Source organism: Lithobates pipiens, unplaced genomic scaffold (assembly GCF_037356315.1).
Source record: "Lithobates pipiens isolate NorthernLeopardFrog02 unplaced genomic scaffold, aLitPip1_a1.2 Scaffold_8, whole genome shotgun sequence".
In the NCBI taxonomy this organism is placed as follows: Eukaryota; Metazoa; Chordata; class Amphibia; order Anura; family Ranidae; genus Lithobates; species Lithobates pipiens.
In genome coordinates this window covers 657021246-657143141 of record NW_027507903.1, presented here as the reverse complement: position 1 = coordinate 657143141, position 121896 = coordinate 657021246, and the positions used below count along the sequence as shown (strand labels likewise).

Sequence of the window (121896 nt, the reverse complement as noted above, 5' to 3'; positions counted from 1 at the left end):
GACTTGCCAACGGACTAAGCTCTGTTGGCATTTCCGATGGAAAAATTTAGAACAGGGATCCTCAAACTACGGCCCTCCAGCTGTTGCGGAACTACGCATCCCATGAGGCATTGTAAAACTCTGACATTCACAGATATGACCAGGCATGATGGGAATTGTAGTTTCTGAACAACTGGAGGGCCGTAGTTTGAAGAGCCACGATTTAGAACATGTTCTATCTCTAAGCCCTTGTACACACAGTCGGAGAATCCGTCGGAATGTGTCCTATCGGACCGTGTTGTCGGATAATCCGACTGTGTGTGGTATGCATCGGACTGTTTCCGTCGGAATATCCGTCGGACCAAATTTTCAAACTTGCTGGAAATATCTTCCAACAAACTGGTCCGATAGGACATACTCCGATCATGTGTAGAGAATTTTGATCGGACAAAGTGCCACGCATGCTCAGATCAAATTCCTACATCAAAGCTATTGGCTACTAGCCTGAACGTAGTCCCATCGTAACGAAATTACGTCATCACGTTCTGAAAGATCTGATTTTTCGACAACTTTGTCCGTCCGTGTGTATACAACAGTTTTGGACAAGATCCGACGGACAAAATCTGACGGATTTGGTTGTCGGAATCTCCGACCGTGTGTACAAGGGCTAAGTCTGTTGGAAATGCCGGCAGAAAAAGTCATACACACGGATGGAATGTCCGATGAAAAGCTCCCATCTGACTTTTTCTGCTGGAAAGAGTACCTTCAGCGGTGCTTTTGTTCATTTTCTTATGGCACTTTTTTTAACCCATTTTTTCTGGATCAAACACTAATGGGAGCCAAAGAGGATCTTTTAGAAATCAAATACTAACTATCCTATGTAGAGGATGTTTTTTTTTTTTTTGCTCCTTCTATTTTGAGGGTTTTATTTGTGCAAGGACAGTAGTACATACAAGGACAACATCTGTTCTTGTCCAGACTTGTGGACGCCCAACCATTATACCTGTTTTAGCTTGATGGACATCCCATTCCAAAACAAAATGATGGACTACAGATGTATCCAGTGAAAGGTGCCGATAATACTATGCCATACAAAGATGTTTTAGCCCTTGTACACACGGTCGGACATTCTGACAACTAAGTCCGTTGGATTTTGTCCGACGGATTTTGTCCGAAACTGTTGCATACACAGGGTCGGACAAAGTTGTCGGAAAATCCGATTGTACATAACGTGATGGCGTTATTTCATTACGACGGGACTACGTTCAGGCTAGTAGCCAATAGCTTTGGTCTAGGAATTTGATCTGAGCATGCGTGGCACTTTGTTCGTCGGAGTAGGCTACACATGATCGGAGTATGTCCGATCGGAGCATTTTGTCGGAAAATTTTACGGACAAGTTGAAAAACTTGGTCCGTCGGATACTCAGACGGAAATAGTCCGATGGAGACCACACACAGTCGGATTATCCGACTAAACGGTCCGATAGGACTCATTCCGCCGGAATCTCCGACCATGTGTACAAGGGCTTAGACAACTGCGCTCTTCCAACCTTGTGGTAACAGTTTGGTGAAGACCCTTTTGTGCTCCACCATGACTGGGCCCCTGTGTACAAGGCCAGCTCCATAAATATATGGTGTGACCAGATTGGTGTGGAGGAACTCGAGTGTCCTTCACAGAACCCTGACCTCAACCCTACTCAACACTTTCATAATGAATAGGAACGCTGACGGTGAGCTGGGTCTTTTCACCCAATATCACCCAGTACCTGATCTCACAAATGTTATTTTGGCTGGAATTACACAAATCCCACAGGCACACTCCAAAATGTTGTGGGAAGCTAACCCATAAGAGTGGAGCCACCTCCATAAAGATATAGAGTCTGACCAGGTTTATGTGGAAGAACTCGAGTGTCCTGCACAGAGCTCTGACTTCAACCCTACAGTAAATAACACTGACACAAGATTAATAAAATTGGCAGATTAATTTGCATTTATTAAACTGGATGCACGGTGATATACAGAATATATTATATATGTTCTCATTCATAGGATAACATAGCAGATATACACATAGACCTACACAGCAGATTCGTATACAAGCCGCTCAGCCCCGGTATATGCGGAGGAGATGCAGATATACATTATAGCCGACAAATGGCGAATGCAGCAAGACAGAGTTTGAGGCTTCCTGAGATGCAGAGTTCTCCAGTCCGTGAGGCATGACGTGTCAGCTCTGTGTACCAGTCTGGGAGGTATGAAGTGTCAGCTCTGTCTACCAGTCTGGGAGATATGAAGTGTCAGCTCTGTGTACCAGTCTGGGAGGTATGAAGTGTCAGCTCTGTGTACCAGTCTGGAGATTTGAAGTGTCAGCTCTGTGTACCAGTCTGGACGGTATGAAGTGTCAGCTCTGTGTGCCAGCCTGGGAGGTATGAAGTGTCAGCTCTGTGCACCAGTCTGGGAGGTATGAATTGTCAGCTCTGTGTACCAGTCTGGGAGGTATGAAGTGTCAACTCTGTGTACCAACATGGAGATGTGAAGTGTCAGCTCTGTGTACCAGTCTGGGAGGTATGAAGTGTCTACTCTGTGTACTAGTCTGGAGGGTATGAAGTGTCAGCTCTGTGCACCAGTCTGGGAGGTATGAAGTGTCTACTCTGTGTACTAGTCTGGAGGGTATGAAGTGTCAGCTCTGTGTACCAGTCTGGGAGGTATGAAGTGTCAGCTCTGTGTACCAGTCTGGAGATTTGAAGTGTCAGCTCTGTGTACCAGTCTGGGAGGTATGAAGTGTCAGCTCTGTGTACCAGTCTGGGAGGTATGAAGTGTCTACTCTGTGTACTAGTCTGGAGGGTATGAAGTGTCAGCTCTGTGCACCAGTCTGGGAGGTATGAAGTGTCAGCTCTGTGTACCAGTCTGGGAGGTATGAAGTGTCAGCTCTGTGTACCAGTCTGGGAGGTATGAAGTGTCAGCTCTGTGTACCAACATGGAGATATGATGTGTCAGCTCTGTGTACCAGTCTGGGAGATGTGAAGTGTCAGCTCTGTGTACCAGTCTGTAAGGTATGAAGTGTCAGCTCTGTGTACCAGTCTGGGAGATGTGAAGTGTCAGCTTTGTGTACCAGTCTGGAAGGTATGAAGTGTCAGCTCTGTGTACCAGTCTGGAGGGTATGAAGTGTCAGCTCTGTGTACCAGTCTGGAGGAATGAAGTGTCAGCTTGTGTACCAGTCTGGGAGGTATGAAATGTCAGCTCTGTGTACCAGCCTGGAGGAATGAAGTGTCAGTTCTGTGTACCAGCCTGGAGGAATGAAGTGTCAGCTCTGTGTACCAGCCTGGGATGTATGAAGTGTCAGCTCTGTGTACCAGCCTGGAGGAATGAAGTGTCAACTCTATGTACCAGTCTGGGAGATGTGAAGTGTCAGCTCTGTGTACCAGTCTGGGAGATGTGAAGTGTCAGCTCTGTGTACCAGTCTGGGAGATGTGAAGTGTCAGCTCTGTGTACCAGTCTGGGAGATGTGAAGTGTCAGCTCTGTGTACCAGTCTGGGAGATGTGAAGTGTCAGCTCTATTTACCAGCCTGGAGGGTATGAAATCCCAGCTCTGTGTACCAGTCTGGAGGGTATGAAGTGTCAGCTCTGTGTACCAGTCTGGGATATGTGAAGTGTCAGCTCTGTGTACCAGCCTGGGAAATATGAGGTATTAGCTCTGTGTACCAGCCCAGTAGGTATGGGATGTAAGCCCTTATACCAACCCAGGAGATATGAAGTGTGAGCTCTGTGTACTAGCCTAGGTGGTATGAAGTGTCAGCTTTGTGTATCAGCCTGGAAGGAATAAAGTGTCAGCTCTTTGTACCGGTCCGGGAGGTATTAGGATATTATTGCAGTTGAAGATGCAGCATGTTTCCCCTTCCTGATATTAAAGTTTGTTTTGTATAAATTCCCATAGTTATATTATAGAGATAAATGAGCCCCTCCCCCATCCCCACCCCATATTTATATTGCTGTTAGTCCCGGAATATTCCTGTCCGGCTCTGTCCGGTTCCTTGTCCTTCATCGCGCACCCCGGACCCGCGTGCTGGGCTTCGCGCTCAGACGTCTCTTTGGCGACATTGTGATGACATCATGAAGAGATGGCTCTTTATAGAGAGCGACTGAAAGGCGAGGAGATCGGAGAGAGAATCCGAAAGAGGAAAGGAGAAGAGGAGGAAGGGAAAGAAGAGGAAAGGAGAGAAGGGGAAGGGAAAGAAGGGGAAAGGAGAGAAGGGGAAGGGAAAGAAGGGGAAGGGGAGAAGGGGAAGGGAAAGAAGGGGAAGGGAAAGAAGGGGAAAGGAGAGAAGGGCAAGGAAAAAAAGGGGAAGGAGAGAAGGGTTAGGCAAAGAAGGGAAAGGAGAGAAGGGGAAGGGAAAGAAGGAGAAGGGGAAGGGAAAGAAGGGGAAGGAAAAGAAGGGGAGGGAGAAGTGGAGGAAGGGAAACAAGAGGAAAGGGAAGAAGGGGAAGGGAAGAAGGGGAAGGTAAAGAAGGGGAAGGGACAAGAGTAGGAGGGAATGATGGGGAAGGAAAATAAAGGGAAGGAAAAGAAGGGGAAGAAAAAGAAGGGGAAGGAAAGAAGGGAAGGGAACAAAGGGAAAAGGCAAAGAAGGGGAAGGGAAAGAGGAGAAAGGGAAAGAAGGAGATGGGAAAGAAAAGAAAGGGAAATAAGGGGAAAAGGACAGAAGTGGAAGAGAAAGAAGGGGAAAGGGACAGAAGTGGAAGAGAAAGAAGGGGAAGGGAAAGAAAGGGAAGGGAAAGAAGGGGAAGGGAAAGAAGGGGAAGGGAAAGAAGGGGAAAAATAGGAAGGGGAAGGGGAAAGAAGGGGAAGGGGAAAAAGAGGAAGAGAAAAAAGAGGAAGGGGAAGTAGAAGAAGGGAAAGAAAGGAGACAGAAAAGAAAGATAGGAAAATGGAAAGAAAAAGAAAGGAGGGAAAGGAAAAAGGGAAGGGGAGAAAGACAAAGGGAATAGAAAGGAAGGAACAAGAAGGGAGGAAAGGAAAAGAAGGTAAAGAAAGGAAAAAGAGGGTAGGGGAAGGAAGTGAAATGGCAGGAAGGAAAGGATACAAATTGAAATAAGGAAAAGTAGTAATATAATCAGAGAGAGGTAGAAACAGAAGGTGATGACATAAAGAGAAAAGAAAGAGAAGGTAAGGAATATAAAGAGCCAAATAAAAATAAGAGAAGATTAAAAGAATATAATAAGGAGGGAAGCAAGGAAGGGAAGGAAAACAAGATAAAAGTAATTATAGAGAATGTAAGTCAGGGAAGATAGGAATAAGAAGCAAGGGAAGAGGAGAAATATAAAAGAGAAGGGAAGTAAGGAATGAAGAGAAAACATAGGGGAAGTAAGTGAAGGAGAGGGATATATAGAAAAAGTAAGGGAAGGAAAATAAAGAGAAAGTGAGGAAAGGGAAGGGAAGGGAAGAATATAATAGAAAGGAAGTAAAATTAAGGAATAAAAATTGAAGGGGAATAAGGGAAGTGGAGGAATATAAAGATCCATAGGATAAAAGTAAAATAATAGAAGGTTAAGAATACAATAAGAAGGGAAGCAAGGAAGGGAAGGAAAATAAAAAAGAAATTAAATAAATAGAAAGTAAGGGAAGAAGAGAATAGAAAGATAAAGGGTTTAAAAGAAAGGGAAGTAAGTAAGGGAAGGGAAGATTATAAAGAGAGAGTAAGTAAGGGAAGTTGAATAATATAAATTGAAAAGGAATAAGGGAAGGGGAGTAATATAAACATAAAGGAAAAAAACGGAAGGGGAGAAATAAAAAAAGGATAGTAAGAGAAGGAGAGAATATAAAGAAAAAGAAAGTTAAGCGAAGGGAAGGAATGTGAAAAAAAAGGACACGAGGGAAGAGGAAAATTTAAGAAAAAAGGAAATAAGGGAAGGGAGGGGAGAGAAGTACCATAAAGACAAAACAAGGGAAGGGAATAAAGAGAAAGTAAGTAAAGAAAGGAAAATGAAACAAGGGTAAGGGAAGGAAGTGAAATGGCAGGAAGGAAAGGATACAAATTAAATAAGGAAAAGAAGGAATATAAAGAGAGAGGAATGAACAGAAGGTGATAAAATAAAGAGAAAAGAAAGAACGAAAGAGCCCCGGAAAAAAATAAGGGAAGGTTAAAAATGTAATAAGAAGGGAAGTTAGGAAGGGAAGGAAAACAAAAAGTAAATAAAGAGAAAGTAAGTAAGGGAAGAGGGGAATAGACAGAAAAAGGAAGCAATGAAGAGAATGAAAACAGAGGAAATAAGTAAGAGAGGGGGGCGAATATAAAAGAATAGTAAGGGAAGGAAAATAAAAAGAGAAAGTAAGGGAAGGGAAGAATATGAATAAATAAAAAATAAAGGGAAGGGGTAACATTGAAAAGGGAAGTAAGGGAAGGAGAGTCATTTAAAGAAAAGGGAAGTTAAAAGAAAGGGGATGAATATGAAAAGAAAGGACGCAAGGGAAGGAGAAAAATTAAAGAATAAGAAAAATAAGGGAAGGGGAAGAGGAACATAAAGACAAAATAAGGGAAGGAAATAAAAGGAAAGTAAGTAAAGGGGGGGGGGGGGGGGGGGCGGGGAGTAAAAAGAGAAGAGGTGGAAGGGAAGGGAAACAAAGAGGTAGAAAGTAAGAAGGAGAGATGATTATATAGGAAAAGGTAGGGGAAGGAAACCAAAGAGAGGTAAAAGGAAGTAAGTAAGGGAAGAATATATAGAGAAAGGAAGTAAGGGGAGTGGAGGAATACAAATTGAAGGTGAATAAGGGAAGGGGGGGGGGGGTAAAAAGAGAAGGAGAATAAGGGAAGGGGAGGAATATAAAAGAAGGGAAGTAAGGAAGGAAATGAAAACAAAGAGGAAGAAATAAGGGAAGGGCAGGTAAAAAAAAATAAAAAAAAATAAAGGAAGGTTGGGAATATTATGGTAAAGGAAGGGGAAGAAAACAAAAAGAAAGAAAGTAAGGGAAGAGAAGGAATACAAAAGGAAAAGTAAGGTGAGAGAAATGCAAATAAAGTAAGTGAGGGAAGGTAGAAAAATATAAAGATAAAGAAAATAAGGGAAGGTGAAATATAAAGAAAAAATATTTAAGGAAGGGAAGGAAAACAAATAGAAATAAAGTAAGAGAAGGGGGAAGAATATGAAGATAAAGGAAATAAGGGAAGAGGAGAAATAAAAAAAAAAGGGAGATAAGGGAAGAGGAGAAATAAAAAAAAGGAAGATAAGGGAAGAGGAGAAATAAAATGAGAAAGTAATGGGAGGAGGATAAAGATAATGAAAATAAAGAGAAAGGAAGTAAGGGAAGTTGAGGGATACAAAGAGAAAAAAAAATAAGGGAAGGAAGGGAATATTATGAGAAAGGAAGTAAGGAAGGAAAAGAAAACAAAAAAGAAAGAAAGCAAAGGAAGGGAAGGAATACAAAGTAAAAGTAAGGGAAGGGAAATAAAAATAAAGCACTTAAGGGAAAGGGAGAAATATAAAGATAAAGGAAGGGGAAATATTAAGAGTAAGGAAATAAGGAAGGGAAGGAAAACAAAGAGAAAGAAAGTAAGGGAAGGAGAATAGGAAGATGAAGAGAATAAGGGAAGGGGAGTAATAAAATCGAAAAGTAAGGGAAGGAAAATAAAGAGAAAGTAAGACAAAAGAAGGGATATAAAGATAAAGGAAGTAAGGGAAGGGGAGAATTATAAAGAGAAAGTAAAAAAAAATGGAAAGGGTATTGAAGAAAGATAAGTGGAGGAGAAAGAGCAGAACCATATAAACAGAGATAGAAGGGAAGAGAAAAGGTTACAAGAAAAAAACTTTGAGCAGAAGTTCCATCTTAACCATTTCTCCACCCCCCCCCCCCCCCCCGTATAGCATCCATTTCTTACCCTCACTGAGTTTGGGCAGGAAGTGGGCAGCTGGTCTGTGCCGCTTCACCCGGTTGCCCTCCATGGCTCGTCCATCTTTCCTCAGGCCCAAGTACCATCCGCGACCAGAGCTGCGCTGGCGGTAAAGCGTGGACGAGTAGGTGACAAAGTAATTGTCGAAGACACTCTCTTTGAAGCGACACTCGGCTGTAAAATGAAGCTGCAGGAAAGAATGGGGGAGGAAGAAAGATCATTTGTGGTCAGATGTTAGGAGATAGTTTGTGTATTTCCAGAGAGTAAGCATTCTACGTCAGTATTATATGTTTTACATTAAAGCTAAACTTCAAGTTAGTAAAAAAAATTGTTAGGTTTAGGTTATGTTATTTTTAATTTGTGTCTCTGCCCCGCCCACAATGGTGATATTTCCTGCAGTAGTCTGTGCCTCTGCCCCTCCCACAATGGGGAGATTTCCCTCCAGTAGTTTTTTATGTCTCTGCCACTCCCACAATGGGGAGATTTCCCTCTGGTAGCTTGTGTCTTTGCCCCTCCCACAATGGTGAGATTTCCCTCCAGTAGTTTGGGCCTCTGCCCCTCCCACAATGGTGAGATTTCCCTCCAGTAGTTTGGGCCTCTGCCCCTCCCACAGGTGGGAGATTTCCCTCCAGTAGTTTGTGTCTCTGCCCCTCCCACAATGGTGAGATTTCCCTCCAGTAGTTTGTGTCTCTGCTCCTCCCACAATGGTGAGATTTCCTTCCAGTATTTTTTTATGTCTCTGCCACTCCCACAATGGTGAGATTTCCCTCCAGTAGTTTGTGTCTCTGCCACTCCCACAATGGTGAGATTTCCCTCCAGTAGTTTGTGTCTCTGCCACTCCCACAATGGTGAGATTTCCCTCCAGTAGTTTGTGTCTCTGCCCCTCCCACAGTGGGGAAATTTCCCTCCAGTAGTTTGTGTCTCTGCTCCTCTCACAATGGGGAGATTTCCCTCCAGTAGTTTTTTATGTCTCTGCCACTCCCACAATGGTGAGATTTCCCTCCAGTAGTTTTTTATGTCTCTGCCACTCCCACAATGGTGAGATTTCCCTCCAGTAGTTTTTTATGTCTCTGCCACTCCCACAATGGTGAGATTTCCCTCCAGTAGTTTTTTATGTCTCTGCCACTCCCACAATGGGGAGATTTCCCTCCGGTAGTTTGTGTCTTTGCCCCTCCCACAATGGGGATATCTCCACACATTAGTTTGTGTCTCTGCCCCTCCCACAATGGGGAGGTTTCCCTGCAGTAGTGTGTGTCTCTGCCACTCCCACAATGGTGATATCTCCACACAGTAGTGTGTGTCTGCCACTCCCACAATGGGGAGATTTCCCTGCAGTAGTTTGTGTCTCTGCCCCTCCCACAATGGGGAAATTTCCCTGCAGTAGTTTGTGTCTCTGCCCCTCCCACAATGGTGAGATTTCCCTCCAGTAGTTTGGGCCTCTGCCCCTCCCACAGGTGGGAGATTTCCCTCCAGTAGTTTGTGTCTCTGCCCTTCCCACAATGGTGAGATTTCCCTCCAGTAGTTTGTGTCTCTGCTCCTCCCACAATGGTGAGATTTCCCTCCAGTATTTTTTTATGTCTCTGCCACTCCCACAATGGTGAGATTTCCCTCCAGTAGTTTGTGTCTCTGCCACTCCCACAATGGTGAGATTTCCCTCCAGTAGTTTGTGTCTCTGCCACTCCCACAATGGTGAGATTTCCCTCCAGTAGTTTGTGTCTTTGCCACTCCCACAATGGTGAGATTTCCCTCCAGTAGTTTGTGTCTCTGCTCCTCCCACAATGGTGAGATTTCCCTCCAGTATTTTTTTATGTCTCTGCCACTCCCACAATGGTGAGATTTCCCTCCAGTAGTTTGTGTCTCTGCCACTCCCACAATGGTGAGATTTCCCTCCAGTAGTTTGTGTCTCTGCCACTCCCACAATGGTGAGATTTCCCTCCAGTAGTTTGTGTCTTTGCCACTCCCACAATGGTGAGATTTCCCTCCAGTAGTTTGTGTCTCTGCCCCTCCCACAGTGGGGAAATTTCCCTGCAGTAGTTTGTGTCTCTGCTCCTCTCACAATGGGGAGATTTCCCTCCAGTAGTTTTTTATGTCTCTGCCACTCCCACAATGGTGAGATTTCCCTCCAGTAGTTTTTTATGTCTCTGCCACTCCCACAATGGGGAGATTTCCCTCCGGTAGTTTGTGTCTTTGCCCCTCCCACAATGGGGATATCTCCACACATTAGTTTGTGTCTCTGCCCCTCCCACAATGGGGAGGTTTCCCTGCAGTAGTGTGTGTCTCTGCCACTCCCACAATGGTGATATCTCCACACAGTAGTGTGTGTCTGCCACTCCCACAATGGGGAGATTTCCCTGCAGTAGTTTGTGTCTCTGCCCCTCCCACAATGGGGAAATTTCCCTGCAGTAGTTTGTGTCTCTGCCCCTCCCACAATGGTGAGATTTCCCTCCAGTAGTTTGGGCCTCTGCCCCTCCCACAGGTGGGAGATTTCCCTCCAGTAGTTTGTGTCTCTGCCCTTCCCACAATGGTGAGATTTCCCTCCAGTAGTTTGTGTCTCTGCTCCTCCCACAATGGTGAGATTTCCCTCCAGTATTTTTTTATGTCTCTGCCACTCCCACAATGGTGAGATTTCCCTCCAGTAGTTTGTGTCTCTGCCACTCCCACAATGGTGAGATTTCCCTCCAGTAGTTTGTGTCTCTGCCACTCCCACAATGGTGAGATTTCCCTCCAGTAGTTTGTGTCTTTGCCACTCCCACAATGGTGAGATTTCCCTCCAGTAGTTTGTGTCTCTGCTCCTCCCACAATGGTGAGATTTCCCTCCAGTATTTTTTTATGTCTCTGCCACTCCCACAATGGTGAGATTTCCCTCCAGTAGTTTGTGTCTCTGCCACTCCCACAATGGTGAGATTTCCCTCCAGTAGTTTGTGTCTCTGCCACTCCCACAATGGTGAGATTTCCCTCCAGTAGTTTGTGTCTCTGCCACTCCCACAATGGTGAGATTTCCCTCCAGTAGTTTGTGTCTTTGCCACTCCCACAATGGTGAGATTTCCCTCCAGTAGTTTGTGTCTCTGCCCCTCCCACAGTGGGGAAATTTCCCTGCAGTAGTTTGTGTCTCTGCTCCTCTCACAATGGGGAGATTTCCCTCCAGTAGTTTTTTATGTCTCTGCCACTCCCACAATGGTGAGATTTCCCTCCAGTAGTTTTTTATGTCTCTGCCACTCCCACAATGGGGAGATTTCCCTCCGGTAGTTTGTGTCTTTGCCCCTCCCACAATGGGGATATCTCCACACATTAGTTTGTGTCTCTGCCCCTCCCACAATGGGGAGGTTTCCCTGCAGTAGTGTGTGTCTCTGCCACTCCCACAATGGTGATATCTCCACACAGTAGTGTGTGTCTGCCCCTCCCACAATGGGGAGATTTCCCTGCAGTAGTTTGTGTCTCTGCCACTCCCACAATGGGGAAATTTCCCTGCAGTAGTTTGTGTCTCTGCCCCTCCCACAATGGGGAGATTTCCCTGCAGTAGTTTGTGTCTCTGCCCCTTCCACAATGGGGAAATTTCCCTGCAGTAGTTTGTGTCTCTGCCCCTCCCACAATGGGGAGATTTCCCTGCAGTAGTTTGTGTCTCTGCCCCTTCCACAATGGGGAAATTTCCCTGCAGTAGTTTGTGTCTCTGCCCCTCCCACAATGGGGAGATTTCCCTGCAGTAGTTTGTGTCTCTGCCCCTCCCACAATGGGGAAATTTCCCTGCAGTAGTTTATGTCTCTGCCCCTCCCACAATGGTGATATCTCCACACAGTAGTTTGTGTCTTTGCCTCTTCTAGAAGGCCATCCTATGGGACTGGACTGGGGAAGGGTGAAACTATTATTATTAAGCACGCAATGGCCAAAGAAGTTGGGAAGAACTGAATATTCTGATTGGGAGCGCTCGCTACTGGAGTCTCCACTATATAAATCTGAGATATCAATGCCATGTAGAACAGTAGGAAATGAGGCAGGCTCTCTGGTGACTCATAGCATTCATTATGGGAAAATAGAATGGTTTAAGAAAATTGTAGGATACGTGTTTGATGGGTCCTACTGAAGAAGTTCTGTCTTTCTTTGCAGTACCCAATAAGTGTTTAGCGTATGTGTTCCAACCTGCGCTAAGCACAAAAAGAAAGTAGCTGCTTGAATCAGACCCTTTGTACCCCAGACCCATGGTGCCTGCTTCCTTTTCTGTCCATGAGATGGATTGACTCTGGCTTCCTGGAGCTTCCGAGTCTACTCTTTAGTACAGGAGTCTCAAACTTGCGGCCCTCCAGCTGTTGCAAAACTACAAGTCGCATGAGGCATTGCAAGGCTGACAGTTACAAGCATTACTCCAACAGGCAGAGGCATGATGGGACTTGTAGTTTCACAACAGCTGGAGGGCCACCAGTTTGAGACCCCTGCTTTAGGGTGTTGCTGTTAGATTGCAGAAGACAATTTTAAGGCATTGCTCATTAATAACAGCCTGTAGGCAGGTGCAGTTTGGACTCCCCTCTGTAGGTGATGCTAGGTTTGACCGAAAATACAGAAGGGGAAGAAAGTTGCGAGGAACGTAGTTCCTCTATGACTTCCTGCAGTCATCAGGAAAGCAGCCGTCCCATTGGATGCTGATGCCCTGCGTGACCTCTGTGGCCCTCTTGGGTGGGGACAGTGGCTTATTTAAGACGCTGGCTCCCTGATTTATCATGAATTCTGTGAGTGGTTAGTGTAGGGTTCCCCGTCAGTTAGGGGCAGCATGTAGCATTGGGGAGTGGTTCCGGAGGAGTAGGGACAGTGCAAGGACCACGTTATTCTCCACTGTAGGAAGCCTCTTAATTGGGTTAGATCTGGCCAGGCCGCATTCCTGGTCCTCATTGCCGAAGCCATCAGCATAATTTCAAGCCAAAGTACCGCTGCTATATGTTCTGTAAGTGGCTCTGGACGGCTGTGTTCTAACGCCCGTCCTAGTTGTACCTGGTGGGAACTTTCTGCAATATACAGTTCATGTAACTCAGCCTCTGTGTGATTTCTGCTGCCGTCACACCACGATTCACTCTACTCACAAGCATCTTGGGAATCCCTAAGCAGTATCTCAAGAAAGCTTGAAGGCCCTGAGATCTTGGTTCCCATGAGAATATGAAGGGCGTGGAAATTCATCACGGGCTTCACACTCAGAAGATGCTCACCGATCCATAGAGGCAACCCTCAGAGTTCATGGCGATGTACTGGCCACAGGCCGAGCTCTGGATGGCCACCACCCGAAGACCCACAGGGATAACGTTGAAGAGAGCTAAGAAAACAGAAGAAAAGGAAGGTCATGGAAAAAGTAGTAGACACATGAAACAAACATATTGAAAATTAACACAAAATTACAAATTCAGCATTTTTACAGTGCTCCTGGTCACCTTCTTCCCTTAAAACTGCCACCTTATTAAAAATAATTTGGTGTCCAGTGGCAGGGTATTCCCAGTCCTGCCCATAACAGGGTCTATTCTCCATTGAGGGCCCAAGATACACCTTTACAAGGATAATCTGATCACTGGCATCCATGGGCGTCCGCAGAACTTTTTTCAGGGAGGGGCATCATTTTAAAGCGGTTTGGTACCTAAAAATTAAACTTCATATTATTAAAATCACAAGATAGAATACTTACCTAAATGAACCCTGAAAAAAAAAAATATTCTTTACTTACCTTTTATTTCAGATGTTTCTGCTGACTTCCTGGTTGTCCTCCCGTGGGAGTAGGCGTGGTTATCGTCCTCGCAATGGTCCCTGGGAAATTTCCCAGGAATCCATGGGGGGACAATGAAATTGCGAAATCTCGTGAGATTTCGTTAGGATGCCGGTCACGTGACGAGGGTGTGTCCGAATTTGCCATTTTTAAAGTGGGCAGGCAGCTGTATCTGCCATTACCACCATTGCACACTGAGCATGTGCGAGATGGAGCGGAGCATGCTGGGAGCCGAGCGTCATCGATATACAGGAAGTAAATGCCTGTGGGCTTCAGACGCCCACACTTAAAATGGAAAATGCCAGAGCACTTTTTTAAAAGTCATCCCGAGGAAAAGAATCGTCGCGCCGGGGGTCAAAAAAACGCCGGACGTGGATGCTAAGCGAAGGTAGCAGTTGCCCACCTGTAACACAGGTAAGAAAAAAAAAAAAAAAGAGCGGAATCCCGCTTTAAGGTCACCCATGCTCTGACCCTTTTCGGCAATGTCATTATCACATTATCACCGTCATAGACTGCAGACGTGGTACAGGTGATGGTCAGAGACTGCAGACATGGCCCAAGAGAATGTCAGAGACTGCGGACATGGCCCAAGAGAATGTCAGAGACTGCGGACATGGCCCAAGAGACTGTCAGAGACTGCGGACATGGCCCAAGAGACTGTCAGACTGCGAACATGGCCCAAGAGACTGTCAGAGTTGGCATACATGGCCCAAGAGACTGTCAGTGACTGCATACATGGCTCAAGAGACTGTAACAGACTGCGGACATGGCACAAGAGATGACCAGAGACTGCATGCATAGCCCAAGAGACTGACAGAAACTGCATACATGGCTCAAGAGACTGCAGACATGGCACAAGAGACTGTCAGAAACTGCATACATGTGGGGGGTGACAGAGAGAGAGAGAGGGGGGTGACAGAAAGAGACAGAGGGGGTGAAAAAGACAGAGGGGTGAGAGAGAGAGAGGTGATGGAGTAATCACTCCTGATCCAATCACTGATTCCAGGGGGGGGGGGGGGCACTTGCCCCCCCTTGCCCCTACCTGCAGACACCCATGCTGGCATCCTCTGCTATTCTCCACTAGACTCACATTCTAATCTTGGCTTCCCTGCTTTCCTTCATAATGTCATGTATTATTATTATACAGGGTTTATATAGCACCGACAGTTTACGCAGCTCTTTACAACTTGTGCTGATGGAGAAAATAAATGTACAGTTGTTAGGTGGGGGCCGGATAGGCTTCTCTGAAAAGATGAGTTTTCAGGGATCGTCTGAAAGTGGACGAAGTAGGAGAAAGTCGGACAGATTGGGGTAGAGTATGCCATGGGATGGGAGAGGCTATGGAGAAGTCCTGGAGTTGAGCATGGTATGAGGTGACAAGGGAGATAGAGATCAGGAGGTCTTGTGAGGAGTGAAGAGAACAATTTGGTTGGTGTTTTGAGACCAGGTTAGTGATGTAGCTGGGGGCCAGGTTGTGGGTGGCCTTGTAAGTCATTGTTAGTATCTTGAATTGAATTTGTTGGTTGAGTGGCAGCCAGTGGAGGGGATTGGCAGAGAGGGGTAGCAGACACTGTGCGGTTTGTAAGGTGGATGAGTCTGGCAGCAGCATTCATGATAGACTGAGTGGTAAGCCAATGAGGAGGGAGTTGCAGTCTTCGAGGCGAGAGATGACCGGGGAGCGGATTAAAAGCTTTGTGGTGACATTGGTTAGGAAGGGGCGTGTCTTAGAGATGTTGCGGTGGTTTAGGTGGTAAGCTTTGGATAGCAATTGGATGTGGGGCCAAAAGGATAGTTCAGAGTCCAGGATTACACCCTAGGGCAGTGATGGGGAACCTTGGCACCCCAGATGTTTTGGAACTACATTTCCCATGATGCTCAACTACACTGCAGAGTACATGAGCATCATGGGAAATGTAGTTCCAAAACATCTGGGGTGCCAAGTTTCGCCATCACTGCCCTAGGGCCTTGGCGTGGGGGGGGGGGGGGGGGGTTGATAGTTGAGCCGTTGATTTTGACAGAGAAATCAGGGGAGGTGGCGTGTGGGGGAGGAAATATCATGAGCTCGGTTTTAGATAGGTTGAGTTTGAGGAAGCGATGTGACATCCAGGCTGATATGTCTGTTGGTAAGTTGGTGATGAGTGAGGAGACAGATGGAAGAGAGCTGGGGGGTGGAGAGCTAGATTTGGATGTCATCAGCATACAGATGATATTGACAGCCATAGGAGACAATCAACTAACCCAGAGAGGTGGTGTAGATTGAGAAAAGGAGAGGTCCAAGAACAGAACCTTGGGGGACCCCAATGGAGAAAGGAAGAGAACAGGAGGAAATAGAGTTGTTAAAAAAAGTGAGGACTACATGTCCCAGCACGAACTCCTAAGATCTAAGGATGTGACTCCTTATATCTCACGCTCAGTTCATGTTGTGACCTGTAGTCTTTCACTAGTTTGAGGGCTGGGGGGGTCACCTCTTCAGCTCTGAGGGGTTCATGCTGGCACAGTGGGACCTGGAGTTATTCACTAGTTGGGGAGGGCAGAGTGTGATACATCCTCAGCTCTGAGGGGTTCATACTGGGACTTGTAGTCCTTCAATTTTGGGGGGTCACATCCCCAAAATTGAGGGACTACAAGTCCCAGCATGAATCTCTGAAATCCATCCTTGTGACCTCCTGCTCCCATCCCTCTGCGGGTGTCATCTGCTGCCAGCATTCCCTTTCCTTGTGTGCTGTCACAATGTGAGGAGAGGAGAGCCAGTAACCAGCAAGTGTGACAGGAGACATTTACACTGATAATCAGTGCCCTGATTATAAGTGCAGCCCCATCACTGCCTATCAGTGCCCATCAGTGTAGCCTATCAGTGCCCATCAGTGCTTTCTCATCAGTGCCGCTTAGCAGTGCCTCCTCATTAGTACCAGCTTCAGTACCACCTATCAGTGCCCATCAGTGGCCTCTCATCAGTGCCGCCTCATTAGTACAAGCTTCAGCACCACCTATCATTGCCTATCAGTGCCCATCAGTGTAGCCTATCAGTGCCCATCAGTGCTATCAGTGCCTCATTAGGACCGGCTTCAATACGACCTATCAGTGCCCATCAGTGTAGCATATCAGTGCCCATCAGTGCCACCTATCAGTGCCTCCTCATTAGTACTGGCTTCAGTTCCACCTCTCAGTGCCGTCTATCAGTGCCTCCTCATTAGTACCAGCTTCAGTACCACCTATCAGTGCCCATCAGTGTAGCCTATCAGTGTCCATCAGTGCCACCTATCAGTGACTCCTCTTCTGTGCCAGTTTCAGTACCACCTATAAGTGCCCATCAGTGCCCATCAGATCCGCCTCTCAGTGCCTCCTCATTAGTACCAGCTTCAGTACCACCTATCAGTGCCCATCAGTGTAGCCTATCAATACCTATCAGTACCACCTATCAGTGCCTTCTCTTCAGTGCCAGCTTCAGCATCACCTATCAGTGCCCATTAGTGCTGCCTATTAGCGCTTTCTCATCAGTGCCGCCTATCAGTGCCTCCTCATTAGTACCAGCTTCAGTACCACCCATCAGTGCCCATCAGTGTTGCCTATCAGTGCCCATCAGTGCCTTCTCATCAGTGCCACCTATCAGTGCCTCCTCATTAGTTTCAGAACCACCTATCAGTGCCCATCAGTGTAGCCTATCAGTGCCCAGCAGTGCCACCAATCAGTGCCAGCTTCAGCATCACCTATAAGTGCGGCCTATCATTGCACTTCCCTTTAGTACAGCCTACCAGTGCCCATCAGTGAAGGAGAAAAATTACATATTTGCAAAATTTTATAACAGAAACTAAGAAAAATGTTCTTGTTTTCAATCTATTTCCATTTTTTTTAGCAAAAAAAAAAAAAAAAAACCTCAGTGGTGATTAAATACCACCAAAAGAAAGCTCTATCTGTTTCAAAAAATGATAAAAATGTCCTATGTGTGCAGTGTTGTATGACCGCACAATTGTCATTCAAAGTGTGACAGCTGAAAGCTGAAAATTGTCCTGGGCAGGCAGTGGGTGAAAATGCCCGGTACTGAAGTGGTTAAGAGAGTCATAGTCCAGAAAAGAGATGGAAACAGGGTAGAGTACACCTTGCACAAAATACACCCCTTGGGATGCCGCACGTAGACAATGTGTAGAGATAAAACTCAATGAGAAAGCCAAGGTTCTTACTACCAGGGTGCAGACAAAGGACAATAGGACCAGACATTATACGAGATCTGCATAGCGTTCAGTACAAGCGGAGTAGAAAAAGAAGAAAGGCCTTCGATAAACGACTTGGGTGGCACGGATAGAAAAGTGCAAATTCGATTTGTACACAAGAAGCTTGGGGCATTCTCTCGGACCAGCTGATTAATTGGTGCCGGTGAGCTGCATAATAACATCCAAATAGATTGGGGACTTAGAGACTCCCTGGAGAGACTTGGGCTTGAAGGACACTGCAACCTATTCTAGGACTCCCCTGATGCCTAATAAACTTGTACATCCATCATTGCAATGACTGTGGGTCAGAAGAGGGAACTCTGACTGACTGGTAGGCATATAACCATTTCTGCAGTATATTAATTGCAAAAGAGATTGCCCAAACCCAAGAAATAGCATAGTGGTCCAATTTTAAGAACTTGACCTCAGCAAACAAAAGAGAGAAGTTGCGTCCACATAGAACACTATAGGAAGTCCCCAGAAACGTAACAGAGTCTCCTTGCCACTTAAAGGGGAAATTGGATTTGAGTTGATGAAGTAAAGGGCCCGCCAGATGTAGTGGTAAAGCCTTCAACTTGTCTTCATTTACCTTGGTATGGGCAGCTTTAGACTTTGGAAGTGTCAGGAACAAGGGGACCTCTCATAGCACCAGCCCTAAATGTTCCTAAAGCTTCTAATATGGGGCTTGTAAGAAGTGCTGGGCTGCAGTTCATCTGCCGACCTGAAGGTGGCACTGTGCCACATCTTCAGGCTGGCAAGAAACCACTGGGGACTAATTTGTCCCCTGTTGTGGACTCTAGACAACCATCTTGAGGTGTCTAGCATCTTCTATTGGATATTACAATCCTCTAATGTTTGGACAGCCATCTTGACACAGAAGTGCCTAAATATCGGTTTGTGGTTCATTCAGCACAGCTGCAGTGTTGGATTAGTTCCGGGATAGAATTTTGCATTTTAGAGAGAGAGTAGGAGAAGCGATAAGGATGATGAAGAGGGAAAGAGGAATTTCCCCTTTTCAGAGCATCTCTTCTGCCACATTCTTGGAATTGTCTCCCACCATTAGCCAGACAAACTGCAAGGACTTTAAAGATCTCAGGATGTCCTGGTAATTTGGATACCTCCTCCAAGGGAAATGTTCCTCCTCCAAGGGAAGTGCTCCTCTTCCAAGGGAAGTGCTCCTCCAACGGAAGTGCTCCTCCTCCAAGGGAAGTGCTCCTCTTCCAAGGGAAGTGCTCCTCCTCCAAGGGAAGTGCTCCTCTTCCAAGGGAAGTGCTCCTCCTCCAAGGGAAGTGCTCCTCCTCCAAGGGAATTGCTCCTTCTCCAAAGAAAATGCTCCTTCTCCAAGGGAAGTGCTCCTCTTCCAAGGGAAGTGCTCCTCCAACGGAAGTGCTCCTCTTCCAAGGGAAGTGCTCCTCCTCCAAGGGAAGTGCTCCTCCTCCAAGGGAAGTGCTCCTCTTCCAAGGGAAGTGCTCCTCTTCCAAGGGAAGTGCTCCTCCTCCAAGGGAATTGCTCCTTCTCCAAAGAAAATGCTCCTTCTCCAAGGGAAGTGCTCCTCCAAGGGAAGTAATCCTTCTCCAAGGGAATTGCTCCTTCTCCAAAGAAAATGCTCCTTCTCCAAGGGAAGTGCTCCTCCAAGGGAAGTAATCCTTCTCCAAGGGAAGTGCTCCTTCTCCAAAGAAAGTGCTCCTTCTCCAAAGAAAGTGCTCCTTCTCCAAGGGAAGTGCCCTTCAAAGGGAAGTGCTCCTCCTCCAAGGAAAATGCTCCTTCTCCAAGGAAAGTGCTCCTTCTCCAAGGAAAGTTCTCCTTCTCCAAGGGATGTGCTCCTCCTCCAAGGGAAGTGTTCCTTCTCCAAGGAAAGTGCTCCTTCTCCAAGGAAAGTTCTCCTTCTCCAAGGGATGTGCTCCTCCTCCAAGGGAAGTGCTCCTTCTCCAAAGAAAGTGCTGCTTCTATAAATGAAAGTGCTCCTTCTCCAAGGGAAGTGCTCCTCCTCCAAGGGAAGTCCTCCTCCAAAGAAAGTGCTGCTTCTCCAAGGGAAGGGCTCCTCCTCCAAGGGAAGTGCTCCTCCTCCAAGGGAATTGCTCCTTCTCCAAAGAAAGTGCTCCTTCTCCAAGGGAAGTGCTCCTCCAAGGGAAGTGCTCCTTCTCCAAAGAATGTGCTCCTTCTCCAAGGGAGGTGCCCCTCAAAGGGAAGTGCTCCTCCAAGGGAAGTGCTCCTCCTCCAAGGGAAGTGCTCCTCCTCCAAGGGAAGGGCTCCTCCTCCAAGGGAAGGGCTCCTCCTCCAAGGGAAGTGCTCCTCAGGCATTCTGTAAGCTCATATTATATTGCAACAATATCATTTTTCTGAAAAGCTTCACCTTTTATCGTTACAAAGCCGTTCTTGACCACCAATCCATGGTGCCATTAGTCTGCTGTAGCCAGGAGGAAACATTTCCTCAGTCTCCCCTCCCCCAGTGCTCAGACTGTACATTGTAACCTTGTCGAAGGAGGAGGAAGCATTTCCTCAGTCTCCGCTCCCCCAGTGATCAGACAGTACACTGTAACCTTGTAGAAGGAGGAGGAAGCAGTTCCTCAGTCACCCCTCCCCAGTGCTCAGACTGTACATTGTAACCTTGTAGAAGGAGGAAACATTTCCTCAGTCTCCCCTCCCCCAGTGTTCACACTGTACATTGTAACTTTGTAGAAGGAGGAAGAAGAATTTCCTCAGTTTCCCCTCCCCCCAGTGATCAGACTGTGCATTGTAACTTTGTAAAAGGAGGAGGAAGCGTTTCCTCAGTCTCCCCTCCCCCAGTGATCAGACTGCACATTGTAACTTTGTAGAAAGGTTGAGAGGTTGCCCCAGAGGCTGATCCGCATCAGACATTTGTGGTCCCCAATAATCGGTCATGCTCTAATTAACGCAGTTCCTGCCAGTGATGGCGATGTATATGGCTTTGCTGTCTAAGGTCACAATCTCACTTTATATGTACACCACCACCACTGCTTTTCTTCTATAAGTGTTCTCCGGTGACGGCTCCAATTTGTCTTCCAGTATCAGAAGCTCTTCATTTATCCTGCTAATAACTTGGCTCTGTGCGTCTCCCGGCAGCCATGACCTTCCACCAGCACAAAGACTAACGCTCCAACCACGGGTGAGACGAGGGATCTGTGCTGATCTATACCCAAACCCAGCTCTGCAAAATGAGGTCACTCCACCTAAAAGTGATATTCCTGTTATGGGTGGAGCTGGGGGGGATAAGGCAGACCCCAGCTTCTTAAGCCCCATACACACTATTCTTTCCTTCAGATTTACCAAAACCATAGATTATGAGGTCAAACCTAATGCGGCGTACACACGGCTGGACTTTGACGGACTTGGTCCGACGGAATGAATCAGTCGGATATTACGATCGTGTGTGGGCTCCACTGGACTTTTTTTCCCAAAAGTCTGAAGGACCTAGAAATAAAACATGTTTCAAATTTTTCCTGATAGACTCGAGTCCGGTCGAAAAATATGTTTGTCTGTATGCTTGTCCAATGGACGAAAACCGACGCTAGGGGCAGCTATTGGATACTGGCTATGAACTTCCTTATTCTAGTCCGGTTGTACGTCATCACGTTCAAATCCGTTGGACTTTGGTGAGCTTGTGTGTGGCCAAGTCCTTTCATTTAGAAAGTCTGTCAGAACTCTGCCGAAAGTCTGTCGGGAAGACCGTCGGACCTAGTCCGTCGAAAAAAGTCCGGTCGTGTGTACACGGTCTCCACAGTCCTAGCTGTGATCAATCCTTGCCAGTCAGGGTTGTCTTTAAGGCAGGGCAAAAGGGGCAGCTGCCTTGGGCCCTGTCAATGTTGTGGGGCCCAAAGCAGCTGCCTCATACTTGCCAACTATCCTGAAGGTTTTAGTCCCATGCTGTGTCTCAATATCTCAGTGTGAAGTCCTGGTACTAATGCTGCCCAGCTCTGCTCTATGCTCTGCCCTATTGTTGTGTACAGATGACTCACCTGCAGACCCCATGTTTACATGTAAATGACAGCCATTCATATGTAAATAGCGGTGGCCGGCAGTATTGATATGTATATCATGCCCACCTGAGGTCATATCCACAGTAATCTCTAGCAACCAATCAACAAGCAGAAATCATGTGCTGTAACCTCTAGCAACTAATCAGTGAGCCGTAATGTGTGCTATAACCTCTAGCAACCAGTCAGTGAGCGGTAATGTGTGCTATAACCTCTAGAAACCAGTCAGTGAGCGGTAATGTGTGCTATAACCTCTAGAGACCAGTCAGTGAGCGGTAATGTGTGCTATAACCTCTAGCAACCAGTCAGTGAGCAGTAATGATACATTGTAACCTCTGGCAACCAATCGCAATCACTACCTGATCTGATTCAGTAAACTGATTTTGAGTCTAGCTGCTATTTATTGTCTCAGAGGAGGTGGAGAGCAAAACATGCATGGGGGGGGGGCAAGAAAAATTTTGCCCAGGGTCAAATCAATATTAAAGACAGCTCTGATCCAGCTCAATACTTTTACTCCTTTCCTGCCCCAGGCCAATTTTCAGCTTTCAGCGCTGTCACACTTTGAATGGCAATTGCGCGGTCACCCTACGCTGCACCCATATGACTTATTAGAATTTTTTACACACATGTAGAACTTTCTTCTAGTGGTATTTAATCACCACCGGGGTTTTATTTTATTTTTTTTTGCAAAATAAATGAAAAAAGTCCAAACATTTTGAAAAAAAAAAGTTTTTCTAATGCCGCGTACACACGATCAGACTATCTGGCGGACTTAGTCTGGTGGACAAACCGCCGGACTGTCCGAACGAGCGTACCTGCCCATACACAGTACTTTTGCAGTGGACTAGGTCCGCCGGACTATCCGCTGTACTTTTGAAATAAACGGACTTGCCCACACACGCGGAGGAAAGTCCGTTAATTTTGAACGCGGCTCCAGGTAGCCGGGACTAGCGAAGGAAGTCAATGTCACCGCCTTTGGCAGCGAGATTGACACATCGCTGGCCCCGTCACCTGGTGTGGAGTTTAAGGGGAAGCCTTACGCCGAAAAAACTTTGTGGGGGTCCCCCCCAGGTCCATATCAGACCCTTATCCGAGCACGCTACCCGGCCGGTCAGGAAAGGGGGTGGGGACGAGCGAGCGCCCCCCCCCCTCCTGATCCATAACAGTGCCCTCAACAAGGGGGGTGCTTTGGGGAAGGGGGACCGCATTGGCCCCCCCACCCCAAAGCACCTTGTCCCCATGTTGATGAGGACAAGGGCCTCTTCCCGACAACCCTGGCCGTTGGCTGTCGGGGTCTGCGGGTGGGGGGCTTATCGGAATCCGGGAGCCCCCTTTAATGAGGGGGCCCCCGGATCCCGGCCCCCCACTCTATGTGAATAAGTATGGGGTACAATGTACCCCTACCCATTCACCTGTGAAAAAAAATGTAAAAAAAACACAACACACAAGGGTTAAAAATTATTTATTGCACAGCTCCGGGGGTCTTCTTCTGCCTTGGGGGGTCTTCTCGCCAGACTCCTCCGCTATCTTCTGCTCTTTTACTAGCTCTTTTACTAGCGGAGGAGCCCGGCTTTCTTCTTCGTCGCCGCTCGGGGGTCTTCTTCCGACTTCGGGGGTCTTGTCCCCCTCTTCGGTTCTTCTTGCCGGGCCTCAGCGCCTTCTTCTAGCTCTTTTACAAGCGGTGGCCCGGTCTTCTAACACCGCTGTCATCTTCGCTGCCACGCGGCTCCCCCTTCCCCAAAGCACCCCCGCCATGTTCAGGACACGTGGCCTGGTACGGCTCAGGAGGGGGGAGCTCGCTCGTCCCCACCCCCTTTCCTGACCGGCAAAGGTAGCGTGCTCGGATAAGGGTCTGATATGGAACTAGGCGGGACCCTCACGCCATTTTTTCGGCGTAGGGCTTCCCCTTTAACTCCATACCAGGTGACAGGGCCAGCGACACTTCCATCACTAGTCCTGGCTACCTGGAGCCGTGCTCAAAATGAACAGACTTTTCCCCTGTGCAGGAAAAGTCTGTTCATTTCAAAAGTACAGCGGACTAGCACACACACGGCTGGACTTTTCCACTGGATTGTTTGATCATGTGTACGCGGCATTAGTTAGGCAGGCCACACACGTGTCAAATTTCGAAAGAATTTTCTTTCGAAAATCCTATCTAAGAATTTTCGTTCGTATTTCGCACCATTAGTGGGGCTGCAGCAACAGCCGATTTTTCGTGTGGCAATCAAATTTGAGTAATCGGACATGTTGCACATTTTTTGAAAAACAAACGATTTTCTAATCAACGATGGGGGACTCGAGCGAGAAATGTAAATCGAAAAAGAAATGCGCATGTGCAAGAAATGAAAATTCCCAGAAGGAAAAGAAGATTCTCAGGCACGAAAATTATTTTCTGTAGCAACATGAGGTGAAATTGAAGGCTTGGTTGGCCGAATTTTGAAATCAATGGTGGCATCATCGGATCACAAAATGCACAAATTTTCAGATTTTCAAAAGAAAATTCTTTCTAAATTTGACCATGTATGGCCAGCCTAATTGTTATACAATTTTGCAAATAACTAATTTTTCTTCTTTACTGATGTGCGCTGATGAGGTTGCATTGATGGATACTGATAGGCTGCACCGATGGGCATTGATGAGGCTGCACTCATTGGCACTGATGAGGTTGCGCTGATGGGCATTGATGAGGCTGCGCTGATGGGCACTGATGAGGTTGCACTGGATGGGCACTGATGAGGTTGCACTGGATGGGCACTGATGAGGCTGCACTAATGGGCACTGATGAGGCCGCACTGATGGGCACTGATGAGGCTGTGGTGATGAGTAGTGCTAGACTGCACTGATGGGCATTTATGAGCCTGCACTGATGGGCACTGATGAGGCTGCACTAATGGGCACTGGCGAGGCTGCACTGATGGGCGATACTAAAGGGCACTGATAGGTGACACTGATAGGCGCTGATGGGTGGCACTGATACTCACTGGTAGGTGATACTGATAGGCAGCACTAATCTGTGGCACTGATGATAAGTCACTGATGGGCATTGATTGAGAGCATTGGTAGGCATTGATAGGTGGCACTGTGAGCACTGGTAGCTGGCCGTCTTTTTCATTTAACCAGTAGAGACCCGCGCTATAGCCAAATGACGGCTACAGCGCGGACCTCCTTTGCCGGGACTACGTCTATTGACGTCGTCCCGTGCGCTCCCTAAGGGGCGCGCGCCGCGCGCTCTGTGATCGGCGAGTCCATGAGACTCGCCTGATCACAGATCCGAGCAAGGGGTCGATCCCAACCCTTTACCACGTGATCAGCTGTCAACCAATGACAGCTGATCATGTGATACAACAGAGCCGGCAATCGGCTATTATTCCTCCTCGCGCTGACAGCGCGAGGAGAAAAAGAAAGAGCCGATCACCGGCGGCCGTGATTGGGACATCAGTCCCAATCACGGCCAGCCCTGCCAGTGCCCACCTGCCCCCTGCCAGTGCCCACCTCATTAAAAATTAAGTGCCCCCGTCAGTGCCACCCAGCAGTGCCCACAGTGCCACCCAGCAGTGCCCACAATCTGCCTCAACAACGGTGCTGCACCCCAGTGCCACATATCCGTGCCCATCAGTGTCATCTACCAGTGCCCATCAGTGCCGCCCATCAGTGCCCAGCAGTGCCACCTATCAGAGCCACCTATCAGTGCCCATCAGTCCCATCTATCAGTGGTACCTATCAGTGCCCCTTAGTGCCACCCATCCGTGCCATCTTATCTGTGCCCATCTTTGCCCATCAGTGCCGCCTTATCTGTGCCCATCAGTACTGCCTTATCTGTGCCTATCGGTGTCACCTAATCTGTGCCTATTAGTGCTGCCTTAACTATGCCTATCAGTGCCCACCAGTGAAGCCTATCAGTGCCCACCAATGCAGCCTATCAGTGCCGCCTCATCAGCGCACTTCAATGAAAAATTTTATAACAAACTATTAAACATGATTTTTTTTTTTGTTTGTTTAGCAAAAAATAAAGCTCCCAGCTGTAATTAAATACCACCAAAAGAAAGCTCTATTTGTGGGAAAAAAATGATAAAAATTTCATTTGGGTACAGTGTTGTATGCCCGCGCAATTGTCATTCAAAATGCATCAGTGCTGAAAGCTGAAAATTGGTCTGGGCAGGAGGGGGGTTTAAGTGCCCAGTAAGCAAGTGGTTAGATCACAAAAAATAAAAACCCAGTGATGTTCAAATACCACCAAAAGAAAGAGAGGACCGGAGCGGGACGGACCACGGGGAAGGATAGAGGAGGGCCGGGCATGACCGTGTGTCTAGTGACACACGAAGGGGTGGGATTTGAATGTAGAGGCGGGGCCGAAGGAAGGGGAGCGGCCATTTAAAGGAAGGGGGCGGAGCCGGGGAACGGGCAGTGCGGAAGGAGGAAGACACGGGGAGGCAGTTTTTTCACTGCTCCTCGTTTTGTTCTCGTGCGGCCATGGCAGACGTGGAGGCGCTTTTGGAGCAACTTCGAGCGGCGGTTTCGACCCGGGGACCGGACTGGCTGCATCGGCAGGTGGCGGCAGCGTTGGACGGGTCCGTGGACCAGGAGGAGCGACCAGGAGGCTCGGACGGCGGCAGACCGGCGGCACGTGGGCGGATCTCCAGGCCGCCGACAAGGTATTCACCTGGGACTGTGGGGGGGCCTTCAAGACTGTCCAGGAGCCCACGGGGGGAGCACTCCTCCCCCCCTGCGAAGAGGAGCCAGCCACTGCATGTGGAGGGGTTTGGGCGGCCTGCAGGCCGCGGACAGGCGGGAGGGGGCGGGGCCACGGACTTACATGGCGGGCCTTTGCCAGGCCCGAGCGGGACCAGATACAACGTGGGTTTGACTGCTGCAGCCCTGCAGGGGCCTGGGGGGGCTTCCAGACGGAGGGTCAGGCGCCCTGCGGCTGCCGGAAGGGTGGCCGTCAGCAAGGGGGCTTCCGCGGGGGTGTCTCCCCCGGCCGCTCTGCACGTAGCGGGGGGGGTGGACGGCAGAACCCCCCGCACGGCTCGTGTACATGGACGCACGGCCGCGGATGTCCAAGGCAGGACCGGAGTTACCCCACCAGCAGCCCTACAGGAGACGAGGGGGGCGGGCAAACGGGCTCCTCCTGGCACGGCCAGGAAGGGTGCCTTTGCGGCCAGGGGTCCACCAGTGACGATCCCCCCGGCAGCCCTGCACGGGTCGCGGGGGGCTGACGGAAGGAGAAGCGCTGGGACAGCCGCTGGGGGCCGAGCGGGCGGGGGTAGGGCCAGTCCGGAGGGGGGGCGAAGACTGTCAAGTGACCGGGGGCGGGCATCACGGAGCAGGAGCGGTGCCCGGATCGGCCCGCCTGCCAGAAGAGCCGAGAGACAGCCGGTCCCGCTGGACAGCGGGGGGGCAGCTGACGGTCAGCAAGGGGCATGGAGCAGCCCGCCTTCCAGGGGCCCCTCGCCAGGGGGGTCGCCGTGTGCGGAGGACTTGGCCGGTGCGAGCAGATCGGAGGGGGAGCTGTCGGAGGAGGAGGAGGAGCCCAGTCGACCGATCACGTCCAGGGAGGTCCGAACAGCGGCTGTGGGGAGACCGCCCAGTCAGCCCGGTAAGTCGACCGACAATGTTAATTTCACTACTGCTTTGAAGGGTTTGTTGGATTCTGTGTCGGTGGGGGGGGGAGTGAAGGGGACTCCCGCGCCGCCGCTGGCTACCTCTGCCCAGACGCGGGGCGGGAGTGGGCCCGATGGGGTGGCGCGGGGTCAGATGCACGAACTGTTGGAAGGTTTGCGGGTTCTGGTGGGCCGTTTTGCTGGTAGCCCGGTTCTGGATCCCGTGGTGGGGCGAGGTGTCGACTGCGTGGAACAGGTCGGCGGTGCGACTACGGGGGTCGCCGACGGGGTGCTCAGTGAGGGGTCGGGGACGATTCCCGTGGGCAGTCCGGCGCCGGGTGTTTCGGATAAGGTGAGTACGGCGGATTCGCCCGACACGGAGAGGACGGCGAGGTCGGACATTGTGAGGATCGCCGATGCGGCTCGGTGCGAGGTATATGTATGCTTCGAGGGACCATTGGGGGCGCATTTAAAACAGGAGGTGAGGGAAAAAATCTGGAAGGGGGAGTATGTGGAAATTTTCTCCCTGTTGCCCCTGGAAAAGTTCAACCTGGATAGGGTTAAGCCTGATGATACGAAGAAAGAGGATGAGGAGAAGCGTCGGTACCGTTTAATCCCGCGCACGTTTGCTAACTGGCTCCAAGCGTTTGCTATTTTGGCAAGCGTCATCGGGGAAAAGAGTCCCGAACATTGTTCGGCCTTATTTTGTTACATGGACGCGGTGGGGGAGGCCTATCGGGTTTATGGTGGCACGGCGTGGCTTCGCTACGACGAGCAGTTCCGTCAACGCAGGGCGGTGCGACCGGCCTTGCGTTGGGACCACAAGGACATTAGCCTCTGGATGAGGCTAATGGCGTTGGCGAGGACCCCTGATCGGCCATTTCAAGGGGGGGCCGGGAGTAGCCACTCTTCGGGACTGTCGGCCGGAAAAAAATGGGGAGTGTGCTGGCAGTTCAACGAGGGCTCCTGCAAGTTTGGTGGTGCCTGCAAGTTCAAACACGAGTGTTCGGGCTGCGGGGGAGGACACGCACTCGCGCGGTGTTTTAAAAAGGGAAAACGTGCCGGAGAGCCTTCGCACAAGAGGGACGACGCCGGTGATGTGGGAAAGGATGGTTCCTTTCCTAAATAGGTACCCGGATAGGGCGGCAGCGGGGTTGCTCTACGCCGGTTTTCGGCATGGGTTTAAGATCCCGTGTGCGTTGTCGGTGGTGCCCCCGCTGGCGAGGAATTTGAAGTCGGCTTTGGAGCACCCAGCGGTGGTTTCTGAGAAGCTGGCTAAGGAGGTGGCCTTGGGGAGAATGGCGGGGCCTTTTGCGACGAGACCGTTAGCCAAGTTGGTGGTGTCGCCGTTGGGTGTGGTTCCCAAAAAGGAGCCCTACAAGTTTCGGTTGATTCACCACTTGTCATTCCCGAAGGGGGGGTCGGTTAATGACTTCATTGACCCGGAGGCTTGTACGGTGTCCTATACGTCGTTTGATGCGGCGGTCCGCTGGGTTAGGCGTTACGGTCGTGGGGCGTTGATGGCGAAGTCTGACGTGGAATCTGCGTTTCGACTTTTGCCGGTTCACCCTGATAGTTTTCATTTGCTGGGTTGTTGTTGGCAGGACCGATTTTATGTAGATAGATGTTTACCGATGGGTTGTTCCATTTCCTGCGCGATGTTTGAGGCGTTTAGCTCCTTTTTAGAGTGGGTGGTTCGGGACGTGGCAGGTGTTGACTCCGTCATCCACTACTTGGATGATTTTCTCTGTGTGGGCCCTCCTTCTTCCAATGTGTGTGCGATTTTGCTGTCCACGTTGCAGCACATTGCGGAGAGATTTCGGGTGCCTTTGGCAGCTGATAAGACGGAGGGCCCGCGTACAGAGCTGAGCTTCTTGGGCATAGTGATTGACTCCATGGCGATGGAGTGCAGATTGCCGGAGGGGAAGCTCAGGGAGATTCACGGTTGTAAGAAGGTTCGGTTGCGTGCTTTGCAATCGTTGTTAGGAAAATTGAATTTTGCGTGCAGGATCATTCCCATGGGGAGGATATTTTGTCGCAGGCTGTCGGCGGCCACGGCTGGGGTGCGGTCGCCTACACACTTCATTAGATTGATTGGGAGCATAGGGAAGACCTTTTGGTGTGGTATCGATTCCTGACCGAGTACAATGGCAAGTCAGTGTGGATGTCGGGCCCAGTGAGCAACTTCGACGTGGAATTGGTTACTGACGCCGCGGGATCCACAGGATACGGAGCATTCTTTCAAGGGCACTGGAGCGCGGAGCCGTGGCCGCGATCTTGGGTGGAGGCGGGTTTCCTTAAGAATTTGGTGCTGCTGGAACTTTTTCCGGTGGTGCTGGCCTTGGAACTGTGGGGGCAGGCTTGCCGGAACTTGAAATTGCGGCTCAATTGCGATAATATGGGGGTTGTGCAGGTGATCAACAGCATGTCGGCGTCTTCACAACCCGTCGTACGGCTGATGCGGCAATTGGTGTTGCGATGCTTGCAGTTGAACATTTTGCTTTATGCTGTGCATATCCCGGGGGTTGATAATGCCCTGGCTGATTCTTTGTCTCGGTTCCAGTGGGACAGGTTCAGGACTCTGGCGCCGGACGCGAAGGAGGAGGGAGTCCCCTGCCCGGGCTGGATTTGGGAGTTGGCATTGGAATCGCCGCAGGATGGATCCGGCGGTCCTTAAGTGCGGCCACATGGTCGGCTTATACTAAGGTATGGTTGGAATGGCTGGCTTTGGTCCGGGAGGCGGAGGTCGGAGGTGAGGAGCGTGAGCGGAGGCTTTTGGTGTTGTATTGGGTGACCAGGAACATGGAGGAGGGGAAGTCGGTTTCGTCCATAAATAGAAAATTGACAGGGTTGGCGTTTTGGTTCAAGCTGCGGGGGATGGTGGATTGGACGAAGGATTTTTGGGTGAAACAGGCTGTCAAGGGATATCGGTTGGAGCATAAAAGTCGGGATGCGCGGCGGCCTATTACTTTCGTGAATCTTTTGGCGTTGTGCGCACAATTGGGATTGGTGTGTTCATCGCGCTTTGAAAGGTTGTTGTTTTTGGCGGCTTTTTCGCTGGCGTTTTTTGGGGCTTTCAGGATCGGGGAATTGGTGAGCCCTTCCAAGGCGGTTGGGGGTGGTTTATTGGCTCAGGATGTAGCGGTGTTCGACGATACAGTATCAGTGCTGTTGAGGAGGTCGAAAACAGACCAACGAGGAGTGGGGGTTCGTCTGTCGTTGTATGCGTTGCCGGGCTGTGTGGCATGCCCTGCTCGGGCGGTTGGAGGTTTTGTGCGGGAAAGGCCGGCAGGGGGTGGTCCTTTATTGGTTCATGCGGATGGGTCTTTCTTGTCGAAATACCAGTTTGTGGCGGTACTGCGAAAATGCTTGCAAGGGTTGGGTTTGGATAGTACAGCGTACGCTTCCCACTCCTTCCGTATCGGGGCGGCCACGGAGGCCGCCAGACGCGGGTTGGATGAAGCGGACGTGCGGAGGCTGGGGAGGTGGGAATCCAAACGATTCCGTACTTATGTTAGACCGCAGTTGGTTTGTGAATAAATAAAAAAAAAAAAAAAGGGTTTTTTTGTTCGATGGTTGGTGAGTGATTGCTATGTTCTGTTCTGTTGTTTCAGATGGAGGGCCTCCGCACCTCGTCTGGATCCTGGGGCATTCGTATGTGTGCTGGGGGGCCAGGAGAGGGGATGCCAGACCAGGTGGGAGACAGTTGGGGATCTCCGGGAGGGAGGCGACCATCCGGTGGCTGGGTAGGCCGGGTATGATGTGGGGCAGGGTGGTCCCAGAAGTGGAAAGATATGTTGGTTTGGACAGGCCGCCGGATGTGTTGGTCATGCATGCAGGAGGTAACGACCTGGGTGTCCGAACGGTCAGGGACCTGATCGCGGATATCAAGGCGGACCTGGTATACCTGCGCACAGCTTTCCCGGACACGTTGCTGCTGTGGTCGGACATGGTGGCGCGGACGACTTGGCGCATGGCCCGGTCTGTGTACAGACTCAATAAGGCACGGATTAGAGTCAATAAGGTGGTCGGGAGGTTTTTGGCGAAAGAAGGGGGGATGGTGATTCGCCATAGAGAATTGGAGGTCAACGTTGGCCTTTATTTAAGGGAGGATGGGGTCCATCTTACGGATGTGGGCATTGACCTTTGGTCTTTGGGACTTCAGGAGGGCATTCAGGCGGCCCTGCGGGTGTGGAGGTGCCATCAAGGATGAGGTTTCACCCTTTCAGGCTGTGGCGGTAGTTATTTATTGGTCAGTGACGGTAGCAGTTATAGAGGTGGAAAAAGTGGGTGGGGGGCTCGTCGGTAGATGGCCCCTCCGGTGGGTACATCAAAAGTTTTGATGAATACTGGTGTTGTTGCACTGCGGGAACGGTGGTTGTCTCCGAGCGGTACAGCTGGAGGCCTATGAGGTTATGGAAAAAGTCCCGCAGTGCCCCCTGGGTGTATATAGATATATATGAATATATATATTTATAGGTATATGGTAAGAAGGAGTTTAGCTCCGTCACTGACCAATCAATCTGGTGAAACATGTTGTTTCTTGGTTATATGTTATTTAATGTTATTTATTATTAAAGTAATTTGGAGTTTTATTTTGGTTGGTTTAATAAAGGCTGTTGTGGCCAGTTTACTCCACGAGAACTGTGTGGTCTATTATTAAGGGAAAAGGGGTAGGAGTAAAGGGGCTATTTCAGCAGAGTGTACATCTGGGCTACACGGGTCAAGAGAGGACCGGAGTGGGACGGACCACGGGGAAGGATAGAGGAGGGCCGGGCATGACCGTGTGTCTAGTGACACACGAAGGGGTGGGATTTGAATGTAGAGGTGGGGCCGAAGGAAGGGGAGCGGCCATTTAAAGGAAGGGGGCGGAGCCGGGGAACGGGCAGTGCGGAAGGAGGAAGACACGGGGAGGCAATTTTTTCCCACCCACCCTCCCTTTATAGGTTGTGGTTACTGTAGGCTGTGTTAATGTTTTGTTTGTCATTGCAGGTTCGGGAGCAAGGGTCGTCATGACAGCTGGGGTTGGCGGTAGTTATTTATTGGTCAGTGACGGTAGCAGTTATAGAGGTGGAAAAAGTGGGTGGGGGGGCTCGTCGGTAGATGGCCCCTCCGGTGGGTACATCAAAAGTTTTGATGAATACTGGTGTTGTTGCACTGCGGGAACGGTGGTTGTCTCCGAGCGGTACAGCTGGAGGCCTATGAGGTTATGGAAAAAGTCCCGCAGTGCCCCCTGGGTGTATATAGATATATATGAATATATATATTTATAGGTATATGGTAAGAAGGAGTTTAGCTCCGTCACTGACCAATCAATCTGGTAAAACATGTTGTTTCTTGGTTATATGTTATTTAATGTTATTTATTATTAAAGTAATTTGGAGTTTTATTTTGGTTGGTTTAATAAAGGCTGTTGTGGCCAGTTTACTCCACGAGAACTGTGTGGTCTATTATTAAGGGAAAAGGGGTAGGAGTAAAGGGGCTATTTCAGCAGAGTGTACATCTGGGCTACACGGGTCAAGATCTATTTGTGTGGAAAAAAAATGATATAAAATGATATTGTTTGGTTATAGCATAACATGACCGTGCAATCACCAGATAAAGTAGCATAGTGCAGAATAGCGAGCAATGGCCTGGTCACGAAGGGGGTAAAATCTTCCGGAGCTGAGGTGAATAACGAGCATGCGCGGCCGGCATACTCACACAACCTGCAGGCCTCCAGGAAGACCCAGACACAGGATTGAAGACTTCTTCCCACCCAAACGGCTTTGAATTCTCCAATCTCCAGACCCCCGATCCTGGAACACGGCAAAGCCAGTCTTCTCCTCTCAGAAACAATGCTCTGGAACTTTGCATTCTGCATTCATGTGAATACCGTGTGTCTTTTCTTTATAATCACGCCATGGCAGGGCCTAGCACTGTCACAACGGTTAGAATTCCAAATGGAAATTGTTAGGAAAAGTCTTAGCCCTTTGTACACACGGTCGGAGATTCCTACGGAATGTGTCCGATCGGACCATTTTGTCGGATATTCCGGCTGTGTGTGGTCTACATCGGACTGTTTCCGTCGGAGTATCCGACGGACCAAGTTTTCCAACTTGGTAAAATTTTCAGACAAAATGCTTCGATCGGACATATTCCGATCATGTGTAGAGAATTCCGATCGGACAAAGTGCCACGCATGCTCAGATCAAATTCCTACACCAAAGCTATTGGCTACTAGCCTGAACGTAGTCCCGTCGTAATGAAATAACGTCATCACGTCGGATTTTCCGACAACTTTGTCCGACCGCGTGTATACAACAGTTTCGGACAAAATCCGTTGGACGAAATCCGACGGATTTGGTTGTCGGAATGTCCGACCGTGTGTACAAGGGCTTAGAAGAATAATGTTCTAAGAAAAAGAAGACATTTGAATGTTCTGAGAATTTTTGTACAAATTTTCCTAATTGTGTTTGAAGTTCTACCCATCTACAGCCAGCGTCAGGCTTTCTTTATTAAAACAGAAGCAATGTCTGACAATTGGGGTCACCTTGTCCCCCGCAGCCTGGACAGTTCTGTTGTGGTTGTTTTCTGCCACTCCAGCCTGTCCTGTTTATCAGAAGTCAAATCAATCACTACAGGATTGTAGATTCTGTCCTGTCACAGAAAAAAAAAACAAATCTCAGATCCCCGGCAGGTCGTCCTGTTTATGGCGGTCCTCCTGTAGCAGCTGCACATTCCGGATGGTGCGGCGTGTCTCCGACAAGGACACAGATCTGGCCATTGGCCAAAACTGCAACTCTTTGGAGACGCCAATTCAAATCCTTGGCTTTGGCTTCTTGGGACTGGCGATAAATCACTTTCCTGAGTGCGCCCCAGGCACAGAATCCACCGATGTCATTCTGGCCCCATAAAGCCTCGCCTGAATCAATAAAGCGAAATAAAAAAAAAAGATCCAAGCTCCTCTCTGCCAGCCCTTTTACAATTCCTTAATTTGGATCATCTTGTTCTTGCTCTCGTGACCCCCCGTCCTTCAGCATTAGACTTGGTTCCTCTGCCATTACTCTCGGTGACACTCCCACCCCTCAGCAGTGGACTTGGAGGCTCTGCTGTCGCTTTTGGTGACCCCCCTCACTCAGCGGTAGACTTGGAGGCTCCGCCATCGCTCTTGGTGACCCCCCATCCCTCAGCAATCAACTCAGTGGCTCTTCCATCGCTCTCTGTGATTCCCCCCCACGTCCTTAAGCAGTAGACTTGGAGGCTCTAACATTGCTTTTGGTGACCCCCCCCCGCACCTCAACAGTCAACTCAGAGGCTCTTCCATCACTCTTGGTGACCCTCCCCTGTCCCTCAGCAGTAGACTTGGAGGCTCTAACATCTCTTTCAGTGGCTCTCCATACCTTAGCAGTAGACTTGGAGGCTCTGCTGTTGCTTTTGTTGACCCCCACATCCCTCAACTGTAGATTCGGAGGCTCTGCCATCGCTCTTGGTGACTGTATCTGAGCAGTAGACTTGGAGGCTCTAATATCGCTTTCGGTGACCCCCCCATCCCTCAGCAGTAGACTTGGCGGCTCTGCTGTTGCTTTTGGTGAACCCTACGTCCCTCAGCTGTACACTTGGAGGCTCTGCCATCACTCTTGGTGACTCCCAGTCCCTCAGCAGTAGACTTGGAGACTTTTCCATCACTCTCGGTGACCCCCGTCCCTCAGCAGTCAACTTGGGGGCTCTAACATCACTTTTGGTGACCTCCCATCCCTCAGCAGTAGACTTGGAGGCTCTGCCATCACTCTTGGTGACTCCCAGTCCCTCAGCAGTAGACTTGGAGACTTTTCCATCACTCTCGGTGACCCCCGTCCCTCAGCAGTCAACTTGGGGGCTCTAACATCACTTTTGGTGACCTCCCATCCCTCAGCAGTAGACTTGGAGGCTCTGCCATCACTCTTGGTGACTCCCAGTCCCTCAGCAGTAGACTTGGAGGCTCTGCCATCACTCTTGGTGACCCCCGTCCCTCAGCAGTCAACTTGGGGGCTCTAAGATCGCTTTTGGTGACCCCCCATCCCTAAGCAGTAGACTTGGAGGCTCTGACATCGCTTTTGGTGACCCCACCTTTACCTCAGCAGTAGACTTGGAGGCCAGTCATCACTCTTGGTAACCCCCCCATCCCTCAGCAGTAGATTGGAGGCTGTGCTGTCACTCTCGGTGACCCCCTGTCCCTCAGCAGTACACTTGGCACTTGGAGGCTCTGCTGCCGATCTCGGTGACCATCCCCTGTCCCTCAGCAGTAGACTTGGAGTCTTGGCCATCACACTCGGTGACTCCCTGACCCTCAACAGTAGAATTGGCGGCTCTGCCGTCACTCCCACTGACCCTACCGTCCCTCAGTATTCGACTTGGAGGCTCGGTTATTGCTCTCAGTAACCCCCCATCCCTCTGCAGTAGACTTAGATGCTGTGCTAACACTCTCAGACTAAGACCCCATGGACACCTCCCACCATCTTTGGACAGACCATCTCTCCAAGCGCCAAAGCCAAGAGTCTCGGAGTCATCTTTGACTCAGAAATGTCAATGGATGCACAAATTGGATCAGTAGTCAAGGGATCTCATCATCTCCTCCGCCTGCTACGTAGACTCATCCCCTTCATTCCAACTGAGGACAAAGCAGCAGTAGTTGGAACAATCATTAATTCCTGACTCGACTACGCAAACTCGCTTTACATAGGACTACCCCAATATCAACTTGCGTGCTTACAACTCATCCAAAACACGGCGGCAAGACTGATAACAGGAAAAAAACCCTGGGAGTCCATCTCCCCCACTCTGAGGAGCCTACATTGGCTAACCGTAAAGAATCGGATTACATTCAAGGCCCTCTGCCTCACCCACAAATGCGTACATGGAGACGCTCCTCAATACCTACGCGAGAAGATAACACACTACACATCCAATCACAGTCTACGATCATCTAACCAAAACCTCCTTCTCATTCCCAAATCCCGCTACAAATCAAAGGGAGAACAAAGATTCGCAGTCCAAGGACCACGGCTATGGAACACTATTCTGACTTACATCCGCATGGAAGGAAATCATCAGGCCTTCAGGAAAAAACGTAAGACCTACCTATTCTAATGCCGCATACACACAACTGGACTTTTCGAGGGACTAGGTCCAACGATCTTTCTGACGGAATTTCAACGGAGTTCCGACTGACTTTCCGAATGAACGGACTTGGCCACACACAATCACACCAAAGTCAGATGGATTCGAACGTTATGATGTACGACCGAACTAGAATAAGGACGTTCATAGCCAGTAGTCAATAGCTGCCCTAGCGTCGGTTTTTGTCCGGCGAACTAGCATACACACGAATGGATTTCTCGGTCCGGCGGAGTTCCGGTGGGAAAATTTAAAACATGTTCTATTTCTAAAGTCTGACGGATTTTTGGCAAGCAAAGGTCGGATGGAGCCCACACACGATCGAAATGTCCGACGGACCCATTCCGTCGGACCTTTGCTGTCAAAAAGTCCGGTCGTCTGTACGTGGCATAAGAAGCTAGACAACACAGGACAGATCAAGCACCTTGAAGCGATTCAGTTTGCATTGCAGCGCTATACAAATCCTTCAGTGACCAACCATCCCTCAGCAGAAGACTTGGTGGCTCTGCTATCACTCTTGATTACCCCCCCCCGCCCCGTCCCTCAGCACTATACTTGGCGGCTCTGCCGTTGCTCTCAGTGACCCTACCTTCCCTCAGCATTAGACTTGGAGGCTTGGTCATTGCTCTCAGTAAGCCCCCCCGCCATCCCTCAGCAGTAGACTTAGAGGCTATGCTAACGCTCTTGATGACCCCCGTCCCTCAGCAGTAAACTTGGAGGCTGTGCTAATGCTCTCAGTGATCTCCTGTCCCTCAGTAGTAGACTTGAAGGTTCTGCCATCGCGCTCTGTGACCCTCCCCATCCCTCAGCAGTAGACTTGGCGGCTGTGCTGTTGCTCTCAGTGACCCTACCATCTCTCAGCATTAGACTTGAGGCTTGGTCATTGCTCTCGGTAACAACCCCCCCCCCCCAATCCCTCAGCAGTAGACTTGGCGGCTATGCTATTGTTCTCAGGAACCCCATCCCTCAGCAATAGATTTGGAGGCTCTGTCATCGTTCTCAGTGACCCCCCCCCTTCCCTCAGCAGTAGACTTGGAGGCTCGGCCATTACTCTCAGTTACCTCACCCTTCCCTCAGCAGTAGACTTGGAGGCTCGGCCATTACTCTCAGTTACCCCACCTTTCCCTCAGCAGAAGACTTGGAGGCTCGGCCATTACTCTCGGTTACCTCACCCTTCCCTCAGCAGTAGACTTAGAAGCTCTGCGCTCCCTCTCTGTGACCCCCCCATCCCTCAGCAGCAGTGTTGCCAACCCCCCGTAAAGTTATGGGCAGCCCGTAGATTTCAACCCATTTTCGGACTGCCCGTAAATGTCCATTATAGGCACCGGTGCCCGTAAAGAAATATGGCTGCAGGCCGACATTGAAACTGCAAATGTGCCATTCCAAAGCCTGCAGTGGTCAGGCAAGCTCGTACATGCTCGGCCATTTTCAGCATGTGCAGTGAGTCAGTGACGTAATAGCGCCACATGGCACCATTTTTGAATGGACGGCAGTCAGCACTCGATCTCAGCTTCTTGGCAACACATCAGTGGGCACGAGATTGGACCCCGACCCATACCATAGCTTGAGGAGCCTATGGGGAATCTCACCACCACCATGGCACTGTACCCCTGCCCCATCCATCCCTGATCCAGGTTGCTGGAGTCCCACCACAGGACCCCAGCAAGATCCATCCATGGCTTGGCTGTTATCTATGTGATGTCAACAATGTGGCTCTGTCAGCAAATGGCATGATTTTTGCCAGTAAAAAATTGGTTGCCGTTTGTAAATTTTGGCGTCCTGTCAGCAAATTTTACTTCAGGGTTTGGCAACACTGCTCAGCAGTAGACTTGGAGGCTCCGCCATCGCTCTCAGTGACCCCCTGTCCCTCAGCAGTAGACTTGGAGGCTCTGTCATCGCTCTCAGTGACCCCCTGTCCCTCAGCAGTAGACTTGGAGGCTCTGCCATTGCTCTCAGTGACCCTCTGTCCCTCAGCAGTAGACTTGGAGGCTCTGTCATCGCTCTCAGTGACCCCCTGTCCCTAAGCAGGAGACTTGGAGGCTCTGCCATCACTCTCAGTGACCCCCTGTCCCTCAGCAGTAGACTTGGAGGCTCTGTCATCGCCCTCAGTGTCCCCCTGTCCCTCAGCAGTAGACTTGGAGGCTCCGCCATCGCTCTCAGTGACCCCCTGTCCCTCAGCAGTAGACTTGGAGGCTCCGCCATCGCTCTCAGTGACCCCCTGTCCCTCAGCAGTAGACTTGGAGGCTCTGCCATCGCTCTCAGTGACCCCCTGTCCCTCAGCAGTAGACTTGGAGGCTCTGTCATCGCTCTCAGTGACCCCCTGTCCCTCAGCAGTAGACTTGGAGGCTCCGCCATCGCTCTCAGTGACCCCCTGTCCCTCAGCAGTAGACTTGGAGGCTCTGCCATCGCTCTCAATGACCCCCTGTCCCTCAGCAGTAGACTTGGAGGCTCCGCCATCGCTCTCAATGACCCCCTGTCCCTCAGCGGTAGACTTGGAGGCTCTGTCATCGCTCTCAGTGACCCCCATGTCCCTCAGAAGTAGACTTGGAGGCTCCGCCATCGCTCTCAGTGACCCCTTGTCCCTCAGCAGTAGACTTGGAGGCTCTGTCATCGCTCTCAGTGACCCCCATGTCCCTCAGAAGTAGACTTGGAGGCTCCGCCATCGCTCTCAGTGACCCCTTGTCCCTCAGCAGTAGACTTGGAGGCTCCGCCATCGCTCTCAGTGATCCCCTGTCCCTCAGCATTAGACTTGGAGGCTCCGCCATTGCTCTCAGTGACCCCCTGTCCCTCAGCATTAGACTTGGAGGCTCCGCCATCGCTCTCAGTGACCCTCTGTCCCTCAGCATTAGACTTGGAGGCTCCGCCATCGCTCTCAGTGACCCCCTGTCCCTCAGCAGTAGACTTGGAGGCTCTGTCATCGCTCTCAGTGACCCCCTGTCCCTCAGCAGTAGACTTGGAGGCTCTGCCTTTGCTCTCCAAAACAGGCTCTGCCGTCGCTCTCGGCATTTTGGAGAAGAGAGGGTTATCCGTCATCGGAGAGAAACTGGGACAGGAATGGTCATTATGAGGTGCACGTGAACCTCATTATACTGTGTGGAGACAGAGATGGAGAGAAGCGAGAGGGATCGTTGACAATCTAGGCCACACTTAGGCACAAAGCTATCACTGGCCCTGAGAAGGCCTATGGCAGCCTCATTTATTGGCTGCAAAGCACAGGAAGGTTAAAGTGTCACTCCAACCAGCACATGGGATTTCAGGGATTGGTAGATGCAAAGGGCTCCCAGCTCACTGGCACGGTTAGATCTCCCAATTCTCATCTGTCCTGTAAGAGTGACAAATGTCTAGACCTACGGCAGGGAAGGGCCACAGCACCTGCCTGATTCATATCTTGTGTAAATGGGCCCCTTAAATCCCATAGGTCCCCTGTGCAGCTACACAGTCCATCCTAGCTAGATAAAGCTGAGATAAAAATTCAGTCTCTTCTATCCGGCAGGGACTCTGATGGTTCTCTGGTGACACCTGCTGTGCCCATTATGAGGGGTTCCCACCATCCTTGTGCTGAGTTCCCAGGTCTGTACACCTGCTGTGCCCATTATGAGGGGTTCCCACCATCCTTGTGCTGAGTTCCCAGGTCTGTACACCTGCTGTGCCCATTATGAGGGGTTCTCACCATCCCTGTGCTGAGTTTCCCGATCTGTACACCTGCTGTGCCCATTATGAGTAGTTCACACCATCCCTGTGCTGAGTACCCATGTCTGAACACCCGCTGTGCCCATTATGAGGGGTTCCCACCATCCCTGTGCTGAGTTTCCAGGTCTGTACACCTACTTTGCCCATTGTGAGGGGTTCCCACCATCCCTTTGCTGAGTTCCTGGGTCTGTACACCTGCTGTGCCCATTATAAAGGGGTTTCCACCATCCCTGTGCTGAGCTCCCGGGTCTGCACACCCGCTGTGCCCATTATGAGGGGTTCCCACCATCCCTGTGCTGAGTTTCCAGGTCTGTACAGCTGCTGTGCCCATTATAAGGGGTTCCCAGCATCCCTGTGCTGAGTTTCCTGGGTCTGTACACCTGCTGTGCCCCCTTATGAGTAGCTCACACCATCCCTGTGATGAGTACCCGGGTCTGCACACCTGCTGTGCCCATTATGAGTAGTTCAGACCATCCCTGTGATGAGTACCCGGGTCTGCACACCTGCTGTGCCCATTATGAGGAGTTCCTACCATCCCTGTGCTGAGTTTCCAGGTCTGTACACCTGCTGTGCCCATTATGAGGAGTTCCCACCATCCCTGTCCTGAGTTCCCAGGTCTGTACACCTGCTGTGCCCATTATGAGTAGTTCAGACCATCCCTGTGCTGAGTACCCAGGTCTGCACACCCGCTGTGCCCATTATGAGGGGGTTCCCACCATCCCTGTGCTGAGTTTCCAGGTCTATACACCTACTTTGCCCATTATGAGGGGTTCCCACCATCCCTGTGCTGAGTTTCCAGGTCTATAAACCTACTTTGCCCATTATGAGGGGTTCCCACCATCCCTTTGCTGAGTTCCTGGGTCTGTACACCTGCTGTGCCCATTATGAGGGGTTCCCACCATCCCTGTGCTGAGTTTCCAGGTCTATAAACCTACTTTGCCCATTATGAGGGGTTCCCACCATCCCTTTGCTGAGTTCCTGGGTCTGTACACCTGCTGTGCCCATTATGAGGGGTTCCCACCATCCCTGTGCTGAGTTTCCAGGTCTATAAACCTACTTTGCCCATTATGAGGGGTTCCCACCATCCCTTTGCTGAGTTCCTGGGTCTGTACACCTGCTGTGCCCATTATGAGTGGTTCTCACCATTCCTGTGCAAAGTTCCTTGGTGTGCACACTTGCTGTGCCCATTATAAAGGGGTTCCCACCATCCCTGTGCTGCGTCCATACACCTGCTGTGCCCATTATGAGTGGTCAGCTTCTCATCTTTGTTCCCAGGACCGAGGACTGTCCATGTCCTTTCCTAGTGTCATCAGTCACCATTAACTGATTAGGTAGAAGAGTGTCCAACGTGAACACAAATAATGTGAAAAATGTATTGCAGCAAAGTAAGAACTTCAAAGGACCCTGGCCCCGCCCCTTTCATTCTTTGAATTTCAGTTCTTCCAATCATGGAGGCTCGGCATCACATGTGGAGTGTTGCCTGGGGGTGGTCTACATGCTAATGAATCCAGCCCAGGAACGCCCACTTCACTAGACTTTCATAATTCCTCCCAGGAGCCAGCCCACTGCATGATTTAGGACTGAGGGCTCTTGGGAGGAGTACTGAGGCTGGGTGCTGGGATGTTTTCAGGAAGCCGTGTACAGCGCCGTGCTGTCCCCTCCCACCAGTCATGATCTGCCTTCATAGCATAGAGAAGCACAGAGACACAGTGATACCATCGCTGGGTCTAAAAAAAAATAAAAAAAAAATAGAAAGTACTACAAAAAACAAGGATGGATGATGGCAAACTTCACAGTGTAACAACAAAACAGTGGTGGTGCATCCATAAAGGGCACAGAAGTGCTGCCCCTTCTCTCCTGTCACCTCTCTCCCACCATAGATGGATTCATGCATTGCATTAATCTATCTATGGTCACTGCTGCCGCTCCCCTATTCAGGTGTCCGGGCCCTTGTCGGTCGCCGGGCACCTGAATTACAGTGGCAGGGGTTTTGGTTTTTTGGAAGCGCCCGATTAGAGCCATAGGATCTAATAGGCTTCCAAAATGGTGAACAGCGGGCGCAATGCTGTGCGTTTGCTGTTTACTCAGTTTTGTGTTAGGAAAGCAAATAAATCGCTTTCCTAACACTGACCCGCCTCTCAGCCAATCAGGTGCTCGGGTCTGGTTACCTGTCACCTGATTGGCTGAAACAACAGGCACTGTGATTGGATGCCTGATAGAGAGGACAGGAGACATAGAGGAGCGTGGACGTGGAGGACGCCACCATGACCTGCTGCGAGACAGGTAAGTTCCGACTCCCGGGGCAATGCACACTGGCAGAATTTGATGGGGCACAGTAGCGACAATTGATGGGCCAACTGGCAGCATTTGATGGGGCACAGTAGCAACAATTGATGGGGCACAGTAGCGACAATTGATGGGCACAGTAGCGGCAATTGATGGGCACAGTAGCGGCAATTGATGGGCACAGTAGCGACAATTGATGGGCACAGTAGCGGCAATTGATGGGCACAGTAGCGGCAATTGATGGGGCACAGTAGCGGCAATTGATGGGCACAGTAGCGGCAATTGATGGGGCACAGTAGCGGCAATTGATGGACACGCTGGCAGCAATTGATGGGCACACTGGCAGAAATTGATGGGGCATAGTAGTGGCAATTGATGGGTACACTGGCAGCAATTGACGGGGCACAGTAGCGGCAATTGATGGGCACACTGGCAGCAATTGATGGGTACAGTAGCTGTGTTTGATGGCACAGTGGTGGCAATTTATGTGTACAGTGGCTGCCTTTGATGGCAGAGTGGCTACGCTTGATGGACACAGCGGCTGCATTTGATGGGCACAGCGGCTGCATGTGTGGGCACAGTGACTGCACTTAATGGGCACAGTGGCTGCATTTGATGGCACAGTGGGTACGCTTGCTGGGCACAGTGGCTGCACTTGCTGGGCACAGTGGCTGCGTTTGATGGGCACAGTGGCTGCGTTTGATGGGTACAGTGGCTGCGTTTGATGGGTACAGTGGCTGCGTTTGATGGGTACAGTGGCTGCGTTTGATGGGTACAGTGGCTGCGTTTGATGGGTACAGTGGCTGCGTTTGATGGACACAGTGGCTGCAGTTGATGTGTTTTTTTTTTTTTCAGTTTGTTTGTGTGTGTACCCCCCCCCCCCCCCAAAAAAAATGTTGAGCACCAGCCGCCACTGATGAAAATAGAACGGTTTTATTTAGCGTACTCATTGATGATGGGGGAGGAAGAAACCAGGGAAGGCACAACGTTTGCACTGTCTGCATGATTTACAACAACCTCTGCAGACTGACTATTTAAGATATCCCACCTCTGATAGGATGGGGGTACTTCCTTCTTTCTCCAAGATCAGTAGTTGCCTAGTTTTCAGCACAAGAACAGCAGAAGGCGCCTGCAGAGAGCTCAGCCCCTGCTGGCTGCAAGTGGTAGATATGAACATCTAGATGCAGGACCCAGAGCACTCAACACTAACACCACAAAGTAAAAGATACAAAAACAATAGAAATCCCCTTTAGGCCGCGTACACACGGGCGGATTGTCTGCCCAACTAAGTTCGTCAAACAATCCGACAGACAGTCCGTCCAACTTTTGAATGAACGGACTTGACCACACACGATGAACAGACAGTCCGCTGAAAACTTGCGTGATGGCGTGTACAGCACGTACGACGGGACTAGAAATACGACGTCCAATACACTGCAATGCAACCTTCCGCCGTGTAAATCCTTTCTGAGCATGCACCATACTTAGTCCGTCCAACTTGCCTACTCACGAGCGGACTGTCCGCTGAAACAAAGTTTGGACGGACAAAATTACGGAAATTCCGAAAGACTAAGTCCGTCAGATTGTCCGCTGAAAAAGTCCGCTGAAGCCCACACACGAGCGGATTGTCCGCTGAAACACGGTTCAGCGGACTAAGTTGGGCAGACAATCCGCCCGTGTGTACGCGGCCTAAGAAAGACTTTTCTGAAAGCCTGGAAAGTGCTCTAGGCACCTGACCGTTGTCAGGACTTGGAAATCCGCCTGCGTATGAGAAATCTGAGTCAGCGCAGCCTACAATGGGATAGACATTTCTTTTGGCAGCTACGGTGCACCAGAGATCTCCCAACGTCCATCTCTATAGAGTTTGCCGTTGGCCGTCCTCAGGTTTTATTCTTCTCGCCAAGTATCGTAAAATGAGGTTTCTATTCTGGCCGGGGGCAGCACATCGGGAGCGCCTGGCTCGCCATTTTTAGGGTGTGATCTTCTGTGACTCAGCGATCGGGTTTAAATGCAGCAATTCATTTTCACACATATCGGGCAAAATGGGGACGTCCCCATAGAGCAGTGATGGAGAACCTTGGCTCTCCAGATGTTTTGGAACTACATTTCCCATGATGATCATGCACTCTGCAGTGTAGTTGAGCATCATGGGAAATGTAGTTCCAAAACATCTGGAGAGCCAAGGTTCACCATCACTGCCATAGAGCATGGGTGCTCAACCTGTGGCCCTCCAGCTGTTGTGAAACTACAAGTCCCATGAAGCATTGCATGGCTGCCAGTTACAGGCATGACTCTCGAGGGCAGAGCCATGATGGTAGTTCCGCAACAGGTTGAGCACACGTGCCATAGAGCAACAATACCGTCATTTCACTTTCTTTCTTTGAGAGTATTGGGGTTGTTCCTGTATACCTTTTTGGGATGTTGTTGCCAGCACCTATAGCAGTAGAGGGACTCCCACCGACCAGCTGGATAAGTACACAAGGCGGTCACCTCGGCAGATGACAAGACGCACCCGAGGTGCGGAGTCTAAGCACCACCCGTAGTTTACCAGAGCTCCTGATGGTGGAGATGGATTTTACTAGGTGTCAGTGGCAGGTCACAGTCCTCAGGATCAGGAGGTGAGCAAGCTGGAGTCCAGATATATGTAGGGATCAAGCAGAAGCATAGGCGAGAAACATACCAAAGGTCAGCAACAAGTGCTAGCGAAGATATGGACAGCAGCAGAAGTGACATAAGATATCGGCTGGAGGGAGTACAATAATCTGGCAAACAGGAAGTGCATAGACAAGATTTAAAGCGGGAGCCCGCCGGGAGTTCCGCCATTTTTTTTAAAAAAAGCCAGCAGCTACAAATACTGCAGCTGCTGACTTTTAAAATAGTGACCCTTACCCGCCCAGCGCGCCCGCGATGTCGGCACCCGAAGCCGATCTCTCAATCGTCTCTCGGGTGCTGCCGCCGCCATCTTGGGTATGGGAATCAGGAAGTGGAGCCTTTCGGCTTCATTTCTCGGTTCCCTACTGCGCATGCGCGAGTCACGCTGCGCAATAAGGATGGTCCCCGCTGTCTCTGGGATCCATGTGTTTCCCAGCAGGCAGCGAGGGACTTTCGGAAAGGGGCGTAGATTCTGTGGAAAGGGGCGTACCTTCTGCAGAATCTACACCGTAAGTGGGTGCAGATACCTGTACTGTACAGGTACCTGCATCCCCCTCCCCCCTGAAATGTGCCAATTGTGGCGCCGGAGGGGGGGAGGATTCCAATGAGCGGAAGGTCCACTTTAGGGTGGAGCTCCGCTTTAAATAGGAAGTTCATGGGATGAGCAAAGAGATCAAAGTTAAAGAGAAACAAGACAAAAGCTAAGGTTCTTTAAAGCGGTAGTAAAGCACTAGAGATGGGCTGAACACCTCCTAGGTTTGCTCCAGAACTTTCGAACACCCCAAAAGTTCGGACCCAAACCACGAACCCCATTGAAGTCTATGGGACCCGAATTTGAAAAATAAAATGTCCCCATTTTGAAGGCTTATATGCAAGTTATTATCCATAAAATGGGTATGGGAACCTGGGTACTGCCCTGGGGGACATGTACCAATACAAAGAAAACTTTTAGTTTTTAAATGAGCATTGATTTTAATGATGCTTAAAGTGATACAATAAATATGAACAATTCCTTTAAATATAGTGCCTGGGAGGTCCCCTTAGTCTGCCTGTAAAGTGGCACATCTGTACCATGTATAGAACCTGCTGCAGCAAAATTTACATTTATAAAGAAAAAAAAAAGATTTTTGGGAAAAAAAATCATTTTCCCTGCAAGTTTTCTTTATTTTATAAACAATGGCTTGGGGAGCCGGTCTGTATGATGAGGCCACAATTTAGTGCACTCGGAACAAGATTAGAGATTTTTTGGAAAGAGTCTGGTGCCTCTTTGTCAGACTTTGGATGGAAAATAACAAAGTTTTGCACCACAGTGAGCAAGCCTTATGTGAAGAAGCCAAATTATAGTACACTCAGGCCAAGGTTAACAATAATTTTTTTTAGATAAAGTCTGGTGTCTTTTTCACAAACATTGAATAGAAGTAACAGGTGCGGAAAAATTTGGACTTTAGGTGTTGGTGGTGCCTTCACCCCGTAACCTTCTAGAGGTATTCTTGATGAAAGCAAGAATTGACCTTGCTGTAAAAAAATTGAATGTGATTCCCCCAGTCAAACAGTTGCAGAAAAATTGGTCTTTGGGTGTTGGTGGTGCCTTCACCCCGCAACCTTCTAGAGGTACTCTTGATAAAAGCAAGAATTGACCTTGCTGTAAAAAAAAAAAAAAAATGTATTTGATTCCCCCAGTCAAATAGTTGTGGAAAAATTGGTCTTTGGGTGTTGGTGGCGCCTTCACCCCATAACCTATAGAGGCAATCTTGATGAAAGCAAGAATTGGCCTTTCTGTAAAAAAAATGAATTCAATGCACCTGTCAAACGGGTGTGGAAAGACTGGTCCTTGGATGTTAATTGTGGCCAAGAAACCTATACCAAAAAAAATAGAGTTGCCCCTTACAGAGTAAGGGGACTCTGCAAGTTCAGATGTAAGGGGAAACTCTGTGGATTCAGACGTAAAGCGGAACTCTGTGGATTCAGACGTAAAGCGGAACTCTGTGGATTCAGACTTAAAGCGGAACTCTGTGGATTCAGACGTAAAGCGGAACTCTGTGGATTCAGACGTAAAGCGGAACTCTGTGGATTCAGACGTAAAGCGGAACTCTGGATTCAGATGTAAAGCGGAACTCTGTGGATTCAGATGTAAAGCGGAACTCTGTGGATTCAGATGTAAAGCGGAACTCTGTGGATTCAGATGTAAAGCGGAACTCTGTGGATTCAGACGTAAAGCGGAACTCTGTGGATTCAGACGTAAAGCGGAACTCTGTGGATTCAGACGTAAAGCGGAACTCTGTGGATTCAGACGTAAAGCGGAACTCTGTGGATTCAGACGTAAAGCGGAACTCTGTGGATTCAGACGTAAAGCGGAACTCTGTGGATTCAGACGTAAAGCGGAACTCTGTGGATTCAGACGTAAAGCGGAACTCTGTGGATTCAGACGTAAAGCGGAACTCTGTGGATTCAGATGTAAAGGGGGAACTCTGTGGTTTCAGATGTAAAGGGGGAACTCTGTGGATTCAGATGTAAAGGGGGAACTCTGTGGTTTCAGATGTAAAGGGGGAACTCTGTGGATTCAGATGTAAAGGGGGAACTCTGTGGATTCAGATGTAAAGGGGGAACTCTGTGGATTCAGATGTAAAGGGGGAACTCTGTGGATTCAGACGTAAAGCGGAACTCTGTGGATTCAGACATAAAGCGGAACTCTGTGGATTCAGACGTAAAGCGGAACTCTGTGGATTCAGACGTAAAGCGGAACTCTGTGGATTCAGACGTAAAGCGGAACTCTGTGGATTCAGACGTAAAGCGGAACTCTGTGGATTCAGACGTAAAGCGGAACTCTGTGGATTCAGACATAAAGCGGAACTCTGTGGATTCAGACGTAAAGCGGAACTCTGTGGATTCAGACGTAAAGCGGAACTCTGTGGATTCAGACGTAAAGCGGAACTCTGTGGATTCAGACGTAAAGCGGAACTCTGTGGATTCAGACGTAAAGCGGAACTCTGTGGATTCAGACGTAAAGCGGAACTCTGTGGATTCAGATGTAAAGGGGGAACTCTGTGGTTTCAGATGTAAAGGGGGAACTCTGTGGATTCAGATGTAAAGGGGGAACTCTGTGGTTTCAGATGTAAAGGGGGAACTCTGTGGATTCAGATGTAAAGGGGGAACTCTGTGGATTCAGATGTAAAGGGGGAACTCTGTGAACTTTGATGTAAGGGGGGACTCTTGTGATTAAAGCCATATAATTAGAAATGTTATTTAATCACAAAATATATGTAGGTATATATAAAATATAAGTATTGTATATATATATATATATATATATTTTTTTTTTTTATGCGAACTCTGGGGACTTTCATTTAAGGGGAAATACTGAGAACTCAGATGTGAAGAGGGACGTTTGATATAAGAAGGAAAGTTGCAGACTCTGGTGTAAAGGGGAACTGTGATATAAGGACCCAGTGCCCTGACTTGCACCTGTGGCCAGTGCCCTGACTTACATCAGAGTTACCAGAATTCCCCTTTAATCAGGTTTCCTAGAGCACCCCTCACATCAGAGTCTGCAGAGCTCCCCTTACACCAGAGTCTGCAGAGCCCCCTTTACATTATAGTCTGTAGAGCCCCCCTTACATCAGAGTCTGTAGAGCACCCCTTACATCAGAGTCCGCAGAGTTCTCCTTTACATAAAAGTGTGCAGAGCGCCCACTACATCAGAGTCTGCAGAGTCCCCTTACATCAGAGTATGCAAAATATCCACTTACAATGTAAGGGGGATCTTTGTGGACCCTGATTTAAGGGGGGGGGGTGTGCTCTGCAAACTTGTTTGTAAGGCCGCGTACACACGCGGGGACTGTTCGCTCAACTTTGTCCGCTGAACAGTGTTTCGGCGGACAGTCCGCTCGTGTGTGGGCTTTCAGCGGACAGTTTCAGCGGACAGTCTGCTGAACAAAGTTTTTCGGAAATTCCGAAAAACTGTCCGCTGAAACTTTGTTTCAGCGAACAGTCCCCTCGTGTGTAGGCTTGTTAGTCAAACTAAGTTCCGCGCATGCTCAGAAAGGATTTACACGCCGAAGTTTGCATTGCAGTGTATAGGACGTCATATTTTTCGTCCCGTCGTACGTGCCGTTCACGTCATCGCGCACGGTTTCAGCGGACTGTTCGTTCGTCGTGTGTGGGCAAGTCCGTCCATGCTAATTTTGAGCGGACTGTCCGCTGAAACTGTTTGGCGGACAAAGTTGGGCGAACAGTCCCCGCATGTGTACGCGGCCTTAGGGGTGCTCTGGGAACCCTAATTAAAAGGGGAATGCTGGGAACTCTGATGTAAGTGGGGTTACCAGAAACTAGAGTTCCCCTTTAAACCAGAATCTGCAGTGTTCCTTCTTAAATCAAAGTTCTCAGTGTAAAAAGGGGAAACCTGATTCCGTGGGGGTCTTTGATGTAAGGGGGCACACTGTGGACTATGGTGTAAAAGGGAACTGTGATATAAGGGGGTCTCTAGTACCCAGTGCCCCCACTTACATCAGAGTTACCAGAATTCCCCTCATTAACTGGGGTTCCTAGAGTACCCCTTACATTAGTGTCTGCAGACCCCCCCTTACATCAGAGTCCATAGAGCACCCATTACATCAGGGTCTGCAGAGTTCTCCCTACATCAGATTCTACATCAGAGCGCCCACTACATCAGTCCCCTTACATCAGAGAATGCAGAATATCCACTTACAATGTAAGGGGGATCTCTGTGGACTCTGATTTAAGGGGGGCTCTGCAGACTCTTATGTAAGGGGTGCTCTGGGAGCCCTGATTAAAGGAGAATGCTGGGAACTCTGATGTAAGTGGGGGCTCTGGTTACCAATGACCACTTTATATCAGAGTACCCCTTCACACCAGAGTCTACAGTGTTCCTTCTTACATCAATGTTCCCTCCGGATATCAGAGTTCTCAGTGTAAAAAGGGGAACCCAGATTAAATGTGGGTCTCTGATGTAAGGGGGCATGCTGTGGACTCTGGTGTAAAGGAGAACTCTGATGCAGGGGGAAGACTTCACTCACAGTAGATGGATGGTGAGCATACGCTGGCATCAGTAGTCGGAACCTTTCCTCATCTGGCTGCTGGGCTTCAAACTTCCCACCCACACATCCTCTTCCTTGAGGCACAGCACCGCTGGGGCAGACACAGGAGAAGAGGGTGGGATGAGGAGAAGTTGATCAGCTCTTTCTCTCATCTCCTGTCTGTGAGGAGGGAAGGGGAACTGTCAATGCTGGCTCTGCTCAGCTCAGAGCCCTGAAGCCAGCAACCCTGCTGGGGGGAGTCACAGTCCAGGCTCTTGGGGGACCCCCACACCACCACAGTGGAGGAAATCCAGGGCCTGGTCGCAAGTGTGACCTTTGCAATCCTGGTAGTTCCACCACTGTGTTGTTTACTGGCAGTTTAAGCAGAAGTTTTTCTGTTAATTGAGTAGGTCCTCCTTTTGCTGCTAAAACAGCCCTGACGCCTCAGGACATGGATGCCGCTAGACCTCTGAAAGTACACCGTGGTAGATCCTTTAAGTCTTTAAGTCCTGTAAGTTGTGAGGTGAGGCCTCCATGGATGGGATTTGTTTTTCCAGCACATTCCACAGATGTTAAGATCTAGAAAATTTAGAGACCAAGTCAACATCTTGAACTCATTGTTGTGTACCTCAAACCGTTCTTGAACCATTTGTTGCAGCGTGCATTATCCTACCGAAAGAGACCACTGCCATCAAGGAAGATCATTTCCACAAAGAGGTGTACTTCGTCACCAACAATGTTTAGCTAGGTGGTATGTATCTAGTAACATCCACATGAATGTCAGGAGCCAAGGTTTCCCGGTAGAGCATTGCCCAAAGCACCACACTGACGTCGCCAGCTTGCCTCCTTCCCATACCGTCTCCTGGTGCACAAGCACCTGGCCATCCACCTTCTTCCATTGCTCTGTGTTCCAGTTCTGATACTTATGTTCTAATTGTAGGTGCTTTTGGCTGTGGACACGGATCAGCATGGACACACTGACTGATCTGCGGCTACACAGCCCCATACAAAACAAACTGTGATGTACTGTGTGTTCTGACACCTTTCTATCAGAATTAGCATTCACTTTTTCAGCAATTTGAGCACCAGCAGCACTTCAATTGTATCAGACTACATAGGCTAGCCTTCCCTCCCCACCTCCATCAATGAGCCTTCCCTCCCCACCTCCATCAATGAGCCTTCCCACCCCCCCCTCCATCAATGTGTCTTCCATCCCCATCTCCATCAATGAGCCTTCCCTCCACACCTCCATCAATGAACCTTCCCTCCACACCTCCATCAATGAGCCTTCCCTCCCCACACCTCCATCAATGAGCCTTCCCTCCACACCTCCATCAATGAGCCTTCCGTCCACACCTTCATCAATGGGCCTTCCCTCCCCACCTCCATCAATGAGCCTTCCCACCCCCGTCTCCATCAATGAGCCTTCCCTCCACACCTCCATCAATGAGCCTTCCCTCCACACCTCCATCAATGAGCCTTCCCTCCACACCTCCATCAATGAGCCTTCCCTCCCCACCTCCATCAATGAGCCTTCCCACCCCCGTCTCCATCAATGAGCCTTCCCTCCACACCTCCATCAATGAGCCTTCCCTCCCCACCTCCATCAATGAACCTTCCCTCCACACCTCCATCAATGAGCCTTCCCTCCCCACACCTCCATCAATGAGCCTTCCCTCCACACCTCCATCAATGAGCCTTCCCTCCACACCTCCATCAATGAGCCTTCCCTCCCCACCTCCATCAATGAACCTTCCCTCCACACCTCCATCAATGAGCCTTCCCTCCCCACACCTCCATCAATGAGCCTTCCCTCCACACCTCCATCAATGAGCCTTCCCACCCCACCTCCATCAATGAGCCTTCCCTCCACACCTCCATCAATGAGCCTTCCCTCCCCACCTCCATCAATGAGCCTTCCCTCCACACCTCCATCAATGAGCCTTCCCTCCTCACCTCCATCAATGAGCCTTCCCTCCCCCGCCTCCATCAATGAGCCTTCCCTCCACACCTCCATCAATGAGCATTCCCTCCCCACCTCCATCAATGAGCCTTCCCTCCCCACCTCCATCAATGAGCCTTCCCTCCCCACCTCCATCAATGAGCCTTCCCACCCCCGTCTCCATCAATGAGCCTTCCCTCCACACCTCCATCAATGAGCCTTCCCTCCCCACCTCCATCAATGAGCCTTCCCACCCCCGCCTCCATCAATGAGCCATCCTTCACCACCTCCATCAATGAGCCTTCCCTCCCCACCTCCATCAATGAGCCTTCCCTCCCCACCTCCATCAATGAGCCTTCCCACCCCCGCCTCCATCAATGAGCCTTCCCTCCACACCTCCATCAATGAGTCTTCCCTCCCCACCTCCATCAATGAGCCTTCCCTCCCCACCTCCATCAATGAGCCTTCCCTCCCCACCTCCATCAATGAGCCTTCCCACCCCCGCCTCCATCAATGAGCCTTCCCACCCCCGTCTCCATCAATGAGCCTTCCCTCCACACCTCCATCAATGAGCCTTCCCTCCCCACCTCCATCAATGAGCCTTCCCTCCCCACCTCCATCAATGAGCCTTCCCTCCCCACCTCCATCAATGAGCCTTCCCACCCCCGCCTCCATCAATGAGCCTTCCCTCCACACCTCCATCAATGAGTCTTTCCTCCCCACCTCCATCAATGAGCCTTCCCTCCCCACCTCCATCAATGAGCCTTCCCTCCCCACCTCCATCAATGAGCCTTCCCTCCCCACCTCCATCAATGAGCCTTCCCTCCACACCTCCATTAATGAACCTTCCCTCCCCACCTCCATCAATGAGCCTTTCCTCCTTTCATCTCCATCAATGTGCATTCCCGCAACACCTTGATCAGTGAGCCTTCCCTCCCCACCTCCATCAATGAGCCTTCCCTCCCCATCTCCATCAGTAAGACTTCCCTCCTCACCTCCATCAATGAGCCCCCCAACTAAATCAATGAGCCTTCCCTCCCCTCCTCCATCAATAAGCCTCCCCCTCCACACCTATCATTGAGCCTCTACTCCCCACCTCCATAAATGAGCCCCCCCCCCCCATCTCTATCAATGAGCCTTTTCTCTCCACCTTTATCAATGAGCCTTCCCTCCACAGTTCCATTAATAAGCCTTCCCTCTCCACCTCCATCAATGAGCCTTCCTTCCCACCCCCATCAATAAGCTACCCTTCCCCACCTCCATCAGTGAGCATCCCCCTCCCACCTCCATCAATGAGCCATCCCCCTCCCACCTCCATCAATGAGCCATCCTTCACCACCTCCATCAATGAGCCTTCCCTCCCCTCCTCCATCAATGAGCCTTCCCTCCCCTCCTCCATCAATGAGCCTTCCCTCCCCTCCTCCATCAATGAGCCTTCCCTCTCCACCTCCATCAATGAGCATTGGCCGCCCATGACCCTGTCACCGGTGGGATGGTTCTCCTTCCTTGGACCACTTTTGGTCAGTCCTGACCTCTGCAGACCGAGAACATCCCACATTAGCTGCAGTTTTGGAGCTGCCCTGACCCATTCATCTAGACATTACAATTTGGCCCTTGTCAAAGCCTCAAACCCTTACATTTGTCCATTTTTTTCTGCTTTCAACACATCAACTTCAGGGACAACATGTTCACTTGCTGCCTGATTCCACCCACTTTCAGATGTCATTGTAACAAGACAAGGCATTTCACATTTTTAATGTTTCATGTTAAGTATTAATAAAATCACTGCTGCCTCCGAAACGGTTCCTGTTGATGGTGCCAGGTCAGCAGGTGTCCATGGAGTCTATGGAGGTATTTAAACACATAGAACAGAATCTGAAACAAAATATAAGCCGCCTGCATTCTAGGAAAATCTACTTGCTGGAAACAAATCGTGTTGACTAAAGAAATGTTACTTTGTCTACTCACTATAAGGGCTGAGTTCCTCTGCAGTCCCTGATATGGTCCCATCGGGAAGGAATTGAAGGTAATATCCCACTCGACTGAGCAAACGGGTCACAATCCCTCTCAACTGCGGTTCTGCAAAAGAAAAGTCAAAAATTTCATGTGAAATAGAAAAAAAAAATCAACTTGAGTCCCCCCCCCACCTCCTCCTACTCTAATCACACTGCTGTTCTATCTTCTCTGTGCCCCTGACCTCTTTTCTTTCATCTTATTGTCTCCAGGGACAAACTATTCAATCCATTATACCGACAGCTCAACTAGAGCAGGGACTAACACAATGTTCAATGACACAGCTTAGCAAGGCGGTCATTACAGAGAGATATCAACGAACGCGCTATCGAGGTCAGAGCGCTGTGCGAGGGGTCATTACAGGAATATACAGGGCAGGATGGAGGTGAGGTGACAGCGCTGTGTTAGGGGTCAGTATATGAATAATAGATATGCAAGATAGGATGGAGGTTAGAGATGGGCCAAACAACCCCCCCCCCCCCCTGTTTGGTTCGCACCAGAGCTCCCAAAGAGAGAAAAAGTTCTTATCCGAACAGCGAACCCTATTAAAGTCTATATGACCCGAACTTGAAAAATCAATGATTCCCATTTTTAAGGCTGCTTTGCAAGTAATTGGCCTAAAAAGGATACGGGGGCCTGGGTACTGCCATGGGTGACATGTATCAATGCAAACTTTTTTTTAAAAGATCGTTTTTACGAGAGCAGTAATTTAGTAAATTTAATGATGCTTGAGGTACAATAAAAATGAAAAAAAAAAAATCCTTTAAGTATAGTGCCTGGGGGGTCTCCTTATCCTGCCTGTAAAGTGTCACATCTGTAGCATGTATAGAACCTGCTGCAGCAAAACTAACATTTCTAAAGGGAAAAAATAAAACTGCATGAAATGGCATTTAATAGTGCCAGAAATAGATACATTTTAAAGAGGGATTCCACCTACAAAAAAAAATATTAAAAGCCAGCAGCTATGAATACTACAGCTGCTGACTTTTAATAAATGGACACTCACCTGTCCCGGGTTCCAGCGATGCCGGCAGCCGAGGCCGATCGATCGCTCGGCTCTCGGCTGCTGCAGTCACCATTCTAGGTGAGGGAATCAGGAAGTGAAGCGAATCGGCTTCACTTCCCGGTTCCCTACTGCGCATGCGCAAGCCGCGCCCCGCGCAATAGGAAATCTCCGCGCTGTCACTGGGACCCGTGTGTGTCCCAGCAGACAGCGCGGCAGGGCAGGAAATGGCGTAGACTCCCACGAGAGTCTATGCCCGGAAGTGGGTGAAAATACCTGTCTTTGACAGGTATCTCCACCCCCCTCCCCCCTGAAAGGTGTCAATTGTGACACCGGAGGGGGGGAGGGATCCGATCAGCGGAGGTTCCACTTTAGGGTGGAATCTCGCTTTAAATAGGAAAATTGTGTGGGGTCCCCCCATTCAAAATGTAAAAAATAAAATAAATCGTGTGGGGTTCCCCCCAAAATCCATACCTGACCCTTATCCGAGCATGTAGCCCGGGAAGCCAGGTTGCATTCTCAGATAAGGGTCTGGTATGAATTTTTAGGGGGACCGCACGCCATTTCTTTTTCCCTTTTTAATTTCAGGCAATGTTTTTTTTTTATTCAGCTGGCAGCGGGGAAGCCCATTGACAGCTGATGACTCATCGGTTTCTAAGGACGGCATGGCCAGCTTCCTGGCCTGCTCCTTAACAACCAGCTTTTCACTGTGCCGTAATTGGGCAAAGCTTTGCCCAATCAGAGCTCAGAATGCACTGTGCAGCACGCAGTGCATTGCAGGGCGAACACCTGCGAACGCCCTGCAAATTCGAGTTGTTCGCTGAACGGGCGAACAGGTAATTATGTTCCATTACTGTTTGCCTAACTCTAATGGAGATGTAGTGACAGCGCTGTGTGAGGGATCAGTACAGGAATATAGATATACAGGATGGGATGGAGGGTGTATTGACAGCGCTGTGTGAGGGGTCATTACAGGAATAGTAGATATAGTAGATTCCAAGGGATCTTGGACCCCTTCTCTTCTCCATCTACACCTCTTCCCTTGGTCACTTGATAACCTCCCATTGGCTTCCAAAACCATTTCTATGCCGATGACACCCAAATCTATCTCTCTACTCCTCACCTCACTCTATCAGACTCTTGCATTATTAACTTACTAACTGAAATACCACCATGGATGTCACACCACTTCCTTAAACAAAATCTCTGTAAAACCAAGCTGGTAACATTCCCCCCCACCCATGCGCCCCCCCCCGACTTCTCCATCAAGGTCAATAATACAACCATCAATCCCTACGCCAGTGTACTAGGTGTAATCCCACATTCTGACCTGTCTTTTCTGTACCCGATACTCATTCACATGGGGGGGGTCTGGATCTGGGGGCCCCCTAATTGAACTTCCAGATTCCGATAAGCGCCTTACCCTCAGACCCCCCACAACCACTGGCCACGGTTGTGGGAATGAGGCCCTTGTCCCCATCAAGGTGCGCTGGTCCTCGTCCTGACCTACCAGGCTGCATGCCTGGATAAAGATCTGGTATGGATTTTGGGGAGGGGTTCCCCTCAAAATCCATACCTGCCCCTGGTGGGGCGCTATTTTTTTCTTTCTGTTTCCAATAATTGGGCGCTGTCAATTGTAACCTCAAGTAATTTTTTCCTGCAGCATAATATTATGCATGCTACAGATGTGCCACTTTACAGTCACATTAAGAGATAATGGTCTGGTATGGGATTTGGGGGGGACCCCACACCATTTAAAAAAAAAATAATTGGACTGGGGGGTTTTAACATGTAACTATTTCCAGCTATTTAAATGTAATTTCATGCAGTTTTTCTTTCTTTAGAAATGTCAGTTTTGCTGCAGCAGGTTCTATATATGCTACAGATGCGCCACTTTACAGGTAGATTAGGGGGACCTCCCAGGCACTATATTTAAAGCAATTTTTCATTTCATTGTATTATTGTTGCATTTTAAGCATAATTAAAATCAATGCTCCTGAAAAAACAATTGTTAATATTTTTTTTTTGCATTGATACATGTCCCCCAGGGCAGTACCCAGACCCCCATAACCCTTTTATGGCCAATTACTTGCTTACAAGCCTTCAAAATGGGCACTTTTAATTTATCCTGTTCAGCTCATATAGACTTCATTGGGGTTTGCCATTTGGGTTAGAATATTTACCCTGTTCAGGAGTTCTGCTGCGAGGGAAACAGAGGGGTGTTCATCCCATGTCTAGCTGTCACCCATGGCAACCATGGCGGGTGATCACGCCCTTGGATTACAAAATTTCCGGTGGTCTTCATAAAGCTGGAAAAAGTGACTGTATACTGCAATGTCCTGCTGAGAACAATAAAGTGTACATGGAAATGTCTACTGTTGCCCATGGTGATCGGGATAAGCCAAGCGGGTACCTGCAGGTGGGGGTCTATCAGTTGTCCACCACAGCTGATGTTAAAGACAGTCCTAACCCTGCTAAAAACAGTGTGGCATGTGTTACAGACTTTGCTGTTGGTCATGGTAACCACAGTGAACACTTACAACCATCTTCTCCCAGTTGCTTGTGCACAGGTAGTGCCGAGCGCCATGTCCTGGCAAGTTCTGCAAGCATCAGCATGTACATAACAATTACCAGTGTACTGTCTATGCCTGCAAGTTCCAGTTCAGTCAACAAGGGATTACTGCAAAGCGTGCAGGAACAAGCCTACTTATCACTTATCAGAGCTGTAGGCGGCAGCCAGTCCGGAAGCTTGGGGGTGGAACCACGCCCCAGAGGAGACTCAGCGTGCCCTGCTTGCAGAGAGGGAGAAAGGAAAAAGATGGTGGACGGTGCACTTGTGTACCCACTGCTGACCTGGTTGCCTGACATTGCAGAAGATGACACTGGTGGTCACCGGTGTTCAGCTGGAGCATCAAGGGGGATTGACCTCGGGCTGATCAAGGGGACGGAGAGTCTGTGTCTGTTATGTCCTGGCTGCAGGAGACCCACTACAGTGGTCAATGCCTGGATTCGGTGCAGGCACTGCATCAAGCCGCATACCAAGCTGACACCAAGCAAGCAGGAGCGGCTCACCTACAGCACGGAACAGCAATGAAAGTCCCGGAAAGGCAGTAGTGGGCCTAGAAGTGACTACGAAAGGTCGGGTTGAGTCTGAAGCTGGTGACACCCCTGTGAAAACAAGTGACATTGGGGGAAGGAAGCTGGAAATCTGCCTTGGCCTGTAGCCTGGTCAGGGAGCTGGTACCTGTAAGTACTGACCAGCAGGAGCCAGACGCTGTCCCTGAAAAGCTGGCAGCACCCATACACCCTGTTAACCCCACCTGGAAGTAGCCTGTGCAGGAAGACAGCTCATCTTCAAGTGAACCAGTGGGAAGCGGGAGTGGTGGGGCCATAGATTGGAGGTCACTTAGGCTGCAGGCGGAATTTGGGCCGTTAGATGAAGAGTATGCACAATGGTCATCCAATAGCAGCTCAGAGGAGGAGTGGGGAAACTGCCAGGAAAATGTAGAGGTGCTATCTGAGGTAACGGTTGTACCAGATTCATCTGAAGGGACCGAAGGATCCATGCAGACCCCAGTCTGTGTGAAGTGGAAGTTCCAGAACAGACCATCCACAACCCAGACAAGAGCTGCTGGTCTGGACCATTACCCACAGGCGATGGGTAGTGAAGTCGCCCAGACCCTAATGGTCTGGTATGAATTTGGGGGGGGGGGGGGGCGCACCATTTTTCTTCACATTTTTCTATTGCCAGCAATGGTGTTGTATTGCCCGCAATTTAAATACATATTTTTTTTCTTTAGAAATGCCAATTTTGCTGCAGCAGGTTCTATACATGGTACAGAGTTGGGCCACTTTACAGGCAGACTAAGGGGACCCCCAGGCACTATATTTAAAGCAGGGGTCTCAAACTGGCGGCCCTCCAGCTGTTGCGAAACTACAAGTCCCATCATGCCTCTGCCTGTGGGAGTCATGCTTATAACTGTCAGCCTTGCAATGCCTCATGGGACTTGTAGTTTTGCAACAGCTGGAGGGCCACCAGTTTGAGACCCCTGATTTAAAGGAATTGTTCATTTATATTGTTACACTTTAAGCATCATTAAAATCACTGTTCCTTTAAAAACATAATTTTTTTAAAGTTTTTTTTTTTTTGCATTGATACATATGGGCAGTACCTGGGCCCCCATACCCTTTTTATGGCCAATAACTTGCATATAAGCCTTCAAAATGAGAACTTTCGATTTTTCAAGTTCAGGTCCCATAGACTTCAATGGGGTTTGGAGTTCGGGTCTGAACATTTGCTATGTTTGGGAGTTCTGGTGCAAACTGAACAGGGGGGTTTTGGACTATCATTAAAAATGAAGATGCTGGGATCTGGTTCCAGGACATTTGTCAGGAGTCGGCTGGGAAGAGCCATTCATAGGGACAGGGTGGTGATTTTCACAGCTGGACAGCCCACCAGTAGCCACACTGTAGCTGTCAGAGAGGCTGACGGCAACCTTAAAAGACTGCCCAATCCTCAATACTACTTGTGAAAGGACTGAAGGGAATTGTTCAGCCCACAAGTTACAGAGATGGATGGCAAGGAGGGGATTGCTGCCTCTGTTTCTTTCCTAACAGGCCTAACACCCTGACCTGTTTTCCAGATGGGATAATCGGTTCCTGTTGAAGAACTTCGGGTGAGGCCTAGTATCCTGCTAATACTTTGCAAAATTTTGAGGGGCTCCTCCTACCAAAGACTGTTGGGAAAAAAATATAGTTTTTTTTGTTTCTGCCAGCAGGCTTAAAACCCTCTGTTGACAGAATGGGCCTTGCTTTGTGCACTGGTCCAAATCATTTGGTGGAGGGGGGGTAATGGTGGGGGGTTGTTTTTCATAGGTTGGGCTTGGCCCCTTAGTTCCAGTGAAGGGAATTCTTAAGGTGTCAGCATACCAAGATGTTTTGAACAATTTCATGCTCCCAACATTGTGGGGACAGTTTGGGGATGGCTCCTTCTTGTTCCAACATCACCAGTGCACAGAGCAAGGTCCATAAAGACATGGATGAGTGAGTTTGGGATGGAGGAACTTTAATGGTCTGCACAGTCCTGATCTCGACCTGATAGAACACCTTTGGGATGAATTAGAGCGGAGATTGTGAGCCAGGCCTTCTTCACAAATGCTCTTCTGGCAAAATGGTCAAACATTCCTATAGACACATTCATAAGCCTTGTGGACGGCCTTCCTAGAAGAGTTGAAGCTGTTATAGCTGCAGAGGGTGGGCCAACTCAATATTGAACCCTACGGACTAAGACTGTGATGCCAGTAAAGTAAAGGCAGGCGCCCCAATAATTTTTGTAACATAGTGTATGTGGGATGTATATATATGGTTCTTTGAAAAAATTTGTATATTTTTTATGCTACTAACTTATTTGTACAAAGCCCCTTTTAAATTTGTTTCCTTTCTTCCTTCCCTTTTTTTTTTATGGGATGCCCAATTTTTCTCCTGGGCTTAGGAGTTGTTTATTGCCCCCAGTCGATGGGGACACAGCTGCTTTTTTTTTGGGGGGGGGGGGGGGGGTGAGTGTAAGCAAGTGTGAGGATAGTGTTAGTAGATCAGCACTACTGGGGACAAGGGGGGAGGAATTGCACATGTAGCCATTTCTCCCTGAAGACAGCGGTGGGCCAAGTCTTCATCCCTTCCCTGGGAGATTTCCTGTAGAATCAGCCAGTTGGGCTAGTGAGAGAGTCAGCCAGGTGGGCTGGTAAGGAGCAAGCCAGGTGGGCTAGTAAGGAGTCAGTCTGGAGGACTGTTGTGGAGAAGTTAGCATAGGCTAGTGAAAGGGTCAGCTGCAACCTGGTAGGTTGGCAGTGCTTGAGGTGGTGCTGGGATCAGTAGCCATAGGAGGAGGAATACAAGCTGATCACTGTATATTTCTACACAACAGGGGGCTGCAAGTTCCTGCCTGCAAGGGCTATTGCTTAAATCTGACTGAGCCTGTCTAATAAACCAACAGTGAGTTGGGGCCAGCATGCAAGTGTGTGCAGGAGGAAAGTGAGGAGACCGTATATGGGAAGATGTCCCTAAAGTTGTTGGTGAAGTTCTGTTAAGTCAAGTGGGCCTCCTATAACCTCCCATCCCTATCCAAGTTATTAACCCTCAATAAATAACAAAAACAAAGTCACGGACTGTTCTATGACTCTGTGCCTGTGAAAATTTGGTGTGCCCGGCTGTGCAGGATGGGGGATCCCAGTTCATCTGCAGCCCCTAAGGGGGGTGCGCTACATTTGGGGGCTCTTCCGGGATCTTGCCCACAATAAACTGCACGGCTGTTGCTCCTAGCATCTGCGGCCACTAAGGGGGTGTGCTACACAGCAAAGGATGGATGTCTGTCTAGTGACAGCGCTGCATGAGGGGTCAGACAGGAATATACAGGACAGGATGGAGGTGAGATGACAGCGCTCTGTGGGGGGTCAGTACAGGAATATACAGGACAGGATGGAGGGGACAGTGCTGTGTGAGGGGTCAGTACAGGAATATACAGGACAGGATGGGGGTGACAGCACTGTGTGAGGGTCAGTACAGGAATATACAGGACAGGATGGAGGTGACAGCGCTGTGTGTGGGGTTAGTACAGGAATATACAGGACAGGATGGAGGTGACAGCGCTGTGTGGGGGGTCAGTACAGGAATATAAAGGACAGAATGGAGGTGACAGCACTGTGTGAGGAGTCAGTACAGGAATATACAGGACAGGATGGGGGTGACAGCACTGTGTGAGGAGTCAGTACAGGAATATACGGAACAGGATGGGGGTGACAGCACTGTGTGAGGGTCAGTACAGGAATATACAGGACAGGATGGAGGTGACAGCGCTGTGTGGGGGGTCAGTACAGGAATATAAAGGACAGGATGGAGGTGACAGCGCTGTGTGAGAAGTCAGTACAGGAATATACGGAACAGGATGGGGGTGAGGTGACAGCACTGTGTGAGGAGTCAATACAGGACTATACAGGACAGGATGGGGGTGAGGTGACAACGCTGTGTGGGGGGTCATGACGGTTGATACAGAGGACGGTATCTCACCTGGGTCCTTGTCCATCGCTCCTTTCTGACTGCAGAGTCGGACTTTGGAGACCAGGATAAGGAGCTGTTTTTGGCAGAGGGATTTGGTTCCGCGGGGGCAGACTTTCCTCTGGGGGGGTGCGGGGCGGGATCCACCGGAATCTCGGGTTTCTCGCTTCTGCCGGATCAATTTACTGGCAAGTGCAGCCATCACTGTGTCCAATCCTCCCGGTGTGCGGCGTGTCAGCTGTCATGGGTCCCCATGTCTCCACATCCCTCAGTGGGTCCTGGAAGGTGTTCCTCTGTCAAGTTCAGGTCTCCCAGTCCCTGTATTGGAGTATCCAGTTCAGGTCTCCCGATCCCAGTGTTGGGGTGTCTTAGTTCAGGTCTCCCAGTCACAGTGTTGGGGTGTCCTAGTTCAGGTCTCACAGTCACAGTGTTGGGGTGTCCTAGTTCAGGTCTCCGGTCACAGTGTTGGGGTGTCCTAGTTCAGGTCTCCTGGGCACAGTGTTGGGGTGTCGGTTCAGGTCTCTCGGAGTTGGGGTGTCCAGTTCAGGTCTCCCGGTGTTGGGGTGTCCGGTTCAGGTCTCCCGGTGTTGGGGTGTCCGGTTCAGGTCTCCCGGTGTTGGGGTGTCCGGTTCAGGTCTCCCGGTGTTGGGGTGTCCGGTTCAGGTCTCCCGGTGTTGGGGTGTCCGGTTCAGGTCTCCTGGTGTTGGGGTGTCCGGTTCAGGTCTCCCGGTGTTGGGGTGTCCAGTTCAGGTCTCCCGGTGTTGGGGTGTCCAGTTCAGGTCACCCAGTGTTGGGGTGTCCAGTTCAGGTCACCCAGTGTTGGGGTGTCCAGTTCAGGTCACCCAGTGTTGGGGTGTCCAGTTCAGGTCACCCAGTGTTGGGGTGTCCAGTTCAGGTCACCCAGTGTTGGGGTGTACAGTTCAGGTCTCTTGGTGTTGGGGTGTACAGTTCAGGTCTCTTGGTGTTGGGGTGTACAGTTCAGGTCTCCTGGTGTTGGGGTGTCCGATTCAGGTCTCCCGGTGTTGGGGTGTCCGATTCAGGTCTCCCGGTGTTGGGGTGTCCGATTCAGGTCTCCCGGTGTTGGGGTGTCCGATTCAGGTCTCCCGGTGTTGGGGTGTCCGATTCAGGTCTCCCGGTGTTGGGGTGTCCGATTCAGGTCTCCTGGTGTTGGGGTGTCCGATTCAGGTCTCCCGGTGTTGGGGTATCTGGCTCAGGTCTCCCGGTCCCGGTGTTGGTGTGTCTGGCTCAGGTCTCCCTGTCCCGGTGTTGGGATGTCTGGTTCAGATCTCTCAGTCCCGGTGTTGGTGTGTCCGATTCAGGTCTCCCAGTGTTGGGGTATCTGGCTCAGGTCTCCCGGTCCCGGTGTTGGTGTGTCCGGCTCTGGTCTCCCTGTCCCGGTGTTGGGATGTCTGGTTCAGATCTCTCAGTCCCGGTGTTGGGGTGTCCGGTGTGCAGTCACTGCTGCCCATCATTGATGTGCCGACACAAAGTATCGGAATTCCTCATCTTCTCCTTTATAACTGTTGGTGCTTTATAAATCCCGTATATAAATTCTACATATAAATCCTGTATATAAATCCTCTATAATAATAATAACCAGCTTCAATCTCTTCGGATCCGGCTTTGTCTCCCAGAGAATGCTCGCCAAAGCTCTGCTCTTCGCGTGTCTAATGTGTCCCAGTCTTCTCCTTCCAGCGTCCCGCTCCCCCTCCCTCCTCCCCCAGCACCCCTCCCTCCCCCCCTCCACACTCCGCCACCACCGGCCGCCCAGACTCATCAATCTGCTTCTCTATTCACTCCTCGCCATTATTGACTGACCTCAAGTAGCAGTACGATTCGAGTACTACGCCGTCCCTACACATCCGTACCGACCCCCTCGCACAAGCGCTGTCACCTCACCTCCATCCTGTCCCGTACTGTGTATCTACACTCACCGGCCACTTTATTAGGTACACCTGTTCAATTGCTTGGTAACACAAATTGCTAATCAGCCAATCACATGGCAGCAACTCAATGCATTCAGGCATCTAGACGCAGTGAAGATGACTTGCTGCCGCTCAAACCGAGCATCACAATAGGGAAGAAAGGGGGAGGAGGGGGGATTTAAGTGACTTTGAACGTGGCATGGTTGTTGGTGCCAGACGGGCTGGTCTGAGTATTTCTGGGATTTTCACTCACACACTCTCTCTTGGGTTTACAGAGAATGGTGGGAAAAAGAGAAAATATCCAGTGAGTGGAAGTTGTGTGAAGGAAAATGCCTTGTCAATGTCAGAGGAGAATGGGGCAGACTGGTTCCAGATGATAAAAAGACAACAGTAACTCAAATAACCACTCGTCACACCCAAGGTATGCAGAATACCATCTCTGAAAAACCAACACATCCAACCTTGAGGCAGATGGGCTACCGCAGCAGAAGAAGACCACTCCTGTCAGCTAAGAACAGGAAACTGAGGCTGCAATTGGCACAGGATCACCAAAATTTGGCAATAGGAGATTGGAAGAACATTGCCTGGTCTGATGAGTCTGGATTTCAGCTGCGACATTCAGAGGGTCGGGTCAGAATTTGATGTAAACAACATGAAAGCATGGATCCATCTTGCCTTGTATCACCGGTTTAAGCTGGGGGTGTAATGGCGTGGGAGGTATTTTTTTGGCACACTTTGGGCCCCTTAGTCCTAATTGAGTGTTGTTTAACCACTAGAGATCCGCACTATAGCCAAATGACGGCTACAGCACGGACCTCCTTTACCGGGACTACGTCTATTGACGTCGTCCCGTGCACGAGCGGCGCGCTCTGTGATCGGCGAGTCTATGAGATTCGCCTGATCACGGATCCGAGCAAGGGGTCGATCCCGACCCCTTACCACGTGATCAGCTGTCAGCTAATGACAGCTGATCATGTGATACAACGGAGCCGGTAATCGGCTATTATTCCTCCTCGCGCTGACAGTGCGAGGAGAGTAAAAAAAAGAGCCGATCACCGGCGGCCATGATCGGGACATCAGTCCCGATCACGGCCAGCCCTGGCAGTGACCACCTGCCCTCTGCCAGTGCCACCTCATGAATAAATAAGTGCCCCCTGTCAGTAGTGCCCATAGTGCCACCCAGCAATGCCCATAGTGCCACCCAGCAGTGCCCACAGTGCCACCCAGCAGTGCCCACAATCTGCCTCAACAACGGTGCTGCACCCCAGTGCCACATATCCGTGCCCATCAGTGTCATCTACCAGTGCCCATCAGTGCCCATCAGTGCCACCCATCAGTGCCCAGCAGTGACACCTATCAGAGCCACCTATCAGTGCCACCTATCAGTGCCCATCAGTCCCATCTATCAGTGGTACCTATCAGTGCCCCTTAGTGCCACCCATCCGTGCAATCTTATCTGTGCCCATCTTTGCCCATCAGTGCCGCCTTATCTGTGCCCATCAGTACTGCCTTATCTGTGCCTATTAGTGCCGCCTTAACTATGCCTATCAGTGCCCACCAGTGCAGCCTATCAGTGCCCACCAGTGCAGCCTATTAGTGCCCACCAGTGCAGCCTATCAGTGCCCACCAGTGCCGCCTATCAGTGCCCACCAGTGCAGCCTATCAGTGCCGCCTCATCAGCGCACTTCAATGAAGGAGAAAAATGACCCGTTTGCAAAATTTTATAACAAACTATTAAACATGATTTTTTTTTGCATCTTTTTTTGTTTGTTTAGCAAAAAATAAAACTCCCAGCTGTAATTAAATACCACCAAAAGAAAGCTCTATTTGTGGGAAAAAAAATTATAAAATTTTTATTTGGGTACAGTGTTGTATGCCCGCGCAATTGTCATTCAAAGTGCATCAGCGCTGAAAGCTGAAAATTGGTCTGGGCAGGAGGGGGGTTTAAGTGCCCAGTAAGCAAGTGGTTAAATGCCACGGCCTACCTAAGTATTGTTGCTGACCATGTCCATCCCTTTATGACTACAGTGTCCCCATCTTCTGATGGCTCCTTCCAGCAGGATAATGCACCATGTCACAAAGCTCCAATCATCTCACCACTGGACAATGAGGTCACTGTCCTCCAATCATCTCACCACTGGACAATGAGGTCACTGTCCTCCAATCATCTCACCACTGGACAATGAGGTCCCTGTCCTCCAATCATCTCACCACTGGACAATGAGGTCCCTGTCCTCCAATCATCTCACCACTGGACAATGAGGTCCCTGTCCTCCAATCATCTCACCACTGGACAATGAGGTCCCTGTCCTCCAATCATCTCACCACTGGACAATGAGGTCCCTGTCCTCCAATCATCTCACCACTGGACAATGAGGTCCCTGTCCTCCAATCATCTCACCACTGGACAATGAGGTCCCTGTCCTCCAATCATCTCACCACTGGACAATGAGGTCCCTGTCCTCCAATCATCTCACCACTGGACAATGAGGTCCCTGTCCTCCAATCATCTCACCACTGGACAATGAGGTCCCTGTCCTCCAATCATCTCACCACTGGACAATGAGGTCCCTGTCCTCCAATCATCTCACCACTGGACAATGAGGTCCCTGTCCTCCAATCATCTCACCACTAGACAATGAGGTCCCTGTCCTCCAATCATCTCACCACTGGACAATGAGGTCCCTGTCCTCCAATCATCTCACCACTGGACAATGAGGTCCCTGTCCTCCAATCATCTCACCACTGGACAATGAGGTCCCTGTCCTCCAATCATCTCACCACTGGACAATGAGGTCCCTGTCCTCCAATCATCTCACCACTGGACAATGAGGTCCCTGTCCTCCAATCATCTCACCACTGGACAATGAGGTCCCTGTCCTCCAATCATCTCACCACTGGACAATGAGGTCCATGTCCTCCAATGGCCTCCACACTCACCACATCTCATCCAATAGAGCACCTTTGGGATGTGGTACACCTCGGTACTAGGAAGGTGTACCTAATAAAGTGGCCAGAGAGTGTATATTCCTGTACTGACCCCTCCATCCTGTCCTGTTAGATACAGAAGGAGATATACAACATACATATTCATGATTCAGTGGTCAGTAGAATGGAGAAAATGTTCACAATTTGGAATACACACGATCGGATTTTCCGACAACAAATGTCCGATGGGAGCTTGTTGTTGCAAAATTCCGACCGTGTGTAGGCCATTTTTCAACGGACATTTTTCGTTGGAATTTCCAACAAACAAGTTTTGAGATCTGGATCTCAAATTTTTTCCGACAACAAAATCCGTTCTCGTAAATTATGATCGTGTGTACACAATTCCAACGCACAAAGCTCCACGCATGCTATGAATCAATTAGGAGACGGGATCGTTCGGTCTGGAAAAACTAGCATTCGTAATAGAGATAGCACATTTGTCATGCTGAAAATTTTCAAATCTTTCAATGCAGCGCATTCTCTTCTTCTTTATAATGCTAGAATAATTAAGTTTTGCTGCTCATACTCACAGAGTTCTGACAAACCGATTTCTTTATCATTTCTCTTGATCTCATGAATACGTTTTTTTTTTTTTTTTCCTTTTCATCAGAGCTCCATAATAATCTTTTTTTTTTTTTATCAAGATCTCCTTTTTTATTTCCAAGTGATCTCATTAATATTGTTTATTGTTTTGTGTGTCAAGTTACCGCAACACCATTATTATTGTATTTTGTTTAACCTCAAGGAGGTTGGTTTGTGTCCCTTGTTAACTTGACATTGTATTTAGAATATGTACCTGCCTACTCACTGCCTAAACACGTCCATTGATCACCCATGATGGGAGCTAGCACATGTTGACATTAGGCATGGGATCGGGAGGGAAATCCCCATTTTGAGTTTCAATTTGTGTGCATCTTCAAAATGTGGCTTTCACAGGGGTGACATCACCCCATCTGATGAAGGCAATATCAACACAGTTTGGACATACAAATGTCTGATATTGCCTTCATTTTGTCAAAGTTGAACTTTGTAAGTTCCCGAGTTGTGTATTATTTTATGGTTTTAAACACGTTTTTAACACAAAAAAGGCTATTTGTTCTGTCAAAAACAAAAATCGTATTACTAAAATATGTTGGTTTGTTCAAAAACCCTTTTCTAACGCACAAGTGAATGTGCACAGAGTAAAACGTTTTCTACTCAACAATGGCTTCTTCTTTCAATGCTCAGTATCATTTTTTGGACTAAGTTGGTGTTTTTTCACTGAAATGGGGGTTATTTACTAAACGCAAATCCACTGTACAGGTAAGATGTGTCATAATACAAAAATATAAATACACACTGTACAAATCAAAGCACTTTTTTACATTCAATTGCCTATAAAGATAATAGGAGAACAAAACTTTAAACAGTACCATTTTTAAAGTATTGAGACAGGCCCTTTCACTACATGCTTTGGGGAATTCATACAGAAATCTGACCACAAAAGAGGTAGGTATAGTGTGTGTGGGTTTGGCAAAGTCAGCAGATAGAGGATTGGTATTGGTTGTGGGGGGGAGGGGGGTTCCAAATGATTTTGGGACCCAAATAAAAAAAGACTCTCTGCATGAATTTAAGGACACAAATAACATTTGTACACATTTTAGGGGGCGTTTAGGGTAAAGCACTACTATGGAGCTGACAAAATACATTGTTAAGTGACTAGGCTAGGTGTGTATGGGCCCAGGATAGCATGCTGGGGAGGTGGGGTTCCAAATGATTTTGGGACCCAAATAAAAAAAGCCTCTGGCACTCTGCATGAATTTAAGGACACAAATAACATTTGTACACATTTTAGGGGGTGTTTAGAGTAAAGCACTACTATGGAGCTGACCAAATACATTGTTAAGTGACTAGGCTAGGTGTGTATGGGCCCAGGATAGCATGCTGGGGAGGTTAGTGAAGGCAAATATGCATGAAGGACAAAAAAGGAGCATACAAAATTCCAACATGCATGAGGACAAAGAGAAAATCCCCAGCTTATTACAATTATGTTAATTATAGAATGATGAAAGAAATACAAGACATTAGCAAACGTTAAATACCTAGATTGTGATGTTAAAGTATAAAACTTACCCTCATATAGTCCTTCTGCAGGACCTGAATGATGGCAGAACAGGTCTCTGGAATAATGATCCCCAGAGCCTGGGGGAGATGCCTGCCGAGAACTTGATGTCCTGTAGACTTCTCCCAGTCGCCAAGTACCACAACATGCTCTGCTCGGGAGTGATGGCTTGCCGCATGCAGGTGTCCTGCTTGGTAATATAAGGGGACATCAAAGCCAACAGACGGTGAAAAACGGGGTCCGCCATCCGGAGATAATTCCTGAAATCATCAGGATTATGGAGTAACCAATTCTTGGTCCATGAACTCCTCCCTGCCCTGTTCCTGGCCTGGGCTTGGGTCAAAGTAAGAATCCCAACATCAAGCCCCCCGCACAGCACATACTCTACGTACCCGCAAAATGGCTTCAAAACATTCGGCTGGTCGAAACGAACTGCAACAGAATGCACTGAAAATCAGAAAGGCCTGAGAAGAGCGATCTGAAAATCAGAAACGAGCAGACAAGAACGCACTGAGAATCAAATACATACTATAATAACACGTACTGAAAAACAAATGCAAACTGACTACACGCACTGAAAACCAGATACGAACCCACAAGCGCAAACTGAAGAGCAGTAACGATCGGAAAAGCACGAGGCTGAAAAGTGCGAATCGTATCTCACCAAACTTCTACCAACACGAGATTAGCAGAAGGAGCCCCAAGGGTGGCGCACTGGCTATTGAACTTCCCTTTTCTAGTGCCATCGTACGTGTTGTACGTCACCGCATTCTTGACGTTCGGGATTTCCGACAAGATTTGTGTGACCGTGTGTATGCAAGACAAGTTTGAGCCAAGATCCATCGGAAAAAATGTTGTTGTCGGAATGTGCGATTGTGTGTACGCGGCATTAGAATACATATATTGGATCTGGCTGAATAACGGAAGAGTTAACACCCCGCTGCCAATGAATCTCTGACAAGACCCTGCAGGCTCATGGCTGCAGATAAGGATGGACAACTATCACAAGCCATCCAATTAATTCTCTGAACCTTGTGATGGCAAAATCAGCGGGTGGTAGAGGTCACCCCATGCTGGAGGCACCAGGCCGTTTTCAGTCGTTTGTCATTTTTGTAGATCAGCGAGAATATGTTTCATCTCTCATAAAATCCCCAATATTCATTGTGAGGAAATATGAGTTATTTCTTCGGATGGTCCTTCCCTGCTTCCACCCACTAAATCACCGACTGTCCAGGAGATTGCCAATCATTTCCAAAACAAGACCGAAGCAATTTGTAATGAGACCTTCACTGTCTAGATATCTCCCATACCTAACAAACCAGGTATACCACCTCATGAAGTACATTTCTCTTTGGACAATGTAACCATGGAAGGCGATGGTTAAACTTTTTTTCTGATGCCCACCTTACCACCCGCCCCCTGGACCCCGTTCCCTCACAATTAGCACAATCATCCTCTGGCTCTATTCTACACTCTCTAAGCCATGTCTTCAATTCTCTCCCTCTCTACTGGCAGCTTTCCCAACACTCTAAAACATAAACTGGCTCCCCTTAGTGCCGGTTCACACAAGGGCGACTCAGATCCGACTTCAAGTCGCCCCAAGTCACCTCAGGTCGCACAACATGTAGAAATCAATGTAAGTGAATGAGAGCCGTCTTAATGCACACTACTGAAGTCGCTTCGACTTCAGAAAAGGTTCCTGTACTACTTCTATCCGACTTGTAGGCGACTGGTACCCATTGATTTCAATGGAGGTCGCCTCCAAGTCGGATCTTCGTCTATACAGAGGTGACTCTCAGAGAGTTATCAGCTCTCAAAAGGAGTTCCCCCCTGAGAGCTCATTCTCTGATTGGCCACGGCAAGTCGCCTGGCCTGGGGCGACTTAAAGTAGTGTTGTAAGTCGTGTCCAAGTCACGTCAAGTCACTTCAGGTCAAGTCACATCAAGTCACGTCCAAGTTGCCTCCAAAAGTCGTGTTGCCCCTGTGTGAACCGAGCCTTATTCTTGGAAATACCTCGTTATAATCCACTTGCGCGGGCAACCTAAGACCCAGCTCTCTGCTTCAGTGTACTTCCAGAACACCTAGTCTACAACCGCCTGAGCTACCACTTGCTGATAACAACTTTGCTGACCCCCTTTTAGGTCCGGTTCACACAGCGAGGCGCGGCGAGGCGTCTCCGACTTGCCTCGCCGCGACCTGCGGGGACCTCAGCGGCGACTTGCAGAGGACTTCTGTATAGAAGTCAATGCAAGTCGCCCCCGAAGTCGCCCCGAAGTAGTACAGGAACCTTTTTTCTGAGTCGGAGCGACTCGAGTCGCTCCTCTCAGAACGGTTCCATTGTACAGAACGGGGGCGACTTGCGGGAGCGAGGCGAGGCGAGCCGTGTCGCCTCGCATCGCCTCGCTGTGTGAACCGGCCCTAAGTCCGGCTTTTGCCTGCAACACTCCAAAGAAAATTCCCTGCAGAAACGGACTTACTATCTGCTAAAACCAATGGCCACTTCTCCATACTCATACTCTTAGCCCTTGTACACACGATCGGACCGTATTGTCGGATAATCCGACCATGTGTGGGCTTCATCTGACTTTTTCTGTCGGAATGTCCGACCAACAAAGTTTGAGAGCTGGATATAAAATTTTTCCAACGACATGATCCGATCGGACTTTGTCCGATCGTTTGTAGAGAATTCCGATCTGACAAAGTGCCACGCATGCTCAGATCAAATTCCTAGACCAAAGCTATTGGCTACTAGCCTGAACATAGTCCCGTCGTAACTAAATAACGTCATCACGTTAAGATATCCGACCGTGTGTACAAGGGCTTAGACCTTTCTTCTGCCCTTGATACAGTTGGCCACCTGTTTTTCCTAAAACCACTCTACTTCCTTGGCTTCTGAGACTCTGCTCTTTGTTTTGGTCCATTTCTACTCAACGTAGTGAACCTTTAGTGTCACCTACAACTCTACTTCCTCCTCTCCTTTTTCTGTAGTGGTGCCCCAAGGCTCTGTCCTTGGATCCCTACTATTCTTTACCTACACTTCCTCCCTGGGTCAGCTGATAGCCTTCCAAGGCTTCCAAAACCATCTCAATGTTGGAGGAGACCCAAGTGTACCTTGCTACCCCTCAGCTTACCTCTTCAGTCTCCTCACCCATCACTTATTTACTATGGTATATATCAGTCTGGATGATTAACCATTGCATCAAACTCAAATCTTTCCAAAACCAAGTTCATAATATTTCCTCCTCCAGGTTCTTGTTCCCTTGACTTTCCAATAAGATCAATGGCACAACTATCAGTTCCTCCCCTCATGCCAGTGTGTAGGAGTAGTCATTGACTCTGAGCTCTTCTTAAGGCTCTACAGCCAATCACTGTGCAAATCCTGAAACCGTAATCTCCTTAAAGAGAAAGTAAAGGAAAAAAAATAAATTAAAAAAAAAACACACCCTGTAAGGCAAAGGCATAATGAGCTAGTATGTATAGCATACTAGCTCATTATGAATAACTTACCTGAGAACGAAGCCCCCGAATCGGTCCTCCGTCTTCCTCTTCGCCGCTGTCATGTATCCCGGAGCGACTTCCGGGTCTCGCTCCCCGGCGCTGTGACGTCACTCCCGCGCATGCGCACGGGAGCCGACACGAGCGGCATATCGCCGCGATCTGCGACCTGCCCAGTGTGCCTGCGGTGGCTGTCTTTTTGTAAATATCTCCTAAACCGTATAGGTTTAGGAGATATTTCTTGGACCTACAGGTAAGCCTTAATCTAGACTTACCTGTAGGTCAAAGTGGTTTGTAAGGGTTTACAACCACTTTAAAGGGGAGTTCCAGGCTTTTTATGTTTATTAAAAGTCAGCAGCTACAAAAAGTGTAGTTGTTGACTTTTAATAAACAGACACTTACCTATTCCATGGTCCAGTGATGTGGTCAAACGGAGGGTTGCTCCTCTTCTCCTCCTCTCCGCCCGGCGCCTCCATTGCCACTCTGGGCACCCAGACGTGACAGCTTTCGGCTTCATGGCCGGGCATGCATGGCGCATGCACGAGACAGACAGCGCTCCCGGAGTGGACAGGCGATCTCCTGAGACCTGTCTCGTTTCCCAGGAGATCACCTAGAGGGAGGGGCTGCCAAAGGCGAAAGGAGGAGTCGCCTTGGCAATCCCTGGGCGGAAGGAGGAAGTGGGACAGGAAGTCCCCCTCCTAACGAAGCCCCCACTCCCCCCCCAACAAAAATTACATGCCAAATGTGGCATGTAAGGGGGCAAGGAGTGCTTAAAGTGGAAGTTCCATTTTTGGGTGGAACTCCGCTTTAACATCTCTTAACCAATGACACCAAAACCACTAATTTGCTATCTTATTATTTCTAGCCTCAAATATGTCAATTCTCTCCTCTTCAAAATATTCTTACACAGAGTATCTCCTCCTCGTGCCAGGCTCATCTACATTACCGACCACTTAGTTTTCTCCACCCGTCTCTGCCAATCCCTCCACTGGCCTCCACTCAGTGTCCTCCACCCCTCTCTGCCAATCCCTCCAGTGGTCTCTCCTCAGCATCCTCCACCCCTCTCTCCCAATCCCACCCCTGGCCCCCGCTCACCTACAATAACAAATGCGAATCAAAATACTAACAAGAACCTACATATCCAGGCATCCACATCTCTGCCCCCGGCTACATCCCCAACCTCTTCACAAATTATCACCGAAAACCATGCTCACATCCAAAAATTGTTCAGAGCTTTTCCCATTCTGTGGAACTCCCCACACCTATCCGTCCAGCTATTTACTCTGTTCAACCTTAGGTGTCACGGCCTGGACCTGAATACGGCACCTCTGCTGTGTCTGGGAGTAAATCTCGTCACTGAGCAACCTAAGATGCTGGACAGCACCTGCCTTTTTGCTTGGAAAACCTTGCCTTGTGTCTTGTTTCTCTTGAACCTTGAACCCTTTGCTCCTCTCATGAACTTCATATTTAAGCCATTCCTTTGGACTTCTTGTTTGCCAGATTGTTGTGCTCTTCTACAGCCGATATCTCGCTCTTGTCCCTCCTGTTGCCGTCCTTATCTCCACCACCACTCGTTATTGACCTTTGGCTTGTTCCTCGGCTATACTTCTGCTTGATCCCAACCTGCAACCATTTGTTACCAAACTTTGACTTGTTTACTGACTATACTTCTGCTTGATCCCAACCTGCAACCATTTGTTACCAAACTTTGACTTGTTTACTGACTATACTTCTGCTTGATCCCAACCTGCAACCATTTGTTACCAAACTTTGACTTGTTTACTGACTATACTTCTGCTTGATCCCAACCTGCAACCATTTGTTACCAAACTTTGACTTGTTTACTGACTATACTTCTGCTTGATCCCAACCTGCAACCATTTGTTACCAAACTTTGACTTGTTTACTGACTATAGTTCTGCTTGATCCCAACCTGCAACCATTTGTTACCAAACTTTGACTTGTTTACTGACTATAGTTCTGCTTGATCCCAACCTGCAACCATTTGTTACCAAACTTTGACTTGTTTACTGACTATACTTCTGCTTGATCCCAACCTGCAACCATTTGTTACCAAACTTTGACTTGTTTACTGACTATACTTCTGCTTGATCCCAACCTGCAACCATTTGTTACCAAACTTTGACTTGTTTACTGACTATACTTCTGCTTGATCCCAACCTGCAACCATTTGTTACCAAACTTTGACTTGTTTACTGACTATAGTTCTGCTTGATCCCAACCTGCAACCATTTGTTACCAAACTTTGACTTGTTTACTGACTATACTTCTGCTTGATCCCAACCTGCAACCATTTGTTACCAAACTTTGACTTGTTTACTGACTATACTTCTGCTTGATCCCAACCTGCAACCATTTGTTACCAAACTTTGACTTGTTTACTGACTATAGTTCTGCTTGATCCCAACCTGCAACCATTTGTTACCAAACTTTGACTTGTTTACTGACTATACTTCTGCTTGATCCAAACCTGCAACCATTTGTTACCAAACTTTGACTTGTTTACTGACTATACTTCTGCTTGATCCCAACCTGCTATATCTGCTACTGGACCCCAGCTTGCTCACTTCCTGGTGGGGCAATCCCGAGGACCATGATCTGGTACTAACAAGCAGCCAAATACATCTCCACCATCAGTAGCTCTGGTGTAGTTCTTAGACCCCACACTTCGGGTGAGGCCGCGTCATCCACCAGGGTGACCTGTTTGTTCACTTATCCTGCTGCTCAGTGAGAGCCTCTCTATTGCTATAGCTACTGGTCTCTGAGTCTGACCACTGGCTGTATATTAGGTTATCTTTGCGAAACCCATTTTTTTCAAGAAAGACTATTCCATATCCACCTGCATCTTGTCCTGTATATCTACCATAACTGTACTGACCCTTCGCAAATCTCTTTCCACACTCCCCCACCCTTTCCTGTATCCTTCTACTTTTTTTCGACATAAATAATAGCAGATGTTCTGCATCGCTCTCTGCATCCACACTGCAACGTTTTTCAATTGACACATTTATTAAAAGTGTTTTTTTTTTTTTTTTTAGATGGGCCGGAGTCCAGTTTGGCAGGATGGACAGGGAGAAACAAGGAGAGGAGGGATTGCCAGGAATCTGTCAGTTTGCTGTGCCAGCTTCTTTGTCTATGCGGAGCAAAGTGTGCGTCGGGGTAAGGTGAGGGATGGTACGGTGCCTCGGGGGGGGGGGGGGGGGGGGTTGGGTGGGAGGGTGAGGATCCAGAGGTCAGGGAGGCAGCAGAATTTACTATACACTGCTGTATCTGATCTGCGTTTGTCTTATATATTTAATCGGTTATGTCTGTAGAATAGTATTGGTATGGGGATTAATGCACATCCTTTATCTTAATATATGTCACCTAACTAGCCGTGTCCTTCGTGTAGAGCTGAAGAGTATGTTGGCTCTATCCAAATTAAATAAGCTGTGATATTCGTTTCCACATAAATGGTCACTCCATTTCAAACTTGTGTCTTGTGGATGGTGGACAAAAACATATTTGTGGGGGGGCACACCCTAAAATGCGTTTAAATTCAAGATGGTGTTGCTATAAGACCAACAAACTGTACAAAACAGATTACAGTGCACACATACAAGAACGGCATTTATCCTGCAAGGCTAGTTAAAAACAGCTGAACAAATACGGGGGTTTGGTCACACTATATGGTCATATAGTGCATTTAGTGGCCACCGGTGCATAGGGGAAATCCCTTCAGTTCTCCCACATGGAGGAGTTTGGCTCCCATGGTTGAGACGCAGGATCTTTCATCCTATTACTAGGGAAAGACCCACTCATTCGGTGGGTACTTTGTCACAGTAAGTGGGCTTAGCACTATATGACCATATAGTGTGACCAAACCCCCGTATTTTCTTTTGAATATGTTCAGGTGTTTTTAACTAGCCTTGCAGGATAAATGTCATTCTTGAATGTGTGCGCTGTAATCTGTTTTGTACTGGTGGATGGTGGAGACCTAAACCCCCCGGCATATACATCTATATGCATCTGTTTCTCATGGATCTTATTGCTGAGGTGTCTGCACTAAAATCCTGGGTCAGTACACCTGTTGTGCCTATTCTGAGGGGTCCCCACCATCCCTGTGCCAAGTTCCCGGGTCTGTAAACCCGCTGTGCCCATTATGAGGAATCCCCACCATCCCTGTGCTGGGTTCCCAGGTCTGCACGCCCGCTGTGTCCATTATGAGGGGTCCCCACCATACCTTTTCTGAGTTCCCGGGTCTGTTCACCTGCTGAACCATTATAATTGGGTGCCCATCATCCCTATGCTGAGTTCCCAGGTCTGCACACTTGCTGCGCCCATTATGAGGGGGTTTCACCATCCCTGTGCCGAGTTCCCGGGTCTGTACACATGCTGTGCCCATTATGAGGGGTCCCCACCATCCCTGTGCCGAGTTCCCGGGTCTGTACACCCGCTGTGCCCATTATGAGGGGTTTCCATCATCCCTGTGCCGAGTTCCCATGTCTGTTCACCTACTGTGTCCATTATGGGGGGGTCCCCACCATCCCTTTTCTGAGTTCCCGGGTCTGTTCACCTGCTAAACCCATTATAATTGGGTGCCCATCATCCCTATGCTGAGTTCCCAGGTCTGCACACTTGCTGCGCCCATTATGAGGGGGTTTCACCATCCCTGTGCCGAGTTCCCGGGTCTGTACACCTGCTGTGCCCATTATGAGGGGTCCCCACCATCCCTGTGCCGAGTTCCTGGGTCTGTACACCCGCTGTGTCCATTATGAGGAATCCCCACCATCCCTGTGCTGGGTTCCCAGGTCTGAACACCTACTGTGTCCATTATGGGGGGGGGGGTCCCCACCATCCCTTTTCTGAGTTCCCGGGTCTGTTCACCTGCTAAACCCATTATAATTGGGTGCCCATCATCCCTATGCTGAGTTCCCAGGTCTGAACACTTGCTGTGCCCATTATGAGGGGTCCCCACCATCCCTGTGCTGGGTTCCCATGTCTGCACACCTGCTGTGTCCATTATGAGGGGTCCCCACCACCCCTTTTCTGAGTTTCCAGGTCTGTACACCTGCTGAACCCATTATAATTGGGTGCCCATCATCCCTATGCTGAGTTCCCAGGTCTGTACACTTGCTGTGCCCATTATGAGGGGGTTTCACCATCCCTGTGCTGAGTTCCTGGGTGTGTACACCTGCTGTGCCCATTATGAAGGGTCCCCACCATCCCTGTGCCGAGTTCCCGGGTCTGTGCACCCGCCGTGCCCATTATGAGGGGTTTCCATCATCCCTGTGCCAAGTTCCCAGGTCTGTAGACCTGCTGTGCCCATTATGAGGGGTTCCCACCATCCCTGTGACGAGTTCCCGGGTTTGTACACCTGCTGTGCCCATTATGAGGAATCCCCACCAACCATGTGCTGGGTTCCCAGGTCTGTACACTTGCTGTGCCCATTATGAGGGGGTTTCACCATCCCTGTGCCGAGTTCCCATGTCTGTACACCTGCTGTGCCCCTTCTGAGGGGGTTTCACCATCCCTGTGCTGAGTTCCCATGTCTGTACACCTGCTGTGCCCCTTCTGAGGGGGTTTCACCATCCCTGTGCTGAGTTCCCAGGTCTGTACACCTGCTGTGCCCATTATGAGAGGTTCCCACCATCCATGTGCCGAGTTCCTGGGTCTGTACACCCGCTGTGCCCATTATGAGGAATCCCCACCATCCCTGTGCTGGGTTCCCAGGTCTGCACACCTGCTGTGTCCATTATGAGGGGTCCCCACCATCCCTATGCTGAGTTCCCAGGTCTGTACACTTGCTGTGCCCATTATGAGGGGGTATCACCATCCCTGTGCTGAGTTCCTGGGTGTGTACACCTGCTGTGCCCATTATGAAGGGTCCCCACCATCCCTGTGCCAAGTTCCCAGGTCTGTAGACCTGCTGTGCCCATTATGAGGGGTTCCCACCATCCCTGTGCCGAGTTCCCGGGTTTGTACACCTGCTGTGCCCATTATGAGGGGTCCCCACCATCCCTGTGCCGAGTTCCTGGGTCTGTACACCTGCTGATCCCATTATGAGGAATCCCCACCAACCCTGTGCTGGGTTCCCAGGTCTGTACACTTGCTGTGCCCATTATGAGGGGGTTTCACCATCCCTGTGCCGAGTTCCCATGTCTGTACACCTGCTGTGCCCCTTCTGAGGGGGTTTCACCATCCCTGTGCTGAGTTCCCAGGTCTGTACACCTGCTGTGCCCATTATGAGGGGTTCCCACCATCCCTGTGCCGAGTTCCTGGGTCTGTACACCCGCTGTGCCCATTATGAGGAATCCCCACAATCCCTGTGCTGGGTTCCCAGGTCTGCACACCTGCTGTGTCTATTATGAGGGGTCCCCACCATCCCTGTGCTGGGTTCCCAGGTCTGTACACCTGCTGAACCCATTATAATTGGATGCCCATCATCCCTATGCTGAGTTCCCAGGTCTGCACACTTGCTGTGCCCATTATGAGGGGTCCCCACCATCCCTGTGCTGGGTTCCCAGGTCTGTACACCTGCTGAACCCATTATAATTGGGTGCCCATCATCCCTATGCTGAGTTCCCAGGTCTGCACACTTGCTGTGCCCATTATGAGGGGTCCCCACCATCCCTGTGCTGGGTTCCCAGGTCTGCACGCCCGCTGTGTCCATTATGAGGGGTTCCCACCATCCCTGTGCTGAGTTCCTGGGTCTCTACACCTGCTGTGCCCATTATGAGGAATCCCCACCAACCCTGTGCTGGGTTTGGAGGAGTTCTAAGCCCTTGTACACACAGTCGGACATTCCAACAACAAAATCCATCAGATTTTGTCTGAAACTGTTGCATACACACGGTCGGACAAAGTTGTCGGAAAATCCGATCGTACGTAACGTGATGATGTTATTTCGTTACGACGTTCAGGCTAGTAGCCAATAGCTTTGGTCTCGTAATTTGATCTGAGCATGCGTGGCACTTTGTCCGATCGGAAATTCTCTACACACAATCGGACAAAGTCCGATCGGATCATGTTGTTGGAAAGTTTTATAGCCCAGCTCTAAAACTTTGTCCGTCGGATATTCCGACGGAAACAGTCCGCTGGAGCCCACACACGGTCGGATTATCCGACAACACGGTCCGATCGGACAATTTCCGTCTGAATCTCCGACCTTGTTTACAAGGGCCAAGGAGGAGTTTCACCTCAGAGATCGCCCCAGAATCTCCTCCATTCGAAACAAGGTGGTCAAGTTTCCTCTGCAAACGCTGGTAGGTGATATACTTATCTTGCTGCTTCTTTCTTCCTATGGCCTTGAAAAGCCCAACAGTCCGCTGTTTTTACAAGCTCCCACCATTCTGACTTACTGTTGCGAAAGTCTAGGATCGTTACCTGTGCTTCAACAAAAATGCTCAAAGGATTGTCTTACTCTCTCGTCTTCCAGGAGGGCCGAATTCAATATCCAGATACCCCTCCCCCTAGGTGGCATGTCTGAGGCATTCAGAGTCACAGATAGAATACAGTGATCAGAAAACTCCACTGCCCGATACCCAGGTCTCCACACCCGCTGTGACCCTTATGAGGGGTTCCCACCATCCCTGTCCTGAGTTTCCCGAGTCTGTGCACCCGCTGTGCCCATGATGAGGGGTTAATTTTGTTTATTGAAAAATCTTACAAACAACAACAACTTATATACAATAAAAACATAATGAATAAAAGAAACTTATTTACAAAATAATTGAATATGACTATACAAAACAAAAAAACAAGAACATAATAAATGGTGAAAACCACATTGCGCACAACATAATCCCTACGAGAGAGCCAGACTAAGGAACATCACCGCCACTAGGGATGAGCCAAACACCCCCGGGTTCGGTTCGCACCAGAACCTTCGAACGGACCAAAAATTCATTCGAACTTTAGAATCCTATTAAAGTCTATGGGACACGAACGTTCGAAATCAAAAGTGCTAATTTTAAAGGCTAATATGCAAATTATGCAACAGACAACACCAGCAATAAGGAGTATCTTCAGGTGTATACTGTGCTGGAGGCACACAACACCCACTAACTCCTGCAGATGCCTTTATTAGAGAACACCAGCAATAAAGGGTAGATACAGGTGTATACTGTGCTGTGCTGGAGGCACACAACACCCACTAACTCCTGCAGATGCCTGTATTAGAGAACACCAGCAATAAAGGGTAGATACAGGTGTATACTGTGCTGTGCTGGAGGCACACAGACAACACCCACTAACTCCTGCAGATGCCTGTATTAGAGAACACCAGCAATAAAGGGTAGATACAGGTGTATACTGTGCTGTGCTGGAGGCACACAACACCCACTAAACTCCTGCAGATGCCTGTATTAGAGAACACCAGCAATAAAGGGTAGATACAGGTGTATACTGTGCTGTGCTGGAGGCACACAGACAACACCCACTAACTCCTGCAGATGCCTGTATTAGAGAACACCAGCAATAAAGGGTAGATACAGGTGTATACTGTGCTGTGCTGGAGGCACACAACACCCACTAACTCCTGCAGATGCCTGTATTAGAGAACACCAGCAATAAAGGGTAGATACAGGTGTATACTGTGCTGTGCTGGAGGCACACAGACAACACCCACTAACTCCTGCAGATGCCTGTATTAGAGAACACCAGCAATAAAGGGTAGATACAGGTGTATACTGTGCTGTGCTGGAGGCACACAACACCCACTAACTCCTGCAGATGCCTGTATTAGAGAACACCAGCAATAAAGGGTAGATACAGGTGTATACTGTGCTGTGCTGGAGGCACACAGACAACACCCACTAACTCCTGCAGATGCCTGTATTAGAGAACACTAGCAATAAAGGGTAGATACAGGTGTATACTGTGCTGTGCTGGAGGCACACAACACCCACTAACTCCTGCAGATGCCTGTATTAGAGAACACCAGCAATAAAGGGTAGATACAGATGTATATTGTGCTGGAGGCACACAACACCCACGTTAACTCCTGCAGATGCCTGAGAAAAGAACACACTGTCCCTGCCTATCTTGCTCTTTCCCTGCACGCCGGAACACACTACACAAGGGGTATGAGGGGTTCCCACCATCCCTGTGCCGAGTTTCTGGGACTGTACACCCGCTGTGCCCATTAAGAGGGGTTCACACCATCCTTGTGCTGAGTTCACAGCTCTTTACAACAGCTCTGCCCATTATGAGTAGTTTTTTTTTTCCTCGCACCTCTATTGTCAATACTTTACATTTTTCTTTTTTTTTTTTTTTTTTTTACGGTAAGGGCTGCATTTCAATTACCTCTTCCGATTATCTTGTATGTACCGTTGTTTTTTTTTTTTCTTATTGCATTTTGGGAAAGTTCCTCCCTTTTATTCCTTCGGTGGGCTATTTAATCTGGAGCATTGCTCTTGTTCAGGGCTGTCTCGCCGACATCATTTCCTGTGTGATCTGCAACCTGTTACCTGCCTTTGATAACCTGTTACTGACACAGCTTGCAGGGCCATTATAACAGCGCCCTGGGCCCCCCCGGGCATAGCAATGCACTGGGCCTGCCCCCCCCCCCCCCTACAAGCCTGTCCCAATTTTCGCACTTACTCTCAAGAATTAAAGTATAAATAGTTGATAAAATAATAATCTATTAACAAATCCAATAAATCTATCAGATTTGCTATGATTACTCCTAGATTGTAAGCTCTAACGATCAGGGCCCTCCGATTCCCTCCTGTATTCAATTGTATTGTAATTGTACTGTCTGCCCCAATGTTGTAAAGTGCTGCGTAAACTGTCGGCGCTATATAAATCCTGTATAATAATAATAATAATAATAATAAATATTCGTTTGTTAGATTTGATATCAGATTATTCGTTAATTACCCAAAAATAAGACCTAGCGTGATTGTCGGTGATGGCTGCAATATAAGCCCTACCCCCTCAAATAAGCCCTAGTTAAAGTCCTTGTAGGTCTTATTTTCAGCCGCAGGAGTAACTGCTGCTACAGTGCACACCGGCCCTAAGCGCCTAAAGCAAGGGGTTTCAAACTTGCGGCCCTCCAGCTGTTGAGAAACTACAAGTCCCATGAGGCATTGCAAGGCTGACAGTTACAAGCATGACTCCCCACAGGCAGAGGCATGATGGGACTTGTAGTTTCACAACAGCTGGAGGGCCGCCAGTTTGAGACCCCTGAAAGGTTATGACGTCTGGGCCGTGCTTAGAAACAAAGCCGCGTCCGCGGCTGGAAAGCACGGGATTGTGAATTTTTACATTTTATTATTTTTTTTTTTTTTAATCTCGTGCTTTTCAGCCTGGAGGAGAGATGCGGGGTTTATTGACCCCGCAACTCTCCATAAACAGGACCTGTCACACACCCTTCCTATTACAAGGGATGTTTACATTCCCTGTAATAGGAATAAAAGTGATAAAAAAAAAAAATTAAAAATAAAAAATTAAAAGAGAAAAATTGTAAAAAGAAAAAACAAGAAAGTAAAATAAGCAATAAAAAAAAAATAAAAAAATAAAAAATTAAGCGCTCCTGTCCCCAATAGCTTGCGCACAGAAGCGAACGCACGCGCAAGTCCCGCCCACATATGTAAACGCCTTTCAAACCCCACGCGTGAGGTATTGCTGTGTGCGTAAGAGCGAGAGCGATAATTCTAGCACTAGACGTTCTCTGTAACTCTAAACTGGTAACCTGTAAATAAAAAGAAAGTGTCGCTTATGGAGATTTTTAAGTACCGAAATCTGGCGCCATTTTTATTTATTTTTTATAATTCCAACTTTATTAAACATTTTTTAATCCACATACTAAATCTGTCCTATGTCGTCGTTGCGCTGCACTCCAGCTGCCATGTTCAGTCTCAGGCTGTGTGGCTGGCACCCTGGGGTCATGTGAATGGTGAATGGGGCCATGTGGGGCGGCAGGGCTGGCCTGTCCACATTCACGTGTGGCGCATGCGCAAAGGCTGCCCTGCCAGTCCTGCCTCTGTCTCACATGAGCCGCCATCAGGCCTGGACTGGCCATAGGGCACACCGGGCATTTGCCTGGTGGACCGGTGCCATGTGTCTTAGGAAGAGTTGACTGTGATATGCATGCAGGGCCAGCCACGAGTGGATTGCAGATTGGATGTGTGGATTGCAGGGCTTGCTGTGGGTGGATGTGCAGATTGAAGGGCTGGCCGTGGGTGGATGTGTGGATGGCAGGGCTGCTGCGGGTGGATGTGTGGGATGCAGGGCCGGCCGTGGACAATGTCCTGCATTTGCAAGAAGAGTGGAAAGAGTCTCACCAGTCCCCCGCCCACCAAGCCGCTCCATTGCAACCAAGGCTAATGCTGAAGTTAAGGTCCCGGTTTGCAGGATCTCAGACCCACCTCCTGCACATGAAAGCAGGCTAGGTGCTGCCAAATATTCGGCTCTTACATCTTATCAACTGTATTTTCCTTAACATTCTTTTCAAGATAATAGTCCGGGGAGAGGTTATCTGCCTCTATATCTATGTTCTGTTGAGGTGAGGGGGCGATGGGTGGTGAGGATGAAGAAAAGGAAAAAAAAAAAAGTATACCCCCCCTTACCCCTTTCCCTTTGTATTCTCTATGTTGGTGTTTTTTTTTCTTATTAGTGATTTAAGTGCGTTTTATATTCTACTCAGGATTCTGTGTCCTATGTGTTTTTGTTTTTTTTTGCGTGCTGTATAAATTCTTTATCATATAAATAACTTTTTTTGTGAATAACTTTAAAAAATAAAAAATAAAATATCCCATTCCTTTATATATGCTTCACCTTTTTTCAAAGTTTTCCTTTCCTACTGCCTCTTCTCTTACCTCTTCCTATTCCTCCCCCTCCCCCCACCCCTTTTCCTTCTTAAAATGTTAATTCTCCACGTGATGTGTTCTCCTAATAACCTAAAAAAAAAAAAAAAAATCTCGATGAATGCGTGCAATTTTAACCACTTGCCGCCCGCCCCTTGTCAAATGACGGCGGCAAAGCGGTTTCAAAATCCCGAACGGACGTCATAGACCGTCCTCAGGATTTTCGGGGGGCGCGCGTCGCTGCGATTGTTGTTGCGGTGTGTGTCAGTCTGACACCCGGCAACTACGATCTCGGTGAAGAGTCTCCGACGGAGACTCTTTACCACGTGATCAGCCGTGTCCAATCACGGCTGATCACAGTGTAAATAGGAAGAGCCAGTGATCGGCTTTTCCTCACTCACGTCTGTCAGACGCGAGTAGAGGAGAGCCGATCGGCTGCTCCTCTGACAGAGGGGGTCTGTGCTGATCAATTATCAGCGCAGCCCCCCCCCCCCCCGAGGATGCCCACACTGGACCACCAGGGACGCCACCAGACCACCAGGGATGCCCAGCACCAGGTATGCCACCCTAGACCACCAGGGATGCCAGTCAGTGTCCACAATGGATGCCAATCAGTGGCCATAATGGGCATCACTGATTGGCATGCATTGTTTGGCACTGATTGGCATCCATTAGTACAATACAATGCTGCCTATCAGTGCCCATCCGTGCAAACTATCAGTGCCCATCCATGCACTATCAGTGCCCATCCATGCCAACTATCAGTGTCCATCCATGCCGCCTATCAGTGCCCATCCATGCCCATCTGTGCCACCTATCCATGCCCATTCGTGCCGCCTATCCATGCCAATCCGTGCCAGCTATCAGTGCCAATTTGTGCCACCTATCAGTGTCCATCAGTGTCGCCCATCAGTGCCACCTATCAGTGCCCATCAGTGTCGCCCATCAGTGCCACCTATCAGTGCCCATCAGTGCCGCCTATCAGTGCCACCTCATCAGTGCAGCCCCACCAGTGCAGGAAAAAACTTACTTATTTACGTTTTTAAACTGAAACAAAAAAAAAAATAAGTATTTTCTTTACTTGTTTAGCAAAAAATAAAAACCGTAGAGGTGATCAAATACCAGCAAAAGAAATCTCTATTGGTGGGAAAAAAATTATAAAAATGTCATTTGGGTACAGTGTAGCATGACCGCGCAATTGTCATTCAAAGTGCGACAGCGCTGAAAGCTCAAAATTGGTCTGGGCAGGAAGGTGTTTAAGTGCCCCCCCAGTATTGAAGTGGTTAAACATGACATGTTGGGTATCTATTTACTCGGTGTAACATCCTCTTTCATCTTTTGTTATTACTATTATTTGCTATTATTATTTGTTATTATTTATTGTTGTTACCGTTTTGTTATTTTATTAAATTAACTAAACTGTTTTATTTTTCCCAAAAAAAAGAAGAACACGTTTGGAAAAACCGTTGCGCAAATACCGTTGTGACATAAAAAGTTGCGACGACCGTCATTTTATTCCCTAGGGTGTCTGCTAAAAAAAAAAAAAATATAAAAAAAAAAAATAAAAAATAAAAAAAACCAACAACATATATAATGTTTGTGGTTTTGAGTCATTTTCTAGCAAAAAAAATAAATAAAGAATAATATGATGAAATTGACATGTAGGAGAGGAGTAGGAGAGGAGTACCAGCATAGGCCCAGTAGGAAAGTGCTTAATAACAACGCCAGCTGCACCGCCGGACTCAAAAATTATTATTATTTTTTTAAATTATTTTATTCATTTTTTTTTTTATAAACGCTCTGCTCACAACAAAAGGCTAACTGCTGACTGCCTGCTCCTCCGTCTGACAGTCCTTAAAAATAGGCAATGGGGGGTGACGTCACCTGGCAGCACCGCCCCCACTTGTGACGTCACGGACCGATGCATGAACTTTTCGGGAGTTCTGATGTGAAACGAACCGGAGTGGAAGGGGGGGGAAGGGGGGGGGGGGATGTTTGGCCCATCACTAAATTGACACACTAACCATTGTTTAGGTCAAGGGGGCTACATGTAGAAGTAACAAAGCTGAATCAAATGTATTTATAAATTATATTTATTATAGGTTTTGTTACAATTTGTTATCCGTCATTCCATTATACAATGAAAATTTGAGATCCTTGGAGAGCAAATGAGGGTTGAGTTGGGGGATCGAGGGGAGATCTGGGGGGAGATCTGGGGGGAGATCTGGGGGGAGATCGGGGGGGGGGGGGAGATCGAGAACAGGAAAAGGGGGAAATTGCGAGTAAAATACGGAGGTAGATAAAGATAGATCGTTATACTTCTTTGGATTCAGGCGCCGTTTATGGAGATAACGGATATTTATTTGCAGGGATCTATTTCTACATCTGGAGATGATTCAATCTGGAAAAAAAATTCTATAAAAATATATCTTCTCCCCCTATAGAGCCCTACATACAGAGAACTGGAATAATCAGGCCTTTCCATACTACACAAAGAATTATCTCCACTCCCTTATATTTCCACTGCTGAAATATGTACAGCGACAATGTAAACTCTGTAAAGATAAAATAGAATTCTCCGCCCCGGACATATGGAAGAGAATCTTGTCTCTATGGAGAGATGCCTTCAGATATATATATATACGGTTGGGGGGTGACGTCGCCCTCGGTGTGCTGCCAACAGGGTACGGATATGTAATATATACATGCACACCGCCGCCAGCCACTGAGCTAATCAGAAAATTGATCAGAATTAAAAGGGAGGGACACCCTGTACGGGACGTGAGGCGAATCCATCATGTGCGATGCATCGCTGCCCTGCAACACATCTTTAACAGATCGCAGCTTGTGATGTCATCACGGTTAACGAAAAAACAGACACAGGGAAAAATGCTCTGCAGGAATCGGAGGGTGAAGGGTTAATGACTGAAGTGTGCTCTGCAGGAAATCGGAGGGTGAAGGGTTAATGACTGAAGTGTGCTCTGCAGGAAATCAGAGGGTGAAGGGTTAATGACTGAAGTGTGCTCTGCAGGAAATCGGAGGGTGAAGGGTTAATGACTGAAGTGTGCTCTGCAGGAAAGCGGAGGGTGAAGGGTTAATGACTGAAGAGAGCTCTGCGGGATGTAGAGGGCGAGGGGTTAATGATGTTCCTATGGGAAAGAGAGGCAAAGACATTCTTCAAGAAGTGGAGGATGAAGGGTTAAGGGAGAAAGATTTTATATTCACTGCAATGTTATTAAAAGTGGTCTGCAGAGCATCTCCGCGTTGCCCACAGTGCAAGCTGTTACGGTACTCCCGTTCTCTGCAAAGCATTGCCAATGCCTTGACCTTTGGAGAACGTCAATGCCGCCATCCCCCAAGCTTTAAAGGACATTGCCAGAGTAAACTTTTCTCTATGAAGCATTGCTGAGCAACCTCATGGTCTTGCAGAGCAATGCTGAAACTCTATGGTCTTGCAGAGCATTGTTGATCGGCCTCATGGTCTTGCAGAACAATGATGAAACTCCTTATGGCCTTGCACAGCATTGCTGATCTGCCTCAAGGTCTTGCAGAGCAAAACAAAGACTCCTTACGGTCTTGCAGAGCATTGCTGAGCCGTCTCATGGTCTTGCAGAGCAATGCTGAAACTCCTTATGGTCTTGCAGAACATTTCTGATCTGTCTCATGGTCTTGCAGAGCAATGCTGAAACTCCTTATGGTCTTGCAGAACATTTCTGATCTGTCTCATGGTCTTGCAGAGCAATGCTGAAACTCCTTATGGTCTTGCAGAGCAAATTGAGCAATACTGAGCTGTCTCATGATCTTGCAGAGCAATCCAGAGATTCCTTATGGTCTCCCAGAGTATTGCTGAGCAGCTTCATGGTCTTGCAGAGCATTTCCGAGACTACTTATGATCTTGCAGAGCACTGAAGTGTGTCTAGAACTATGCACATGTGTACTTCATACTTTTGAGTTTCAAAACCAAAACCCAATTAGGGCTTTGAGTCTTACCCATCATGATGCACCCAGTCATATTATTAATTTAAGCAAGTCACTGCTCACTTGGGAGGGGGTGTAGTAAAATTGGAGCGGATCTCATAATCTCAGCAGAGGTATGGTTGGTCAGAACTGCACTTTCCTAGCAGCAATTAGAAATTAATATAATGCTACACGAGGGAATCATTACCCTAGCTGGGGTAACAGCTGGACCCTCTTTCCTCCTTCTCCTCGATATCCTCCTCCACCTTCTCCCCTTTCACCACTTCCTTGGCCTCCCTCACCACCTCCTTGGCCTCCCTCACCACTTCCCAGAGGTAGTATACTGGCTGCGTTCTTACCTCGGACACCTTTCGGGCAAGGTAGTGGCCCTGGGCAGAGCCCAGTAGCAGATCACATCCTGGTAAGAATGGGTTGGGGCATGATCCTCGAAGGAAGGACAGGGAAAGTTCCTCAAGAAGCCCAAGAAAACAGGAGGCCGCATTCTGCCCTTGGCACAGGTATCCGTGTGGTAGCCTCTCACAGGCATGTATGAGGGTGATCCATAATACATATGGACCTGGGCCTCCGTGCTGTTGGAGTATGGGTCCCAACACAGCCATGGAGGCTCTTAGCACCCTGGACAGCGTTGGGTGTAAGTATCGTCTCATGTAAAGCTCGACCCCTGGGAAGCCCACCCTCCACTGTCCCTCAGCTCCCCATGGGAAAAGATGAAACACCTGAGGTGGAACTCCATCTTTCCCTAACCAGTCATCTAGATATTGAGCTCCTGGGGGCCAACCCTGAACTTCCACTACGGGGACAATGTCAAAGCGAATGAGGAGGCCACTAGATGTAGACAGCAGGATGGAGGCAGTGTTACCCCACACATCAGCCCTCTCTAGGGTCAGGGGAAGGGAGGAACCACGGAGGCTGGACACCGCAGAAAGGAGAGAAGGAAGAAACCATTGAGATACATTGTCTGGGGTGAGGTGTGGGTTGTCAGAGCTGAGTTCTGGGTGTGGAGACTCCCAGAGAGATATGGGAAGGAGGTAGTGACATGGACAGGGCTGTGACAGGGCATCAGGGGATGGTAGACGAAGGATGGGGACTAGGAGCGTATAGGAGATGGAGTACGAAATGAAGGGGGTCCGTGATCCTAAATCAGTTGGGGAAACATCAAGAAGTCCAGAGCACAATCCACCGGAGAGGAGAAGGAAGGCATTCGGAGATGGCAGAGGATGGATCTGACCTGGAGAAGAAAAAAACACAAATATTATATATGTGGGTCATGGTCTTTCTCAAAGATCTACAGACAGTACTGTGTATTCAGTGCAAAGAGAATATGTACATCTCAGGAGGACCCAGCAGGCTCTGGGAAAACCTACCATGTTTAGAACATATGGCTTGGGGAACACCAACGACTAGTCCTTTCATGAGGGACATGTTTCTGTAGGTTAAAAAGCGTACTGCACAAAGTTTGCCATGGAGTCACATTGACTGTTGGCAAAGCCATGAATAAGGGGGTACCACTGGCACTTCTGTATGGGGCCTAGGCCAGAAAGGGGGCCAGGGCAGCAGGGTGAATCAGATATGGGCAGGGAGGGCGATTGGCGCACCAGGGGAGCAATTACTGGAACAGATCCCCTGTATGGCTCTCTGCAGCAGCTGAAAGCTGGTTTCTTCTCCTCTCCCATCCACCGGCTTTTAGAAGCTGCAGAGCCATACAGGGGACTGGTTCCAGCAATTGCTCCCCTGCGACACCATTCACCCCCCCCGCCTTGCTGCCCAGGCCCCACCCCTTGCAGTTCTGCTACCTTCCCTCCTCTGCTTCCCACCGGCAGCTGCAAGCACAATTCAGGATGGTGAGAGGGGAAAGGGTCTGGTAAATATGTCATATTTACCAGCCCCTTCTTTTCCTTAATAAAGGCAATGAGTGATCGGTACCAATCACTCATCGTGTTCATTCATAACTGAACCATAGTAAACAGTTTATTTGGGTGGGGGCCCTGTCAGGTTGGCTGCTTGGGGCCCCATAAGTTCTAACAGCAGCCCTCATTGTTGGGCATGTGAAAAGTTGGTGTTCCTAAAAGATTGTAGCACCCTCCTAGTTCGGTTGCTTATAGGGTTAGGTATATTTGTTTTTTGTCTCCTCTGTAGAGGAGCAGGTTGATTGCTTTTATCTGTTCTGGATTTCACAGGCTGCGGGTTTAATTGCTCCTTCCCGCACTCCACAATTCTTTGGGTAGTTCTAGGACATAGGTGTGGTGAAGTGACCAGCAGGGGGATGAGGTTTGCATAAAAAGTCTGGGACCTAGACAGCGGGATCCTTGCCCTGGTGGGGAGAGACCCAGACTGGAGGGGCTGTCTGCCCTCCTGTGCCACCCACAAGGAGCCTGTTAGTGGTTAAACGTGGCTCCCTGGTCCTTCTCAGACCAGGGAGCAATACTTCTCAATACAGTTCTCAAGCAAGAGAAATATGAATTACTTCCTCTAGGGGGCACTGCAGAGAAAAGGCTCCAGTTCAGTTTGCTTGTCGGCTCCATCTTGTACCTCCTACAGTTTGGTGATTGTTGGAATACAGTGGATGACAGTTTCTGTCCTCTCAGGCCTTAATTAACAGCCAAGATAGTCAATTTGCAATCTTGAGCCCTGATTGTATAGAAGACACGAAAGACACTCTGCCTTACCTATGATAGTAGAACATACAGCTCCCCCCTCCCAACACTAATTACCACTTAATACGACCCCGGGAGGCAAACTCACCTCCCTCTCATTCCTTTTCCTTATGTGTCCTTCTCCCCCCCCCCCCCCCCACTCTCTCTATCCCCCTAGCTATCCTCACCCACCCTCCCTGCTTCTTTTCTTTCGACCCCACTCTTCCGATCATATGATCCCTGTACACCACCCATCCATTTTTCTCCCCAGCCATTGCCTTCCATAGGATCCAAGAGTTCACGATGGAACATACAGTAATTTAAGACTCGGCCCACACCAATCTTGGCGGAATCATACTATTATTTTTCCGAAAGCTGCAGATAACTTATTCCCCCAAAAAAATTTTACGCATGGATCAGGGGGTATCTTGTATTTGTTTGAGAGCGTAACTGAATGCAAACTCCTTGACTCAGCATTGTATTGCTAAGTTAGCAACATCTCCTAACCTTCCTTAATACAGTTCCTTTAACCGAGTCTTATCTCTAAGAAATTACATTTACACTTGGTCCGGACTACACAAAAATACCAGTTTGTGATAAATATGGCTGTGTTGAAACGGTTTTTGTTGTTTTTTTTCTCTAACGATCTCCCGTTGTTTACATTTGGAAGATATTTGTCTGTACTTACATTTATTCTCTTGTATTTGAATAAACTTCAATAAAATTTTCTTTAAAAAAAAAAAAAAAAAAAAAAGAGTCAATTTGGCTGACAAATTAGTTTATTTATAACCCTTTAAATGTTTGCTATAAAAAAGGTAAGTGTGGGAATTGGGGATTTCCTACTTACCTAGCTGGATGCTGCAACACTGAGAATCGAGTGATCAAACACCGCAGATCTCTTGGAGCTCCCCAAGAAGACTGACAGTCACCGGTTCTCTGCTCTGCCGTCAGGCTCTCAGCGGCTCACTGAGGAGGCTGAGCCAGGTGCCCGGTCCAGGCATGGGGGGAAAATTTCAACCATATGGTCACGATCTTGCTCGTGCCTGGACCGGCTCTCTATTGTCAGCCGACCGCGGGCTTCAGCCTGTTGTCAGCTAAAAACAGGTCACAGGAGTACAAAATAGACTGCAATCCTGTGATCCACAGCCAAACAAGCTTTCCCCGTTCTTCTCCAATGTTCTCCACCATTACAGCATAATGTTTCCCTATAGTCTGCTCGGTAAATTGTTTTTTTAAATTTTCTCCCACTCAGTAAAACATTCCCACAACTTCTACTAAGAGCAAACCTTTAATTGGAAAATATTGTGAGCAGACATTTTCTTTTCCACATGCTACAAAGAGGACAAAACATATCCTGGCTTGCCAGAGGCGCCCTAAAGACATTAACAGATACTCTATGGAAAGAAATGATGGAGGACCAGAGTGAAAAATAGGAGGCAATTCCTTCATTTATAGAGACAAGGACACCTGAACATCAGGAGAACATTCATCATCCAGCTCTTCATAGAGCAATATGTGCTTCTGGATCAGCATCGTCAGGAACTACAATTGCATATCACCATTATTATTATACAGGAATTATATCGTGCCAACAGTTTATGCAGGGCTTTACAATTTGAGGGTAGACAGTACAAATACAATACACTTTAATACAGTAGGAATCAGAGGGACCTGCTCCTTAGAGCTTACAATCTAAGAGGGAAAGTCAAGAGATAATAACTGTGGAGGATGTGCTGATGGAGAAAATGAATGTACAGTTGTTAGGTGGGGGCCAGATAGGCTTTTCTAAAGAAATTCGCTTTCAGGGATCGTCTGAAAGTGGATAAAGTAGGAGAAAATCGGACAGATTAGGGTAGAGCATTCCAGAGGATAGGAGAGGCTCTGGAGAAGTCCTGAAGGCGAGCATAGGAGGAGGTAACAAGGGAGTTTGAGAGCAGGAGGTCTTGGGAGGAGCGAAAAGAACGATTAGGTTGGTATTTTGAGACCAGGTTAGTGATGTAGCTGGGGGCCAGGTTGTAGATGGCTTTGTAGGTTATAGTTAGTATCTTGAATTTAATTTGTTGGCTGAGTGGCAGCCAATGAAGTGATTGGCAGAGGGGTATAGAAGACGCTGAGCGGTTTGTGAGGTGGATGAGCCTGGCAGCAGCATTCATGATGGACTGAAGAGGGGATAGTCTATTTAGAGGTAAGCCAATGAGGAGGAAGTTGCAGTAATCGAGGCGAGAGCTGACCAGGGAGTGGATTAGAAGTGGTGACATTGGTTAGGAAGAGGCGTATCTTGGAGATGTTGTGGAGGTTGAGGCAGCACATTTTGGAGATAGGATGTGGGCCCGAAAGGATAGTTCAGAGTCCAGGATTACACCTAGGACCTTGGCGTGGGGGGACAAGTTGATAGTTGAGCCATTGATATTGACAGAGAAATAAGGGGAAGCGGCACCTGAGGGAGGAAATATCATGAGTTCAGTTTTGGATTGGTTGAGTTTGAGGAAGTGATGTGACATCTAGGCTGATATGTCTGCTAGTAAGTTGGTGATGCGTGAGGAGACAGATGGAGAGCCGGGGGGTGGAGAAATAGATATGGGTGTCATCAGCATAAAGATGATATTGAAAACCATGGGAAGCAATCAATTGACCCAGGGAGGTGGTGTAGACTGAAAAAAGGAGAGGTCCAAGAACAGAACCTTGGGGGACCCCAATGGAGAAAGCAAGAGGAGAGGAGGAAGTAGGAGTTGTGACACTTATGGAGTGGGGGGGATAGGTAGGATGAGAACCAGTAAAGAGTACAGTCACGGAGAGCAAAAGGAGTGGAGTTTATTGAGGAGGAGAAGTAGTACAGAATAGTGTCTGCTGGTTTTAGCCATTAGTAGGTCATTTGAGAGTTTAAAAGGAGGAAAGCAATTTCCATGGAGTGTTGAGGGCAAAATCCGTACTGAAGGAGATTAGGAAGTTTGTACATGGTCAGATGGTTGCTCAGTCGGTTGTAGACCAGTCTTTCAAGAAGTTTGGAATTGAAGGCGAGTAAGGAGATGGGACGTTGTTAAGATTGGTGGGGTCCAGTGAGTTTTTTTTTTTTTTTTTTTTAAAGTATGGGGGTGACTAGGGTGTGTTTTAGAGAGCTTGAGAAGATGTCATAAGCAAGGGAGAGGTTGAAAAGAGAGAGAGTGTAGAATCGAGTTAGAGGGTGAGCATGGCATTTGCGAGGGAGCAGAATCCAGGGGGCAGGTGGTTAGATGAATGTTAGATAAAAGTTTAGCAACCTCATTAATACTAGCAGGGTTGAATGAGGGAAGTAACGATTGTTATTGGTGGACATGGGTTTTGCGTGGGGGAGATCTCCTCATAAATTGCATCAATCTTATGTAGCGGATGACATTTTGGACAAAGTGTCATGCAGATGAAACTTTAGTTTTTGCCTCAGAACAATAGGGGTTCTGAGGGTTAATTATGTAGGTTGGCCTTGACATCAGTCTGGCTGGGCTATGTTAGAAGTTCTGCCTGGTCATGTGTACAGTGAGGCCGCGTACACACGCGCGGACTGTTGGCCCAACTTTGTCCGTCCAACAGTTTGAGCGAACAGTCCGCTCAAACTTAGCATGGACGGACATGGCCACACACGACGGACGAACAGTTTGCTGAAACCGTGCGCGATGACGTGAACGGCACGTACGACGGGACGAAAAATACGACGTCCTATACACTGCAATGCAACCTTCCGACGTGGAAATCCTTTCTGAGCATGCGCGAGACTTAGTTGGCCGAACAAGCCTACACACGAGCGAACAGTCCGCTGAAACCTTGTTTCAGCGGACAGTTTTTCGGAATTTCCGTAAGACCTTGTTCGGCCAACTGTCCGCTGAAACTGTCCGCTGAAGCCCCACACACGAGCGGACTGTCCGCCCAAACACTGTTCAGCGGACAAGGTTGGGCGAACAGTCCGCGCGTGTGTACGCGGCCTGAGGTGCACATGACAGGCCTGAACCTGGCCTAGTTGGACGTTTTGAGTATCAAACTTCTCGGAGCCAATCAGTGGGAGTGCTGGGCCCCGCTAAGGAGTCTGGGAAGGGGTACTTAAGATGTGTGGGTCACGTGTTTGGGGAAGAGTTTGTGAGGCCCATGTGGTCTGTTCTTGTTGCAGGACCGGGGTAGCCCCGCGAGAGGTCACGGGGTGTTCGACATCCCGCAACATGTCAGATGCCCCAATAGACCCATCTGGTCTGGGGTAGGGATCTGTCTGTTCCCGAGTCTCGGAACCGGCTGGTCCAAGGCGCAGTAACTGAGGGAGGATTCAAGGTGCCTGGGTGTGTTCTCGGCTTGGAGGGGCACCACCGCTCGTGGAAGTGACTGGGGGAGGACTCTTCGGAGGAGAGCGGACAAGTAGCATCCTGAGAAGTGCCTGGTTACTGAGTTGGGAAGAACACTGACGAATCCACGCTTTTTCCAGTACTATTAAGGAGACAGAGAACGTTCCAGGTACTGAAGAAAAAGGTTCCTGTTTGCCCTTAGTTACAATTTGTACACCATCAGAGGATTGTTTCAAGTTTTGAGTCAACGTGCTGACTGCCATGATCTCTGGCTAGAGGTCTGTTCAGCCTTGAAGTACCCAGCTGCGAGTGGCTACTCTCTGGGTGGAATTAGAGACTTTGTTAGACCTGCAGTTCAAGGTGCCCGAGTGCTTCACCCCGTGCCCTCTGTTCCCATGAGAGACTGTGTTATTGGATGTCATCACTGCAAAATAAAACCTTTCAAAAGGACTTCATTTGTGTCAGCTTTCCAGTTGTTGGGTATCAACCCTGGGTACCCCTAGACGTGGAAGGACAAGCCAAGCGGAGGTAACCGGTAAGCCCAGTCAATTAAGGCCGCCCTACAAAGGGTTATGGCTGCTACATTTTTTTTTTTGAAGTGCCGATCTTCTGGGTAGTGAGTGAGTTAGGGGGTGGAGGACAGAGTAGAGCGTTGAAGGTAGAGAAGAGTTGACGTGGACTGGATGAGAAGGCGTTAATGAGTGTGATAAAGTAGCTCTGTTTGGCAGTGCGGAGGCAGGAATAGTATTTTAGGAGGGCAGATTTATATTGTGTGAAGTCTTCCTGGAACTTAGTCTTATGCCACAGACGCTCAAGAGTGCGGCTACATTTTCTGAGACTTTAAATTATTACGAGGGGAAGGTGGAGGAGGGGGTTATCTGTTCTCATGTATAGGTGAAATGTTCTCATCATATACAGTCCTCGTTATTCCATAAAAAAATAAAATAAAAAAACTATTTACTGCAAAAGCATTTCTTTCAAGCCTAATACTTTTATATACATTTCACCTTCCCAGTGTAACAAAACAAATTTTAATTTGTAAAGCTGCCCCACATTGATTTTATTTTCAATTTTTCCAAAAAAATAAAAATTCCCATGGCCTAAAATTTCCAGAAATGTTTCATCTCTACTCGTCAGAACCAGCCACCTGACATATTTATGTATGAGCCGCCTGGTATAGCAGACCGCTAGCCCACAATCTAATTTCAGCTTCACTGTAATCAGTGGAGCAATGGGGTTGATTAACCACTAGGGATCCGCATTATAGCCGAATGACGGCTACAGAGCGGACCTGCTTTGCCGGGACGACGTCTATTGACGTCGTCCCGTGCACGAGGGGCCTGCGCGCCCTGAGGGGCGCACGCGGCGCGCTCTGTGATCAGCAAGTCTATGAGACTCGCCTGATCACGGATCGGAGCAAGGGGTCAATCCCGACCCCTTACCACGTGATCAGCTGTCAGCCAATGACAGCTGATCATGTGACACAACAGAGCCGGTAAGCCAATCACCAGCAGCCGTGATCGGGACATCAGTCCCGATCACGGCCAGCTTATCAGTGCCCACCTGCTCCCTAACTAATAAAAAAGTGCCCCCCATCAGTGCCACCCATCAGTGCCACCCATCAGTGCCCAAAATCTGCCTCAACAACAGTGCTGCACCCCAGTGCCACATATCCGTGCCCATCAGTGTCATCTACCAGTGCCCATCAGTACCCAGCAGTGCCACCTATCAGAGCCACCTATCAGTCCCATCTATCAGTGGTACCCATCAGTGCCCCTTAGTGCCATCCATCCATCCGTGCCACCCATCCATGCCATCTTATCTGTGCCCATCTTTGCCCATCAGTGCTGCCTTATCTGTGCCCATCAGTACTGCCTTATCTGTGCCTATTAGTGCCGCCTTAACTGTGCCGATCAGTGCAGCCTATCAATGCCCACCAGTTCAGCCTATCAGTGCCCACCAGTGCCGCCTATCAGCGCATTTCAATGAAGGAGAAAAATGACCCGTTTGCAAAATTTTATAACAAACTAAGAAAATTATTATTATTTTTTTTTGCATCTTTTTTTGTTTGTTTAGCAAAAAATAAAACTCCCAGCTGTAATTAAATACCACCAAAAGAAAGCTCTATTTGTGGGAAAAAATGATAAAAATGTCATTTGGGTACAGTGTTGTATGACCGCGCAATTGTCATTCAAAGTGCATCAGCGCTGAAAGCTGAAAATTGGTCTGGGCAGGAGGGGGGTTTAAGTGCCCAGTAAGCAAGTGGTTAAGGGGCTGCTCAGGGGTTTTACAGGCTGCTGCTGCTCTGCTACTTTCCCCAATTTTCAAGCGATTTCTCCAACATAGTGGAAGGGAAGGCGGAGGCCGCCGCCTAAATATTTATGGGACTTCAGCCAATCCTTGGGGGAGATGTAGCCCAGACAGAAGGTAGGAAAGAGTCCATGAATAGTCTTGTGCAGCAGGGGTAGTTTGCAGTATGTGGGTATATGTGGGTGTAGGGCAGTGTTCCTGGGTTTAGCCTGCTGGAGGAGACCTCTGTTTAGGGTCCTTGTCCTCCTGGGCAGAAGGTGGGGGAGAAAGCCCGTATGAAGACATGCAGGTCCCAGGTAGGCTTAGCTGGGGGGGGCAATTTGTAAAGCAACCCAAGAATCCAGAGCGTCAGGAGAAAGCTCGGAGTTGTCCAAAGAGGCAGCATGAGTTTACATCTCCATCACTAGGAAGAACCTGATGAGATATCGGCAGAAGGCAACCAAGGGTCCTGGTGGTGGTGGCGGAGTGAGTGGCTGAGTGCTACAAGGGATGACAGTGAGGTACTTGGGACTGTGAGTGAAGTAGAGGTCAAAAGGCAGATGGAGATTCTGTGGGACTTTGTTGGGGAAGTGCAGCCAGAAGTTGTGCAGTGCAGCCAAGCAGAGGTGGAATACTGCCAGGAAGCGTACAAGTAGTTCAAGGCTTTCAAGAATTGCACAGAGCAGCCAAACATGTAGTAGTCCTCAGACTGTTCAAGTTTCTTCAGTTCCAGAGTATCCCAGGCTCCCTATCCCTATCCACAAAAAAAGGGAAACCCTTAGATCTCTGGGCTAGATGAAGAAATCTGAAAATACTGTGTGCCTGGCTGTGTGTGCCCTAAAAGGGGGAAATAGGCCCAAAAGTACCAGCGGCTCCTGTAGGAGTAGAACGATATCCAAGTAGAACTGCTCTAGATTGCAAAATATCCTCCATTACCCCATCCCTGCATCCCAGCCCCCCCATGGGGGTTATCCTTCTTCTTGCAGATCAGTGGTTAGCAACCAGCTGGCTGCGGCTTCATGTTTTCTTTTACAGCTACTGCTGTCACACCGTGATCCAAAACGTCCAATTCCCACCCCATATGCCCACAATTGATACAAAAAACATGCACAACTACCTTCTAGCTGTCTAGAAAGAAAATGATTGGCCAACCATGGGCAGCTGGAGCAAGGGTTTTGAGAATGGGTTCAGGGCAATACACCCATTCTACTCCATGCATTGGCAACAGGGAGGTCGGATGCACTTCCGTAATCTTGCCCCGGGCATCTGGAGAACCTGTCCCGGTACTTCCTACACCTGTCAAGGACATGTTATTAAAGGGAGATCAGATGTTTCAATAGTTCAGCAATTCCCCTTTAACCATCTCTGTACCAGGTCAGTCTTTGATGGGTGGTGTAATGCAGCAGGGCTCGTCATCTACTCCGCCTAGGCTCCTTCTTCCCCTTGCTCCAGAGCAGACAAGAGTTAACAATTGGAAGAAAGAAAGCTGGTAACAAAAGCCGAATGATAATGGGAACTGTTCAACTAAGAAATGTGCTCCTAAAAACTGTCAACGCGACAGAATAAACATGTCCAAAACAGTTGTAATTTATACAGAATATAGTGCATAGTGCTGATGGCTTGGCAGCCTGATGCTGAAAATCTATTGCCAACAGAAGGCCGTATGGCTCAGTTTCCTTGTTGCATCCCCTGTAGACCTGGAAGTAGTGCCAGGATGAGGTCCTTTTTTACCCAAGACGAACGGCCAAAGTGCACCACCCATGGGCTGTGAACTACCAGAGCAACATAGATTTCAGGCCTTGACCCATTTTCATGCCCTTCCCACTGAAGCACCCAAGGCAGATAGGCTCAGTTTCCTGGTTTAAGCCCCTGTAGACCTGGAGGCAATGTCAGGACATGGTCCTTCACCGAAGCCAAAAGGCTAAAGTGTGCCACCCATGGGCTGTGAACGACTTCAGCAGCATAGGTCCTGCTCTTTTTTAACTCCCTTTCCTACTGAAAAACCCAAGGCAGATACCTTTTCTGTCCACCCCCTGATCTGCTCTAGCCTGGAGGGGTTGTTTGTGCCAGTGCCAGGTCCGATTCTGAACTGTCTGGGCAGTTCAAAGCCTATTGTAAGTAAGCAAGAGTGGTTTTGCATAGATCTTCTTTCAGGATCTGTTATGGTCTAGACCAGTGTTCTCCAAACTGTGGCCCAGAGATTGGATGAAACCCTTTGTATGCCTCTATGTGGCCCCTTGGGGCACTATTCTTTCCACTGGCATTAACAATGAAGCACAATTCCTGCCACTGATGCCAACAGTGGGGCACGCCTCCCAAAGACCCAAACAAAAGGCGCACCATTCCTCCCACTGACCCCCAACAAAAGGCGCACCGTTCCTCCCACTGACCCCCAACAAAAGGCGCACCGTTCCTCCCACTGACCCCCAACAAAAGGCGCACCGTTCCTCCCACTGACCCCCAACAAAAGGCGCACCGTTCCTCCCACTGATCCCAACAAAAAGGCGCACCGTTCCTCCCACTGACCCCAACAAAAGGCGCACCGTTCCTCCCACTGACCCCAACAAAAGGCGCACCGTTCCTCCCACTGACCCCAACAAAAGGCGCACCGTTCCTCCCACTGACCCCCAACAAAAGGCGCACCGTTCCTCCCACTGACCCCCAACAAAAGGCGCACCGTTCCTCCCACTGACCCCAACAAAAGGCGCACCGTTCCTCCCACTGACCCCAACAAAAGGCGCACCGTTCCTCCCACTGACCCCAACAAAAGGCGCACCGTTCCTCCCACTGACCCCAACAAAAGGCGCACCGTTCCTCCCACTGACCCCAACAAAAGGCGCACCGTTCCTCCCACTGACCCCAACAAAAGGCGCACCGTTCCTCCCACTGACCCCAACAAAAGGCGCACCGTTCCTCCCACTGACCCCAACAAAAGGCGCACCGTTCCTCCCACTGACCCCAACAATGGTGCACCGTTCATCCCACTGACCCCCAAACAAAGGCGCACCGTTCATCCCACTGACCCCCAAACAAAGGCGCACCGTTCATCCCACTGACCCCAACAATGGTGCACCGCTCATCCCACTGACCCCAACAAAGGCGCACCGTTCATCCCACTGACCCCAACAAAGGCGCACCCTTCATCCCACTGACCCCAACAAAGGTGCACCATTCATCCCACTGACCCCAGTGATGAGGCATGGTTCCTCCCACTGACACCAGTAACAAGGTACTATTCCTTCCACTGACATTAACAATGGGTCACTATTCCTCACAGGGACACCAACGAGTTGGCGTTATTACCTTGCCAATACCAGGATGTTTCCTACTCCCACTGGCCACAGTCCGGCCCCTCTAAAAGTCTCTAGGACAGTAAACTGGCCCTTACTGAACATGAAGGAACCCTTGGGAAAAAAACAAAACAAAAACAAAACAAAAAAAACTTTCCAGTCTCAGGAAACCCCCGCTAAAAATTACTATACCTACACTCAGAATACATTAGTGTGATGGTCATGGGAAGAATGCTCCTTACACTTGTGTTTTTTTGGGAAGAATCCCCCTACCCCCCCCCCCCCCCCCCCCCCTTAAAGATAGATCAATGGTGTCAGTGAAAAAAAAATAATAATCTAATAGGCAGAAATTGCTCAATGTCTAAAAGGAACCCCTGGCAACCCTGAGAGGAACCCCGATTGAGAAACCCAGGTCCAAACTGAATAAAATAATGACCCAACCTGTTTAGAGCAGTGAAACTTTAACCTGCCCCCCCCCTTCAGAGCTTTGCCCCTGCTGCTCTCTCCCGAGTCACTTTTTTATATGGCTAGATAGGACGTTTATATCAGAGAGAAACCGTCCAAAGGCAAACTTCTTCTATTCTCTAGGAATCTTGAGTGTAATATGTGTTGAAGCCCAAATAGTCTTTTACTGTGCTTCCCTTGGTGAAGGAAGGCTCACCTGAAGTCCCCTGTCTGGTTCTAAATCCCCCCCAAGACCACCAGCCCCCTTGTGATGTCAGGGATGTTTTGCCCCCTGAGAGAACCCCCTTTGGGCAACCAATAGGAGGCATCAACAACCTGCAGATAGTGATGTGGACACCTGAAGAAAGACCTCCAGGAAGGTGGGGAGGGTTGGTCGGGTCACTTGGCAGTGGGTTTGGGTAATTAAAATGGGCATTTATATAGAGGGAGGAGTGAAGGACTGGGGGGGGGGGGGGGTGTATGCCGATATCCTGGAGATGGGCTTCCAATGTTTATTTGTAAAATGAAGATTTTAAGATGTAGATGGTAATAAAGAGGTAACACATCATGACCCACAACCAACATATTGTGTGCTTAGGACTTGGGTGTGCTCTGCTGGTGGCAGATAAAGAACGATTGTTTGCAGAACAAATAATTGCTAACAGAGCAAGCAGCTAAATGAACTGTGGCCAAGCGCAGTGCTGTCAGACTTTTATTTCACGCTCCACCTCCATGGCTTCTCCCAAAAAGATTCCAAAAACACCCGAGGGAAGGAAGGTCGGGAAGACACCCAAGGTAATGTCGGGAAGGTCGGGAAGGTCGGCGAACTCCCAACAGTGGTCCTAATCCTGGACTTCTCCGTCCAAAACAAGAAACATTTTGGCTGGAGCTCAGCGTGTCACAAAAGGTATCAATAGATGAAATATACATCGGGGGCAACTGTCCAACATACCAACGGGTTTCTAATTCTGCTCATCCAGTCTTGAAATTTACATAGCTCTGCCACACTTGCAGGGCAGGAGACCGGATTCTTCATGTACAGATGTCGTCTCTCCCCCAGCCTGTGATTGGACAGTCAAAAGGAGGAGCAGAAAACTGATGAGATCTCTCTGTCGATCTGCCCTCTCCTCCTATCAGCAGTCTCCTTGTACTAAGTGGCTTGATGTGTCCCGATTCTCCCTCTTCCAGTCAGAGCTTCTCTAAAACAGGGACTGCGGGAGGCTTATACTGCTCCAAACTTAGGTACTTACAGTCAGTGCTAAGACAAGGGCACCTAGTGCTCCAGGTAAAGATGACAAACATACCTTCCCTCTGTAAGGCAATATTCAACTCCTCCCAACCCCCCAAATCCACCCTCCTAGCACAAATCCCCTCCCAACCCCCCCCCCCCCTCCTACTATAAATTCTATCCCTCTCCTAGCACAAATTATATCCTGCCTCCAAACCCCCCCCCCCCCCCCCCGGCATAAATTCTATTCTCCCAAACCCCCCCCCCCCCCAGCACAAATTCTATTCCCCCCTAGCAAGAATTCCCCCCCCCCCCCCCCAAAACCCTCCCTCCTAGCACAAATTCTAGTCCCCACCAAATTTCCCATTCTAGCACAAATTCTAGTCCCCACCAAATTTCCCATTCTAGCACAAATTCTATCCTCCCTCCCAGCACATTCTATCCCCCTTCTAGAAAAAAATTTGACCCCCCTCCCCAAAAAAATCCCCCTCTTAGCACAAATTCTACCCTCCTATCCCCAAGAAAAAAAACCCTCCTAGCACTAATTCTACCCCCCCCCCCCACCAAGAAACAGCCCCCTCCTCGCACAAATTCTATCCACTCCAACCCCTCCAGAACATAAATTCTTTCCCCTCCCCTCAAATCTCCCTTCCTAGCACAAATTCTATCCCCCCCCCAAAAAAAAACAACCCCTCCTAGCACAAACTGCCTTGTCACCGCCTGTCAAATCCTTCTTCCTACCACAAATCAAGCCCTCCTTCCATTGTGTCCCTAGTACAAATTCCCTCCTCCCGCCCTGAAACTTACAGGCCTAAAATGCTACAGGGACGGGAACTCGCCATGCGGCACTCCTTCAAATGAGTCCACTGCATCAGGGGCAGCTGTCCCTCCTGCCCACCCCTTTTCTCTGCCCTGCTTACACTAGTTGTATAAAAAAAAAATTAAAATTATATATTTATTATATTATAATAATAACATTAATTACAGAGCTGCATTAAGTTAAAATGGGGGATTGGCCAATAACACTTCAGACCCCTTAAAAAGCTAGGTAGGCATGCTCTAGTGGTCTCTCTGCCCATATTGCCTTTTTTTTTTTTTTTGGCATGCAAAAATAAAACACACCATCACTAGTTACCAGAAATTGTTAATGTTGTGTTTGCCATAGTGGGCTAAGCCCCACCTACCTCACCACTCCCAGGGCTGCTGATAAGGCAGTACAACCGGTCCTATTGTACTGGGTCCAGGCCCCATCAGCTAAACAGGGGGGGCCCAGGGCAGCTGTGAATTTCGGACTAATTGAATGAATTGATTTTACTAGACCACACCCCCGCTTCCTACTTGCTTACTTGGGCTTAAATGACATCTCCCTGAGCCCCATCAGGTCAACAGAGGGGGCAAGGAGGTGGGAGGATATAAGCAGGCATCATCAGGATGGCTGTACGGGAGGGGCCCCATCATTTCTAACAGCAGCCCTGACCACCCCTCATCCGTTATATCAATAGTATGTCCTTGCAGCGCCAAAGCGGCCCAGAGGGGGAAGACGCAGGCATCCGACGCACCCGGAGCCATTGAATGCTGAAAGTTCTACCAACTCCTCTAGCTCTGCAAGACTGGGGTCAAAAGTGGTGCTAATGGTATTGTCCATTTTATAAAGACTAAAGCAGTAACTAATGATGGGGTCCCTTTAAATGCAGTTTAACACACTTTGAGTTAGTTATAAAATAATTTGTTGGAAGAATGTGACAAACGTTCGCCCATCCTTGACAAAGCCTGACTGTATCCCACTGAATTAGTGACTTTCCTATGATCATCAGCTCCATCTAGGGGCCATAATGCAGTATTTTCTTCTTAAATTTCCCACTACCAGTAAAAATACCATATTATGGACACTAGATGGAGCTGATGATCATAGGGAATAACAGTATTAAAGCCCACTTCTGGGCAAGAAAAGTTTTCCCTTGATGTTGGACTGTGCCCACACTCAGTGCAAGGGTTAACGGTTTGTTTTTGTCTCGGGGATTGGAGAAGGGAGATATACTTACCTGATCCTCCAGTCCACCCCTCACAAGACCAGTTGCTGAACCCCACGCCCCATCAGAACTGCCCACCCTGGGAAGGTGGAGGAAGCACACACCCACAAAATGTAAGAAGCAGGGAGATCCTTGCACGCCTCAGGTACAGCTTCCCCTCCAGCAAGGAGAACAGGGAGCAGCACATTAGTGACATCACCTAATCTCACACCAAGGCTGGTGAGACTAGACTAGACGAAGAAGGAATGTCTTAGATCAGGGGTGTCAAACTCAATTTCATCATGGGTCGCATTGGCAGTATGGTTGCCCTCAAAAGGCCGGTTGCAGGGGTGTGCTATGTGCAGAGTTAAGGGGTGTGCCCTGTGGACAGAGTGCAGAGTTAACGAGTGTGCTAGGTACAGAGTGTAGAGTTAATGAGTGCGCTACGTACAGAGTGCAGGGGTGTGCCGTGTACAGAGTGCAGAGTTAAAGTGGTTGTTCTATCTTCCATCATGCAATGTCTCCACTGTATACGCTTTATTTTAAAAAAAATGCCTCTGTATACCTTATTTGCTAGCGCCAATCGGCGCTCACGTGACCGGCTGCCTCTCCCGATTTGACAGCTACAGCGGGAGGGGCCAAAAATCCATCGCCGACATCAGTCTGGAGGAGAGGAGGACAAAACTGGGATGTCGGGGCCACATTATAAGGGCCGGCAGGCTGGACTAGGCCCGTAGGCCTTGGGTTTGACACACAGTATGTGCCTTAGATGTTCTCACACTGCAGATGTACCACCATGGGGGGGGGGGGGGGATGTAGTTATAGGGCGGTCTAGGCACAGGGGCCATGCTATTTTCCAGCAGAAATGCAAGACAAAAAAAAAAAAAAGAAGGTTGATTTCTAAATGTTCCCAATAACAGAAAACGTTCATTTTTGAGTTCAGTTCTACTTTAAAATGTTGCGTTTAATGTTAATTTCCACCCCATCCCTCCCTTTGCTTAATGATAAAGGTCTCCTACCTACTAAAGAGAAGATGAGGTCCTTGGCCTGCACACAGCTCTGCAGGACCTCCTTCTCCTGCAGGGTGCTGATCTCTCTCCTCTCCAGCTCCTCCAGGAGTTTGTTTATCTCTTCGATACGAGAGCCAGAACAGAAATCCACGTCCGTCAGAGGTCGGGCAGACGAGGTCATCCTGCAAAAAAAAAAAAAAAAAAAAAGGGCATTTAGATTGTAGATCCGGTTATGGAGTTTTTAATTAAAAAGACAACAAAGTCCATCAAGTTCAATCTCTCGCAAACTGCAAAAATAGAAAAACACCTTCGAGGCAAAGAAATTAATTCAAAACAGGAAGAAACTTCTTCCCTGACAGTGACAGAGCGATCCGCTCCTTGGATGGAAATTCTCCAACACTATCCTTCCTTAATTATACCTTTGGGTGCAATTCATCTTTAAGATCCTCGAGTAGATTTTAAAATGGATTTCTTTGTTCAACAATTCCCACAAAGAACGTCCAACACTGGTGGTAAAGTCATCTTGCCTCCATATTTAGGATGGGTCCCATACTTTTGATAACATTTAGGGGAGGTTAAAATTTTATTTACCAAATCCTTATGTAGACATTGGATACATTTTTACATACTCTATAATAGACAAAGATGTTTGGAACCCTGCCCATTACATCTATATGGCCATTTTTGAACATCCCATTCGAAAATACAGCCATTAATAAGGGGGTCAGCCGGCAACCCTCATGGACATTTATATGGGTTGTGTCAGGTCACCTTGAGGCGAGGTGACAGATGCACACCGTAGGGATCAGGAGTGCACCGCAAGGTTGTTGACCCTATGGCTGACTGCTGCGGACGGGAGACAGGTCCCACCGGGGTTAGAGCATAAGATTCCCTGGGGTGCGGAGTCTAAGAGCCAGCAGGTGTTCACCAGAGCCTCGAGTGGTGAGGATGGACTTGGCTGCAACTGGCTCCAGGTCGCGACCCCCAGCTCACATTCACAGGATAGAGATGGTGAGGGACAAAGCCAAGGTCGGGGCCACAAGCAGACAGGAATAGTCAGGGACACGCTAAAAAGGTCAGGATCACAGGCAAACAGGGATAGTCAAAGACACGCCAAAGTTGGTAACGAAACAGCAGAAGAGCACACGGCAGGTAACAGGAAGCTAACGCACAAAGGAATACACAATGATTGATCAGCGGGGTTGGCCTGCAGTGCACAGGTTAATATATAGAGTTCTCTGATAGGAGCTAGGGTGGAGTCATGCCAGAGGATGGATTACAAAAGCAGTCAGGTGAGGGTCGGCTGGTCTCTAGAGATGAACACATGGAAACAGGTAAGTAGACCAACTCTATTGCATAACCATGACAGGTTGTCACCCTACCCCCAAGGCCATTAATATGGACCTGTGCCCCTTTGCAGCTAAAACAGTGTCCACTCTTCTTGGAAGACTTTTCACATATTTTGGATTGTGTCTGGAAATTTCTGCCCATTTGCGAGGGCAGGTAGTGATGTTGGATAAGACCTGGCTCACAATTGGCCTTCCAATCCATCCCAAAGCTGTTCAGTTGCCCCACGTTGGGCACCAAAATTAACAATCTCTCTTCCAGCTGACGTTCCAATTCATCCCAAGGTCAGGGTCCTTGAGTTCCTCCATACCAAACTGGTCAAACGATGTCTTTATGGAGCTGGCTCCACTCTTATGGAAAGGATTCCCAGAATATTTTGGAGGGTGTCTGTGGGAGTTTGTGCCATTTGTGAGGTCATACACTGATGTTGGATGAAAAGACCTGGCTTGCAATTGGCCTTCCAATTTATCCCAAAGGTGTTTAATAGGGTTGAAGTCAGTGCAGGACACTCGAGTTTCTGCAAACCAGACTGGTCAAACCCTGTCTTTAGGGAGCTGGCTCCACCTTTCTGGGATGGTTTACCACAAAATATTTGGAGGGTGTCTGTGGGAATTTGTGTCCAAAGAACATTTGTGAGGTCAGGTACTGATGTTGGACAACACCACCTGGCTCACAATTGCCCTTATTATACACCACAAAGGTGTTGAGTAAGGTTGAGGTCAAGGCTCTTTACAGGTCACCCGAGTTCCTCCACACCAAACTGGTCAAACCATGTCTTTAGGGGGCTGGCTTTGTACACAGGGGCACAGTCATGCTGGAACAGAAAGGGGGTCTTCACCAAGCTGGAAGAGCACAAATTGTCTACAATGTCTTTGTATAATGTAGCATCAACAGAACATTATACTGGAGACTCCTAGCTTAAATTTAATGTCCGTAATGTGGCATTTTCCTATAATACCTCAATCAGGAAAAGGCCACTAGAAGGAGCTTACAGTCATAGAAATAAAAAGTATGAGGCACATTACTGTAATTATTCAAGATCACTGGGCAAATGCTTGCGACATTCAAGTGGCTTTTTTTTTTGTAAAATAGACCCCATAAGAGCGGGTGCATACATGGTGTGGGTGGGCAGTAGGAAAGTGATAACCGATTCTTACCATGAGGTAGAATGCATTAACTTTTAGTTTAGGGGAATCTCAGAAACGTGTGGTTTAATCACTTGGCTGCTCCACAAGCCTCATTGTACACCATATTGTATCTGCCCGCGTGTGGCCAGACAGCCAGATTTTAGTGGTCCCCCTCTAGTGGCACAATACGAATGCCCCCAGTTCCCAAAAACCAAGCCTCTTGGGCTGCCTCCACTCGACCTAAGCCTCTCGGCCTGGTACTGCAAGCTGCCGTAATGATGTTTCACAGCTGGTTATAACTTCCAAAGGCAAGTTCTCTCCTCACACCTTCTTCACCAGACAAGGTCCTCACTCCAATTAGAGAGTCAGCATGGGCATGTGTCTTTGACATTTGGTGACAGTGATGGAAGATTAACATGTACATGATGTTCTATGGGTGTTACCCATGTCTGGATTGGAGAACTGTGTTCTCCTGACAATCTGTCAGCGTGCTGATCAAGTTTGAGGACATGCAATGGATGCCTCACTTATTGATCGGCCTCTTGCCTCTGCACCCGTCCATGACATTTTTATTAAAAACTCACAGATGCATTTTTTTTTTGGCAGCTTATTTAAAATTGCAAGATTAGTCACGTTAACCCTACACGTACCGAGGAGCACACTGTAGCCTGGGCATATACACTCCAATTAACCCCCCTATTTGCTCTCCCGTGGGGTTCAGTATTGTGTTTCTGTTAGGACTCTCACCTTCTGTTTGGAGAGGTTTAGACATTCAAGACTCCCTTGGTCCTGGCATGCAGGTTCCCCATAAGATGTCAATACTTCATACAAACATACGTGCCGCCACCTGGAAGAGAAGGAGGACAGTGCGATGTAAATGTCAGGGGTGAAGACATGGGGGTGCCAATGATATGAATTATTCCACATCCAAGTGTTGGTCCAACCAGGACCTGATATTTCTGTTTATGGGTGGTCAGATGGTCACCTTCATAGATCTCCCTGGCATTTTAATGAGATATCTAAGCCTGACTTTACCCTTCTGAAAGGGAACAGCAGTCCCCGGCAACTCACAATGGCCAGTCAAGCAATAGCTATTCAAACGTTTTTGTAAACTTAATGTGGTCCTAAAGGCTCAAGGTTTTTTACCTTAATGCATTAGGGTGAAAAATCTTCTGGGTGCAGCTTCCCCCACCCCAGCCCCCCTTTATACTTACCTGAGCTCCATCATGACCCAGCAATGTGCATGAGAGTAGCGGCTCTCCTGGGTGTCTCTCTCTCTCTCTCTCATTGGTTCACAGCAGCAGAAATCATTGGCTCCTGTTGCTGTCAATCACAGCTTGTGAGCCAGGGAGGAGAGAGCAGGGGTAGGGCCGAATCAGAGCATGGCTGGGAAGCAAGCCTACTTGAGTACCCCTATAGCAAGAGGCTTGGAGGAAGGACCGTCTGCGGGGGACCCAAGAAGGGGAGGATTGAGGCTGCTCTATGCAAAACTATTACACAGAGCAGGCAAGTATAACATGTTTGTCATTTTTTTTTTTCCCTTTAGAATGTCTAACATATTGCTCTCGTTGCTCTCGCCAGTAGATCCATTAATTTTCTACTTTTCTTCTTCCTGTAACGGGCCAAGCTGTCCAGTAAAAGTGATGGTTAGGTTCACACTCTCCAAAGCTCTGAAAAAAAATGATCCACAACCACTATCGGGTGTTCAGGAGGTGACCTTGCTGCCTTTTTTTAATTTTTTTTTTCTGGGAGCTCAGGATCACTGCCAGCTGCTTGTAAAAATGCCAATCTTTATTGAAACTTGCAAAATAAACCAGAAAACAGAACTGCTTTCTTCAGCAAACACAAAATGGTCCATAACTCTGGTGCCACAGAAACAAGGAAAATGGCTCACCGCCACTCTTCCAGTCCCACACTGGGGTTTGGGGTTTCCTGTCAGCTTCACAGGTCACAAAAAAAAAAGAGGCTTTCACAGTTCAAAAGCCTTGGCTCAGTCCCAAGCTAGTCCACCTTGCTCACCCAGACGTGTCCTGCTCTCTCCTTCACAGACAGGGCTATAGGATACAGTTCCATTTCCTGAGTGGTAATTATAAATTCACTATACTATAATCACATGCACAAATGCTTAGATTATGGAGGCATTGAACACATGGGATGTTCTGATGCATCTTTTTAGAGGGAAAAAATAAAATAAAACAAACACCTGAAGAAGACTACGGCCAAATAAGTCGAAACATGTTGGGATGCTCATTTGAATACCATTTTTGAAATGTATTGTCAATTGATAGTAGCATTGTGCAATATTTTGACAGTTTTAATGGAACATGAATGCATATACCTATAGCCAGAACTTCTATTATGTAGGAATTTTGTCCAAATATAGATTTTACAACTATATAAACCTCCTTGATTAGAACACATAACTGCTAAAAAAAATAAAAAAACCCTTGGGGGAATCTTTTCATTTTGCAATTTTCTGGGATGTGCAGCTCTTCAAATTCTGAAATGCGTTTTTCTATTTTTTTTTCCCCCCAGACACGGTTTCCTCTTCCTTTTCTGAATCTGATGCATCTGGGTTAACCCCTTCAGGACCATAGTTCCTGTTATCAGAGTTTGGAGGTTCTTCTCTACCCGAACTCTTTAAAGCTCCAAAGGACTTACCAATCTTGAGAGCCCTCTGGCTACCTGTGTAAAAAAAAAAAAAATAAATAAATAAAGAAGAAGGCCTAATAAGGATTGGGGTAAACCATGCAACACTGGCATGCTTGCAAACAATGAGTTTTTCTTCATATGGCTTAAGGGCCTGGTTACACTTCCTCATTGTGGTAATGCGCACAACCTGCATTACGGTGCAATATGGTAATGCCATACAGAGATTGTGAATGGCACCTCAGCTAGGTTGACCGTGTGTCCCGGATTGCCCGTCCCGCATTTTGGAGGCTTGTCCCAGGTCCCGGGAACCTTCATTCCAGGACAATACAGTGACCCAGAATGAAACACACAGCCAAATCCCCCCCCCCCCAAGGCCGATCTGATGCCCCCCAAAAAAAGCCGCCACATGGGCGCTTTACTGATTGACGGTACTTATTCTGGTCGGGAATGTCTGGAGGGGCACAATCTCCGCCCTCTGCTTGTGATTGGAGAAGTCATAAATCCCCCCTCTTGTGTCTAATTAGTGCGGAGCAGTGGGAACAAGGTAAGACGGGTCTCAGCCCGGTACAAGGCCAAGTACTGTCAACGAGTAAAGTGGCAGTGCGGTGGACTTTTTTGGCGGTGTGATCAGTGCTTCTGACTAGAGAGCGCACCCACCACCCCGGCTGTGCTGCGATTTTGTTACAGCACAAGCTGATTTTTGGGAAGGGGGGTGTCCCCAAAATATTGATAATTGGTTCCCCTAAAGGAAAAACACCACCCCCATCCCCTCTTACCCACATAGCGGGGTTGTGCACAAGAAGCATATACTTACCTTGTGCTCCTGCAATGTTCCCTAGGGATCCAGCACAGCAGCCTTGTGCCGCCATTTTATGATGTCACTGGGAGGATGTCAACTGTCTCTACTGGGTTGAACACTCAATGCATGGGCATCATCAGGGGGGCAACTTCATTAATAGGTAGCCAGTCCCCCACCATTGATGACCTTGAGTAACCTGTGGCCTCCTGGGATCCGTGGCCTTGGTATCCTAGGACAGTGTATTTCTCAACCCTGTCCTCAAGTATCCCCAACAGGCCATGTTCGCAGGTTTTCCCCTTCATCTTGCACAGGTGCTTTAAACCAGAGTCAATGGCTTGGTATTTTGGACAGCTATTTTAAGAGAAATTCCCAAAACATGGCCTGTTGGGGGCACTTGAGGACAGGGTTGAGAACCACTGATCTAGGATGCTGTGGGCATGGTTCACTTAATTCTGGCTTATGTGAAAAGTAAGATTAAGGGGAGGGATGTGTCTCCCAGAAAATAATTTACCCTCCCCCTTATCCAATATCCAATTTTTTGAGAGGAGGATACAGAAGGTGAATGATACAAGGTTGACGGGGAAGATAAAGCTCCTCTTTAATTTTCATCGGTTATCAAGCAGTTACTGAAGAAGGAAAATGTTATAAAAAAATAAATAAAATAATAAAAAAAAAAAAAACAAACACACAAAACACACAATGGTCCCTCTTCGACATGGTCATTATAGGCAAGCCCGTCATTAGCCCTGTGTAGCTACGCCCATTCCTAACAAGCCACATCTAAGCTTTTATCCTCCTTTCATCTCTTTGGAAGCAGCTTCTCAACATTCCAGGCCAATTCATACACCCCATCCTGACTATGGCCTCTTCACTGTTATGCTGTGTACAGTCGGATTTTCCGACGGGAAATGTTCGATGGGTCGGAAATTCCGACCATGTGTAGGTGTCAGGAACGATGAAACAGACTGAGACAGAAGTGCAAACAAATCACACTTGTTTATTAATAAAAATAAAAAAAAGGTAAATAGAAAAAAGCATAGTGAAGCATAGCCAGAGTCCAGTAGCCAGATCGGGTAGTAAGCAAGTCCAAAGTTCATAAATCAGATCGGGTAATCAGCCAGTCCAGAAGTAAGGGATCCAAGGAGAGCAACTGCAAGCAGGATAAGAAGCCAGAAGGGATGTCATCAAGCCAGTCTTGAAACAAACAGCAGGAGATGGTTCCTTGTGATGTGACCAACGAGAAGGCAAAGGAAAGAGTGAGCTGGAAGGCTTTAAATAGGCAGGTCAGGCGAGCATCATCGGGAACAGCTGGTAACTGTGGAAATAGAAGAGAGCTGGCAATTAGCCGACAGCTGAGCGGCCAGCCCAGAGGAGGAAGGGCTAAGCCAGCCCTGACAGTAGGCTCAATTGGACATTTTCGGTTGGAATTTCCAACAAACAAAATTTGAGAACCGTTGTCGGTAATGCCGATCGGTTTTACACAATTCCGACGCACAAAATTCCACGCATGGTCAGAATCAAGCAGAAGAGCCGCACTGGCTATTGAACTTCTTTTTCTCGGCTCGTACGTCACCACGTTCTTGACGTTAGGAATTTCCGACAAGATTTGTGTGACCGTGTGTATGCAAGACAAGTTTGAGCCAATATCCGTCGGAAATAAAACATGGGGCATTTTGTTGTCGGAATGTGCGATCGTGTGTACGCGGCATTAAAGATTGGGAGATTAATTACATAAGGTCTCTGACATTGTATAGATCTTCTGTGCATGTAGATTCCATCTTGTCCTCGTACATGTATATTTGAAGGACAAAGCTGGGGTAACCATTCTGTGTACGTGGAGGACTTTTCATAACCATAAGCAAGTGTCTTTATTGAGCTTTCTACAGAATTTTAGCTGACGGGAGGAGTCCTCGGCCTAGCAGATACGGTTTCTATCCCATAAAGCAGAGATATGCAATTAGCGGACCTCCAGCTGTTGCAGAACTACAAATCCCATGAGGCATAGCAAGACTGACAGCCACAAGCATGACACCCAAAGGCAGAGGCATGATGGGACTTGTAGTTTTGCAACAGCTGGAGGTCCGCTAATTGCAGATCCCTGCCATAAAGAGACAATCAGGAAGTTACCTTCTTAAATAGGATGGTTTACTCACCATATAAAGAATTATGGAAAGTGTCTACACGTCACATCTGTATAAATGTATGGAGCCTCAAGGTCAAACCTTTAGAGGGCCAAATTCCATCTACAGGCTGTCTCTCTCCTTTCCTTCCAAAGAATGGATCAAGCCAGCTCAGCTAAATACTTGATCGTCTCCGTGCGTGAACTTTGGTTGATGCCAATATTCACCAGCTTACATGAATGTAGTATAGCTCTACCACCACAGGGGTCACTGGCATTACGTGGCCCCATAACCCACGAGAGCACACACAGTCAAGTACATGGCATTTTCTTCTCGCTCACCGGCTCAATAAAACACAGTCCAAGGGTATCTTTTGTATTTTTATTGCTGATGTGAAACTTGGATAGGTATGGGGGGAGTCATGGGATACCCCAATGGAACGGAAGCACTTGAGATCTCTTCTCTATATCCTGGCAGAGGACTCCTGCAAAGTCTCTACTTGCTAGGAGAAATACTAAAGCTTGCTTCATTGTAGAGCTGGAAACTACATACAGGTATAGAACATCGGTCAGTACTCATAGGCCCCAGTACCATCAGTTGCCACCTTCTGATATCTACTGAATGCTTCATAGCGAGGGAGACACAGACTCACAATACCCCCAACCACTGGACCTTCTACCATCCAGCCTCAACCTGAAGGAAGGGGATTTGGTAAGTTATGTGGCCCTTTGAGGACCATAGGAAATGAATGGGCATAGTTATAGGATCAGTTATAGGCTCATGCCTGTAGCCTTACCACCTGTAACTGGCATTGTGCCATTAATGCATTGGAGGAGAAGTTTCATAAGGAAATTGGTCCGTTAGAGCTGCCATACAGAAAGCAAGCTAATTGGACACTGAATCCTCATGAGACTTCATGGGCATATTGGGAGAGGGTACATAACGGATTTTTATGTGCTTTTGGCGATGGTGTGGTAGGGAAAGGAACCTGCTTATGAGGGACAGAGTTTGGCACAGGGTCAGGTTCCAGACAAGGAAGGATAGCTCAGGGAAGGCTCCTTCTTCACTTCATACACTACAGTAAAGCAGTGCAGAGGCGTGGACTGGCAAAAGTTCTATAGCCCATCCCGATAAAGAGTACTACCCCTGGAAATGGAAGCCAACCGTCTATAAAGTATTGAGACTGCATCTCTGTCATGTACCTGGTGAAGACTGGAATGTTGTGGAGGCCTCTCTTGCAGCTCCTAGAGCTGAAGACAGAAAGTGTGAGGGCAAGGGGTGGCACAATGTGTCAGATTAGCTGATAATGTCCACTCAAGTGGGTAGAGCTGGTAGTTGCAGACCTCAGAACAGGATGCAAAAAAGCAGCTTGGCACCAGAGCAGGAGACAAAAGCAAGGCCAGGAGACAGACAGTGGTCAGCAACTTCCGGGCAGTGAGGGACCAAAATCGTCAGGCAGAGCAAGTCCAGGAAGCAGGCCAAGGTCAGTAACAGCTGGGCAAAGCAGTACAGAGTCAACAGGCAAAGACAAGTCCAGTAAACAGCCCGGGTCAGAGTAATCAGGTGAACAGAGCTGGGGCAGGACAAGTGCAAAGTCCAAAAGGAACTCCAGGTCACGTCATGCACAAGTAAGCAGGTACTCAGGAACAAGCTAAAGACCCTTCAGCAACTGCTCATAGTAACAGACCAGTATGCTAATTGGTATGCACATGCTGGTGATGAAGTGGACCAGCACAGGGGTGAAGGATCTTGGGTGAGTTCCCATACTTTTTTCCCCAGGACTTGACCCGACTAGAGCCCTTCAAATTTCAGCAAGGCCTGCTATTTGAATAAAAGACTAGCAGTATTACCCCTTAATGCCACCTCCCGGTGGCCCTTGAGGTGGACTTTAAAGAGGAACTTCAGTTTTGGGGGTTTTTTTCCCCAGCAGCTACGAATACTGGACAAAAAAAACTGTAGGTGCTGATTTTTCAAAATCAAATATTTAGCAGTGCCTGGAGTCCAGCGGCATTGTCTTACTCCTTCTCACCGCTGCATTTTGCTGGTACCTCCAGCTTGGAGATTGCTTCCTGAGGAACCATAAATGACCTCCACCCCCTCTCCCACTGCGCACGTGCGAGGTCATGCAGCACATAGTGAATGGTCCTGCAGCCTCCTGGAACATGTGACATGTTCCAAGAGGCTCCCGAAAGTGGAGAGGGCAGGGCAAGGGATACCATCCTCATCCAGCCAAGGATGGTGGAAGAGGGAGCAGGTCCTGATAAAAATCAGTCCCGGCTGAGGGGGAGGGAGCGAAACAGTGGGACTTTACATTTTCTGTGAAATTCCATTTTAAAGAGAGTCCTGGAGCGAGGGGGATCGAAAAGAACTAGCAGAGGGCCGGCATGGTGAGAGCGATAAGGGAACAGCAAGGGTTAAGAAAATAGTGCAGAGGTGGGGGGGGGGGGTAGTGATTGGAGATAAAGTAGGAATATGTGGGGTTTAGTTTATTTAAGGGGGGGGGGGGGGTGACCTGGGATACACTGCAGGGGATCGTTCAGAGGACCACTCTCCCACCTGCCCTTCCTGGTGGGTTCATTTTTCTTTATTCCAGGTGGTGCAACAGGACATGTCATGGCAGCAGGGAAATGGCGGTGGGGGCCTTTGATGGTGGCAAGATAGTCTACAAGATGGAAGTGTGGGGGGGACCCATCAGGGGTATGGGTCCACAGTGTATTCAGTCAACACAGGTCAACTGGAAGATGGTAATGGTGGCACTGCGGTAATGGGTTTGTCTCCGAAGCTGGTGCGACATGGCTGGAGGCCTGGTATGGAAAAAGGCCCACCGTGTGGAAGTGGAAAAGAGTTATGTTGGGATGTGCCATCAAATACCACCGGGGGGGAGCGCAGGATATTTGGGGGTTTTTGTTATGGTTAAAAAGAGAAGAGAAATACTAGTACCTGTTTTTTAACTCTTCCCCACTTCCAAGAGATGGCGCCGTGGCACTGATCCTTGGAAGTTTGTCCCCCTCCTTCGCCCCCCCCCCCCCCACTGCCGGACCAATTAGAAAGTGCAACGCACCTCGCGCATGTGCAGAAGGGATCCGGCTCTGAAGCTGAAAGGCTTCACTGCCGGTTTCCCTTATGACAAACGGCAGAAGCACCCCGACAGCCGATCCGAAAATTGGCTGGGGTACGGACATCGTAGACTCCCTGGACAGGTAAGTGTCTGTGTGTAATTATATATATATATATATAATTTTTTTTAACCATTTAAGGACCGCCTCACGCCGATATACATCGGCAGAATGGCACAATCACATAGCGGTACGTGATTCTTTAAGTGCCCAGCCGTGGGTCGGGAGCGCGCCGCCGGCAGCTCGCTCCTGACCCCGGTCCTGTGCTCCGTGACCGTGGCCACGGGACCCGATTGCCGCTGGTGTCCTGTGATCGGGTCACAGAGCTGAAGAACGAGGAGAGGTCTGTGTAAACAAATCTCTCCCCGTGCTTCCCTGTGTGGCTGTCACCGATCTCCTGTTCCCTTATATAGGGAAGGACGATCAGTGATGTCACATGCCAGGCCACGCCCCCCCACAATAAAAAAAAACCCCACATATTACGTCATACATAACACTACACTGCCCCCTTGTGGTTAACTCCTTCACTGCCATTTACACAGGAATCAGTGCATTTAAATAGCATTGATTGCTGTATAAATGACAATGGTCCCAAAAATGTGTCAAAAATGTCCGATGTGTCTGCCATAATGTCACAGTCACAATAAGAAAAATCGCTGATCGCCGCCATTACTAGTAAAAAATAAAAATATTAACAAAAATGCTATAAAACTATCCCCTATTTTGTAAACGCTATAACTTTTGCGCAAACCAATCAATAATCGCTAATTGTGTTTTTTTTTTTTTTTTTATACCAAAAATATGTAGAAGAATACGTATCGGCCTAAACTGAGGAAAAAAAAAAAATGCATTAGATTTTTTGGGGATATAGCAAAAAGTAAAAAATATAGAATTTTTTTCAAAATTGTCGCTCTATTTTTGTTTATAGTGCAAAAAAAAAAAAAAAGCAGAGTTGATCAAATACCACCAAAAGAAAGCTCTATTTGTGGGAAAAAAAAAAAAAAAAACGCCAATTTTGTTTGGGAGCCACGTCGCACGACTGCGCAATTGTCAGTTAAAGCGACGCAGTGCCGAATCGCAAAAATGGGCTTGGTCCTTTGGCTGCAACTTGGTCCGGGGCTTAAGTGGATAAAGTCAGCAGCTACAGTATTTTTAGCTGCTGACTTTTCTTTCCCCCAGGCGGAACACTGCTTTAAAATGCAGAGGCAATATGGTTTCTGTATCAGGTGCTACAATTGGCTCCCAGTGAATAATAATAAAAAATAAATATATGAACCAAAAACAAACACAAAAAAAAATATATATAATAATAATAATAATAATAATAATAATAATAATAATAATAATAATAATATATATTTAAAAAAAGCTCTGACAAATGTCATAACATTTACAACATTCTACCGGGGAAATCACCAATAAAATGAAAGGACATAAAAAACAAAAAACACAAAATGTAACAATGTATAACCTGATGACATATCAGCTCTGTATAGGTTATCATGGAATAGAGCACACAGGGATCCTCTTTCTATAACAATCAGATTGCGGGATCCCTCCAGGTTGGGGGATCAGGTGACGTTACCTGTCTGTGATTTACGTGTCTCCTCCGGTAGCAGACATCTCCATCCCCCTCTTCCTGGATGTGACGGCAGAACTCTCACCTGTGTCCTCTGCTGCCCCTCCCCCTTCACCTGTCTATTTCCTTACCACCTGTGCTGCTCCTCCCCTCTTCACCTGATCCCTCACCTGTCCTACCTGTAGAGGAAGCTCCGCCCCCCAGCACTGATTGCAGTCACACCTGGCTGGGCCGCTCTCCAGGAAATGTCTCGGAGGAGAAGATGAGATGAGGCGGATCCGTCACCACAGACTTTCGCTCAGTTGCCCTCCAGAAGGATTCATGGCCAGGCCATTTTATCGCGATATGGTGCCGCGTTGCTTTAACCCCTTTGATCCTGGGCACTTACGCCCCCTTCCTGCCCAGGCCATTTCTCAGCTTTCAGCACTCTCACGCTTTGAATGACAATTGCGCGGTCGTGTAACGCTGTAACCATGTGAAATTGTTATCATTTTATTCACACAAGTAGAGATTTCTTTTGGTGGCATTTAACCACTTGCTTACCGGGCACTTAAACCCCCTCCTGCCCAGACCAATTTTCAGCTTTCAGCGCTGATGCACTTTGAATGACAATTGCGCGGGCATACAACACTGTACCCAAATGACATTTTTATCATTTTTTTCCCCACAAATAGAGCTTTCTTTTGGTGGTATTTAATTACAGCTGGGAGTTTTTTTATTTTTTGCTAAACAAACAAAAAAATGCAAAAAAAAAATCATGTTTAATAGTTTGTTATAAAATTTTGCAAACAGGTCATTTTTCTCTTTCATTGAAGTGCGCTGATGAGGCGGCACTGATAGGCTGCACTGGTGGGCACTGATAGGCTGCACTGGTGGGCACTGATAGGCATAGTTAAGGCGCCACTAATAGGCACAGATAAGGCAGCACCGATGGGCACAGATAAGGCGGCACTGATGGGCAAAGATGGGCACAGATAAGATGGCACGGATGGGTGGCACGGAAGGGTAGCACTAAGGGGCACTGATAGGTACCACTGATAGATGGGACTGATGGGCACTAATAGGTGGCTCTGATAGGTGGCACTGATGGGCGGAACTGCTGGGCACTGGTAGATGACACTGATGAGCACGGATATGTGGCACTGGGGTGCAACACCTTTGTTGAGACAGATTGTGGGCACTGTTGGGTGGCACTGCGGGCACTGCTGGGTGGCACTATGGGCACTGCTGGGTGGCACTGACGGGGCACTTATTTTTTAATGAGGTGGCACTGGCAGGGGGCAGGTGGGCACTGGCAGGACTGGCCGTGATGTCCCGATCATGGCCGCCGGTGATCGGCTCTTTTTTTTTTTTCTCCTCGCGCTGTCAGCGCGAGGAGGAATAATAGCCGGTTACCGGCTCCGTTGTATCATATGATCAGCTGATCATGTGGTAAGGGTCGGGATCGACCCCTTGCTCAGATCAGTGATCAGGCGAATCTCATAGACTTGCCGATCACAGAGCGTGCCACACGCGCCCCTCAGGGGGCGCGCAGGCCGCTCGTGCACGGGACGTAAATTTTGTAAATAAGAAATTTTTCTCCTGCACTGATGAGGTGTCACTTATGGGCACTGGGCACAGATAGGTGGCACTGGTGGGCACAGATGGGTGGAACAGATAGGCAGCACTGATGGGCAGCACTGACTGGCATCACTAATGGCCACTGACTGCTGGCACTTTTGGGCACAGATTGGTGGCAATTGTGGGCACTGTTCGGCACTAGGGATGAGCTCCAGCACGGATAGGCAGCACTGATGGGTGGCACTGATGGGCAGTACTGATAGCCAGCACTGACTGGCATCACTAATGGCCACTGATTTCTGGCACTTGTGGGCACTGATTGCTGGCACTTTTGGGCACAGATTTGTGACAATTGTGGGCACTGTTTTGCACTAAGGATGAGCTCCTGCAAGGATAGGCAGCACTAATGGGCAGCAGTGATGAGCATTGATGGGCAGCACTGATAGCCAGTACTAACTGGCATCACTATAGGCCACCGATTGGCAATTGTGGGCACTGGTTGGCACTAAGGATGAGCTCAGGCGTGTTCGCACACCCCAAGTGCAGAGCCCGCCAGGAAGTCGCCGCTGCGCTGCGCTAATCGCAGGCAGCGAGACATTGCCGGATCTCTGCAGCTGCACATCGGGGCAACGTCTCACTGCCTGTGATCAGCGCAGCGCCGACTTCCTGGTGGGCTGTGAGAACACAGGGGAGCTCATCCTCAGTTGCCACTGATTGCTGCCAGTGGTGGGCAATCATTGGTGGCACTGGTGGGCACAGATAGGCGGCACGGATAGGTAGCACTGATGGGCATTGATGAGTGGCATTGATGGGCAGCAGTGATAGTCAGCACTGACTGGGATCGCTCATGGCCACTGATTGGTGGCACTTGTGGGCACCGATTGGTACTGATTGCTGGCACTGGTGGGCACTTAAGTGTAATCAGGGCACTGATGATCAGTGCCCTGATTGCATACCTACATGTCCCTTGTGATGAGATCCCGATCGGTTCTCCTCTCCTTACTGTCTTTCAGTGTGAGGTGAGGAGTGCCGCTTACCGGCATCTCCGTTTTTACATGTGACCAGCTGTGATTGGACACAGCCCGTCACATGGTTAAAGCGCCGCAGCCAAGGTGATTTACACAGATCGGGGTCGTGCCGTGTCCTAGTCACATGGTTGCGGCTGCGATCGGTCGTTCTGGGGGGCCGTCATACGATGGCTGGGCGGGCGGCAAGTGGTTAACTGACAATTGCGCGGCCGTGCGACACTGTACCCAAATAAAATTGACGTCCTTTTTTTCTCCACAAATAGAGATTTCTTTTTTTTTTGCACTATAAACAAAAAAAAGAACATAAATTAAAAACAAAAAAATATTTTTTTTTTACTTTCTGTTAGGGCCAGTTCACAGCATATACAGTCCAATGCGTTTTTTTCTGCATCAAAAATGCATAGAAAGTAGGTTATATGGTTTTCACCAGTGCTTGCAGTTCCAGAAAAAAAAAAAAAGTAGAACATGCTGCATTTTTCCTGCACTGGACTGGACCGGAACGCATCAAAAACCCCTAAGGGCCGGTTCACACCATAGAAACGCAGTCCAGATGCGCTCCAGATGCTTTTTTGCATGTGTGTTTTCTGATGCGTTCCAGTGCGTTTTTGATGCAGTCCAGTGCATTCCCCCCTCCCTTTTTTTTCCTTAACCTTAAATAAGAGCATGGGTGTTCCAGTGCGTTTTTGGTGCATTTAGGTGCGTTCCGAGTTTTTGATGCTTTTTACAGCGTTCCAGTGCAGGTTCTTTTTTTTTTTTTTTTACTTTTTTTCTGGAACTGCAAGCACTGGTGTGAACTCTGCCATTGAAAATCATATAACCTACTTTCTATGTGTTTTTGATGCAGGAAAGGAAAAGAAAAAAAAA

General features: G+C 48.5%; 2 protein-coding genes across 2 annotated transcripts; both read right to left on the bottom strand.

Moving 5' to 3' along the window:
• Positions 1-1942: 1942 nt before the first annotated feature.
• On the bottom strand, positions 1943-63883 carry LOC143961746 (fibroblast growth factor 11-like). The gene is made up of 5 exons (XM_077471086.1): positions 62216-63883; positions 54106-54216; positions 13052-13155; positions 7851-8049; positions 1943-4118 (listed from the first exon to the last, which is right to left on the bottom strand). Exons 1-5 carry the CDS (start codon positions 62403-62405, stop codon positions 4018-4020), a joined length of 705 nt encoding a protein of 234 aa, XP_077327212.1. The 5' UTR covers positions 62406-63883; the 3' UTR covers positions 1943-4017.
• A 22716-nt stretch (positions 63884-86599) lies between these two features.
• On the bottom strand, positions 86600-118572 carry LOC143961745 (nucleotidyltransferase MB21D2-like). Its single transcript, XM_077471085.1, has 4 exons — positions 118451-118572; positions 108926-109025; positions 105714-105886; positions 86600-89728 (listed from the first exon to the last, which is right to left on the bottom strand). Exons 3-4 carry the CDS (start codon positions 105883-105885, stop codon positions 88689-88691), a joined length of 1212 nt encoding a protein of 403 aa, XP_077327211.1. The 5' UTR covers position 105886; positions 108926-109025; positions 118451-118572; the 3' UTR covers positions 86600-88688.
• Positions 118573-121896: the final 3324 nt, after the last annotated feature.

Bases quoted from the DNA above. Each gene is read 5' to 3' on its own strand.
- LOC143961746 (XM_077471086.1), bottom strand. From the start codon at position 62,405: ATGGCTGCACTTGCCAGTAAATTGATCCGGCAGAAGCGAGAAACCCGA. The intron at 54,217-62,215 runs GTGAGATACCGT...TTTCTTTTGCAG, and splicing joins AGCGATGGACAAGGACCCAG to AACCGCAGTTGAGAGGGATT. The intron at 4,119-7,850 runs GTAAGAAATGGA...CTCGCCTTTCAG, and splicing joins CCTGCCCAAACTCAGTGAGG to TCGCTCTCTATAAAGAGCCA.
- LOC143961745 (XM_077471085.1), bottom strand. From the start codon at position 105,885: ATGACCTCGTCTGCCCGACCTCTGACGGACGTGGATTTCTGTTCTGGC. The intron at 89,729-105,713 runs GTAGGAGACCTT...TTTCTTCTCCAG, and splicing joins CCTCATCTTCTCTTTAGTAG to GTCAGATCCATCCTCTGCCA.